Below are 144179 nucleotides of genomic sequence, written 5' to 3' on the forward strand. Positions count from 1 at the left end.
ATACCAGGATGGAAGTATTTCTGGCATGATTTTGAAGATGAAGTGTGAGGATTGATTGGTTTCTTTTAGCACCATTTTTGTTGTTTTCTTTAAACATATAATGATGTCTAGACATGTGTCACTACCCCAACTTAATATTTTATCTTTTCTTTGATGTTGCTTCAAAAGTAGCACCTTTTTGTTTAGCCTTTTTTTTTTTTTTTAAAGCAATGGTAGGTGTTTGGTCATGCTGAAGTAAATTTAGAATTTGAGAAATGATTTAAAATTGTTGCCAAGAATCATAAAAAATCTGGCAAGAGTTAACTGCTCCTTTATTAACATAAATTATATTTTAAAATATGTGTCTACACATTTTAGAACAGTTTCATACTCCCATCCTCTATGCAAAAGTTCTTTTTGGTTTGGGAGAACATATGTGTTTAATATGGAGATGGAGACCAGGCGCGATGGCTCACACCTGTAATTGCAGCAGTTTGGGAGGCCAAGGCTGGCAGATCACCTGAGGTCGGGAGTTCAAGACCAGCCTGACCAACATGGAGAAACCCCATCTCTACTAAAAATACAAAATTAGCCGGGTATGATGACACATGCTTGTGATCCCAGCTATTCGGGAGGCTGAGGCAGGAGAATCGCTTGAACTCAGGAGGCAGAGGTTGCAGTGAGCCAAGATGGTGCCATTGCACTGCAGCCTGAGCAACAAGAGCGAAACTCCACCTCAAAAAAAAAAAAAAAAGTCCACTATGGTGGTGGGTGCCTGTAATTCCAGCTACTAGGGAGGCTGAGGCAGGTGAATCGCTTGAACCTGGGAGGTGGAGGCTGCAGTGAGCCAAGATCGCGCCACTGCACTCCAGTCTGGGCAACACAGTGAGACTCCATCTCAAAAACAACAACAAAAAAAATGGAGATGGAGACTACAGTAACGTTACGTGTTACTTTTCCCGTGGCCCTTTTATTTCAACTTTCTCTCAAGAGTTAAGTGGATTAAATTAATTGCAGAAAATTCATAATTTTCAAAGGAAAGCACAACATAAAACATTATTGTAAAGAATGCTTATCACAGTACAGTTAACTAGAAATAACCTAATGCCGACGTAAGGAGCTGTTTAAATCACGTTGCTGCATCCAAATGAAGTAAAATCAATTTTGTTTTCAAAATATATGCCTAGAAAAGAGACAGAGAAGAAAACAAAATTACTAGCGTTGCTTGCCTCTAGATGGTAATTACAAGTCATCTTATTTTTTGTTTTCCTTTTCAGCATTTTTTCCAATGAAAATGTAATAGTGCAGTAAAAAGAAACAATAGAAGTTACCTTAATAGCAAAAGGTAATGGTCAGATATTACCATTATGTTATGTTATGTTACAGGAAAAATTATGTTACAGGAAAAACATAATTTTTATTATTATGTTACAGGAAAAAACAAAAACAAACACAGAATTTCTTTCTTTTTTTTTTTTTTTTTTTGAGACGGAGTCTCGCTCTGTGGCCCAGGCTGGAGTGCAGTGGCCGGATCTCAGCTCACTGCAAGCTCCGCCTCCCGGGTTTACGCCATTCTCCTGACTCAGCCTCCCGAGTAGTTGGGACTACAGGCGCCCGCCACCTCGCCCGGCTAGTTTTTTGTATTTTTTAGTAGAGACAGGGTTTCACCGTGTTAGCCAGGATGGTCTTGATCTCCTGACGTCGTGATCCGCCCGTCTCGGCCTCCCAAAGTGCTGGGATTACAGGCTTGAGCCACCGCGCCTGGCCCAGAATTTCTATACACAGAAAAAAGCCTGGTAGGAAACAGACCAAGATGTCAAATGTGATTATGTCTTTTACAATATTGTGTCTTCCAAATTTTCCATAAACGGCATGTATTACTTTTATAATCAGGAAGAAAAAAGTATATTTTTGAGGGCATCATTATCAAAAGTGTTAGTACTTCCTTCAAATATAATTTAGTGCACACATACACATCTTATTCAGGGTCAGGGAAATGAAGTCAGCTAGATTTATTAAAACATTGAAGCTACTATGAATCAATGAAAATCAGTGAGTTCACACAGAAATTGTGATCGTTTTCATTGTGCAGGACAGAGCACTGATCATTCCGTGTATAAAACTCTAACCTTTTGTATAGGTGCTCACAGTGACTGCAGGGGGAAATGAAAAGGGAGCATTGATTTTTATTCTTCCCACATAGAAAAGTGGAAGCCTAGGGTATCAATGCTCTGGGGTCCCACACTGGTTAGAAAAAGCCCTACTGTTCTTCCATGCCCAGCTGCTCCAAGCAAAGCTTTCATTCAGGCTGCCCTTGCTTCAGTTAGAATCCCATCTCAGTGAAATGTATTGGCCCTCTTTTCCCAACTCCCACTGCCCCCAAGCCAGCTCCAAAAGAAGGGGGTATTCCAGTAGCTGAGGATGCTCAGCAGCTAATACTGACCCCCACTCCGCGTGAATGCAATCAATATTCCATTTCTGTCAGGACGTTGACATGGTTTCCCTGGTTTCTTTGCACTGTCCACAGTGTGGTACTACTGTGGGTTGCCACTCCAAAACAGGACAAGCAGAGCAGATATTTTGTCAAAGTAAGCCTGTATTTGAGGAAGGGTAAGTTAAGAAGCTAAGTGTGACTTTGTCCAAGCTGCAGACGCTTTTCAACAACAGGTTGAAAAAGTAGTTCAGCCAGATTCAACCAGGTTGCACAGGTATTTTCAGCTCCTGTTTTTTTGTCCTGATATTAGCTGCTTGAGCAAAAAGACTCAGCAACCTGACCTCCTACAGCCTAGAGTTTAGCAAGGAAGATAATTCAACAGTAATGATGAATGGTTATTTATGCTACACCAGTGCTTCTCAAATGGTAATGTGGCCGGGCGCGGTGGCTCAAGCCTGTAATCCCAGCACTTTGGGAGGCCGAGACGGGCGGATCATGAGGTCAGGAGATCGAGACCATCCTGGCTAACACGGTGAAACCCCGTTTCTACTAAAAAATACAAAAAAACTAGCCGAACGAGGTGGCGGGTGCCTGTAGTCCCAGCTACTCGGGAGGCTGAGGCCGGAGAATGGCGTAAACCCGGGAAGCGGAGCTTGCAGTGAGCTGAGATCCGGCCACTGCACTCCAGCCCGGGCAACAGAGCGAGACTCCGTCTCAAAAAAAAAAAAAATGGTAATGTACAGATTGCCTGGGGATTGTGTTTTAACAGATTCTGATTAAATCAAGATGGGAGCAATGATTCTGTATTTCCAACAAGCTCCCAGGTGCTGCTGGTGCTTCTGGTGAGTGTACCACATGGGAGCAAGGTGCTGTATGTTAGGGAAGTACAGGTTTCTAGGTAAGAGTGAGCCCTAGAAACATTAAACTTGTGGTGGGAGGAAGGGTTATTGAAGGAAATGACCTTTAAGGGTAAACCCCAAGGATGAGTAAGAGCAGAGAGGATCGGGCACAGTGGCTCACACCTGTAATCCCAGCACTTTTGGAAGGCTGAGACGGGAGGATCACCTGAGGTCAGGAGTTTGAGACCAGCTTGGCTAACGTGGCGAAACTCCGTCTCCACTAAAAGTACAAAAATTAGCCAGGCGTGGTGGTGTGCGCCTGTAATCCCAGCTACTCAGGAGGTGAGGCAGGAGAATTGCTTGTATCTGGGAGGCAGAGGTTGTAGTGAGTCGAGACCACGCCATTGCACTCTAGCCTGGGGGACAGAGTGAGACTCCATCTCAAAAAAATTTTTAAAAATTTAAAAAGAGGCCGGGCGCGGTGGCTCAAGCCTGTAATCCCAGCACTTTGGGAGGCCGAGACGGGCGGATCACGAGGTCAGGAGATCGAGACCATCCTGGCTAACACGGTGAAACCCCGTCTCTACTAAAAAATACAAAAAACTAGGCGGGCGAGGTGGCGGGCGCCTGTAGTCCCAGCTGCTCGGGAGGCTGAGGCAGGAGGATGGTGTGAACCCGGGAGGCGGAGCTTGCAGTGAGCTGAGATCCGGCCACTGCACTCCAGCCTGGGCGACAGAGCGAGACTCCGCCTCAAAAAAAAAAAAAAAAAAAAAAAAATTTAAAAAGAGCTTAGCAGAGAGGAGTGTCTGAGGTATTTCCAGTAGACCTGTGAAATTGTTGCAGGGGTCTGGGAGAGGTAGGTGTCCCGGAGTGTGGTAATGGAAACAAATTAGGAGAGGAAGCTACAATGGGGCCATAATTATTTGTTCATACACATAAACTTCAGTGAGTGATTGGTTATGTGGGGGCAATAAGGGACAGGGAGGAGTTGAGAATTACACCAGGTTCCCACTGAGTGATGGAGGCCTTTACTAGGATGGAGGCACAGGGGATACAACAAGCTTGTTATAGCCTGATGGATTCTTCTTGCCTGCTGCCCAGAAATGCCAATGCACTGAAAACAGCTGAAGTGTTGCAGCAGAGAAACAATTTAATAATCAACATGCCAGTCAAGCAGAAGGACTGGAAATCATTCTCAAATCTGCCTCCCCGAGAATTCAGAGGCTAGAGATTTTATTTTATTTTATATTTTATATTTTATTTTATTTTATGTTATTTTATTTTATTTTATTTTATTTTGGAGGCAGATTCTCACTCTGTCACCAGGCTGGAGTACAGTGGCGCAATCTCAGCTCACTGCTACTGCTGCTTCCTGGGTTCAAGCGATTCTCCTGCCTCAGCCTCCCAAGTAGATGGGATTACAGGTGCATGCCACCACACCCAGCTAATTTTTGTATTTTTACTAGAGATGGGGTTTCACCATGTTGGCCAGGATGGTCTTGATCTCTTGACCTCGTGATCTGCCGACCTCGGCCTCCCAAAGTGCTGCAATTACAGGCGTGAGCCACTGCACCCCCCTGAGGCTAGAGTTTTTTTGTTTGTTTGTTTGTTTTGAGACGGAGTCTTTTTCTGTCACCCAGGCTGGAGTGCAGTGGCGCGATCTCAGCTCACTGCTCCTGGGTTCACCCCATTCTCCTGCCTCCGCCTCCTGAGTAGCTGAGACTACAGGCACCTGCCACCATGCCTGGCTAATTTTTTTGTATTTTTAGTACAGACGGGATTTTACTGTTAGCCAGGATGGTCTCGATCTCCTGACCTCGTGATCCGCCTACCTCAGCCTCCCAAAGTGCTGGGATTACAGGCGTGAGCCACCACGCCCAGCCCGCTGAGGCTAGAGTTTTTAAAGGAAAGCTGGGTGGGCAGGTGGCTAGGGAATAGGGAATGCTGACTGAGTTGGGGATGAAATCATAAAGGGTTGACGTTGTCTTCTTGTACTGAGTCAGTTCCTGGGTGGGGGCCACGAGACCACTTGGGTCAGTTTCTTGGTTATAGGTTACCCATCTGAGTGGCGCCAGCTGGTCCATCAAAATACAAGGTCTGAGAGATACCTCAAACACCAGTCTTAGGTTCTACAGTAGTGACATTATCTATAGGAGCAACTGGGGAGGTTGTGACCTCTTGTGACCTCTAGCTACATGACTCCTGAACCATAATTCTGACCTTGCGGCTAATCTGTTAGTTTTATGAAGGCAGTTTGGTCCCTGTGTGATGAAGGGATTCACTATCTTTGTTTTAAAGTTAAACTATAAACTAAATTTCTCCCATAGTTTTCTTGCCCTCCACCCAGGAATGAGCAAAGACAGTTAGCTGGTGAGATTAGAAGCAAGATGGAGGCAGCAATGCTGGATTTCTGTCACTATCATAATATTGGCAAAGGTGGTGTCAGGCTTAGGGACACAGTGAAGTCCAGATGTGGACAAAGAGTTTCAGGAACCTGAGGTGTCCATGCAGGGACACCCCCAGTGGACAATTGTTATTTGGGCCTGGAGGTTAAGAAGGACCAGGCTGGAGGTTAGAATGTGGGCACCAATGCAGAGATAATGGAAGCTGTGGGTGTGGATAAGGGCCAGGAAGAATGTGTGTAGAGTGAGAGGAGAGGCTGTCTAAGCTGCAGGCCTGAGGAGCACCCACTCTGAAGGGGTGGGCAAGGAAAGAGGAGGACTCTATAAGGGGCAGCCATTGTAAATGGCCCTGGTTTGGATAGCTGTCAGCACCACCATCGCCCCCAGCTTATTAAGTAATTTACATACATTATCCTAGGAAGTAAGTGGGACACATATTGTCCCTCTTTTATAGCTGGAAAAACAGATCAACAGTACATCAAACCTACTGTCATTCCAACAGCTTGGCTGCCCTTCAGCTGGTATGTTTACAGGGACTCCACCCTGCCCTCACTCAACCGACAGCCAAGCTGCCCATTTCTGAGATTCTAGGAGCGGCTTACAGCTGTTTTTTTTTTTTCCTACTTTTTCTTCATTGTTATCAGTCCTATGGCTCATAATAATACCTAACACACAGCAGTTCCACATACAGATGTTACTTTTTTTTATTTTTTGAGACGTAGTTCCTCTCCTATCACCCAGGCTGGAGTGTAATGGCGTGATCTCGGCTCACTGCAACCTCCACCTCTGAGGTTCAAGTGATTCTCCTGCCTCAGCTTCCTAGGTAGTTGAGATTACAGGCATGCGCCACCATGCCCAGCTAATTTTTGTATTTTTTTTTTTTTTTTTTTTTTTTGAGACGGAGTCTCGCTCTGTCGCCCAGGCTGGAGTGCAGTGGCGCTATCTTGGCTCACTGCAAGCTCCGCCTCCCGGGTTTACGCCATTCTCCTGCCTCAGCCTCCCAAGTAGCTGGGACTACAGGCGCCTGCCATCTCGCCCGGCTAATTTTTTGCATTTTTTAGTAGAGACGGGGTTTCACCGTGTTAGCCAGGATGGTCTCGATCTCCTGACCTCGTGATCCACCCTTCTCGGCCTCCCAAAGTGCTGGGACTACAGGCTTGAGCCACCGCACCTGGCCAATTTTTGTATTTTTAGTAGAGATGGGGTTTCACCATGTTGGTGAAGCTGGGTCTCGAACTCCTGACCTCAAGTGATCCACCTGCCTTGGCCTCCCAAACTGCTGGGATTACAGGCATGAGCCACCACACCCGGACCACAGATGTTATTCTTAATGTTTTACATATTTTAACTTGTTTAATCCTCACAGCAACCCTATTAAATATATTTATTATCTTCATTTTATAGATGAAGAAATTGAGGCCCAATGTTCCAAGCTGTTATCAAAAGACCAAATTATAACAAACTAGTTTAAAGATTTCAATTGGCGGCCGGGCGCAGTGGCTCAAGCCTGTAATCCCAGCACTTTGGGAGGCCGAGACGGGCGGATCACGAGGTCAGGAGATCAAGACCATCCTGGCTAACACGGTGAAACCCCGTCTCTACTAAAAAATACAAAAAAAAAAAACTAGCCGGGCAAGGTGGCGGGCGCCTGTAGTCCCAGCTACTCGGAGGCTGAGCCAGGAGAATGGCATAAACCCAGGAGGCAGAGCTTGCAGTGAGCTGAGAACCGGCCACTGCACTCCAGCCCGGGCGACAGAGCGAGACTCCGTCTCAAAAAAAAAAAAAAGATTTCAATTGGCTTTATTTGCAATTCTAGAATCAGGCAACACTTCATTCCATAAAACTGAGTGAGTTCCAAAGAGCTGAGGAGAAGGGCTTGGCTTTATACACAGAGAAGGGCTGAAGAAAGCAGAAAGAAGGAACAGAGCATATTAGTTACTTTTAGACAGAACTATAGAAATGTAACTGGTTAGTAACATTGGGTTACTTCAGGCTACCGTTTTTGTTTAAGGATTAAACAGAGGAACTTCCCTTATCATACTGATTAAAGATTGAAACTGGCCTCTCCTTGGGAAATTGGTTGTTGTCTGTCTCTCCTGATTTCTTGCAAGGTCAGAAAACTCTTTAGGTTTGATGATCTGGAACTTTAACATGGCTGACTCCATTTTGATTTTTAGGCTGGTCTGTTGGGGTCTAGTGCAAGAGCTTATTCCAAAACAATGGCCTCCTATAATGGTTTATTGAACAGTGTTAATTAGAGGAAATGGGGTTTAAACCTAGGGGAGTCCGACTTCAGGGTTCAGGGCTGTCACTGAGGCTCCATTTTTCTGAGGTAAAATTCCTCACCTTACCCACCGATGATAGTCTTGTAGTCTTAGCTTCTTGGCCACACTTTCAACCTTTCCGTGCCTATAGTTGTTCCTAGCCCTGAAAGGTCACATGGTTCTTATAATACCTTCTGTTGAGAAGCCAATAGCTTTCTGAAAATAAGGCCAGAGGCCATTTGGAGAATCCTAAACCTGCTGCCTGGGAATGGGCAGGGTCTTGTGCTTCTCAATGTCCTCAGAATGAATTTCCTGCCATCCCTGGGATTCCAACTCCCTCTCTCCCCAGCTCCCCACAAGACAGGGTTGGAATTGCTAATCCCCTGCCTTTGGGACAGACTGTCAGACCCAAAGGTAGTTCTTTGTTTTTGTTTTGTTTTGTTTTGTTTTCCGGTGACACGTCAATGCCCTTATGCAATAAAGGGGATTGCCTTGATTTTCCTGAGTTGCCCAAGGGGGCTGGCACCTGCATGTCCCAGGGAGGGTGAGCGCTTCATGCTCTCTGCCAGCGTTTCTGAAGCATGGGGTCGGAATGGGATTTTCCAGTGTCACATTGCATGTGGATAGACGGTGCAGGTCCCTGAGAAAGTACCACCCCATCTCACCTCCCTCTGCCTGGAAACTTTCACCCCTCTCAGCTCGGCCCCAGGGGCACGTCTTGGAGGCAGTGCCCCGCCTCCTTCCCTGCAGAGGTATGCGCTCTTTGCTTCTCACAGCAGCCTTTGCTTGTCTCCATTATCACAATTGTATGTAACTCTAACTCTCATGTCTTTCCCAGGGGCTGCAGAAGCTTTACTGGGCAGGATCCCTTGTTTGGTCCGGTTTGATCCTACCATGCACAAAAAGGTATTCAGTAAATGTTCATTTACGGAAAGTTGGCTTGGAAAAAAAAGTCTTAGTGCAGTGGCCGGATCTCAGCTCACGGCAAGCACCGCCTCCCGGGTTTACGCCATTCTCCTGCCTCAGCCTCCCGAGTAGCTGGGATTACAGGCGTGGCCACCTCGCCCGGCTACTTTTTTGTACTTTTTAGTAGAGACGGAGTTTCACCGTGTTAGCCAGGATGGTCTCGATCTCCTGACCTCGTGATCCGCCCGTCTCGGCCTCCCAAAGTGCTGGGATTACAGGCTTGAGCCACCGCGCCCGGCTTTTTTTTTTTTTTTTTTTAATTCCAGTCTCTAGGTATTGAGTTTTCTTAAAGGATGGTAGAACTGTCTGACCTGGAGCTCTAAGGTCTTAGATGGTGAATTTCATGGGGCAGTCACACAGGGACCCTTGCTTAGAAGACCCCTGCACTGGGTTTGATGCTCTGCTCTTGTATTGATATTCTTAGTAATTTTTTTTATTTTTATTTTTTGAGTAGGGGACGGAGTTTTGCTCTTGTTGCCCAGGCTGGAGTGCAATGGCACAATCTCACCTCACCGCAACCTCCACCTCCTGGGTTCAGGCGATTGTCCTGCCTCAGCCTCCCAAGTAGATGGGAGTACAGGCATGCTCCACCACACTGTGGTGGCTAATTTTGTTTTTGTTTTGTTTTGTTTTTGAGACAGAGTCTCACTCTGTCACCCAGGCTGGAGTGCAGTGGCGCGGTCTCCGCTCACTGCCAGCTCCGCCTCCCAGGTTCATGCCATTCTCCTGCCTCAGCCTCCTGAGCAGCTGGGACTACAGGCGCCCGACACCACGCCTGGTTAATTTTTTGTATTTTAAGTAGAGACAGGGGTTTCACAATGTTGGTCAGGCTGGTCTCGAACTCCTGACCTCATGATCCACCTGCCTCGGCCTCCAAAAGCGCTGGAATTACAGGCGTCAGCCACCGTGCCCGGCCCAACAATAGCCATCTTTTACCTAGTGCGTATTGTGTGCCAGGCCCTAAGGACATTATGTAACTGTGATAAGGACAGGAGGCAGGAAATACTGGGTAGAAGAGAGTGGTTCTCTGGTAAAGGCCTACCCACAACCCCAGGCCTGGGGCCCTAAATGAGAACTTCACATCCCTATTTTCCCACCTAAATGTTGCTTTTTCCAAAACCACCCTGGCTTGCCAGACCCCCCATCCTGTACCCATAAGAACCCCAAACTCCACTGGCAGAGAAGCAGAGTAGTGCGGCAGAGGAGAGAAGAGAAGAAGCATCTGAACATCAGAGAGGCAGCTGATCGGCTGATGAGTCCCCAGCCAAACTCCTTCCCACTCCATCCACTTTCCTGCTCCCCATCCTGCTGATAGCCACCTTCATCACTCAATAAAACCTCCACATTCACCATCCTTCAAGTCTGTGTGACCTGATTCTTCTCGGATGCCGGACAAGAACCCAGGTGCCAAGAGGGCAGGGTGTAAATGGCTGTTACCCCGACTCTCCACTGAGCTGGTTAACACTTAGCTATCCACGGACGGCAAGGGCTAAAAGAGCATTAATTGTAACACACCCCTAGAGGCTACCGTGGGGCCCGAGTGCCTTGGCCCCAGCGCCCACTCACCTGTGTGCTCTCCCTCCAGCAAGGGGTTTGAGTAAGCAAGCCACACCCCTGTCACAAGTCCCCCGAAGGGGTCCCACGTTCATTACCTGATGCATAGCAAGTCAATGCATGTGACACCAGGTTGCAGCAGACAAACAGGTTTAATCACAGGGTCATGAAACGAGGAGATGAGAGGGAACCTTAAATCCATTTCCCTGAGGAGTTTGGGGCTAGGGTTTCTAACGGTTTTGAAGTGGGCCAAAGTGTGGAGATGGCTGATGGCTTGAAGAGTGTAGAGTGAAGTCATGGGACAGGGAGCTGAAGAAGCTGGATTGTCATGCCGATCCCATTCTTCTGTGAGGGTCTTCAAACTGGGAGCTGGAGTTGGGGTCTGGAAAACATCTTAAGTGAGCCTTAAACAAAAGTCTTATGATTCTAATGTCAGAGATCCTGTCTATAGGAACAATGGGGATGGAAATAAAAAAAAATTTTTTTTTTTTTGAGACGGAGTCACCCAGGTTGGAGTGCAGTGGCACGATCTTAGCTCACTGCAACCTCTGCCTCCCGGATTCAAGCGATTCTCCTGCCTCAGCCTCCTGAGTAGCTGGAATTACAGGCACCTGCCACCGCGCCCAGCTAATTTTTGAATTTTTAGTAGAGACAGGGTTTCACCATATTGGCCAGGCTGATCTCAAACTTCTGACCTCATCACCCACCTGTCTCGGCCTCCCAAAGTGCTGGAATTATAGGTGTGAGCCACCACGCCTGACAGGAAATCAATTCTTAAGCGGTCTGATGGCCCTGATGTCAGAGATCCTACCTGTAGGAACAACAGGGATGCAATTGGTCAGTGCCTAGCGCTCCGTTACCTTTTTTTTTTTTTTTTTAAGACGGAGTCTCTGTGGCCCAGGCTGGAGTGTAGTGGTGCAATCTCAGTTCACTGTAAGCTCCGCCTCCTGGGTTCACGCCATTCTCCTGCCTCAGCCTCCCGAGTAGCTGGGACTACAGGCATCTGCCACCACACCTAGCTAATTTTTTTGTATTTTTAGTAGAGATGGGGTTTCACTATGTTAGCCAGGATGGTCTCGAACTCCTGACCTCATGATCCGCCCGCCTCAGCCTCCCAAAGTGCTGGAATTACAGGCATGAGACACTGTACCTGGCTGCTCCATGACTTTTAGCAACAAGGAAGTGGGGCCAGAGGGAAGCCTGATGAATGCTTAATTATATTTCTGTTCAGAACCTGGCATGCAAGTCTTGTCAACACTGTGGGGACAGTTTCAGTTACATTTGTTACCTTATGCTTCACCAGATTTTAATTGGATTGGGGCAGGTCAGACAGTAGTATAACACATTTCCTGCCTTCTTAATACTCCCAACTCCTCTGTTCCTCACCCAGAGAGGAGAGAAAAAAACCACGTACTGGGTCCTCTCTTCTCCCACGGTGTTCACAGAAGCCTGAACCTGTGTCATTACTCCCTTTGTTAGGAGGAGGGGAGAACCACCCCCTACTTTGTCCTAATCCCTACTTCAAGTCCCACCATTACTCCCAGTTTTCCCAAAGGTGGTTTCTTCTTTCGCCAAGCTGGGGAGAGATGACTGGGTAAGTAGACAAGAGGCCCCCTCTTTATTTTTTTGAGACTATTGCTCAGGCTGGAGTGCAGTGGTATGATCATAGCTCACTGCAGCCTCAACCCCCTGGGCTCAAGCGGTCTTCTCACCTCGGCCTCCCAAGTAGCTGGGACTACAGGCATGTGCCACCACACCCCATTAATTTTTAAATTTTTTGTAGAGACAAGGTCTCGTTATGTTGCCCAGGCTGGTCTTGAACTTCTGGCCTCAAGGAATCCTCCCGCCTCAGCCTTCCAAAGTGTTGGGATTACAGGTGTGAGCCACCACACCCAGCCTAAGACTGGCTGTCATGCTGATGGGTTGTCATGGCAACAGGAAAGGGCTGTAGCCAGCTCACCTGTAGCCAGCTCACCTGTGACCTGTGGCCAGAATCCCTCTGGTTTTATCTGTAGGTAGATCCTGAGATATGGGAACTGAGTAATGAGAAGGAAACTTGGTCCTTCCTCCTGGTACTGCCTCTCTTAACATAGGACAGGAGCTACAGCTGGCATTCAGGTCTGTTGATGTGCTTTATGTCCCACTGTTGTGGTTTCAGAATGTTGTACCCATTTACATTATACTTTTCATCTTGAAGTCTGGACCTTGTGAAAACAAGATGAAAACTCAAAGTTAAAAAAAAAACACTGTTGGCCGTAGTCCCAAGTTTTGCGGTCACATGAGGGCAATCTATGACTTTGTGGATTTGTGGGTTAAAAAAATACTTTGGATAATAGGATGCCCTAACTTCATCATCAATTTTCCGAACTTCGGCAGCCTCTCTGAACAACTGACTTCCTTAACTTGGGAATCCAACTTCACTGGGTTAATCAGATTGGGTTATTTGGTCCACGCCTTCATTTGTACTTCAACAAACTATTCTTAAGGCTACAGGTCTTGATCTTCTTATTAATCTGTTCCTCCACTTTCTGTTTTCATCGTCCTACTTCTGACCTCATCAACAAAATGTCTTACTGTACCTGTCATTTGGGAGTATTTTCTACAACAAATGCTAAACTGTTTTCACTCCTTGGCTTCCTGGTTTGCTATCAGTTAGAGTTGCTGATACTACCAGTGTATGTTCAGCTCAGCACTGACAAGATGAAACAAAACAAAAAAGCCATAGCAGCTATTAGTTGTCCTAGGAGTTTCCAGTCTTAGTGAAACAGTCAAAACAATTTTGAGAGGAATGCTGCCTTGGAAGATAACAGAATCCCAAAGCCCTCTCAGTCGCTGGCTGCCTTCTCTTTGCCAGGCTACTTTCCCTTCTCCGCTGCTTCTCTACTAAGAAGCTTCCAGGCACGTCCCTCCCTGTAAAGTGGAGAAGGGGGGCATCTATTTTTAAATTTTATTTATTTATTGAGACTGAGTCTTGCTCTGTTGCCCAGGCTGCAGTGCAGTGGTGTAGTCTGGGCTCACTGCAACCTCCGCCTCCCGGGTTCCAGCAATTTTCCTGCCTCAGCCTCCCAAGCAGCTGGGATTGCAGGCGCCTTCGGCCATGCTCGGCTAAATTTTTCTGTTTTTAATAAAGATGGGGGCTTCACCATGTTGGCCAGGCTGGTCTCAAACTCCTGAACTTGTGATCTGCCTGCCTCAGCCTCCCAAATCGCTGGGATTACAGGCGTGAGCCACCGTGCCCGGCCTAAATTTTATTTTAAATACAGATAGGGTTTCACCATGTTGTTCAGGCTGGTCTTAAATGCCTGGGTCAAGTAATCCTCCTGCCTCAGCCTCCCAAAATGCTGTGATTACAGGCGTGAGCCACCATGCCCAGCTGGGGGTATCTATTATGCATCAGGCCCTGCACTTAATCCTCAGAATCAACCTGAGAGGCAAGTTAGTACAGAAATTAAGGGACAGGTTAGTTACTTATTCAAGTAAGTTTTTCCAGCAAAAAGGTGGTACTGAAATGCATATGCGTCCTGCTCTTAACAACCCTCTAAGGGCTCCCTTCTGATGAGCTCTGTGTTGGATTTTGGGGTCAGTCTCCTCCACCAGGTTCTGAGCTCCTCCAGGGCAAGGATTGTATCTTCAGTGCACACACGAGGCTCCACAGATGTCAGTTTATTTCTCTCCCGTTCCTATTCCTAACCCCCGCCCATCACGAAACACAGGCTGGAAGATTGTTATCTAATGAAGTGCTTTGCATTCTTTCTTCATAACTCGAGGATTTGTGTTTATGCCCACTTGGTTTTATTGAAGAAATAATATCAACACACATGATATGAATAATACAAAGCAGTAAGTACATTAAGTGCTTAGTTCGGCGGTAGAGGAAAGAAGATGAATGAGGGCAGAAATAGACATGGTAGAAACAGATTCCATGAAAGAGGTGAGATCTTGAGCCATGGCGGTTGAACAGAATTTAGATATTAATCTGGCCATTCAGACCACAAGCAGGCTCCTATTCTGTAGCAGGACTGGTGCTAGGTATGCGAAATGGGATGGGGTGAGGAATCAGGGTAAATAAATGGGAGACTAGAGAAGGATATTTGGGACCAATTGTAGTGCTTTCTGTGGAAGTAAGAAACCGAGGCTCAGAGCTGTCACATGAAGAACACTGTGTCCTCTTGAGAGATCAGGCAGTGGGAAGAACTGACCTTTCTTCTTCCCCCAAATAATTATTTTCTTTTATTTCATTTTTTTAAGATTAGTCAAGTGCAGCAGTCAGGGAAAAGAGCAGAACAAGGAGTTCCATCTGTAACTAACTGTCAACAATAGAGATAATTCACTACCTTTGGACCAGCCCAAATAATTTTTTTTTTTTTTTTTTTGAGACGGAGTTTTGCTCTTGTTGCCCAGGCTGGAGTACAATGGCATGATCTCAGCTCACTGCAACCTCTGACCCCCCCAGGTTCAAGCGATTCTCCTGCCTCAGCCTCCCGAGTAGCTGGAATTACAGACACCTGCCATCACGCCAGGCTAATTTTTGTATTTTTATTTATTTATTTATTTTTTTGAGACAGAGTCTCGTTCTGTCGCCCAGGCTGGAGTGCAATGGTGCGATCTCACCTCACTGCAAGCTCCGCCTTCTGGGTTCATGCCATTCTCCTGCCTCAGCCTCCCTAGTAGCTGGGACTACACATGCCCGCCACCACGCCCGGCTTTTTTTTTTTTGCATTTTTAGTAGAGAGGGGGTTTCACTATGTTAGCCGATGGTCTCGATCTCCTGACCTTGTGATCAACCCGCCTCAGCCTCCCAAAGTGCTGGGATTACAGGCGTGAGCAACCGCGCCCAGCCAATTTTTGTATTTTTAGTAGAGACGGGGTTTCACTATGTTGGTCAGGCTGAACTCTTGACTTCAAGTGAGCCATCTGCCTCGGCCTCCCAAAGTGCTGGGATTACAGGCATGAGCCACCATGCCCAGCCCCAGAAAATGTTTTTGGTAAGATGAATGAAGGATGGAGGCCAACTGCCAACCATCAATCAGTATCTCTTTTCAATTCACTCCAGTCTTCTCAGAAAGAAAATCAGTTTTTAGTGTCAGAAGGACACAGCTTTTCCTGGAGATCTTCCAGCTTTGAGTTAATTAATCTCACTTCTAAAGCTGTGAAGTCTTATTTAACAAATCACATAGGCCTAGAGGGGTCCGGAAAGAAAACATTTAGACTTGAAATAACACTCTCTTAAAAGATGTCTATGTGAGCAGCAGGCAGAGCTCAATCTACTGTAATGAAGATTTACACACAGTGCAAATTTATGACCTACAGGTCATATGGAAAATTAGGACCCGTGCCAACCATTTTAATTCTTTCAGGATGTGGGCTCAGTGTTGAAGTTAAAAAGATCGTAGAGAATACCCAGTTTTAGTCCTGATCCCTTGTGGTGAAGAAATTGGAACTCAGAGAGGTCACCTTGGATCTTATAGTTAGTGGTACAGCTCAAATTGGAGTCTTGGCTCCAAGAACAGTGTTCTAAACACATGAAGGTTTAAAGCAGGTAAAATGCCTGCACATACAAAGGATACCTCTGGAAGAAGACACAGAATGTGGGTAACTGTGGTTCCCTCTGAGAAGGGAAAATGAGTAGCCAAGAAACAGGGACAGGACAGAGACTTACTATTCACTGAATACTTTTTTGTGCCTTTTGAATTTTGTACCACGTATATATGTTAGCTAATCGAAAATAAAAAAAAATTTTAAGAATTAAAAGGAGTTAAGTATCTATTGCTTTGTTTCCCCCCATTGTATCATATTTGTGTAAAGCGTGTTTTTTCTGACTCATGCTATTCCAGTATGTAAATTATTCCGCAGGAGCCAGGTTAAACACTTTGAAAGTGGTGGTGCCAGTTGGTTACTACTTTGTGGCTAGAACAAGAAGCCAATGATATTAGAGAGTTCCAACTTCCTGCCAACTTTGACTGTGACAGAATCTGGCAGGATAAAACCCAAACACAAACCAATTCAGAGCCAGTGATTTCATTCATTTCGGAGCAGGATATAGTAATTAACAAACCTTGATGGAAAGGTCTCCTTTAGCCAAAACCTCATCCTTTCCAAGACAACGGAAGAGGGAAAGGTGGGAATCCAATGTGATTCACTAGTAAACACCTTCAGTGGGACGAGTCTCACACTAGGAGATAAACCTGGCGGCCCACTGACCCCAAGGAACTGCCCAATAGAGGAGATGAACATGCCTGTGTCCAGACGGCAGTGTATCAATGGAAGGTCTAATCATCTCCTGGAGCCTTTTCAAATATAGTATTACAAAAGAGGATGGTCTGTCATGTACCCCGGGGAGACTTAATGCATGAATCTCACGTGAACGAGTCAAGGGAACTTGGCTCAAACGTCCCAAGCTAGTTTTTCTCTTTTTCAATTTTCAATTCCAGTTGATGTGGAAAATCAGAATGTGGTATGTGTTAGACTTAAAAAAATTATAATCCTGGTACTCACTGTGCAGTAGGGGAAATCCTCATTCCTTCACTGGGCATGGAGGCCCTACTATGTGGTTGGTATTGTGGGGGCTACAGAGATTTATGCTTTTACTTTCCCGTTAGGTATCTACATATAGCTATCTATTAATTTTGTGTACAGAAGTATTATTTTAGTGGCTGTTAACCTGCTAAAGTCTAGTTATCTGTACTTGCTATTTAGTCTACAGTACATCTTCCAAATGATGCCCTTAAACAATTTAATAATTCAACTATTCATTAAGTGCTTGCTATATGCCAGGCACTCTGATAAGTGCTTTATATGAATTATTTCACTTAGTTCTCATATCAACTCCAGAAAGTACTAACGGAGGAGGAAATTGAGCTTCACAGAGGTTAATTTGTGTTGCTTTACACGTGGTGAAACAAGCATTCAAATCCAGACTATTCATTCAACCAGTGTGCAATGACTGCCTATGTGCCAGGCATGGAAGGTACAGGATAAACACTGCTCAGTCCCTGCTCTCCTGATGATTACGATCTGTGCGTCTTTTTGATTCCGAAGTCCATGGTTTTGACAACGACACTATACTACTTCTCAAAATCTGTGCAAAAGGGAGTCACATTTTCAAAGGCGATTCCTCCTGACAGAAACCTAGGCAGGGGTCTTTATTCCCCAATCCTCCTTTCCCTGTGCTTACTAAAATCAAATTTCTGTTGTGTGTTCATATCAATTCCGTGCCTTTAAGATGTATAAAAAGCATCTGGGGCCGGGCGCGGTGGCTCAAGCCTGTAATCCCAGCACTTTGGGAGGCCGAGACGGGCGGATCACGAGGTCAGGAGTTCGAGATCATCCTGGCTAACACGGTGAAACCCCGTCTCTACTAAAAAATACAAAAAGCTAGCCGGGCGAGGTGGCTGGCGCCTGTAGTCCCAGCTACTCGGGAGGCTGAGGCAGGAGAATGGCGTGAACCCGGGAGGCGGAGCTTGCAGTGAGCTGAGATCCGGCCACTGCACTCCAGTCCCGGTGACAGAGCGAGACTCCGTCTCAAAAAAAAAAAAAAAAAAGCATCTGGAAGAATAGGCTGTGATAAAAGACAAGGGCTCCAGCCCTAGCTAGCTCACTTACTAGCTGCCTGACCTCCGGCAAGTGACTTCACTCCTCTCAGCCTTAATTTTCCTGTCTGAAAAATGGATATATTACTACTGCATGTGCTTGCAGGGAAAACTCATTGAGATGATAAGCCCACCATATAGTGCTCGTTCAATAAAGGGACGCTGTTGTTATTAAGAGGATCAGGAAGTGCTAGAAGTGCTAGAAGTGCTAGAAAGGGACGCTGTTGTTATTAAGAGGATCAGGAAGTGCTCAGGACCATGTGTCACGGAGGCTTGCCTAGGCGCTTCTGTAATAGTGGCATTCTGTTTGTGCAGTTGTATACGGGTCTCTCTCTTGAAAGGTGCACGCAGTCTGACTGATCCCTGTGTCTCGGAATTCGTGCTAAATATTGAGTCGGTGAATGAATGAACGAACGACAAAAGGTAAGGTTTGTCTCTCAATTAAGACGTTCAGATGGGGAGGCGGTCCATTACCCAGGTCATCGATACAATCTCCCTACTAATGAAGTTAACTACTTCAAGTTTCAGTGAACTTAAACTACAAAATGGGCAAACGGACACCTCAGACCTCACAGCGCAGTACTGAGATGTGATAAAACGCTGGATTTGAAGCCTTCGTAAAAGGAACATCCTCTCCCAACCTGGGCGTGCTGCCGCGTATCGGAGACGTCCCCGCCCACACTGCAGAGGCCGGCGCCGAGCCCCCGCTCCGCCCTCTCTTCCTGGTTTTTCCGGGCAACCCGCCCCTCCGGCGACACGTGACAGGGGTGCCCGGCCGGACCCAGCCCCTGATTGGCCGGGCTGTGGAACGCCTCGCGATTGGCCCGAAGCCGGCGGGCCCCCGCCTCCCTCCTCCTCCTCGCCGCGGCCCACGTGAGGGGGGCGAGTCACGCGATTTCCGGGAACCCGTCAGGAAGGACATAAACAAAACAAACCCGAGGCAGCATGGAGAGGGGCCGTGGCCCCTGCAGCGGAACCGGACCCAGTCCCTGAGCCGCCCCTACACCCAAAGGTGAGCGCCGCCACCCGCTGCCCGGAGCCCCCAAGGGCCTGGGCTGGGGGACGAGCGGAGCGGGGGGCAGAGGGCCGCTTGCCTAGGCGGCAGCAGCGCTGGGGCTCTGGGCCGGGCCGGCGCGGGGCGGGGGCCGGGACCACGGCCGAGTGCCAGGGCGCGCGGGCCTTAGGCCACCGCCTGCGGGTCACGGGGGCTCCGCTCCCCTCCCCCACCCCCAGCCCGGGACGGTTACATAAAAGCGCGGGGCGGCGGTGGATGGGACACGCGGGCGGGCAGTAGGTTAGGCCGGGGTGGGCAGCGCCGGACGTCCGTCCTGCCGGGCCGCCCGGCCCTTCCCCGCTGCCTCCGAGCCCGGGGCCGCTGCTGCCGGCAGTCGGCCTGTCAGAGAAGAGAGCGGGTGGGAGGGGCCCGGGAGGGGAGGGGAGGTGAGACTGGCGGGGGAGGAGGGGAGAGAGGGGCGTGTGAGGAAGGGCCGGGGCCGCGGAGGTTGGAGCCAGGCTGGCAGGAGACGAGGAGGCGCGGGCTGGGGCTAGGGGGGTTCAAGCAGGGCGTCTCGGGGGTAGCCGCTCCCCCTTCTGTCCCCGCCTCAGAGGCGACGGGCGAGAGGGGCCTCCCTCCCGGGATTTGTTTATATGTCTTCTCAAAGTAGCTTGAAGCGGCTCAGGGGCGGAGCCCTCGGAGCTGAGTGGCAGGCTCTGGCGTCCAATGGACCGGGCGGATGGAGACTTCTGCACCAATGGGCGTGGGGGAGGCGGTGCCGCGGGGGGCCATCAACTGGTTAGGCTGTGCCGGAGGTGGGCCGGGCGGGGCGGCCATGTTAGATGGGAGGGGACCAGTGGTGGTGGGTCACTGAGAGGGGAGGAGACAGGGCAAAGGGCGAGGGAGCCGGGCCGGGGGTGTTTCGGGTGTCCGAAGGCGAGTCCGATCGGACCAGGAAGTAGCTCAGGGGAGCCTGACCCCGACCCGCCTTTCTCCTCACACGAGCTGAGGAGGCAGGGAAGTACCGAGGGCAGTCAAGCCTCCCCTGGGGGTGGTTCCTGGGACTAGATGGAGCTCAGTCTCTGGATTCTCCCTCTTTCTTGGCCCTATGCTTCCTGACAAACCTGGCCGCCAAACGCTGTAATCGCCCTCCTGTTAACCCAAGAAAGCAAATCTTTCTGCCGTTTCTGAGCTGGCTTGAGCCTTAAGACTACCTTAAGGAGGTACTTGGATAAATAGCGATCTGAATTTCTGTACCAGGCCTCAGATAAGAGACAGGCAGTGAGGGGGAAGTTTTGCTTTTCTCAATTTTGTAAAAGAAAACGGGACTAGAAAAGCTGAGAAAGTTGAGGGCTGGGCGAGGTTTCTCTCCCCCCTCCCCCATCAGGATGCCTTTTAAAGATTAGGCCCCGTGCTTGTCCTAGTCTTCGTAGTAATTTGCCCCTCTTGCTAACATAAGTTGGTGGCCCACATTAATCAACTTCTTGAGAAAACTGAGCCCAGAGAAAGTTATTTAGTTTCGAAGATTCTTTAGGACTTTCTCTTGCGAATACCCTGCAGGTGAAAAAGAGGATCAAGGCCTAGAATTTCTTTCTTTTTTTTTTTTTTAAAAGCAGAAAACAAGACTTCTGTGTAAATCTTGTGATCTGTCGTAAACTAGTTGTCACTTGATTGTACTTTTAAATATCTTTAATCTTTTAATCCAAAATAGCTAGGATATACACCAGAGGCAGGGAAAAATGGTATGAATAATTTGAAAATACTTATTTTAATCTAATTGTATTATTATTTTGGCATCCTTTTGGCCTTATTAAATGCTTAATTTAGGCTTGTGTTTACGTCGTATTACAACTTGTGGCTACATTGGTATTGTCAAGGGTACCAAACTGTTGATGCATCTTTGGTTAAGTACTTAGGCATAGGAACATGCCTTGGATAGATCGTGCAAGGGTTAATCCAGAATTAGCTGTATTAAGAATTTGCGTTATCTTCTATTTTATTAGCTGGAGAAAAAGAATAATTGGTAAATTATTCATCAATTTTTTATTTTTATTTTTATTATTTTTATTTTTTTTTTGAGGCAGTCTCTCTCTCTCGCCCAGGCTGGAGTACAGTGGCGCCATCTTGGCTCACTGCAGGCTCCGCCTCCCGGATTCACACCATTCTGCCTCAGCCTCTCGAGTAGCTGGGAATACAGGAGCCCGCCATCACGCCCGACTAATTTTTTTGTATTTTTAGTAGAGACGCAGTTTCACCGTGGTAGCCAGGATGGTCTTGATCTCCTGATCTCGTGATCCACCTGCTTCGGCCTCCCAAAGTGCTGGGATTACAGGCGTGAGCCACCGCGCACAGGCTTTTTTTTTTTTTTTTTTTATGAGATGGAGTCTCCCTCTGTCGCCCAGTCTGGAGTGCAGTGGCACGATCTCGGCTCACTGCAACCTCTGCCTGCCGGGTTCAAGCAATTCTGCCTCAGCCTCCCCAGTAGCTGGGACTACAGGTGCGTGCCACCATGCCCCGCTAATTTTTTGTATTTGTATTTTTATTTTTAGAGACGGAATCTCGCTCTGTCGCCTAGGCTGGAGTGTAGTGGCGCGTTGTCAGCTCACTGCAAGCTCCGCCTCCCAGGTTCACGCCGTTCTCCTGCTTCAGCCTCCTGAGTAGCTAGAACTACAGGCTCCCGCCGCCACCCCGGCTAATTTTTTTTTTTTTTTTTTTTTTTTTTTTTTTTTAGCAGAGACGGGGTTTCACCGTGTTAGCCAGGATGGTCTCCATCTCCTGACCTCGTGATCACCCCGTCTCGGCCTCCCAAAGTCCTGGGATTACAGGCGTGAGCCACCGCGCCCGGCCTGTATTTTTAATAGAGACAGGGTTTCACCATGCTGGTCAGGCTAGGTATTAGCTTATTTATCAGTTCTTATTTTTTTTCTTTCTTTTTTTTTTTTTTGAGACGGAGTTTCCCTCTTGTCTCCCAGGCTGGAGTGCAGCGGGAAGATCTCGGCTCACTGCAATCTCCGCCTTCCGGGTTCAAGCAATTCTCCTACCTCACCCTCCCCAGTAGCTGGGACTACAGGTGCGTGCCACCATGCCCAGCTAATTTTTTGTATTTTTAATAGAAACGGGGTTTCACCATGCTGGTCAGGCTGGTCTTGAACTTCTGGCCTCAGGTGATCCACCCACCTCGGCTTCCAAAGTGCTGGGATTACAGGCGTGAGCTACTGCGCCCGGCCTGATTCATCAATTTTTGTAGTACTTTGGCATGACTGACTCAGTTCTGTTAATAATGATACATAAAAACATCCCTGATTATTTGATAAACTTGAGTTGTTAAGTATAACTTTTGGGGTCAATAAGGGTATTAGCTTATTTACCAGTTCTTATTTTTCTTTTCTTTTTTTTTTTTTTCCCGAGTTTTGCTCTTGTCACCCAGGCTGGAGTGCAGTGGGAAGATCTCGGCTCACTGCAATCTCTGCCTCCCGGGTTCAAGCAATTCTGCGTAGCCTCCTGAATAGCTGGGATTACAGGTGCCCGCCACCACACCTGGCTAATTTTGTATTTTTAGTAGAAACGGGGGTTTCACCATGTTGGCCAGGCTGGTCTTGAACTCCTGACCTCAGGTGATCTGCCTGCCTTGGCCTCGCAAAGTGCTGGGATTACAGGCGTGAGCCACCACGCCTGGCCTGTCAGTTCATATTTTATCAGGTGGCATTGTGTTGCTTTTGAAACCTTAGCCCTTACAATGCCCTAATTAGTTTAACAGAGAAGTATAGTGAAAATTAAAATAAAAACTTTTCATTGATACCTAGAATATTCCAGGCAGTTTTCATTGTTGCATTGGTCGATAAAGTCAATCAATTAGCATTGCTTGTATAATGCTCTCTTATTCTAAGAATGGCAAATAGATGCAATAGAACTTATTTGGGTATAATTCCTTCAATAGAACTTATTTGGGTATAATCCCAGCTTTGGGATTTTTATGTTCATAAACATAGAAGAGGCTAAATACTTCCAGAAGAGAGTCTGGATGCTCCATTTACCATCATTCTGTCATGGCAGGTGAAAGCAAACTTTTATATAGACAATGTTCTACTTAGTTTACAGGGTGGATGTGTGTGGGTTCTAGGATACTAGTGTGAGAAGTAAAGGAATAACTAGCATGGTTCCTGGTGGTGGTTAACTAAATACAAGTGACGAGTACAGTAAGTTTGTGTATTGATTCTATTAATGTAACTCAGTTTTTAAAAGATAAAGAGCTAAAATCACTGTTTGCTTTTAAAGCTTAATTTTCAGTCAAGATGGGCATTTATATATTTATTTAAAAAATACATATATCTATTTTTTTTGAGACAGTGTAACTCCGTCACCCAGGCTGGAGTGTGGTGGCATGATCCTGGCCCACTGCAAGTGGGTTCAAGCGATTATTCTGCCTCAGCCTCCTGAATAGCTAGGATTACAGGCGTGCCCCACTATGCCCAGCTGATTTTTTATTTTCAGTAGAGACAGAGTTTCATCAAGTTGGCCAGGCTGGTCTTGAACTCCTGATCTTAAATGATCTGCCCGCAGTGGCCTTCCAAAGTGCTGGAATTACAGGTATGAGCCACTGTGCCCCCCCCCCCCCCGCCCCAGTTTTGTGATTTTGAAATAAATCCATGCAGGGTTGAACTTGGATTTTTTTGAGGAACAATTCACTGACACTTTCACCATATTCAGTAGCTCATTTTGGGATAGACAAACTCTTAGACTAGACATAAATTTGTCAGATAATTGGTTCTGATTATTTTAAGACAAGAGTTGACAGACTTTTTTTGTACAGGATCAAATAGTTAATATTTAGTCTTTTTCAGCCTTATAGTCTCTTCCACAACTACTCAACTTTGCAATCTGTAGCATGAAAACAGCTGTAGAAAATAGGTTCTGCATATTTTTGGGCTGTATTCCAATAAAACTTTATTTACAAGATCAGGCTGTGCCTCTATTTGTGCTTCCACGGCTATAGTTTTGTCAACCCCTGTTGTAAGACATCACTGAGGTTTTTTTTTGTTTGTTTATTTTTTGAGACGAGTCTAGTTCCGTCCCCCAGGCTGGAGTGCAGTCGCAGGATCTCGGCTCACTGAGACCTCTGCCTCCCAGGTTCAAGTGATTCTCCAGCCTCAGCCTTCCAAGTAGCTGGGATTACAGGTGCCTGCCATTGTGCCCAGCTAATTTTCGTATTTTTAGTAGAGATGGAGTTTCACTGTGTTGGCCCTACTGGTCTCAATCTCCTGACCTCGTGATCTGCCTGCCTCGGCCTCCCACAGTGCTGGGATTACAGGCGTGAGCCACCACGCCCGGCCCAGTCATTGAGCTTTAAGTACTCAGATGTTAAGGTATTTCAGAATATACAAATAGACACTTTAGGTAAATTTGAGCATTTGTAGATTGTACACATCTCCTGCCTTGAAGAATTTTTAGTACAAGAACATACGGCAACATTGTATTTTGTATTTTTACTTCATTTACATATAAATGTTTTCATGAAAAGCTGTTTAAAGCAAATATTGGTACAAATCCTGTTGATTTTAGAGACGCATTCTGATTGAAAAAATTTTGGCCTTAAGATATATTCAGGATATGGTTGTCTTGAGGTTTCCAAGCACATTTAGCATATAATCCTTAACAAAACTGTTTGGCTGTTTCAAGAGATGATAGGTGAATAGTCAACACATGTAGTTCTTATATTCAAATATACAGTTAATTTAGAAGCTATGAAGACATTGAGTGCTTATTGCCTGAGGTGCTTGAAGAATTAAAGAGAGAAGGATGATTTTTCCAGGCGCAAAAGGTACAGGTTACCTCCTCTCTTTTTCCGGGGAAAATGTCAAGTGGTGCTAAGTGCCTAGTGAAGCAGAGATGCCATAATCTACAAATATAACTGGCAAATACTTAATTTTTTTGATAGCTTTTGCTTTGTTTTTAATGTAATATTTCACCATTTTTGTTGACTTGAACTGGATTTCAAGTGGAAGCATAAAAGTTTGGAAAAGAGAATATATTGACCTTTATGAACTGAAAAACATGTGGCCTGCAATCTTGTTTCTAGTTCTAGCTAGCCTAGGTTCTGGCTGGATGACTACAGATAATCTCAGTTTATTAATTTGTAGTGGTAGGGATTAATGATGTTTTCCATCTCACAAGGGGATACTGGGAAATTTTTAGTTACTATATTTTTAAACTCTTGTACTTTGAATATGCTAATATTGTGGGCTGCTTGAAACTACTTCTCAAATCTGGATTCGATTTTCTCTTGGCTTATTTGTCTTCTTATTAAACTGTGAGCTCCTTGAGGTCGGAGTCTGTGTTTTATTTCTATATTCACTGCCTCACACTGTGCCTGATACCTTTTAGTGCTCTTGAACTGTTTAAATGAATGCATGCATTGCTAAGAACCGCTTATCTGGTAAGTAATAAAGTCTACTATTAGAGATGTTGGGCTTTTCTTAGTTAGAAGGGAGGAATTAATCACCATCTGTTCAAACAAAAAGCTTTCATTCTAAAATTGATCCGCTCTTTTAAGAAAGTTTTTAGAGAAGCTATTTTGATGATGTTTAAAAATCTCTTTAATTCCTTTGTTGTTTTCAGATGAACTCCAATAGTTAGACTTGTTGAATATTCCTTGCAGGTATTTAAAAAAAAAAAGTTGTGCTTTGTTCTTTGGATTTGTCCTATTTGGCAAATATGAATGGAATCTCTTATTTCATATAGGTTTGGGATAATTTTTCATCTGCATAGTAGGATCCTTTTTTTTTTTTAGGGGGTCACTGTAAAATCATTCTTGCTAATAAGACTGACTCACCTTTGTAGGGTAGGCTAGGATTTGGAGCGAGTTTGATGCAGGGTGTGGCAATGGTATCACCAGCCAAGCCTTATATGCATTTTTACCAATTTATGACCTTTCCTCCAAAGTCTATGTTGTAACTCTCCTTCCTAAACAGCTTTCTTTTTTTTTTTTTTTTTGAGACGGAGTCTTGCTCTGCCACCCAGGCTGGAGTGCAGTGGCCGGATCTCAGCTCACTGCAAGCTCCGCCTCCCGGGTTTACGCCATTCTCCTGCCTCAGCCTCCCCAGTAGCTGGGACTACAGGCGCCCGCCTCGTCGCCCGGCTAATTTTTTGTATTTTTAAGTAGAGACAGGGTTTCACCGTATTAGCCAGATGGTCTCGATCTCCTGACCTCGTGATCCGCCCGTCTCGGCCTCCCAAAGTGCTGGGATTACAGGCTTGAGCCACCGCGCCCGGCCCCTAAACAGCTTTCTAAACTACTGCTTTCCCTACTTACTCTTGGCAACTTAAATCATCCTCCACTCTCCTTTCAACACCAAAACCACTTTTATATCTTTTGGGTATTATTGATTTTGAGAATTTCCTATGAAAGCCTCACAAATTTGCTGATTTCTTTTTCTCTCTTTTTTTTTTTGAGACGGAGTCTCACTCTGTCGCCCAGGCTAGAGTGCAGTGGCGCGATCTCGACTCACTGCAACCTCCTCCTCCCTGGGTTCAAGCAATTTTCTTGTCTCAGCCTCCTGAGTAGCTGGTATTACAGGAGCACGTCACCACACTCAGCTAATTTTTTTGTATTTTTAGTAGAAATGGGGTTTCACCATGTTGGCCAGGCTGGTCTTGAACTCCTGACCTCAGGTGATCCACCCGCCTTCACCTCTCAAAGTGCTGAGATTACAGGCGTGAGCCACTGTGCCTAGCCTGCTAATTTCTTTTTCTTAATTTTTAATTTCTTTATTAAAAAATATTTTTTTCTTGTTTTTTTTAATTTTTTTTTTTGAGACAAGAGTCTGTGTCAACCAGGCTGGAGTGCAGTGGCGCAATCTCTGCTCACTGCAACCTTCTCATCCTGGGTTCAAGCAATTCCCCTGCCTCAGCCTCCCAAGTAACTGGGACTACAGGCATCTGCCATCATGCCCAGCTAATTTTTATATTTTTAGTAGAGTCAGGGTTTCACCATGTTGGCCAGGCTGGTCTCGAACTCCTGACCTCAAACCATCTGCCCGCCTTGGCCTCCCAAAGTACTGGGATTACAGGCGTGAGGCAATGCATTGGCCTAAATTTTTTTTTTCTTAAAGAATAGTGTGATAGTAAAGCTTGCTGGGTTTTTTTTTTTTTTTCCCCTCCAGTTTTTTTTTTTTAGATTCTTGTTGTGCATTTGTTTTCTTCAGTGTAATGTTTTGTCCTGAGGGTTTGAGGTGCTCCTTTTATAAAAGCAGTTTCTTTTTTGGCTGCTGATGGAATTGCTGCCTTTTCTATTATAGGTTAGTCATTTACTGAGAAATTTAAAGCATTACAAAAATAAAACGTTTAAAAAGGTCTTTGATGATATGGAGGGAGGAATTAGGGGTAGGGTGGATGTACTTTTGAAAATATTCACTGTAGAATTCCTTAAAACAGCAAGGCTTCTAGCATCTTATTGGTGTGGTATAAATGAGGTGGACTCGTGCAGATTTTGTTGTTGTTTTTTGAGACAGGTTCTTGCTCTGTCACCCAGGCTGAAGTGCAGGGGCACGATCATGGCTCACTGCAGCCTTGACTTTCCAGGCTCAAGCAATCATCCTGCCTCAGTCTCCTGAGCCTCCTGAGTATCTGGGACTACAGGTGCACACCACCACACCTGGCTAATTTTTTTTTTTTTTTTTTTTTGAGACAGAGTCTCTCTTTGTCACCCAGGCTGGAGTACAATGGCACACTCTTGGTTCACTGCAACCTCCACCTCCCAGGTTCAAGCGATTCTCCTGCCTCAGCCTTCCGAGTAGCTGGGATTACTGGGATGCATCACCATGCCCAACTAATTTTGTATTTTTAGTAGAGTTGAGGTTTCTCCATGTTGGTCAGGCTGGTCTTGAACTTTCCACGCCAGGTGATCCACCCGCCTTGGCCTCCCAAAGTGCTGGGATTACAGGTGTGAGCCACCGCGCCTGGCCCACCTGGCTAATTTAAAAAATTCTTTGTAGAGAGAGAGTTTTACTGTGTTGCCCAGGCTGGTGTTGAGCTCCTGAACTCAAGTGACCCTCCTACCTCAGCCTCCCAAAGTCTTGGGGTTACAGGTGTGAGCCACTGTACCCAGCTGTACAGTTTTTGAACTGCTTTTTAGTAAGGCTTTCATCTTTACCTTTGAATCCCCTACTAGAGTTGCCCATAGACTAGGAGAGGAGATACACATTGCAACCCAATGTTACGATGGTTTTTCAGAACAAAATGTTCTGAAATATGGAAGAAGGACTGCTAACTCTGCCTGGGGAAAGTTGAATATTCATAGAAAAAGTGGTGTTTGAACTTAGTTTTGAAGATTAGTGAAGGAAGCATTCTAGTACAGTTGAAATGTAAAAGATGTGTAGTGTGGGGTTGGGTATGAGATGGTTTGAGCTAAGGCAGAGGTGGGAGGGAGAATGGAAGAGGAGGAAACTGATTTGTAAGATTTAGGAGGAAATAGCTTTTTTTGCTTTCTCTTTGTCCTCTATTCTCTTCAGTCTGTTCTATGCTGTCAGGTCTCCAGTCTCTTTTCTCTGTAGCTCCCTGTACCTCTGACTTTGGTTGATTCGTCTTTTCCCGTAGTGTTTCATTTTTCTTTTAGTCCCACCTTTTCTAATGTGTTGGTACTAAGGTACCGTTCATTCTGACTCTATTTTATTTGTCTCTTGCCTTTATTTCACCTCCCACCCTCCCTGCCTCTCTCTCTTTATTCCCTTTGGGTTATATTTCTTTTCTCTTCTTTCTTTCTCTCCCCCTTCCTTCCTTCCTTCTTTCTTCTTTTTTTTTTTTTTTTTTAAGACAGGATCAGTAGCATAGTCGTGGCTCACTGCAGCCTTGACCTTGGGTTCAAGTGATCCTCCCACCTCAGCCTCACGAGTAGCTGAGACTACATGTGTGTGTCACCATGCCCAGCTAATTTTTTTTGTAGAGACAGGGTCTCCCCACATTGCCCAGGCTGGTCTTAAACTCCAGGGCTCAAGCCATCCCTTGGCCTCCCAAAATGTCTGATTACAGGCGTGAGCAACCGCACCTGGCCCCTTTGGGTTTCTCTTTGCCCCTACCTTTACATTTTATTTGCTTTATTTATTTTTTATTTTTTTGAGGTGAGGTTTTGCTGTGTTGCCCAAGCTGGCCTGAAACTCCTGGTGTCAAACAATCCCATCTCAGCCTCCTGAGTAGCTCAGGCTGCAGGTGTGTGCCACCTCTCATTATGTTTTATTTAAAAGCAAAGCAAAATAAATTCTTCCACACTATCTGCTTATTTTGCATGTAAATAGCATATAAATTGATTCCCTCTTAGGAAATCTTGTAAGATCAACTCCTTTTGATACCTGTCCAAAGACTTAATTGGCCGGGCGCGGTGGCTCAAGCCTGTAATCCCAGCACTTTGGGAGGCCGAGACGGGCGGATCACGAGATCAGGAGATCGAGACCATCCTGGCTAACACTGTGAAACCCCGTCTCTACTAAAAAATACAAAAAAAAAAAACTAGCCGGGCGAGGTGGCGGACGCCTGTAGTCCCAGCTACTCGGGAGGCTGAGGCAGGAGAATGGCGTGAACCCAGGAGGCAGAGCTTGCAGTGAGCTGAGATCTGGCCACTGCACTCCAGCCTGGGCGACAGAGTGAGACTCCGTCTCAAAAAAAAAAAAAAAAAAAAAAAAAGACTTAATTATCCATTTTTATGAATTTCTTTTTATGAAACATTTTCCCTTGTATTCAAAGATGGTACTTCTTCAAAGGCCACAGTGTAGAATGTGATGCCCGTGTGCCCTGTTTTCTATTTCTTATGCACCTACAAATTGTTCTATAACAAAGTGCAATTCACCTTTTCCCTAAAGCTTTCGCAAACTTTCCCAGGTAGTATTCTTCTTGGTAGTTTTCTATTATTTTCTAAACACCTCTTTTTAAAATTTAGCTTTATTGAGTTATAGTTTATGTAAAAAAATTCAACCAATTTTGAGTTTTGACAAATACATGGTGTCATCTAACCACTGTTATATCTCCATCATTTTTATCACCACAGAAAGTTCCTCCTGCCGCTTTCATTCAGTTCTCCTGCCCTCGTCCTTGGCTCCAGTCACTGATTTGCTTTGTATCACTATTTTGTCTTCTCTGGAATTTCATATAAATCTTTTGGTATAATGTGTTGTCTTTTGAGTCTGACTTCTTTTAGTTAACAGTGATTTTGAGATATTCATATTGTGTTGTGTATTCGTTGAGTCTTTTTTTGTTGTTGTTGTTTTCTTCTTTTTGAGACAGGGTCTCGTTCTGTTGCCCAGGCTGAGTGCCGTGGCGTGATAATGGCTCATTGTATCCTTGACCTCCTGGGCTAGAGTGATTCTCCAGCCTCATGAGTGTCTGGGACTACAGGTGTCATCATCATGCCTGACTAATTTTTGATTTTTTGTGGAGATGGGGTTTTGTCATGTTTCCCAGGCTGGTCTGGAACTTTTGGTTGCAAGCAGTCCTCCTGCCTCAGCCTCCCAAAGTGCTGGGATTGCAGGTGTGAGCAACCCTTTCTTAGCCTGAGCCACCATGCTGGGCCTGAGCCTTTGTTATTGTATGGACATACCACAATTTATCTGTTTACCAATTGATAGACATCTGCATTGCTTCCAGATTTTAGGCTATTATAACTGAAATGGTTTTAAGTATTCATGTACAAGTCTTTTAGATACCTCTCTTTTAACATTAATTACATTTTATTTGGAAGTTGAGTTGCAGAGCTGTCAAGAGTGAACCCCCAGCGTTCACAAATAGGCATTTTGCTAGTTCTGTGGTTTTGAACATCTTTCAGCTTAGATTCATCATCTGTAAAATGGGACAGGCTGGAGATCCAAGCAAGCTAGAGAGCACAGGCCAATTTAAGGAGGAGATCTCTTTCTTCAAGTGATCATCTTTCTGGGAATATGTACCCAACGTCTAATTTTTTCCCCCAAAAGAGTGGTATTTGAGATCAGACATCAAATTTTATATGAAATTTCATGTGAAATTTAAATACTGGCAGTTACAATTTAAAAAACACTAATGCAACTGATTTGCAACTGAACACAACTTTGTGGGCATTGTTTTCTCGCTGCAGTCCAGTTTGAGACCTCAGCTATAAATCTTCAGTTGATTTTGTCTTCTGTTTTAAAATGTATATCCTCCCAGTAGAGTGCACTTGTTAGGTCCTTTTTACCTTAGTTTTATAGCTCAGCATAATAACTTGCTGGTTGTCAAAATTCCCAAGTTAAAAACGAACGAGTTACTGTAAATTTTATTCTTTCCTCTGATTGGAAGGATATTAAGAATACTGACTGCCTGATGGAGGAGTGGAACTAGGTTCTGGTTACTCTATGTACTTCTCTAAGAGCTGCTGATTCTATTCAGTGCTGTGTTTTCTCGGCAGTTGGAATAATCTGCCTCACTTGTTAGATTTATCTCAACACTTCTGAGACAAATATGGTATAGATTAAACTCTGCGTGTCTCTTTATTAGAAACTATGCAAGGTATTACAGATATACACATAAATTATGTATCACTCTATTTCCTCAAATTGTCTAGAACCATTTGGTGAAGCCAGTATAATGAACTATGAAAAGGTAATAAATTGTATTTGTTTGAACAATAAAGAGCAATAATCTCTAAAGAGGTCTTTTCCTCTTTATCTGCTATTTCTTTATTGTGTATAGAGATGACTAGTTTGGAGCTTTATGAATTACTTTGTAAGTCCAGAGATTCTTTTGCTGATTAAACCTGCATAATTGACATACACCCTCAGAAGGCTGGGGGCAAGGGTGTTAAGTGTCCTGTGTTGCCTGAGTATCCCATATTCACCCTGGTTCTAGCTTGGTGGAATGTGGAATTTAGACAATTTAGGATTCTGAGTGGGCTGGGCACGGTGGCTCACACCTGTAATCCCAGCACTTTGGAAGGCCGGGGCAGGCAAATTGCCTGAGCTCAGGAGTTCGAGACCAGCCTAGGCAACATAGTGAAACCCCATCAGTACTAAAAAAAAAAACAAAAATTAGCTGGGTGTGGCAGCATGTATCTGTAGTCCCAGCTACTTGGGAGGCTGAGGCAGGAGAATTGCTTGAACCTGGGAGGCGGAGGTTGCACTGAGCTGAGATCGTGCCACTGCACTCCAGCCTGGGCGACAAAGGGAGACTCCATCTCAAAAAAAAAAAAAAAGGATTCTGAGTTGACTTTGGTTTTATAACCTTAATAGCAGCAACATCCCAGGAGTATCACATACCAAGGAATAGATCTGAGAATAAAAATAGCCACCATTTATTGACTGTCTGTTTTGTGCTAGGGCTAGATACTTTATATGTTATTTTATTGTTAATCACAGTATCCCCACAAAGTAAAGGGGAATTCTTGCATTTATACGTAAAGTAAGGGAGATGAGAGTCTGGAATGAAATTCTTTTTTTTTTTTTTTAATATATTTCTTTTTTTTTTTGAGACGGAGTCTCTGTCACCCAGGCTGGAGTGCAGTGCCTTAATCTCCACCTCCCAGGTTCAAACAATTCCCCCATCTCAGCCTCCTGAATAGTTGGGATTACAAGTGTGCGCCACCACACCTGGCTAATTTTTGTGTTGTTAGTAGAGATGGGGTTTCACCGCGTTGGCCAGGCTAGTCTCAAACTCCTGACCTCAGGTGATTCACCCACCTTGGCCTCCCAAAGTGCAGGGATTACAGGCATGAGCCACCATACCTGGCCATGAAATTCAAAATATTCACTCCCAATGCATAACCTTTTACCTAGAGTTTGTTCCTCATAAAGTAAGCTTTTTAGGAATGTTAGAGCCAAAGAGGCACCAAGCTTTTCTCAGTGTTAAAAGAGATGACTGCAAAACCATGTTCATATAACCTCTGTACTGACTCTTACATAGTTTATGCTGGTAGTAAAACCTATTTCACGGTAGGAAGGAATTTGAAGAGAATTTGAAAATTATCTCTAGTATATGTCATGCTGCTTTTGAAACGGTGCCAAATCTGAGAAAAGAGGAAGGAAACAATTTTTTTTTGAGACAGAATCTCTCCTGTAGTCTAGGCTGGAATGCAGTGGCGTGATCTCGTCTTACTGCAACCTGCACCTCCTGAGTTCAAGTGATTTTCATGCCTCAGCCTCCTGAGCAGCTGGGACTACAGGTGTGTGCCGCCACACCTAGCTAATTTTTGTCTTTTCAGTAGAGACAGGGTTTCGCCATGTTGGCCAGCCTGGTCTTGAACTCCTCACCTCAAGTGGTCTGCCTTGGTCTCCCAAAGTGCTGGGATTATAGGCAGTTAGCCACCATGCCTTACCCCTACAATGAATTTTGAAGAAGAGCTCAAATCCTTGCTAACAACAGCATCAAAGTTGTTAGAGTGTGTGAAGAACGTCTGGTGTCACTGGAATCCTGCTGTGTGCTCCAGTGTGTTCTCGCTTGCATCACTGCCTGTTTTTATGCTGCTGCCATTAATTGTACTATTCTCTTTTTAACATTTTGTAGATTTCTGCAGAACAGCTTAAAAAATGAAGTGATTCTTTTTTTTTTTTTTTTTTTTTTTTTGAGACAGAGTCTTGCTCTGTCGCCCAGGCTGGAGTGCAGTGGCGTGATCTTGGTTCACTGCAAGCTCCGCCTCCCGGGTTCACGCCATTCTCCTGCCTCAGCCTCCCAAGTAGCTGGGACTACAGGCGCCTGCCACCACGCCCGGCTAATTTTTTGTATTTTTAGTAGAGATGAGGTTTCACCATGTTAGCCAGGGTGGTCTCGATCTCCTGACCTTGTGATCTGCCCACCTCGGCCTCCCAAAGTGCTGGGATTACAGGCGTGAGCCACTGCACCTGGCCACAAAGTGATTCTTTAAAACTTAAATATTTAACATCCTGCATAAAATATTTTGTTTTAATATGGTGAGTTTATCTTCCTGCTTTGTAGTTTAAAACATTAAAATACAATAATGACGAGGGAGAGAACAGTGTAACATATATCAGTCCAGTGCCTGAATTCAGTTGATTTAAATTAAATTTAATTCTACTTCTTCCTCTATCCTCTTTTCCCTAGACAATAATTCTATCAGGTCTTTAAAATGGACTAAAATTTAAATATCACTCTTCTTGGAAATTAAAAAAAATTCAGTAGTACAATTTTTCATATTTTTACTATATGATACTACAGTAGTTCAAGACTCAGTTTAACAAACTAAGATCTCTGGAGCACATAAAAGATGCTCAATAAATATATATTGAATGACTGACTTTTTTGTAATGTCCTCATTGTGAAGAGCACCACACTTTTGACTCCTTATCCAGAAGGACATGTGGTCTTAGGGGATTTCCCATTCATTTTCAGCCAACTCTTGTGTGGATGACTGCTCGGAAAGGCATTGCTTTTGGCACTGTAGTGAAATAGATGTGAGATGTGATGGTCATTCTCAAAGATGTCACAATCTGGTAGTGGAAGCAAGGGAATAGGAGAGAAGAGGAAAAATATGAGCTAAGATATGAAGGTCAGAGTCTCACTACTGGAAATTTTTAGTGGAGTGAAGTAGGATTGTAACTGTCTTGAGGATTAGGGGAAATGGTAAAATCAATCTAATATTAGACTTTAAAGAAGAGTAGTGGAAGACAGGGTTGGAAAGATAGTGTCATTGTGTATGAGTATGTATATATGTGTGTGTGTGTGTGTATATATACGTGTGTGTGTATATTATATATATATATATTTTTTTGAGATGGAGTTTCGCTCTTGTTGCCCAGGCCGAGTGCAGTGGCACGATCTCGCATCACTGCAACCTCTGCCTCCTGAGTTCAAACGATTCTCCTGCCTCAGCCTTCTGAGTAGCTGGGATTATAGGCATGTACCACCACGCCCAGCTAATTTTTGGGGTTTTTTTTTTTTTTTTAGTAGAGACAGGGTTTCGTCATGTTGGCCAGGCTGGTCTCAAACTCCTGACCTCAGGTGATCCATCCACCTCAGCCTCCCAAAGTGCAGGGATTACAGTGTGAGCCACCGTGCCGGCCTTGTTTTTTTTTTTTTTTAATGAGACTAGGTCTTGCTATATGGCCTAGCTGGGCTCAAGTGATCCTCCTTCCTCAGCCTCCCAAAGTGCTGGGATTATAGGTATGAGCCACTTGTGTCTGGCCTAAGGTCTGAGTAGTTTGGACATTATCCAAGAAACATATGGGAGTTGCTGATGACTTTGGAGCACAATGTTAATATGACGTGTGATAGGTTAGAAAGAATAATTTTATGGCTGGGCGCGGTGGCTCAAGCCTGTAATCCCAGCACTTTGGGAGGCCGAGATGGGCGGATCACGAGGTCAGGAGATCGAGACCATCCTGGCTAACACAGTGAAACCCCGTCTCTACTAAAAAATACAAAAAACTAGCCGGGTGTGGTGGCGGGCGCCTGTAGTCCCAGCTACTCGGGAGGCTGAGGCGAGAGAATGGCGTAAACCCAGGAGGCGGAGCTTGCAGTGAGCTGAGATCTGGCCACTGCACTCCAGCCTGGGCGACAGAGCGAGACTCCGTCTCAAAAAAAAAAAAAAAAAAAAGAAAGAAAGAATAATTTTATATTAATAATTATTTTAGGCTAAGCGTGGTGGGTCATGCCTGTAATCCCAGCACTTTGGGAGGCCAAGGTAGGTGATTGCTTGAGCCCAGGAGCTTGAGACCAGCCTGGGCAACATGGTGAAACCCTCTCTACAAAAAAATGCAATAATTAGCCAGGCGTGGTGGCATGTGTCTATATTCCCAGCTACTCAGGAGGCAGAAGTGAGAGGGCTGCTTGAGCCTGGAAGGTGGAAGTTGCAGTAGCTGAGATCACGCCACATCTCTCCAGTGTAGGTGACAGAGCAAGACCCTGTCTCAAAAAATTATTTTAATAATTTTCATTAATTTTTAATAATTATTAATTTTAAAATAATTTCTTTTTTTTTGTAAGAGACCGAGTCTTACACTGTTGCTGGGGCTGAAGTGCAGTGGCACAATCATAGCTCACTACAGTCTCGAACTCCTGAACTCAAGCCATCCTCCTGCCTCAGCTGAGTAGCTGGGACTATAGGCATGTGCCACCATGCCTGGCTAATTGTTTTATCTATTTTTTTTTTTTTCTTTTTAAAATGGAGTCTCACTCTGTCGCCCAGCTCAGGTCGGAGTACAGTGGTGCAATCTGGGCTCACTGCAACCTCCGCCTACCGGGTTCACGCCATTCTCCCACCTCAGCCTCCCAAGTAGCTGGGACTACAGGCGCCCGCCACCACGCCCAGCTAATTTTGTTTTTGTATTTTTAGTAGAGATGAGTTTTCACTGTCTTAGCCTGGATGGTCTCAAACTCCTGACCTCCTAATCCGCCCTTCTCGGCCTCCCAAAGTGCTGGGATGACAGGCATGAGCCACAGCACCCGGGAGGCTCTGTTGCCCAGACTGGAGTGCAGTGGCGCGATCACAGCTCACTGCAAGCCCCACCTCCCAGGTTCACACCATTCTCCTGCCTCAGCCTCCCGAGTAGCTGGGACTACAGGTGCCCGCCACCATACCCGGCTAATTTTTTGTATTTTTAGTAGAGACGGAGTTTCACCATGTTAGCCAGGATGGTCTCCATCTCCTGACCTCATGATCTGCCTGCCTTGGCCTCCCAAAGTGGTGGGATTACAGGCGTGAGTCACTGCGCCCGGCTGCCAGGCTAATTTTTACGTGTTGTTTTTTTTTTTTTCTGTAGAGACAGGGTCTCACGATGTTTCCAAGACCGGTCTCCAACTCCTGGCCTCAATTAATCATCCTGCCTTGGCTTCCCAAAGTGCTAGGATTATTGGCATGAGAATAATGTTAAAATGGGGCATAAGAACTCGAGAGCAAGGGGAGGATAGAGACAGGAAGACTGTAGGGCAAATACTAGAATGGTAAATATAAGATGATGAGGGCCAAGTAGGGGTTGAAAAAGAGGGAAGGGCACAGTCAAACAGATGCATTTGTGTGCAGTACAAGGTAAGTGATCTGTATATCTTTGTTAAAAAGAATTGGTATGATTTAACAAAGCAAGTAGGGGAGAAGAAGTTAAAGAGTGAAGGCTGAAATCAGCCTTCTATCCCTGAATGTCAGAGAGTGATAGTATTATTGACAGAATAGGAATGTTTGGATGGGGAGATGGCATGTTGTATCTGAGGTGATGGAATGTGAACATGGAGATATCCACATCTCAGATGATAGAGCTCATGCATGCACATGTTTAGGTTCAAAATGTAGATTTGGGAGTCCTTTAGAAATGATCTTTGAGGCCCTAAGAGTAGAGATAGTCTTGTGACGATGGGTTTGCTTGGAGGCATCCATTTACTGAATGACCTTGGACAAACCTCTTATCCTTGCTGTACTTTTTATTTATTAATATAAAAGGGTTGGACAGGGACTGGGGGATAGTGGTTATCCTGATACCAAAACTATATTAACTAGATGTTTTATCAAAATACTGGTTCTTGTTACTTCACCAAGTTGTTTTATCAAATGACGGGGTATAGAAATGTACTTTAATCTGTAAACAGCTACATAGATACTAACTGTGAATATTTTGTCCCCACTGGTAATCAGAGTTGGCTGGGATTAGAAATGCATCCTCTGGTTCTGTCTAAAATTGTTCCATGCTCTTATTCTTGTGCTCTGAACAACTTAATTGACAGATATCAAGGCTGTAGAAAGCCTCCAATACCTTGCAATTGATAGTTTTCAGGAAAAAAAAACCAGTCCTTCCCATTCAACTCAGATTAATCCAGACACTTGCTTTAATAGTCTTCTTTTTAGGGCTGGGCGCGGGGTGGCTCACGTCTGTAATCCTAGCACTTTGGGAGGCCGAGGCGGGCAGATCATGAGGTCAGGAGATCGAGACCATCCTGGCTCATATGGTGAAACCCTGTCTCTACTAAAGATGCAAAAAATTAGGTGGGCGTGGTGGCGGGTGCGTGTAGTCCCAGCTACTCGGGAGGCTGAGGCAGGAGAATCGCTTGAACCCAGGAGGCGGAGGTTGCAGTGAGCCGAGATTGCGCCACTGCACTCCAACCTGGTGACAGAGCGAGACTCCTTCTGAATAAATAAATAAATAATAGTTTTCTTTTTGGCAAGGCGCGGTGGCTCATGCCTGCAATCCCATCCCTTTGGGAGGCTGAGGTGGGTAGATCACCTGAGGTCAGGAGTTCGAGACCAACGTGACCAACATGGTGAAAAACTGTCTGTACTAAAAATACAAAATTAGCTGGGTTTTGTGGTGCATGCTGTGTGAAAGTAGCTGTGGTAAAAGTAGCTGTGGTAAAAGTAGCTGCGTAAAAGTAGCTGTGGTAATCCCAGCTACCTTGGAGGCTGAGGCAGGAGAATGGCTTCAACTCTGGAGGTGGAGGTTCCAGTGAGCAGAGATCACACCATTGCACTCCAGCCTAGGCAAGAAGAGCGAAACTCTATCTCCAAAAAAAAAAAAAAAAGTCTTCCTTATTGGTTCCCAAAGAGCTTTGACTAAGCTCCCATATGTTGCCCCTGTAACCCAAAGATTAAAGTTGGATAGAAGCCTTTGGAAAGGAATTGAACAAAATTGTAACTGAGAGTTCTGTCTTTCTCTAACATGGCATTCTAAGGAGAGATCGCTTTTGAGATTTAGTATATTCTCTTTGCTTTTTAAGATTTTCAGTAAAAGGTGGTTTTCGTTATTTTGTTTAATTACATTTTTCATGGCAGACCTAATTCACCTCCCATATTTTATTTTTTTAATTTTTGTTGTTTATTTTTTTATTTTCAGAGTCTCACTCTGTCACCCAGGCTGGAATGCAGTGGCGTGATCTCAGCTCACTGCAGTCTCCACCTCTGGGGTTCAAGTGATTCTCCTGCCTCAGCTGCCCAAGTAGCTGGGATTACAAGTGCCCACCAACACACCTGGCTAATTTTTATATTTTTAGTAGAGAGGGGGTTTCGCCATGTTGGCCAGGCTGGTCTCGAACTCCTGACCTCACGTGATCTGCCTGCCTTGTCCTCCCAAAGTGTTGGGATTACAGGCATGAGTGACCGTGCCTGGCTACCTCCCATATTTTAAAAACTCTCTGAGTGTGAGGATAAAAGACTATTGGATCGATCAGGTACACAGAGTGTGCAAGGTGGTATGGCAAAAGGATCACAAATTCTTACAAGGTCATTATAAGTACCGCTTTGGCTAGGAAAATGATCTTTTTTCACCTAATCTGAGGGAAAAGATACACCTTCTTCCTTACTTTCCTCTTTTCCCATTGTCCTTCCTTAAAGAGTAGCAGCAGCAGAATTTGGAAAATAAGTAAATAATTTTTTTCCAAAAAAATTTGGAAAACTAATAATCGTGACATAAGCTATAATAATGTATTTTGAATTTTACTTGCCTATTTCTGAATTTTGGAGTCTAGAGAACTGCTCTCAAAGGGTAAAATATAGTGATTCACCTGTAGTTTTGGTTACAGGATTCATATTACATAATAAAGGGAGAACTTGAGCTCCACCATTCCCCCAATGTATTCCTTGCATAGGCAACCTCTGCTGCTTAAATGTTTTGGAGACTTTGGGATATCTGATTTCAACTGTACCATGAAACAGGTAGTGGCTTGACTTAGTAAGCATCTGAAGGACTCTTTTGTTCTACTCTTGCAGAGTAGGGTAGTTTTCAAAAGGAAAGGAAAGGAATTGTTGAGCGGGACCTTTGAAGTATATAGCAGGATGGATAGAATATAAGGCAGATGGGTCCTAGTTTGCTAAAGAGCTTGGGCAGTCTGATAAGTTGTCTTTCTTGCCAAACAAGGGAGTCACGTGAGGTATACACATTGTATAACCTTTTCAATCACCAAGGTTGCCTGTTCTTCCTGCCTCCCTGTTTCCTTGCCTCCTTGCCTCCCTTTTTCACTTCCCTTCCTTCTCCACCTCCCTGTCCATACCCCTCCCTTCCCCTGCCTCTCTTCCTTTCCCTTTCTTTCATTCTTTCCTGCCCTCCTGCCTACTTGCCTGTGTCCTTTCCTTTACCTCCGGTCTTAGTCTGTTTTCTGTTGCTATAACCACAGATTAGATAATGGATAATTTTAAAGAAAAGAGATTTATCGCTAGGCATGGTGGCTTATGCTTCAAATCCCAGCATTTTGGAAGGCTGAGGCAAGAGGATTGCTTGAGCCCATGAATTTGAGACCAATATGGGCAACATAATAAGACCCCACCTCTACAAAAAAAAAAAAAAAAGTAATTAAGTAAAAAGTAAAAGAAAAGAGATTTATTTGGCTCATGATTCTGAAGACTGCAAAGTCCAAGAACATGACACTGGCATCTGTTCAGGGTCATCCCATAGTAAAAAGCGAGAGGGTGAGAGCACATGAGACAGAGGAAGTTGATCTGAATTCATTTTTTCTATTAAGAACCCACTCCTGTGTCCAGTAATAATGTCATTGATACCTACCTCTTAAAGGGTCAGCATTCCAGTACTGGTAGGATGGCAATTAAATTTCAAACATGGCCGGGCGCGGTGGCTCAAGCCTGTAATCCCAGCACTTCGGGAGGCCGAGACGGGTGGATCACAAAGTCAGGAGATCGAGACCATCCTAGCTAACACGGTGAAACCCTGTCTCTACTAAAAATAATACAAAAAACTAGCTGGGCGTGGTGGCGGGCGCCTGTAGTACCAGCTACTCGGGAGGCTGAGGCAGGAGAATGGCGTAAACCCGGGAGGCAGAGCTTGCAGTGAGCTGAGATCTGGCCACTGCACTCCAGCCTGGGCGACAGAGCAAGACTCTGTCTCAAAAAAAAAAAAAACATGTTTTGGAGGGGACATTCAAACCATAGCATCTTCCTTGCCTGTCTTCCTTTCTTTCCTTTCTTCCTCTTTCGGCTTTACTGAGGATTAAGCCTTAGGAGAAATGATTTATTTAAATTAGGGGTCATGACCAGGCACAGTGAGGTTGAGGTGTGGTGGAGGTTGCAGTGAGCTGAGATAGAGGTTGCAGTGAGCTGAGATCGCACCACTGCACTCCAGCCTGGGGGACAGAGTGAGACTCTGTCTCAAGAAAAAAAAAAAAAAATTAGTGTTTAGAACAGTTTCTGCCTCTTAGAATTGTGGATCTGGAACAGTTTAAAGACAACAGAGAGAGGAACAAGACCCCTGGTCACATGAAAGAAATGAGCATGAACCAGCAAAGATTAGGAAAGATCAAAGTAGACCATAGTATATTAACTACATAGCAGTATAAATTTATTGGCATTCCTTTTTTGTTTTTCTTTTTTGAGACAGTGTCTCACTCTGTAGCCCAGGCTGGAGTGCAGTGGCGTGATCTTGGCTCACTGCAACCTCTGCCTCTCAGGTTCAAGCGATTCTCCTGCCTCAGCTTCCTAAGTAGCTGGGATTACAGGCACCCGCCACCATGTCCAGCTAATTTTTTATATTTTATTAGAGACGGGGTTTCACCATATTGGCCAGGCTAGTCTCGAACTCCTGAACTCAAGTAAGCCGCCCGCCTCGGCCTCCCACAGTGCTAGAATTACAGGATGAGTCACTACGCCCAGCCTGTATTCAGGCACTTCTTACCTAAAAAACTTTAAAAAAAAATGTTGTGGTAAAATGTATAAAAATTTACTATTTTAACCATCTTTAGCTGTATAATTTTATGGCATTACGTACATTGACAGTGTTGTGTAACCATCACCACTGTCTATTTCAGAACACTTTTTTTTTGAGACCAGGTCTCGCTCTGTTGCCCAGGCTGGAGTGCAGTGGCACGATCTGGGCTTGCTGCAACCTCTGCCTCCCCGGTTCAAGCGATTCTCCTCCCTCAGTTTCCCAAGTATCTGGGACTATAGGCGTAAGCCACCACGCCTGGCTAATTTTTGTATTTTTTGTAGAGACAGGGTTTCATCATGTTTTGGCCAGGCTGGTCTCAAATTCCTGACCTCAAGTGACCCACCCGCCTCAGCCTCCCAAAGTGCTGGGATTACAGGCATGAGCCACCACCCCCAGCCCCCAGAACACTTTTATCTTCCCAAACAGAAACTGTGTACACTTATTAAATAATAACTGTTGCAGCCCTTAGTAACCGCTGTTCTACTCTCTTTCTCTATTCTAAGCACCTCATATAAGCCTAACATACAATATTTGTCCTTTTGTGTCTAGTTTATTTTACTTACCATAATGTTTTTAAGGTTCATTCTTGTCATAGTGTGTATCAGAATTTCATTCATTTTTATGGCTGAATAATATTGTTGTATTTGCCATATTTTGTTGATCCATTCATCTGTTTGTGGACACTTGAGTTGTGTTTACCTTTTGGCTTTTGTGCATAATGCTGCCATGAACATGGGTGTACACATATCTGTTTCAGGCTCTGCTTTCAACTCTTTTAGGTATATACCTAGGAGTGGAATTGCTAGATTATATGGTAATTGGATTTCGCTTTTTGAAGAAATACCAAACCGTTTTCCACACCAGCTGCAGTCCTACCAGCAAATGCACGAGGGCTCTGATTTCTCTATATCCTTGCCAATATTTGTTATTTTCCACTTTTTGGATAATATTCATCCTAAATGGTGTGTCAAAAATGTTTTAGCATTTACTCTGATGAATGTTAGATGACTCAGAAGAGCTGCTTACTGTTGTGAGGAACCGGTCTCCTTAAGTTACTAAAAGGGGGCAATGGCCTAAGTCAGTTCCATATAAAAGGGGGGAGCTGCAGGGATTCTGGCCATCATATACAGCATCTCCTTATTCATAAAATACTCTCATTTACAAAAAGGTATGTTTATTTACAAAAAGGTATGTTTATTATTAATATATAATATATATTATACATAATAAATATATATTGTTTGTAAAATACTCTCATTTACAATGAGGTTTATATATTTCTTGATGTGAACTTTTTCTTTATATGTGGGCTCAAGGATTAGCTGAAACTCTCAGATTCAGAAAGAGCACAATTGAGGAGCTCTTGAAAATACGTAAGCTGCCAGGACACACCAGTCAAGTCTTGGGCTTGGCTTTTAAAGTTACGATTACTTGTTTCGGCAGTTCTAGGAATGAGCTTTTTGTAAGAAGATTATACCTATTACTTTACCTTTTGTCTTGCCTATCATACATAGTAACCCTCAATATATGTTCAGAGAAACAAAAACAAATAGAAAAAAAGCCCAGGATAAGACATAGCAGAAAGGGGCTATGTAAGAATTTGAAGCTGTGGCTATTTTCAAGTGATACCATTGAACCTAAAAAATCATGCGTTCCTCCTCATGCTTCAGCCATCTAGGATCTAGTTCTCTGTTACAGGAATATCTTTGTCTGCCTAACAGCTTTTGTTATTTTTGAGTGAGCCTCAGGTACAGGAAATCTGTTGATAAATAATATTTCTAATGTACCACAGTCCTCTCTTGAAAAATCCATAAAATTGTATTGGGGGCCGGGCGTGGTGGCTAATGCCTGTAATCCCAACACTTCGGGAGGCTGAGGTGGGTAGATATCCTAAGGTCAGCAGTTCGAGACCAGCCTGGCCAACATGGTGCAACCCTGTCTCTACTAAAAATACAAAAATTAGCTTAGTGTGGTGGTACTTGCCTGTAATCCCAGTTACTCGGGAGGCTGAGGCAAAAGAATCACTTGAACCCAGGAGGCAGAGGTTGCAGTGAGCCGAGATTGCGCCATTGCCATTCCAGCCTGAGCGATGAGTAAAACTCCATCTCAAAAGAAAAAACAAAAACTGTATTGGGAACTGGAGGAACAGTGCTATGAATAAAAGAAGATAACGACTAGAGGAATTTGGCCTTTCCCTTTTTCCCCCAACTTCCCTGGAAGAAATACAAATCTTGACGTAGGCATGAGGGCAGGATGGAAGATTTGATGATCAAATACATTTAGGAAATGGTACCTGGGTATACTCACCTTTTGGTGATTTATAAAACACATTAACACAAAGTTTCCATGAAGTCCTGTATCAAAGGCAGTATACAACTTCATTTAATGTGTTTTTCAAACCTCACAACCCTTTCCTTGAGTAACCATGGAACATTCTTTGTAACAAATATTCCTTGGTTCACACTTTGGGAAATTGACATCTGCTTTGTAAATCGAATTTTGTGTTTATTTTTATTTTTAAAAATACAGACAAGGTCGGGCCGGGCGCGGTGGCTCAAGCATGTAATCCCAGCACTTTGGGAGGCCGAGACGGGCGGATCACGAGGTCAGGAGATCGAGACCATCCTATCCTGGCTAACACGGTGAAACCCCGTCTCTACTAAAAAAAATACAAAAAATTAGCCGGGCGAGATGGCGGGCGCCTGTAGTCCCAGCTACTCGGGAGGCTGAGGCGAGAGAATGGCGTAAACCCGGGAGGCGGAGCTTGCAGTGAGCTGAGATCCGGCCACTGCACTCCAGCCTGGGCGACAGAGCGAGACTCCGTCTCAAAAAAAAAAAATAAATAAAAAATAAAAAAAAATAAAAAAATACAGACAAGGTCTTGCTGTTTGGCCCAGGCTCGACCCGAACTCCTGGGCTCATGCAGTTCTCCTGCCTCAGCCTCCTAAGTAGCTGGGCCTGCAGGCATACACACCATGGTGCCGGGCTACTAGACCGTTGCTTTTGATGTATTTTAATATCAAAGCTTCAAGTAAGATATGGATATTCTTGAGTCCAAAGACGTGTAAAGCCATCCTGAAAAGGAAGTTGTTACACCTTCCTTCCCATTGTTGTTATTCTTGCTTTTTTTTTTTTTTTTGAGACAGAGTCTCCAGGCTCCAGGCTGTCACCAGGCTGGAGTGCGGTGGCACAGTCTCAGCTCACTGCAACCTCTGCCTCCTGGGTTTAAGTGATTCTCCTGCCTCAGCCTCCTGAGTAGCTGGGACTACAGGTGTGTGCCACCATGCCCAGCCGATTTTGTGTTTTTAGTAGAGACAGGGTTTCACCAAGATGGTCTTGATCTCTTGACCTTGTGATCCACCTGCCTCGGCCTCCCAAAGTGCTGGGATTACAGGTGTGAGCCACTGTACCCGGCCTTATTATTCTGCTTTCTAAATATTAATGTACCCTTTGTATATGGTTTGCTGGTACAGGATACAGTTTTTGAGTAGTGTATCATTATGGAAAATGCTATGTAATGGTAATTTCTATAGAAAACTTTTTTCTTCCTTCACTTTTGGGTGGGCACTTTCATTCTTTGTGGTTGTGTTGTGATAAATGTTTTGGAAGAGTACTAAGCATTTCTGGAAAATGGGTATGAAATGTTGGGGATGAAGATAGTTTGTTGTGAAGTTGTGTCATTAGTTTTAGAGACTGGGAGAGTTTATCACTGAAAAAGGAGTTCTACAGCATAGAATAGAATTGGTCCTTTCCCTGTCCTATTTGCTGCCACTTGTGAGACTAGGAGAAACAACTAGGTGAACGAACTCAACCCATTACTTGGTAGAGACCCTCTCTGGGAATCAGTGCCTTGAAAACATTTAGCCATGCTGCTAACAGTTATCACAGGTATTGAGCTTTTGAGCTAGACTCACTGTAGGACAAATAATGAAAAACTAAAAAACAAAAACGAACAACAGGCTGGGCGCGGTGGCTCAAGCCTGTAATCCCAGCACTTTGGGAGGCCGAGACGGGCGGATCACGAGGTCAGGAGATCGAGACCATCCTGGCTAACACGGTGAAACCCCGTCTCTACTAAAAAATACAAAAAACTAGCCATGCGAGGTGGCGGGCGCCTGTAGTCCCAGCTACTCAGGAGGCTGAGGCAGGAGAATGGCATAAACCCGGGAGGCAGAGCTTGCAGTGAGCTGAGATCTGGCCACTGCACTCCAGCCTGGGCGACAGAACGAGACTCCGTCTCAAAAAAAACAACAACAACAAAAAAACAAAACCAGAAAGCATTGGCACAATATACCTATGGATGATAATCACCTTTCCACATTAATTTTATTACTACATCATAGTGTAATATGTCATTAATTCCCATAACATTTCTATTACATAGTTGAGAGAGAGTAAGTGTTATTTCTCTGATCTGGGAGCTAAGGCATAAACTTAACAAATTTACTCCAGTTTGTATGGCTGTTTCAATTACGGGATCAAACTTGGAATCCAGATCTCCTAAACAATTGCTCTTTTTGCTAACTGCATTTACTCATTTGTTTTGATGTGTTTAAATACATTTTTAAATAAATACATGTATTTGTATTGAAGTTTTATGGCTTAGACAGTTAAATAAACAGGAAAGAGTATTTTTTTTTCTCTTAAAGATCAGAAAAGTGAGGCTTAGAAAGATGGCCTTACCTAGTGTTGTATAGTTTGGAGGTGAGAGCTGTGACTGAAATTTAGCTCTTTTTTTGTCCACTGTTGATAAACCAAGATGTCAGTAGATAATGTCTTTACTGGATGCCAGTAAGTGTGTATTGAATAGAACTCAATCTCTTCCTATTTTTTTTTATTTTTAACAATTTTTAAATTTTTTTGAGACAGAGTCTCACTCTGTCACACAGGCTGGAGTGCAGTGGCGCTATCTCAGCTTACTGCAACCTTTGCCTCCTGGGTTCAAGCGATTCTTGTGCCTCAACCTCCCAAATAGCTGGGATTACAGGCGCATGCCACCACACCTGGCTAATTATTGTATTTTTAGTAGAGATGGAGTTTTGCCATGTTGGCCAGGCTGGTCTTGAACTCCTGACCTCAAGTGATCTACCTGCCTCAGCCTCCCAAAGTGCTGGGGTTACAGGCATGAGCCACTGCGCCCAGCTGACCCTATTGCTAGTAAGGTTAATATTTCAGATTTTAAAGGATATCAAACTTTTCTCCCAGATCCAGGTTTTACACCAAGATTATACTAGTCGACTTTATTGAACACATGACTTGAATTAGATGCCTTTTGGGAGGCCTAAATCATAGGTCTAGAAAAAGTGACTGACCTTCTTACAGGAGTCAGGAGAGAGAATTAGGGCAAAGACTATGACTACATACCAGTTGTAGGACAACGGCATGAAGTCCCATAAGGAGAAACTGCGCAAGAACAGGCCTTTGGCAGGAACAGGGAGCAATCTAGTTATACTGTAGCACTGAATGGAAAAGCACAGTTAACTCTGTTTCTAGGTAGGCACTTGACATTGTTTCCTAGGTTAGACCAGTGAGTTGGGAATGACAGCCTACTGGAGGGGAGAGTGCAGCAAAGATGCAGGAAACACAAATTGTAGTCAGTTTATTAATCTAATTAAGTAGAACAATGATTGAGTCCCTGGGCATGGTGTTGTGTGCCTGTAATCTCAGCTACTTGGGAGGCTGAGGCAGGAGAATCACTTGAACCCAGGAGGTTGAGGTTGCAGTGAGCCAAGATTGGGCCACTGCATTCCAGCCTGGGTGACCGAGTGAGACTCTTGTCCAAAAAAAAAAAAGGAAATTAATATAGTGTACCACTGTAACCCTCTAGCCCAGACAGTGTGCTGATTTCAGAAGGCAAATTCATTGTAAATTGATTGTTTACCAATATAAGAAGTGACACTACATCTAGACCGAATTAGATCAAGGATAGGGCAGTGTTTCTCAAACTTTAGAGAGGACCACAATCACCTGGAGGGTGTATTAAGAAACATTGCTGGTACCCACTCCTAGAGGTTCTGTTTTTGATTTTGCATTTTAAACAAATTTTTAGGTTGATGCTGATGTTAATACTGCTGATCCTTGGATCACATTTTGAGACCCACTGATCTTGGACAGGAAAATGAAGCGAGTATAACTGTTCAGTTCCTCCTGATTAAGGTCTTCACGGAGAAGGGAAAAAACACTAACATTTAAGTCTGTACCCTGTCAAAATCCTGTGCCACGTGATTGGTAGTCATTTTTTAACTTAACCCTTGAAACCACTCTGCAAAGCAGTCCCCAGGCCCATTTTCCCTCAAACATACACCTGTTAAAAACTTGCTGGAATAATTCTTTCTTCAATGGCAGCTTATACCTTATAACTGAAAGAATAATGTTGGCATATACCATTACAAATGGGATTTTATTTAATGTAGAGGATATGTTAAGTTCCATTGCTGACTATTATGTATTCATTACTCTTCTTGTTGACTTACGAGAGAGATAAAATGTAGATTAATTTAGCAGTAATGATTATACAATAAATGGAATTAAATTTTGAGGTATGGTTTCTCATAACAAAGTGAATGAGAGCTTGACTTTAAAAATCAATGTATTACATCTTTCAGATCACAGAAAAAATGAGCCTATGTTAATTTTGTGTGGTTTTTTTTAATGTTGCCAATTGGTTCTTGACCAGCTGTACTTTAGAAAAATACAGGAGGAGGAATGGTAAATTTCAGAATAGTAAGTATTAAGATGTGACCAAATCCTTGATAACTCAACCATAAGACTTACTCATTTAAAGCACAATATTCTCTGCTAATACTGTTTTTGAAAAGTCAACTTTTTTTTGAAACGTCAACTTGTTTTTCCTGGAACTCAGTGAAGTTACTTTGTGTTGTTTGACAGACAGCATCATACAGAATTATTAAAAAAAAAAAAAAAAAAAAAGCAGTGATCCAAGCAGTTGAATTGGAAGCACTCTGGGGAAACCTGCTGTTTATTGTGAAAATCATCTTCGATCTCGGAATTAAAAGTAAAGCTGGAAAGGAATTTACAAACGAGAAAAAAAAGAAGTTTGGAATCGGATTCACAGGATCTGGGCTTGGAAATGCCTCAGGTAAATCATACAGAGTAGGTGCAAAGTTTTATATTTTCCCACTACAGAAAGTCAATACCATTGACTCTTAAATGAATCTTAACACAACTTTGCATACTATCTTTTTACGATATCTTATTTCTGATCTCAGCTAGTTTTGAGTATATGTTCTTCCTTCCATTGGCTTCTATTTCTTTCTTTGCTATCACTTGAAGTTTAATGAGTTCTACATAGGTAGTATGGTGAATAGGTAGAAGGGGGACAGATCTGTTGGCTTTATGGGGCAAAACCAACTCCCCTGAAAATTAATCTGCCACAGCAATCCCATTTCTGTCTCCTCACTCTTCCTGTTTCCCAGTTCTTACCTTTCATTTATGCCAGCTGAATTTAGAAGTAATTAAGAGGAAATAGTGAGAGACTTCAGGCTCCCTCCCCCAACCCCTCTCATCTCTCTCTCATAGACACACACACACTTACATATGTGTGCACATATAAATATCTCCTCACAAAACATATCTAAGAATGATTGTATCTGTTTATATTATGGTAGCTACTCTGAATTGATCGGTTTTGGTTTGAGGCAGTCACTGAGACAATCAATGAAGCCCTGTTAGTCCCTGTTCTGCTTATCTAAACTCCTCCTTTTCTTCTCCAGTGTTTAGCTCTTGCCCCTCCGCTGTTTGTTTCAGTGCTGGGGAAGAACCTATAAGTAATGAGTGGGCAGGGACTCTTGGGTGACTTTTTGTGTCTGAACTATCCTTTGAGCATAGGGAATCAACAATTTGCTGGGATTGTCTGGTGACTCGAGACAGGCAGAAGAGGCAAAGAAAGGGGACTTGGTTAATGGATATTGACAAGACAGTGGCCGGCCAGGCCCAGTGGCTCACGCCTGTAATCCCAGCACTTTGGGAGGCCAAGACAGGTGGATCACAAGGTCAGGAGATCAAGACCAGTCTGGCCAACATCGTGAAACCCTCTTTACTAAAAATACAATAATTAGCTGGGTGTGGTGGCACGTACCTGTAATCCCAGCCACTTGGGAGGCTGAGACAGGAGAATTGCTTGAACCTGGGAGGCAGAGGTTGTAGTGAGCCAAGATCACGCCACTGGACTCTAGCCTGGGGAAAGAGGGAGCTCCGTCTCAAAGAAAGAAAAGAAAAGACCAGCATCCTACTGCCACCCAACCTCTGTGACAGATGGACTGCACATACCCTTTTGGAGTGGTTGCCCATTCGAGGTTTAGTTTTATATTTACTGAGTACTTGAATTTGGGGCTTAAATTTTAAACTTATTTTCTCAAGCTAACTTTTTCTAGGAAGAAAGGTTCTGCAGGCCTGGAAATGTTGGGGGAAGATAAGAGAAAGAGAAAAAGAAAAACAATAAGATGGGACGTACCAATGAAGAAAAATACGATGAGAAGGTCTATGAAAAGTCCAGTTTGTAAAAGATAGAAAATATATGAAAAGAATAAGCAAATAGATTAATACCACTTAAAAACATTTCTGCAGAAACTTGTAAAAAAAAACTAAGAAATTTTTGGCCTGGTGTCAGTGGTTCATGTCTGCAATCCCAGCACTTTGGGAGGCCAAGGCGGGCGGATCACTTGAGGTCAGGAGTTTGAAACCAACCTGGCCAACATGGTGAAACCCCGTCTCTACTAAAAATACAAAAATTAGGCCAGGCGTGGTGGTGTGCACCTATAGTCCTAGCTACTCGGAAGACTGAGTCAGGAGAATTGCGTGAACCCGGGAGGTGGAGGTTGCAGTGAGCTGAGATCATGCCACTGCACTCCAGCCTGTGCGACAGAGCGAGACTCTGTCTCAAAGAAAAAGAAAAAAGCTGGGTACAGTGGCTTGCACCTGTAATCCCAGCACTTTGGGAGGCCGAGGCAGACTGATCACTTGAGGTCAGGAGTTAGATCAGGCTGGCTAACATATAGTGAAACCCCCATCTCTACTAAAAGATATAAAAAGTAGCTGGACTTGGTGGCGTGCTCCTGTAGTCCCAGCTGCTTGGGAAACTGAGGCAGGAGAATCACTTGAACACTGGAGGTGGAGGTTGCAGTGAGCTGAGATCTTGCCACTGCACTCCGCCTGGGTAACAGAGCTAAGCTATGTCTCTCCAAAAAAAAAAAAGAAATTTTGTATTCTTTCTCATTCTCTTTCTTCAGCTCAGTTAGATTTCAAAGTGAAGCCTTTCTATTATTTGACCCACTTTAGAAGGGTGAGCCCAGACTTGACTCTGGAGGGATTTGTATAGATGTTAAAATGTAAACAGAAGATAGAGAAAAAAACAAGAAGGAGAATTAATACTGGGTCTCAAGTCTTTTTTTTTCCCCTTTACTTATTATGGAATGGACTGTGCCCTTTTCGGGAATCAGGATTAAGGCTACAGCGTTCATGCCCAAGTTACTGGTCTTACCAAGGAGATATTTGGGTATTTAGTTGATTCTGTTTCCGTTACCTTCCTGCAGGCATTGGTTGTACTAGATAGTGAATCCCAAACTGTCTTCCAGCTTGCTTTGGAAAATAAGACATGGGACTCACTTAGCAGCACAGAGTGAGAGTGATTTGCTGTATCTGCAGACCCCAGGAAAAGACAGGGAATTCTCTACTGATGATAGTTAAAATAGTGTTGTTAGACAAGGATGTGAAGAAATGTTATATAGCTAAGTGAAAGTACTTGATAGGTGCTGTATGGTGACTGGTGGCTAAATAAGCTTTACTTTCTAGAAGATACCAATTGCTGCTCTATATTTTTTCAATTTTTTTTGACAGGGGAAACACTTCTTTAAATTACAAACGCAATTCATTTGGTGTATTTCAAAGGTGCAATACTTTTCTTCATGTATCAGTGAAAGAAGTTAGAAATTAACTGCCCAAAAAATCAACAAATGGCAAACCAATGTCCGTGAAAGTCACAGTCACATATAGTGAGGCCTAGAAAACAGAGGGGCAAGACAGGCTCCAACTACTTTCATGAGTTTCATCAAATACTGGATCTACTCAAGGGTGGAAAGAAAAGGCAACTTTCAAAAAGGAGTATGTTATTAAATGAGGCGTTTACTATACTCCTTCTTGACAGCACTAGATGGGGAACATGTTTTCTAAACTAGATCTAGGAAGTGGATCCGTCCTCCTCCCCTTAAGGGCTATCCACTGGTTAATGAATAAAAAAAAAAGACTGAAAAACAAATTGCACACACACTCTCCTCAAAAAAATAGGAAAAAAAAACCCAACAACATACCAAGATGTCCCAGATTACTCTCCAGAGTGGAACTGGGGAACAGCTTCAACAATTCCAATTAGTTTGTTACAGAGTCATCCATAAGCATGCCTTGCTTTTAAACAAATAATAAAGAAGTTTTAAAGCAACAAAACCTAGTACTAATCACTTTTCTGACAATACACAATTACTCAAAATTAACTAGTACTGGGAGGGGGAAGGGGGGAACCATACCTATGGGCCTTGTCCTACACAAACGCATGTGGGTAGGTACACGGCATGTGTCATTATTGCAAAAACAAATTTATTTTTATTTATTTATTTATTTTTGAGATGGTGTCTCTCTCTGTCGCCCAGGCTGGAGTGCAGTGGCACGATCTCTGCTCACTGCAAGCTCTGCCTCCCGGGTTCACACCATTCTCTTGCCTCAGCCTCCACAGTAGCTGGGAATATAGATGCCCACCACCACACCTGACTAATTTTGTTTTTGTATTTTTAGTAGAGACGGGGTTTCACTGTGTTAGCCAGGATGGTCTCTATCTCCTGACCTCGTGATCTACCCGCCTCGGCCTCCCAAAGTGCTGGGATTACAGGCGTGAGCCACTGCGCCCGGCCTATTTTTTATTTTTTGAGATGGAGTTTCGCTTTCGTTGTCCAGGCTGGAATGCAATGGGACGATCTCGGCTCACTGCAACCTCCACCTCCTGGATTCAAGCGACTCTCCTGCTTTAGCCTCCTGAATAGCTGGGATTACAGGTACATACCACCACACCTGGCTAATTTTTGTATTTTTAGTAGAGACAGAGTTTTGCCGCATTGGCCAGCCTGGTCTCGAACTCCTGACCTCAGATGATCCGCCTGCCTTGGCTTCCCAAAGTGCTGGATTACAGGCTTGAGCCACCGCACCCAGCCTGAATTTTAACTTTTACTCTTTAGTTTGATTTAAACATTGCTTTTACTATGATGCCGACACCAGCTGTGCAGAAAGGGCTCTGGAGAGAACTTCATAGCAGCACACACCTGCGGCTCTTCTTTGATTCTGGAGGCTCCAGGGCAGCCAATATTGCGTCGACAAATATGTTCTTTTTTTTTTTTTTTTTTGTCTGGAGATGGACTTTCGCTCTTGTTGCCCAGGCTGTAGTGCAATGGCGCAATCTCAGCTCACTGCAACCTTCGCCTCCCAGGTTCAAGTGATTCTCCTGCCTCAGCCTCCCGAGTAGCTGGGATTACAGGCACCTGCCACCATGCCCGGCTGATTTTTGCGTTTTTAGTAGAGACAGGGTTTCACCATGTCCAGGCTGGTCTCGAACTCCTGACCTCGGGTGGAACACCTGCCTCAGCCTCCCAAAGTGCTGAGATGACAGGCGTGAGCCATCGCGTCCAGCTGTCAAATACATTCTTTAGGCCTTTTTGTGTGAGTGTAGAACACTCCATGATACCTGACAGCCTTCAGGTCACAGGCCAGCTTTTTAGCAGTCTCCAGAGTGATAGGCTTCTGTTTGTTCTTGGAAAGTTTCTCAATAGTAGAGGGGTCATCTCTGATTCTAGTTTGGGTCCCAACAAGCAAGAAAGGAGTCTTTGGGATGGTTATTTCAGGCACCCACTTTTTTCACATTTTCAAATGAAGATGGAGAGACCACTGAAAAACAGAGTAGAAATACATCTGTTCGTGGATAACTCAGCAGTTGTAATCTGTTATAATCCTTTGCCCTACAGTATCAAAAAGTCCAAGAGTGTATGGTTCTCTGCCAGTCGTAACGGTGACTGCATAGTTGTCAAAAACAGTACATTATTCTGATGGAAATTTGTTTGTTGTGTAGGATATCAGGAGACATGTTTTACCAACAGCACCATCACCCACAACACAATTGTCTGCATTGCTGAAATAGTTTTTTTTTTTTTTTTTTTTTTTTTGAGACGGAGTCTCTCTCTGCCACCCAGGCTGGAGTGCAGTGGCCGGATCTCAGCTCACTGCAAGCTCCACCTCCCGGGTTTACGCCATTCTCCTGCCTCAGCCTCCCGAGTAGCTGGGACTACAGGCGCCTGCCTCGTCGCCCGGCTAGTTTTTTTGTATTTTTCAGTAGAGACAGGGTTTCACCGTATTAGCCAGGATGGTCTCGATCTCCTGACCTCGTGATCCGCCCATCTCGCCTCCCAAAGTGCTGGGATTACAGGCTTGAGCCACCGCGCCCGGCCTGCTGAAATAGTTTTGTATCCACTTTAAATATTTCAAATCTGATGTTGACCTCAGCTTCTCCACCGGGGCGTTGGCAGCACTCTATTTTTTCTATTTTTAGGCATTTTCCTAATTTAAGTCTACGGTTCAGTGTTAGCCAAAGCTCTTAAATATACTATACAGTAGAAAAAAGTATAGAAATGTTTTCTGAAAAGAGTAAGTTACTTAGTGGGTGTGGAGTTGGGACTCATATGTGATAAATTGGTCTCAAAATAGTCTTTAACTTTCTAAAATAAAAATCACTCTGTTGTAGCCTAGTGTAAGCGGAATGGATCCGCCTTTTGGGGATGCCTTTCGAAGCCACACCTTTTCGGAACAAACTCTGATGAGCACAGATCTCTTAGCAAACAGTTCGGATCCAGATTTCATGTATGAACTGGTAAGCAACATTTTCTTGGTTTTGGTCTTGATTGATTTGGGGTAAAAGTTTGTGGGAGAGTTTTTTATTTATAAATGCCTGGGGAAAAAAAAAAAGATATGCTTGGGCCAATTTTAATTCTTATGATTATACCTCTAGTAGTTTTGTTTGTTTTTGTTTTTTTGAGACAGAGTTTTATTCTGTTTCTCAGGCTGTAGTGCAGTGGTACGATCTTGGCTCACTGCAATCTCCACCTCCCAGGTTCAAATGATTCTTCTGCCTCAGCCTCCCAAGTAGCTGGGATTACAGGCATGTGTCACCACATCCGACTGATTTTTTTTTTTTTTTGTGACAGAGTCTCGCTCTGTCGCCCAGGCTGGAGTGCAGTGGTGCAATCACGGTTCACTGCAACCTCCGTCTCCTGGATTCAAGCAATTCTACCTCAGCCTCCCAAGTAGCTGGGATTACAGCCACCTGGCACCACGCCCAGCTAATTTTTGCATTTTTACTAGGGATGGGGTTTCACCACATTGGCCAGGCTGGTCTTGAACTCCTGACCTCAGGCTATCCACCTGCTTCAACCTCCCAAAGTCCTGGGATTACAGGCATGAGTCACTGGGCCTGGCCTACTTTTTGTATTTTTAGTGCAGATAGGATTTCACCATGTCAGCCAGACAGGTCTTGAGCTCCTGACCTCAGGTGATCTGCCCGCCTTGGCCTCCCAAAATGCTGGGATTGCAGGCATGAGCCATCGCACCTGGTCTACACCTAGTAATTTTAAAAGTATGCAGCTGTTGGCTGGGTGCGGTGGCTCACACCTGTAATCCCAGCACTTTGGAAGGCCAAGGCAGGTGGACCATGAGGTCAGGAGATTGAGACCATCCTGGCCAACATGGTGAAACTCTGTCTCTACTACAAATACAAAAATTAGCTGGGCATGGTGGTGCGCACCTGTAGTCCTAGCTACTCAGGAAGCTGAGGCAGAAAAATCGCTTGAACCAGGGAGTCAGAGGTTGCGGTGAGCTGAGATCGCCCCATAGCGTCAGAGGTTGCGGTGAGCTGAGATCGCCCCATAGCACTCCAGTCTGGCGACAGACTGGAGTCTCAAAAAAAAAAAAAAGCAAAAAGCATATTGCCGGGCATGGTAGCTCACGCCTGTAATCCCAGCACTTTGAGAGGCCGAGGCGGGTGGATCACCTGCCTGATTTTTAATTTTTAATCTTTAGTTTGATTTAAACATGCATTTATTTATTTGTTTGTTTGAGACGGAGTCTCACTGTGTAGCCCAGGCTGGAGTGCAGCGGCACAATCTTGACTGACTGCAACCTCCACCTTCTGGGTTTAAATGATTCTCCTGCCTCAGCCTCCCGAGTAGCTGCGATTACAGGCATGCACCACCACGCCTGGCTAATTTTTTGTATTTTTAGTAGAGATGGGGTTTCACCATATTGATCAGGCTGGTCACGAACTCCTGACCTCGTGATCCGCCCACCTCGGCCTCCCAAAGTGCTGGTATTACAGGCGTGAGCCACCGCACCTGGCCTTAAACATTGCTTTTAGTATGATGCCAACACCAGCTGTGCAGAAAGGCTCTGAGAGACGTTCATAGCAGCACACACCTGCAGCTCTTCTTCGATTCTGGAGGCTCCAGGGCAGCCAATATTGCTTCATCAAACACGTTCTTTTTTTTTTTTTTTTTTTTTTTTTTTTTTTTTTTGAGACGGAGTTTCACTCTTGTTGGCCAGGCTGGAGTGCAGTGGCGTGATCTAAAATTAGCTGGGTGTGGTGGTGGGTGCCTGTAATCCCAGCTACTCAGGAGGCTGAGGCAGGAGAATCGCTTGAACCCGGGAGAAGACGGAGGTTGCAGTGAGCCGAGATTGCGCCACTGCACTCCAGCCTGAGCAACAAGAGCAAGACTCCGTCTCAAAAAAAAAAAAAGAAAAAAATTAACCCATCAAAAATGGTAAAAGATTATATAAATATTTTCAAATCTAGTTTTTGATAAAGATAATGGGCTTTTCAGTGGGAAAAATTTGAGCAAGGCATATGAATGACGTAAAGAATGTGGCAGAAAAATAGCAGTTCCAAACAGGATCTGCATATACTTATCATTTATTCTTGAGGTAAATAGACACTTAAAATTCATAAGAAAAACATTTTAGGCCGGGCGCGGTGGCTCACGTCTGTAATCCCAGCACTTTGGGAGCCCAAGGCAGGCGGATCACGAGATCGGGAGATTGAGACCATCCTGGCTAACACGGTGAAACCCCATCTCTACTAAAAAATACAAAAAAATTAGCCGGGCGTGGTGGCGGGCGCCTGTAATCCCAGTTACTTGGGAGGCTGAGGTAGGAGAATAGCGTGAACCCAGGAGGCGGAGGTTGCAGTGAGCCGAGATCAAGCCATTGCACTCCAGCCTGGGTGATAGAGCGAGACTCCATCTCAAAAGAAAAAAAGAAAAACATTTTAAAAACTTTTAATTACTTCAAATTGAAACAACACAAAAATATATAAAAACTGGAAAACTGAGTGCTTAAATGCATAAATCTACTAAAAATTATTGAATTGTATACTTAATATAGGTTGGTTTTATGGTATGTGAAATTATACTTCAGTAAAACTAAAAACATACACAGACAGGCCAGGTGCAGTGGTCACGCCTGTAATCCCAGCACTTTGGGAGGCTGAGGCAGGTGGATCACGAGGTCAGGAGTTCAAGACCAGCCTGGCCAAGATGGTGTATCTACTAAAAATACAAAAAAAATTAGCTAGGTGTGGTGGCACGTGCCTGTAATCCCAGCAATTCGGAAGGCTGAGGCAGAGAATTCCTTAAACCCGGAGGCAGAGGTTGCAGTGAGCCAAGATCACGCCACTGCACTCCAGTCTGGGTGACAGAGTGAGATTCTGTCTCAAAAACGAACAAACAAAAACAAAACGCAGACAACACATGCACACACACCCCCCCCAAAAATTAAAAAAAAAAAAAAAGCTCTGGAAGACTGAAAACTTCCTCATTTTCTTCCTGTGCCTCCACCTTCCAAGGCTTTTACCAAAACATAACTAACAGGTTTTTTTTTCTATGCATATGTAAACATATGTATATCTTTTTTTGTATATATATACTTTTTAATTGGATAATATAGATAACAGTTTTCTGTAACTTGCTCTTTTAAAAATAAAAATATATGGTGGGCAGTCTTTCATGTTTGTACATTAGAGCTAAGCTGCATTCATTTCAGTGACTGCAGAGTCTTAACTGATATTTGAAATTGACATCTCCAGTGGCACAAGCCTGTAATCCCAGCAATTTGGGAGGGCAAGGTGGGCGGATCACTTGAGGTCAAGAGTTTGAGACCAGCCTGGCCAACATGGTGAAACCCCATCTCTACTAAAAATACAAAAAAAAAAAAATCTCTAAAATTCATGAGGAGTATTTTACTCTGCCTGCCCAAGTGTTGTTATAAGATCTTGCAAAAGATCTTACCATTCTGTGGCTGAATTCCAGCTCTCTTTGGATTGTTCTTTGCCTCTATATTTAAGTTCCCACTGAAAAGATATCTTCTTCTGTAATGAGGGTGTCTTTATTATTTTCATTGTTATTAATATTTAAAATTTTCCGGCCGGGCGCGGTGGCTCAAGCCTGTAATCCCAGCACTTTGGGAGGCCGAGACGGGCGGATCACGAGGTCAGGAGATCGAGACCATCCTGGCTAACACGGTGAAACCCCGTCTCTACTAAAAATACAAAAAAAAAACTAGCCGGGCGAGATGGCGGGCGCCTGTAGTCCCAGCTACTCGGGAGGCTGAGGCAGGAGAATGGCGTGAACCCGGGAGGCGGAGCTTGCAGTGAGCTGAGATCCGGCCACTGCACTCCAGTCCGGGCAACAGAGCGAGACTCTGCCTCAAAAAAAAAAAAATAAAATAAAATAAAATAAAAAAATAAAATTTTCCTCTCTCACATATCACATTATTTGCTTTTTAATTGAAGTGTCCCCCCACTCCCCACCACTGCTAAGGAGATCCCAAAATCCTTCTAAGGTAAGGAAATGTAAACTATTTTCAGGAAGAATGTTTATGGTAAACTCAAGAGCCCTTGATATTTGGATCATACCTGAGCCTCTCAAGGGGCACACTTTTCCTCTTTTTTAAATTTAATTTTTAATTGTTTGTTGTTTGTTTTATTTTCACTCTACTTTTTCTTGCCTAAGGAAATGACGACATTATATGGAATAATAAAGCATCATGTCAGTAGCCTTTATGTTAAAACAGATCAAAAGTCAAGTATTGATTTATCAGTTTGACATATGGAAGTGAATATTTCCTTCCTAAAATATGATGTGCAATTTCTTTTTTAAAACCTTTCTCAGGATAGAGAGATGAACTACCAACAGAATCCTAGAGACAACTTTCTTTCTTTGGAGGACTGCAAAGACATTGAAAATCTGGAGTCTTTCACAGATGTTCTGGATAATGAGGGTGCTTTAACCTCAAACTGGGAACAGTGGGATACATACTGTGAAGACCTAACAAAATACACCAAACTTACCAGCTGTGACATCTGGGGAACAAAAGAAGTGGATTACTTGGGTCTTGATGACTTTTCTAGTCCTTACCAAGATGAAGAGGTTATAAGTAAAACTCCAACTTTAGCTCAACTTAATAGTGAGGACTCACAGTCTGTTTCTGATTCCCTTTATTACCCTGATTCACTTTTCAGTGTCAAACAAAATCCCTTACCCTCTTCATTCCCTGGTAAAAAGATCACAAGCAGAGCAGCTGCTCCTGTGTGTTCTTCTAAGACTCTGCAGGCTGAGGTCCCTTTGTCAGACTGTGTCCAAAAAGCAAGTAAACCCACTTCAAGCACACAAATCATGGTGAAGACCAACATGTATCATAATGAAAAGGTGAACTTTCATGTTGAATGTAAAGACTATGTAAAAAAGGCAAAGGTAAAGATCAACCCAGTGCAACAGAGCCGGCCCTTGTTGAGCCAGATTCACACAGATGCAGCAAAAGAGAACACCTGCTACTGTGGTGCAGTGGCAAAGAGACAAGAGAAAAAAGGGATGGAGCCTCTTCAAGGTCATGCCACTCCTGCTTTGCCTTTTAAAGAAACCCAGGAACTATTACTAAGTCCCTTACCCCAGGAAGGTCCTGGGTCACTTGCAGCAGGAGAGAGCAGCAGTCTTTCTGCCAGTACATCAGTCTCAGATTCATCCCAGAAAAAAGAAGAGCACAATTATTCTCTTTTTGTCTCCGACAACTTGGGTGAACAGCCAACCAAATGCAGTCCTGAAGAAGATGAGGAAGACGAGGAGGATGTTGATGATGAGGACCATGATGAAGGATTCGGCAGTGAGCATGAACTGTCTGAAAATGAGGAGGAGGAAGAAGAGGAAGAGGATTATGAAGATGATAAGGATGATGATATTAGTGATACTTTCTCTGAACCAGGTATTATCATGCTTGCAAGCTTACCAGACTGACCTTTGTATTACTATTTTGAAATAGAAAGGTTTTTGTTTCTATTTTGTTTGGATAATTTATTTTAGTTTGGGAATTAAATGACTTAAACCTTGGCTTGGATATGTAACTGATTTTTCTATTCAAATAGCTCTAAAATGATCACTTTTGCTTACATAGGGATTCATAAGCTGATTCCTTGAGGGCTTATTTTTTATTATTTTATTTCTTATTTTCAAAATTAAAATAGAGATGGGAGCTTGCTGTTGTTGCCCAGGCTGGTCTCAAACTCCTGGGCTCAGGCTATCCTCCCACCTTGGCCTCCTAAAGTGTTGGGATTACAGGCGTGAGCCACTGTGCCCAGCTGAGGACTTACTCTTAATGTATCTTATGTTAAGTGACCTGTTTTGTCATTCACTTGAGTTTTTATGCTAAGACACCAAGAATTTATTGTTTTAAAAATAATCCTGTTTAGGGCCAGGCGCAGTCAGTGGCTCACACCTGTAATCCTAGCACTTTGGGAGGCCAAGGTGGGTGGATCACCTGAGGTCAGGAGTTAAAGACCAGCCTGGCCAACACAGCAAAACCCTGTCTCTACCAAAAATACAAAAATTAGGTGTTGTGGCACGCACCTGTAATCCCAGCTACTCCGGAGGTTGAGGCAGGAGAATCACTTGAACCCAGGAGGCTGAGGTTGTGGTGAGCTGAGATTGTGCCATTGCACTCCAGCCTGGGCAATAAGAGTGAAAGTCTGTCTCAATAACAACAAAAAATAATAAATAAAAATATTCCTGTTTATGCTTATGTCTCTCTATTATAGTTAAGTTAGGAGTATACAGAATGTTGAACCAAGTGATGATGGTTTATATTACTCATGCCAATACCCAGCAAAGTCTATTTATGAATAATGTAAAAGAAAGCATTTTCTTTGTGTCTGCTAACATTTTAATTTACATCATATTTTCCTATTTAAGAAAAATATATGCTGTAATTTGGTGAGCATGAAGGAGACTCTGCTTTATTTATATACAATGCATATAAATAAAAGGGACAAAGAAAATGAAATCTGTGGGGGAACTGGTTCACTTTAGCATTTACATGCTTGGGGCTTTTGGCACTGTTGGCTTGTGCAGTTTATTTATAAAAAAGGTATTGCCAAGTGGCACATGGTTGAAAATGCACAAAGAAGTAAAGATCTTCAAATTTAAACTAAAGTTATTTTCTTCAAAAATAGTGTTGATACTAACTCTGCATGAAAACTAAGTTATTATTATAAAAAAAGAAACCGAAATATCAAAGAGAACCCTTTTGTTATAATGATGATTGCTGGAATTTCAGGCAGTGTAAACATACTTAATTTTCTGAAAGGTGTTTAAAGTATAATACCTGTATTGTAACTAGTGAAACATTATTATTACTAAGAATTTTTCCTTTGGTGAAATCTTTCTATTACACAAATGTTTAGATTTATGCATTTGACACAAACAAATTTTTTGATTTGGGTGGAGTTTCAGGTAAGTAAAAGATACTTGAATATGGAAGAAAAGGGTTTGTGCCTTCTTCGTTGGTTTACTGTTCAACTCTGTGTAGTCTAGGTAGAATAATGGTCTTTTTATAATACAGGAAAATTTTTCTCTTGGCAAGTGAATAAAATCTGCTTTGAGATGTTTCAAGGAGACTTGACTATAGGTAGGGGTAATTTATGTAACTCCCTGCACTTGGAAGATCATAGTGCTGTTCATGAGTGGTCCTTAAAGTCTTGACAGATGGGTCCTGTTGCTTTGAATCTCCTATGTAGAGGTAGGGGAAGGGTGAGACAAAGAGAGGATGGGTAATTAAGGGCAATGGCAAATGTAGGGAAGGAAATGCCTTTAGCAGCTGGTGCTTAAAGGAATATATAGATCAGAAGGAGTCAGTAAATCCTATAGTAAACCCTACCATCATCAAGGCAGCAAGGACTACATTATCTACCTGACTTTTGATTGTAGTTTTGCTTTTCTTTGACTTTTCCCCCACAACTTTATCAAGGTATGTTTGGTAAATAGAAATTGTATATGTTTAAAGTGTACAACATGTTTTGATACATGTACACATTGTGAAATGATTACCAAAATCAGGCTAATTAACATACCCATCACCTCACATTGTAGGGTGGTAAGAACATTTAATATCTACTCTCAACAAGTTTTGCCTACACAATACAGTTTTGTTTTGTTTTGTTTTGTTTTTTGAGACAAGATACGGCTCAATTGCCTACGCTGCAGTGCAGTGGCATAGTCTTGGCTCACTGCAACCTCCGCTTCCCTGGCTCAAGCTACCCTCCCACCACAGCCTTCCAAGTAGCTAGGACCACAGGTGTGGACCATCATGCCCAGCTAATTTTTGTATCTTTTGTTGAGATGGGGTTTTGCCATGTTGCCCAGGCACGTCTTGAACTTGGGAGCTAAGCCACCTGCCTGCCTCGCCTCCCAAAGTGCTGGGATTACAGATGTGAGCTACCACTCCCAGCCCAGTGTTGTTATATGTAGTCACAATGCTGTATGTTAGATCTCCAGAGCTTATCCTGCATAACTGAAACTTTGTACGTTTTGACCACATCTTCCCATTTCCCCTAGCCCCCAGCCCCTGGCAACCTCCATTCTACTTTCTACTCTCTAATCCTGAGTTTGACTTTTTTTCTAAGATTTCGCATATAAGTGAGATCATGCTGTATTTGTCTTTCTGTGCCTGGCTTATTTCACTTAGCATAATGTCTTCCAGGTTCATCCACGTTATCACAAAGACACGATGTCCTTTCTTTTTAAGGCTGAATAATATTCCTGTGTGTGTGGGCATGTGTGTATAACTCTTACATTTTCTTTATGTATGTGTTCATTGTTGGCCCCTTTGTTGATTCCTTATCTTGGATTATGTGAATACTGTTGCAGTGAACATAGGAATTCAGATATCTCTTCAAGATACTATTTATTTTGGCTGTATCCCCAGAAGTGGGATTGCTGGATCATATGATCTATTTTTAATTTTTTGAGGAACTTCCAGGCTGTTTTCCATAAAGATTGTACCAATTTACATTCCCACCAATAGTTTACAAGAGTTCTCTTTTTTTTCCACATCCTTAACAACACTTGCTATCATTTATCTTTTTGATAATAGCCATGGCGACAGGTATGAGGTGATATCTCATTGTGGCTTTCGTTTATATTTCTCTGATGATTAGTGGTATTGAGCATGTTTTCATATACTTCTTGGCCATTTGGATGTCTTTTTAAAAATGTTTATTCAGGTCCTTTGCCTGTTTTTTAATTGGATTGTTTTCTTGCTATTACGTTGTTTGGGTTCCTTGTATATTTTGGATATTAACTCCTTATCAGATGTATGGTTTGCAGATATTTTTCTTTCATTTCATAGGTAGTCTGTTCACTCTGTTAATTGTTTATTTTGCTGTGTGGGGAGCCTTTTGGTTTGATGCAATCTCATTTGTTTATTTTTGCTTTTGTTGCCAGTGCTTTTGGAATTATATATTTAAAAAATCATTGCCCATACTAATGTCAAGAATCCTTTTTCGTGTTTTCTCCTAGTATTTTTATTGTTAGTTTTTATTTTTAAGTCTTTAATCCATTTTGAGTTGATTTTTAAATATGGTATGAGATAAGAGTCTCTAATTTCATTATTCTGCGTTTGAATATCCAGTTTTCTCATAACCATTTATTGAAGAGACTATCCTTTACTTATTGTTGTTTCTGGCACCTTTGCCAAGGATTAATTAATTGGACATAATGTGGGAATTTATTTCTGGGCTGTTTCATTGGTATATATGTCTGTTTTTATGCCAGTACCATATTGTTATAATTACTATAGCTTTGTAATATATTTTGAAATCAGATAATATGATGCCTCCAGCTTTGTTTTTCTTGCCCCAGATAACTTTGGCTATTCAGAATCTTTTGTGATTTCATATGACTTTTAGGGTCTTTTTCCCTTTATTTAAGGATTGCATTGAATCTGTGGTTCACTTTGGATAATATGGATATTTTGGCCATATTAATTCTTCCAATCCATAAACACAGGATATCCCTCTATTTATTTGTGTTTTCAGTTTCTTTCACCAGTGTTGTATAGTTTTCAGTGTATAGATCTTTCACCTTCTTGGTTAAATTTTTTTCTAAGTTTTTTTTTGGTGTGATACTATTGTAAATGGGATTGTTTTTCTTATTTATTTTTTGGATAGTTAGCATATAGAAACACAACTGATTTTTGAATAATGATTTTTATCCTGCAGCTTTACTGAGTTAGTTTATTAGTTCTAACAATTTTATGGTGAAGTCCTTTTTCTTTTCTTTTCTTTTCTTTTCTTTTCTTTCTTTCTTTTTTTAGGCGGAGTCTTACTCCATCGCCCAGGCTGGAGTGCAGTGGCACGATCTTGGCTTACTGCAAACTCTGCCTCCTGGGTTCACACCATTCTCCTGCCTCAGCCTCCCAAGTAGCTGGGACTACAGGAGTCCGCCACCATGCCCAGCTAATTTTTTGTATTTTTTTAAGTAGAGACGGGGTTTCACCATGTGAGCCAGGATGGTCTCGATTTCCCTTACCTCGTGATCTGCCCGCCTTGGCCTCCCAAAGTGCTGGGATTACAGGCGTGAGCCACTGCGCTTGGCCCTCGTCCTTTGGGTTTTCTATATACAAGATCATGTCATCTACTAACAGAGACAATTTCTTTTCCTATTTGGATGCCTTTCCTTCTTTGTTTTCTTTCTTTCCCTGCCTCCCTTCCCTCCCTTCCTGTCTTCCCTCCCTCCCTCCCTTCCTTTTGTCTTTCCTTACCCCTCCCCCTCCCCCTCCCCTCCCTTCACTTTCCCCTTCCCTCCCCCCTGTACTCCTCCTTTCCCTTCCCCCATCCTGTCCCTCCCCTTCACCCTCCCCCTACCCCCCCTCCTCTCCCCTTCCCCTCCCCCTCCTCCTCTCCCCTTCCCCCTCCCCCTCCTCTCCCCTTCCCCCCTTCCCCTCCTGTCCCCTCCCCCCTTGTTTCCCCCTCTCCCCTTCCCCCTCCCCCCCTCCTCCCCATCCCCTCCTGTCCCCTCCCCCCTCATTTCCCCCCTCCCCTTCCCCTCCTGTCCCCTCCCCCCTTGTTTCCCCCTCTCCCCTTCCCCTTCCCCCCTTCCCTTCCCCTCTTGTCCCCTCCCCCATCTCCCCTCCCCCTCCTCCCCCTTCCCCCCTCCTCCCCCTCCCCCTCCTCTCCCCTTCCCCCCTCCTCTCCCCTTCCCCTTCCCTCTCCTCCCCCTTCCCTTCCCCCTCCCCCTCCCCTCCCCTGCCCCCTCCCCTCTTCCCCCTCCCCCCTCGTCTCCCCTCCCCCTCCTCTTCCCTCCCCCTCCTCTTCCCTCCCCCTCCTCTTCCCTCCCCCTCTCTTCCCTCCCCCTCCCCTCCCCTCCCTTTCCCCTCCCTTTTCCGTCTCCTCCCCCTTCCCTCCCTTTCCCCTCCCCCTCCCCTCCTTTCTTCTCCCCTTTTCTTCCCTTCCCTCCCCTTCCCTTTCCTTTTGCATAATTTCTCTAGGTAGGACTTACATTATTATCAATATATTGAATAGTAGTTGAGAGAATGGGCATCCTTGTCATGTTCCTGGTCTTAGAGGAAAAGCTTTCAGGTTTTCATCACTGAGTATGATGTTAGCTATTGGTTTGTCGTGTATGGCCTTTATTATGTTGAGGTACGTTCCTTTTATATGTAATTTGTTAAGTGTTTTTTATCATGAAAGCATGTTGAATTTTTTTAAGCAAATTCTTTCAGATCTTAAAGCGTGGTGAATTTTGTCACATGTTCTTTCCATATCTATTGAAATGATCATATTGTTTTTATCCTTCAGTCTGTTAATGTGGTATATCATTGGTTGATATGCATATATTGAAACATCCTTGCATCTCAAAGATAAATCCCACTTAATCATGATGTATGATTCTTCTAATGTGCTGTTGAATATGGCTTGCTCGTATTTTGTTGAGGATTTTTGCATCCATGTCCATCAGGGATACTGGCCTGTGGTTTTTTTTTTTGTTTTTTTTTTTGAGACGGAGTCTTGCTCTGTCCCCCAGACTGGAGTGCAGTGGCGTGATCTCGGCTCACTGCAAGCCCTGCCTCCTGGGTTCACGCCATTCTCCTGCCTCAGCCTCCCAAGTAGCTGGGACTACAGGCGCCCACCACCACACCCGACTAATTTTTTTTGTATTTTTAGTAGAGACGGGGTTTCACCATGTTAGCCAGGATAGTCCCCATCTCCTGACTTTGTGATCCGCCCACCTCGGCCTCCCAAAGTGCTGGGATTACAGGCTTGAGCCACCACGCCTGGCCTGGACTGTGGTTTTCTTACCTCATGTGTTCTTGTTTAGGTTTGGTATCATGGTGATACTGGCCTCATAAAATGGGTTTGGAAATGTTCTCTCCTCTACATTTCCTTTGTAAGGATTGGTATTAATTCTTTCTTCAATACTTGAGTTTTTTGTAAGTTTTTGTAAGTTTTTTGTAACTCATTGAGAGTTTTTTGTTTGTTTGTTTGAGACGGAGTCTTGCTCTGTCACCCAGGCTGGAGTGCAGTGGCATGATCTCAGCTCACTGCAGTCTTCACCTCCCGGGTTAAGTGATTCTCCTGCCTCAGCCTCCCAAGCAGTTGGCACTACAGGCACTCACCACCATGCCTGGCTAATTTTTGTATTTTTAGTAGAGATGAGGTTTTGCCATGTTGGCCGGGCTAGTCTGGAACACCAGACTTCAGGTGATCTGCCCGCCTTGGCCTCCCGAAATGCTGGGATTACAGATGTGAGCCCCCGTGCCTGGCTGACAGTTTTTAATTACTGATTCAATGTTCTTTCTTGTTATTGGTTTGTTCAGCTTTTCTGTTTTTTCTCATGATTCAGTCTTGGTATGTTTCTAGGAAGTTATCCGTTTCTTCTAGGTTATTCAATTTGTTGGTGTGTAATTGTTTATAGTAGTCCTTAATGATTCTTTGCATTTCTGTGGTATTAAATCTGATTTCTCCTCTTTCATTTATAGTTTTATTTGAGTCTTCTTTTTTCTTAGTTTAGCTAAAAGTTTATAAATTTTGTTTTCATTTCAACAAAAAACTCTTCATTGATCTTTTTAGTGTCCAATTCATTTATGTCTGCTCTGATCTTTGTTATTTTCTTCCTTCTGCTAACTTTGGGTTAATTTGTTCTTCTTTTTCTACTTCCTTGAGGTATAAAGTTTGGTTGTTTATTTGAGATCTCTTTTTTTTTCTTGATATAGGTATTTATTACCGTAAGATTCCCTCTTGGATTTACTTTTGCTGCATCCTGTAAGTTTTGATATGTTGTGTTTCCATTTTTGCTTGTCTCAACATATTTTTGTGTTCCTCTTTTGATTTCTTCTTTGACCCATTGGTTGTTCAGGAGTATGTTGTTTAATGTCTACATGTTTGTGAATTTTCCTTCTTTTTTTTTTTTTTTGAGACAGAGTCTCGCTCTGTCGCCCAGGCTGGAGTGCAGTGGCACGATCTTGACTCACTACAAGCTCTGCCTCCCCGGTTCATGCCATTCTCCTGCCTCAGCCTCCCAAGTAGCTGGGACTACAGGCGCCCACCACCATGCCCGGCCAATTTTTTTGCATTTTTAATAGAGATGGGGTTTCACCATGTTAGCCAGGATGGTTTCAATCTCCTGACCTTGTGATTCACCTGCCTCGGACTCCCAAAGTGCTAGGATTGCAGGCTTGAGCCACCGTGCCTGGCCCCAATTTTCCTTCTGATTTCTAGTTATACAATTGCCAAAATATCATACTTGGTATTATTTCAGTCTTCTTAAATTTGTTAAGACTTGTTTTGTGGTCTCACATATGATCTAAACTGGAGAATGTTGTGTTTGTGCTTGAAAAGAGTATATATTCTGCTGCTGTCAGGTGAAATGTTCTATATAGGTCTGTTAGGTCCATTTGGTCTGAAGTGTTACTCAGATCCATTGTTTTCTTTTTTTTTTTTTTTTTTTTTTTTTTTTGAGACGGAGTCTCGCTCTGTCGCCCAGGCTGGAGTGCAGTGGCCGGATCTCAGCTCACTGCAAGCTCCGCCTCCCGGGTTCACGCCATTCTCCTGCCTCAGCCTCCCGAGCAGCTGGGACTACAGGCGCCCACCACCACGCCCGGCTAGTTTTTTTTTTGTATTTTTTAGTAGAGACGGGGTTTCACTGTGTTAGCCAGGATGGTCTCGATCTCCTGACCTCGTGATCCGCCCGTCTCGGCCTCCCAAAGTGCTGGGATTACAGGCTTGAGCCACCGCGCCCGGCCCAGATCCATTGTTTTCTCAATTGATACTCTGATGATCTATCCATTGTTGAAAATGGAGTGTTGAAGTCCCCTGTGTTACTATCTGTTTTTTCCTTTAGTTCTATTAGTATTTGCTTCATTTACTTAGGTGCTTTGATATGGAAATACATATATTTACTATATATATAAAACCTCTTGATGAATCAACAAACCCTTTATTTTTATATAAAGACCTTCTTTGTCTTGTGACAGTTGTTTTTTTTTTTTAACTGTAGTTTTTTTTTTTTTTTTTTTTGAGACAATCTTACCCCGTTACCCAGGCTGCTGGTGTGACAGTACCAGTACTGTCACAGCTCACTGCAGCCTCAACTACTTGGGCTTCAGCCTCCTGAATAGCTGGGACTATAGGTGTGTGCCACCTCTTGTGACAGTTTTTGATTTAACATCTGTTTTGTCTGATAGTTGGTATAGCCAACTCTGCCCTTTTTGGTTTCCATTTCCATGGAATATCTCTTTTCATTTCTTCACTTATAGCTTACATGCATCCTTTTTATTTTTTATTTTTGAGACGGGGTCTTGCTGTGTTGCCCAGGCTGGAGTGCAGTGGTGCAGTCACTGCTCACTACAACCTTGACCTGCCAGACTCAAGCAATCTTCCCACCTCAGCCTCCTGAGTAGTTAGGACTACAGGCATGCACCCCGATACCCAGCTAATTTTTGTATTGTTTGTAGAGATGAGATCTCCCTTTGTTGCCTAAGCTGGTCTCGAACTCCTGAACTCAAGTGATCTACCTGCCTTGGCCTCTCAAAGTGCTGGGATTACAGGTGTGAGCCACTGTGCCTGGCTATGTGCAGGCAACATAGAGTTGGTTCTTGGTTTTCTATTTATTCAGCCACTCTGTATCTTTTTATTGGGTATTGATAGGTAAGGATTTACTATTACCTTTTTTTTAATGTTTTCTGTTTTATAGTCCTTTTGTTACTTCCTCTTTTGCTGTCTTCCTTTGTGATTTATTGGGTTTTTTGTAGTGGTATGCTTTGATTCCTTTATCTTTTGTGTTATCTATACTACAGATTTTTCTTTGTGATTACCATGGGACTTACATGAAACGTCTTTTTTAAGCTGGTAATAGTTTAACTTCTGATATATATAAAATATCTACACTTTACGCTTTTTATTGATACCACTATTAACATCTTTTCATATTGTGTATGTGTATCCCTTAAGAAATTATTTCATATAGAGCTTTTTTTTTTTTTTTTTGAGACAGAGACTTGCTCTGTCGCCCAGGCTGGAGTGCAGTGGCACAATCTTGGCTCATTGCAACCTCCTCCTCCCAGGTTCAAATGATTCTCCTGCCTCAGCCTCCCAAGTAGCTGGGATTACAGGCACCTGCCACCACACCTGGCTAATTTTCTGTATTTTTTTTTTTTTTTTTTTTTTTTTTTAGTAGAGACGGGGGTTTCATCATGTTGGTCAGGCTGGTCTTGAACTCTTGACCTTGAGTGATCCGCCCACCTCGGCCTCCCAAAGTGCTGGGATTACTAGTGTGAGTCACCATCCATAGCCAAATTTATTTTATATATAGTTATTTTTAATGCCTTTTTCTTTTAACTTTTATACTAACATTAAAAGTGTTTTGCATACCACTGTTAAATAGTATTAGTATTAGAGCATTCTGAATATGACTGTGTTCTTACTTTTACACAGTGAATTTTATACTTTCATGTTTTCTTTTCTTTTTTTTTGTTGAGATAGAGTCTCACTCTGTCGCTCAGACTGGAGTGCAGTGGTGTGATCTCAGCTAACTGCAGCTCTGTCTCCTGGGTTCAAGTGATTCTCCTGCCTCAGCCTCCTGAGTAGCTGGGATTACAGGCAACCACCATCACGCCTGGCTAATTTTTGTATTTTTAGTAAAGACAGGGTTTCACCATGTTGGCCTGGCTAGTCTCAAACTCCTGACCTCAGGTGATGCACCCACCTTGGCCTCTCAAAGTGCTAGGATTGCAGGTGTGAGCCACCGCCCCGACCCATGTGTTTTCTTGTTGTTGGTTAGCATCCTTTTATATCAACTTGAAGAACTCCCATTAACATTTCTTGTAAAGCAGTCCTACTGGTGATGAGCTCCCTCAGCTTTTGTTTTCTGGGAAAGTCTTTTTTTTTTTCCCTTGAGAGATAGAGTCTGACTATGTTACTCAGGCTGGTCTTGAACTCCTGAGCTTAAGCAATCCTCCCAGTTCAGTCTCTCTCTTTTGTTTTTTTTGGAGATGGAGTCTCGCTCTGTTGCCCAGGCTGGAGTGCAGTGGCGTGATCTCGGCTCACTGCAAGCTCTGCCTCCCAGGTTCATGCCATTCTCCTGCCTCAGCCTCATGAGTAGCTGGGACTACAGGTGCCCACCACCACGCCCGGCTAATTTTTTGTATTTTTAATAGAAATGGGGTCCCATCGTGTTAGCCAGGATGGTCTCGATCTCCTGACCTCGTGATCCACCCATCTCGGCCTCCCAAAGTGCTGGGATTACGGGCATGAGCCATCACGCATCGCCCCAGTTCAGTCTCTTGAGTAGCTGGAACTACTGATGTGCATCATCATTCCCAACTCAGGAAAGCTTTTATTTGTTTTTTTCATTTGTGAAGGACAGCTTGCTTGCTGGATATGGTGTTCTTTGTAGGGTTTTTTTTTTTTTTCTTGAGACAGGGTCTTACTCTGTTGCCCAGGCTAGAGTGCAATGGCATGATCCCAGCTCACTGTACTCTCAATCTCCTGGCCTCAAGCAATCCTTCCACCTCAGCCTTCAGTAGCTGAGGTGTATGCCACCACAGCCAGCTAATTTTCTTTTTTTTTTTTGCAGAGATGGGGTTTTACCATGTTACCCAGGCTGGTCTTACACTCCTAGTCTGAAGCATTTTACCTACCTCGGCCTCCCAAAGTGCTGGGATTACTTGCGTGAGCCACCGTGCCCAGCCCAGTGGTTTTTTTTCTTTCAGCACTTTGAATATGTTATCTCATTCTCTTCTAGCCTTCAAGGTTTCTGCTGAGAAAACCACTGACAGTCTTATGAGAGTTTCGTTGTATATAACAAGTTGCTTTTCTCTTGCTGCTTTCAAATAAGAGTTTCATTGTATATGATAAGTTGCTTTTCTCTTGCTGCTTTCAAAAATCTCTTTTTGTCTTTGACTTTCCAGAATTTGATTATAATGTATCTTGGTGAAGTTTTTTTTTTTCTTTCTTTTTTTTTTTTGAAACAGAGTCTCGCTTTGTCGCCCAGGCTAGAGTTCAGTGGTGTGATCTCGGCTCACTGCAAGCTTTGCCTCCCGGGTTCACGCCATTCTCCTGCCTCAGCCTCCCAAGTAGCTGGGACCACGCCCACAAAAAATTAGCCCACCACCACGCCCAGCTAATTTTTTGTATTTTAGTAGGGGCAGGTTTTCACTGTGTTGGCCAGGATGGTCTCGATCTCCTGACCTCGTGATCCACCAGCCTCGGCCTCCCGAAGTGCTAGGATTACAGGCATGAGCCATCGCACCTGGCCGAAGTTTTTTTTTTAAGATGAAGTCTTGCCACTCTGTCGCCCAGGCTGGAGTGCAGTGGCACCATCATGACCCACTGCAACCTCTGCCTCCTGAGTTCAAGTGATTCTCCTGCCTCAGCCTCCTGAGTAGCTAGGATTACAGGCGCCCACCACCGTACCTAGCTAATTTTTATATTTTTAGTAGAGACGGGGTTTCACCATGTTGGTCAGGCTGGTCTTGAACTCCTGACCTCAGGTAATCTGCCCCCATCAGCCTCCCAAAATGCTGGGATTAAAGGTGTGAGTCACTGCGCCTGGCCTGTCATTATTACTTTAAGCTTTCTGCCCGTTTCTCTTTCTTTACTCTTTTCACTATTCCTATAATGTGCGTTTCATTTTGCTTGATGGTGTCCCATAAATCTTGTAGGCTTACTTTATTCTTTTTCATTCCTTTTTCTTTTTGTTCCTCTAACTGGATAATTTCAAATGATCTGTCTTTGAGCTCATTGCTTCTTTCTTCTGTTTGATCAAGTCTTCTGTTGAATTGCCTTGTGGAATTTTTCATTTTAGTCCTTGTGTTCTTTAGCTCTGGATTGTATATAGTTGTCTATGTTCTCTTGTTGCTCACTGAGCTGCTTTAATACAATTATTTTGAATTCTTTGTTAGGAAGTTCATAGATCTACATTATTTGGATCAGTTGCTGGTGCTTAATTTTCTTCCTTTGCAAGTGTCATTTGTTCCTGATCATTTGTGATCCTTGTAGCCTTGAATTGGTGTCTATACATTTAAACATGTGGGCACCTCTTCCAGTCTTTATAGACTGGCTTTGTCAAGGAAAGCCCTTCACTTGTCAGCTCATCTAGAGGTTCTGGGTGGACTTGCTGAAGGTCTCTGCAGGTAAGTTTGCTCCTGGAGTCCTTGGATAGGCTGGTCTATTGCTGGAGTCAGCGGGCAGGTGGACCTGAGGCTTGGGTCTGTAGAGGTCATCCTGGTGCCTGGAACTGTGGAAGCAGGCCTGGAGCCTGGGTCATTTGGGGTCAGTCTAAAACCTGGGTCCATAGGAGCTGACGCGGCAATGGGGTGGGCTTTGAGTCTCAATCTACGAGAACTTACCTGGCACGTGTATCTGTGGGAGTGGACTTGGTCCTGACTCCACAGGCACCAGCGTGGCATGGGGTTCTGTTGGGGCAGGCCTGTCAACTAGGACTGTGGGTATGAGCCTGGAGTCCAGGTTTTCAGGGATGGGTGAGCCCTGAGCCTAAGTCTGCGGCTGCTGGCTTGGTGCTGTGGTAGGCCTGTAACTAGGTTCTGTTGGGGCTAGCTTGGGGCCATACTTTTCTTTGACCTTTAACTCCACTCTAAATTCATCCTTGATCCCTTGACTTCATTCCCTCTGGATGTGATGAGAGATAAGGAGGTCTGTGAAGGGAGATCACGTGGTTAATTGATCGCCATTTTTATTTTCTCATCCCTTTGACTCTCACAGGGAGGCAGAACTAGTGTTGTAGTTGTTGTTGTCCTGTCATGTCACATTCTATTCCCTTGAGCCTAGTAGAAGCCTTATATGTTAGCGTGTTGCTCTTACATAACAAGACAGTGGCTTTATACATTAGCTGGCATTTGGCAGGGTCAAGTTCTCTTCTTGGACCTATTTGACAATTACTCCAAATTTGTGGATGGTATTTAATTCATTCAGTTTCAGTTGACTTGAAGTAAAACCCTTTTGATTAGTATTATTTGGACAGTTCTCACAAATGTTAATGAGCAGCAGGCTTTCACCACAAAATTGTGTTAATTTTGTGGTATTATTTGGACTTTATTCACATTTGCTAGTAAAATTTTCTCCTTTTCCTAGAAGAGCTAAGCAGCTGACTTTAAAGATGCAAAAGTGAGGTACCGGTGAGGAGCAGAAAGAAATTCTTCGTAGCAAAAGAGTAAGGATAGCTATAGTTTCTTCAGTCCTAGTTTAGAGTGGATTGATTGGTTTAATTTATAGCTGACAGTTTACAAAGGCCCTTTTGTGAGGACTAGCTCCCTTGATGCTGTTTCTTGGCACTTGGCTACAACAGTTCATGAGCCTACAAAGTTTCAGGAAAGGTGCAAAATGGAGTTTTAGTCTCTTTTCTGGATTGGCTCCCAAATTTTAATAGAGCCTTTTCTGTGGACAGGCTACAACTGTTTGGGGTCATGAAATTACATGGTTGTAAGGCTAAGAATTGGGCTCCTAGAATGATAATTTATTTTGTAATTTTCACTAAACATTTTCACAGTTGACTTTACCAGCTTATTGACAGTCTGTACTAACCAGAGATGTGTGATGGAAATTTTAGGCAGTAAATGTGGTATTTGTTACTTTTACTTTTTTGGTAATCATGTTGGATAGGAATGAGTTAGGTCAGTATGATGATCTGTCACATGGAAAGAAAAGAGAAAGGCCCTAATGGGAAATGTTGCATTAAACAAAATCATTGATTTGTTTAAAAAATTTTGAGTGCCTACTTTTGTGGTGGGCACTGTGTATATTAGGTACTGGCTATACAGAGATGAAAAAAGTAGACATCTTTATCTTCATGGAACTTAGTGTTAAATGGGTTTATTTACTGTTATGATTTCTTAGAGTCTTTTAACATGTCTGTGTACTTTGATTTGGCAAGAGAGATATGCAGGATGAGAGATTTTTAAACTTACCTGACTACATAATTCACTTTGGATAAAACCATATCTTATGGTAATAGTGTTTTTTGGAACCTACTTTGAGAAATATTTACAATATTTACTTTGAGAATTATTTGGTAGTCTCTGTATTGAAAGGTGGATGGCATGGTAATTCATGCCTGTAATCTCAGCACTTTGGGAGGCTGAAGTGGGAAGATTGCTTGAGCTCGACTTCGAGACCACCTTGGGTAACATAGGGAGACTCCTGTCTCTACAAAAAATACAAAAATTAGCCCAATGTAGTGGTGTGTGCCTGTAGTCCTAGCTACTCTGGAGGTTGAGGTGGGAGGATTGCTTGAGCCCAGGAGGTCAAGGCTGCAGTGAGTTGTGATCACACTGCTGCATTCCAGCCTGGATGACAACACCACCATCCCAAGAAAGGTGGATGGCTTTAGGCAACAGAGAGAGAGAGAGAGAGAGAGAATGTGTTTGTGATGGTGAATTTATGATGTATGCTATTAGAAAACGTTACTATATTAAGTCAAAGAAAACTGATGGCTTTTAAATACTTCTGGGAAAAAGGCTGAACACCTACCTATAGGTAATAAAACTAGTAACTAATTTGGATGGGACAGAAGAAATAAAAACATTTCATGATTATTTAAACTTGACATTAAATATATGCAGGAAAAAATCTATTCAGATCATTTAATTAGGCACAAGAAAAGTGGGAAGCCCACTTGGAGCAAGACACCTTGAGTTTTGGGGCCTGACTTAGTCCCAGCTGTGCCAAATCATGTCAAGTCTCCATGAGCATTTTAGTTCATATAAATGGAGCTGATAACCTTCTTCCTAACCAGGGACGGTTTTTTGCCAGAGATCCAGGTGCCCGCAGAGAGGCAAAGGTAGTTACTATCTAAGGGAGTATATCAAGTAAAGTATCCAGAAGGATGGTGTGCATTTATATATATGTGTGTATATAGGCTTAAGTGTGGAACACCCAATTACTGACATTGATAGGAAGGTGGGAATGTTTTGGTTGGTGCATCTGCCTGTGTTGAGGCGTTCACAGTCAAACTAGGGTAATCTATGTGAGCCAGTAATTTTTGCTTACCTAGTGCAACAAGGGTTTATTTATTTATTTATTTATTGAGATAGAATCTTGCTCTTATTGCCCAGGTTGGAGTGCAGTGGTGTGATCTCGTCTCACTGTACTCCGCCTCCTGCATTCAAGTCATCTCCTGCCTCAGCCTCCTGAGTAGCTGGGATTACAGGTGTGCACCACCACGTCCAGCTAATTTTTGTATTTTTAGTAGAGATGGTTTCGCCATGTTGGCCAGGCTGGTCTTGAATTCCTGACCTCAGGTGATCCACCTACCTCAGCCTCCCAAAGTGCTGGGATTATAGGCGTGAGCCACCGTGCCTGGCCACAAGGGCCTTTTTATTTATTTTTTATTTTTTGTATTTTTAGTAGAGATGGAGTTTCATTGTGTGAGCCAGGATGGTCTCGATATCCTGAACTCATGATCCGCCCACCTCAGCCTCCCAAAGTGCTGGGATTACAGGTGTGATCCACTGTGCCCGGCCACAACGGCCTTTTTCAAGGCCATTTCTGTTGACACAATATGGCCCTTGCATCTTTTCCAAAATTGGACTGATAATTAGAACAAAATAAATCCTATAATTTGAAAAGAAACATAAGCACAAATAAATAGGCCAAAGCCATTGCTTTATTCTAATACAATTTTAAAAAATTAGACTTCTAGAAATGATTGTGTCACTCAACTTGTGCGTCATTTTTTAAGAAGAGCCTGAGGGTCACCATCACACTACTTGCTGTTTTGTTTTAAACTACCACATATGCACTAATAAAATGCTGTTAATGCCAGCATTGCTACAAAAGCTTGTCTTAACTGTTGCTCAGAAATCATTCTGCTTTCCAAATTGATTCTTTTTTTTAAAGTCATGTTTATTGTGGCATAATTTTCACACAGTAAAATTCACCCCCTTACAGTGTACACTTTTACGAGTTTTGACAAATCATGTAATCATATAACACCACCACAATCAAGATACAGAATAGTTTCATCACCTCCCAAAATTCCCTATTTTATTTTATTTTATTTTATTGAGATGGAGCCTTGCTCTTGTTGTCCAGGCTGTAGTGCAATGGCACAGTCTTGGCTCACTGCAGCCTCCACCTCCTGGGTTCAAGTGATTCTCCTGCCTCAGCCTCCCGAGTATCCGGGATTACAGGCACCCACCACCATGCCCAGCTAATTTTTGTATTTTTAATAGAGACAAGGTTTCGCCATGTGGGCCAGGCTGGTCTCAAACTCTTGATCTCAGGTGATCCGCCCACCTCAGCCTCCCAAAGTCCTGGAACTACAGGCGTGAGCCACCACACCCGGCACTTTATGTTCTTTTATTGTCATCCCTTTCCTCCACTGCCAATCCCTGCCAACCACTGTGTCCATATAGTTTTGCCTTTTGCAGAGTACTATATAAATGGAAGCATACTTCTGATTCATTCTTTGTTTGGAGAAAACCTAGTTCCTCAAAGCAAACATGTCATCACCTTCTTATGTTTTCAGGAAGGAAAAATGACCATTTTATGACCAATGCTGCCCAAGTTTCCTGGTTACCTTAGGTTTGGATTGTGTACGTTCTTTGCACAGCTCATCCCTCTTCTTCATGTACCTAACATTAAGGATCCGGAGTACATCAGAGGTGGCCATTCTCTGAGGGTATTTTAGATTTATAGGTCATTCAGTATTGGGTCTGACCAACAGTTCTAGCAACTCAGAATTTAAGTATTTTCTGAAACTCCCTTTTAGGAAAATCCCCCCTTCTTAAACAGTGAAGTTAATACAAATAGCTTTCAATAAAATATTAACTGGAATAGGCATGTAAGTTTTTTATCTGATAGCCAGTATGAGAACTGTCATCTTTAATACTTTTCCAAAAGAAGTAGGATGAGAGGTAGGAAGAAAACGAATGCTGCCTCATAAAATTCTGCCCAGTAGAACACTATCATAGAAATGTATATAGCTGGGCTAGGCATGGTGGCTCATGCCTGTAATCCCAGCACTTTCAGAGACTGAGGCCAGAGGACCGCTTGTGAACCCAGGAGTTTAAGACCAGCCTGGGCAACATAGTGAGACCTCTGTCTCTGCAAAAAAATATATATATTTTTTGGAGACAGAGTCAGAGTCTCATTCTGTTGCCCAGACTGGCGTGCTGCGGCACAGTCTCGGCTTGTTACAACCTCTGCCCCCTGGGTTCGAGTGATTCTTGTGCCTCTGCGTCCTGAGTAGCTGGGATCACAGGCATGCACCACCATGTCCTGGCTAGTTTTTGTATTTTTAGTAGAGACAGGGCTTTGCCATGTTGGCCAGGTTGGTCTCAAACTCCTGACCCCAAGTGATCTACTTATCTCAGCCTCCCAAAGTACTGGGATTACAGGTGTGAGCCACTGCCCCCAGCCTACAAAAAAAATTTTTTTAAATTAGAAAAAGAGAAAAATAAGAAAAAATAATTTAAAAAATGTACATAGCTGTCTGAGATGTTTCAGATACATAAATATTAGAAGGAAGACATTTAAAAGTCATAGTATATGTATCTAAGTACCATTATCTGATAGTACTTTTGATATTCCTGTGGCTATCCTGTAATTGTTCTCTCAATCCTGTGTGAAGATAATAAAAATAGTATTGCATACTAACTTATAAAAACTAAAGAGAAACCCAAGGAAGATGAACAGTGTAGTTATCCATGTTAATCTCTGAATGTTTTATGAGTTAGAGATTTACATAATAAAAGTTCTCTTATAGACCTGGTTTTTATTGTCTTTGACGTGCCAGTGATGTTTTCAGATGCAAGGAAATGTATCAAGTTACAAATAGAAGGGATCTTTTCGTTTGTTCTGATTGATTTATTGAAATTTATGGAGCTTAAAAATTGCGGAACCTTTTTTTTAAGGCTATGAAAATGATTCCGTAGAAGACCTGAAGGAGATGACTTCAATATCTTCACGGAAGAGAGGTAAAAGAAGATACTTCTGGGAGTACAGTGAACAACTTACACCATCACAGCAAGAGAGGATGCTGAGACCATCTGAGTGGAACCGAGATACTTTGCCAAGTAATATGTATCAGAAAAATGGCTTACATCATGGTAAGAGGGGATTGCAGTCAGATATTTAGTGTCACTTTAATTAAGTTGAGATACTAATCCATAATGCTTTGCTTATTACTCCATGTACCTAGACATTCAACCCTTCCTAGCAAACTGGAGATGGGGACTATAATAGAGCTGCTACGTTGCATGACTACTCTTCATCACTCACAAATAGCTTTTACCAGTGTTAAGAGTTCTCACCTAAGCAGGGAGGAAGGACTATGTAAACTTGATTTCATTTCTAGTCCCTTCTTAATCTACTTACCCCATCCAGAAAATGACCAGGAAGCTGCTGATTTCTGACCTGTCACAGTTGCTATAACCAGAAAGGGTTGAGGAGAAAGTGAACGGGCTCTCTTACATTCTTGTCTAATCCCTAGATCTAAATGTAAATGGGGGGACTGGAATTCAAATTGTAGTGGGGATAAAAGGACAGGGAAAGAAAAGAAAGGGAGGATGGTTATGGAGAAAAGGAGTAGTAGAGAAGAGTTGAATACCTGTAGTAGGAATCGAAGTTTATAAGCTTAGGTAGGTCAGGTCATGTGCTGTGACTCATGCCTGTAATCCCAGCACTTTGGGAGGCTGAGACGGGAGATCACTTGAGTCCAGGAGTTAGAGTCTGTGATGAATTACGATTGTGCCGCTGTGCTCCATCCTGGGCGATAGAGTGAGATCCTGTCTCTAAAAAAATTTTTAAAATGACAGTCTTAGGTAGGTCAGACTTTTTATTGTGATTCCGTACAAATGTTATTTTTAAATTAATCCAAAGTTTCTAGTTCTTCTGCTCTGAATAAAAAAAAAAATACCAAGTCTTTACTGGAAAAAGTGGGGAGGGGAACTACTAGTAAGTGTGATGGTCAGTAAACAGGTTATTCACTCATCGTACAGATGTGAGTTGCTAAGGATTTTTGAGGACAAGAATTCCATCTGACGTATGTTTGTGCCTCATTTTCCCTTTCCACTCGCAACCACGTGTACTATATTGTCGCTCACTAAATAATTACCAAGTGTTTGCCTTCAGATAAGTTTTCTACCAGAAATGAAACATTAAGTCCAGTCAGTATCCCAAGTAGCATATGATGAGTACTAGGAAAGTTGAAGGAGTTTGGAGGACAGAGCCATCCCTTTTGCCTAGAGTTATCACATATAGAAGACCAAGACTCCTTTGGTCTTCTATAATGTTATTTATCAAAGCAACCAAAGAAGAGCTTTTAAACAAGGTTATGCTTACTTGTTGGATTTTCAAGTTCAGTACAAAAATGTGTATGTCTGACAATTTTCAGACATAACATCAGAAACATCTTGGTTTGGGTAAAATCTCCAAGCTTTCTTCTGACTATATATTATACCCTAGTCCTGATTTTGGTGTTTAGTTGAACTCGTACTCATCCTGAGATTTGAGATGCTTAGTATGCCATGCGAATAATGAAGAATCTGTCATGCTGAGACTATAAGCCTAGGGTGGGGAAAAACTTGGAAAAAGTTAGAACTCTGCCATATCACCCCCGCATTTCCTGCAGCCACAAGATGGGAAGGAGAGGAGGCCAGCCCTTCTGGGATAGATTGTTAAACATGCTAAGACTTCTGAAACATGCCAAGAGTTCTGAAAAGAAAGGGTAGTGGTGGGAAGTGGTTTAAAATGTGGCTGTGAAAAATGTGTCTCTTGTTAATTAAAGTGATCTAACTTAAACTTCTTTTAAACTGTTTATAGGAAAATATGCAGTAAAGAAGTCACGGAGAACTGATGTAGAAGACCTGACTCCAAATCCTAAAAAACTCCTCCAGATAGGCAATGAACTTCGGAAACTGAATAAGGTGATTAGTGACCTGACTCCAGTCAGTGAGCTTCCCTTAACAGCCCGGCCAAGGTCAAGGAAGGAAAAAAATAAGCTGGCTTCCAGGTAAATGCTAATAATGTTCATTCATGTGAAAAAAGTTTATGAGGTGAGGTTAGGCCCTAAGTGAGTTTTTATAGAAGGACAACCACTTCAGCCATTATTCAGAAATTGTATTTTTATTTTATAAATACTACAATGAGAATATTATAATTTTTCTTTTGAAAGTAGGAGATGGTATTTTTGTTTTATGGAAAAAGTTTTTTTTTTTTTTTTTTTTTTTTTTGAGACAGTCTTGCTCTGTCTCCCGGGCTGTAGTGCAGTGGCCGGATCTCAGCTCACTGCAAGCTCCGTCTCCCGGGCTTACGCCATTCTCCTGCCTCAGCCTCCCGAGTAGCTGGGACTACAGGCGCCCACCACCTCGCCCGGCTAGTTTTTTGTATTTTTTTTTTTTTAGTAGAGACGGGGTTTCACCATGTTAGCCAGGATGGTCTCGATCTCCTGACCTCGTGATCCGCCCATCTTGGCCTCCCAAAGTGCTGGGATTACAGGCTTGAGCCACCGCGCCTGGCCGGAAAAAGTTCTTAAGAGGGGAGAGATGAATGGACTCTGGTGCATTATGTTACAGTATAACAATAAAAATTTTTTCATAGCTTTATTTTGTGTTTGCTTTTTTAGTGAATCAGTTATTGAGCTATAACTTACAGTAAAATGTATACCTTTTAATGTATACTTTTATGAGTTTTGACAAACATATCCAATCACATAACCACCACCACAATCAAGATATTGAACATTTTCATCATCTTAAAAAGTTGCCTTATGTCTCTTTGTAAAAGCAAACCCTTTCCTGCACCCATAGCTCCTCAAAGCCACTTACCTATTTTCTGTCTCCATAGTTTTGCCTTTTGCATAATGTCATATACATGGAATATACTGTATGTACATAGCCTTTGATTGAACCTGTCTTCCTTTTTTTTTGAGACAGGATCTCACTCTGTCACCTAGGCAGTGGCCTGATCTCTGCTCACTGCAGCCTCTGCCTCCAGTGCTCAAGGGATCCTCCCACCTCAGCCCCTTAAGTAGCTGGGATTATAGATGTGACCCATCATGCCCAGCTAATTTTTGTATTTTTTGTAGAGATGGGGTTTCACCATGTTGCCCAGGCTGGTGTCAAACTCCTGAGCTTAAGCGATTTGCCTGGCTTGGCCTCCCAAAGTGCTGGGATTACAGGTGTGAACCACCACGCCCAGCTGAATCTGTATTCTTTCACTCAACATGATGCATTTAAGATTCATGTATATTGTTGCCTGGAGTAATAATTTGTTCCTTTTTGTTGCTGAGTTGTATTCCTTTGGGTGGGGATATACTACAGTTCATCCATTCACCAGTTGAAGGGCATTTGGGTTGCCTTCAGTTTTTGGCAATTACGAATAAAACCACTATCAACATTCACTTACAGATGTTTGTGTGAATATATTTGCATTTGTCTTAGATAAATATCCAAGCATATATGTTTATAAGAAACTGCCAAAGTATTCTCCAAAGTAGCTATATGTACCGTTTTACATTCCTACTAGCAATACATGAGGGTTCCACTGGCATCACATCCTCTACAACTTTTGGTATTATCAGTTTTTGTTTTTATTTTTGTTTTATAGTCACTTTAATAGGTGTGTACTGATCATAGCTTTATTTCTAAATGTGTGCTAAATTTTTAAAAATCAATTTGCATAAATGATTATGTTGTGTTTTCTGGTAACTCAGTCATTTGATAAACATCAGTAGGCAGCGGTTTTGGATTGCTGTTAGAAAATGAAAGATGAATATTCACTTAAAAAAGGAAGCAGGCTGGGCATGGTGCCTCATGCCTATAATCCCAGCACTTTCGGAGGCCAGAAAGGGAGGGTCATGCAGCCAGGAGTTGGAGAGTAGCCTGGGCAACATAGCAAGACCCCTTCTCCATAATTAAAAATAATAAAATTGAAATTAAAAAAAGAAAAAGAAAGTGAACTAACTGCTCCTTCCTTTCACAGAGCTTGTCGGTTAAAGAAGAAAGCCCAGTATGAAGCTAATAAAGTGAAATTATGGGGCCTCAACACAGAATATGGTAAACCTAAAGTTTTAAGAAGTTGATTAACCACCTATTGATTTGCTGAGCACTCTCTCTTTTCTTTGGTTTGTGATTTGCTTTCCCTGTATTCTGCCTAGTTTTTGGCTAGCCTCCTATTTGTTTATCTGTTCAGTAAGCCACATACTCATTTTCCTTCATTCTTGTCCTTCTTTTAGTATAAGTGTCTGTACTGGTGACTTCCCAATCTACATCTTATCTGTATGCTAACAAGCTGATCCACTTGTGACCATGATAATGTATTTATTTTATTTTTTCTGTAAAAGATGTGGAAAGTTTTAGTATTAAGAATAGGCAGCAAAAGCAACCTGTATTTCTCGAAAGATCACAGTAATTTCTTCTGTTTTATAATTGTGTTACTGGGTTAGCCACTTTTGTTGACTGATTTTAATATTTTCCCTAAATTGAATAATGATATTTTAGGCTTCATATGAATAATTTAGACCTGTGTTTTTCAGATTTGATTACTCATTGGAATTGTCTGTGTACTTGGTTAAAATACACATTTCTAGGCTTCTCTGCAGATCTTCTGAATTAGATTGTGTGTACAAGTGGAACTCAAGAATCCATATTTTTAACACTTCTCAGATCATTCTCTTTTTGTGTGTGTGACAGGGTCTTACTCTGTTGCCCAGGCTAGAGTGCAGTAGTGCAATCACAGCTCGCTGCAGCCTCTACCTCCCAGGCTCAGGTGATCCTCCCACCGCAGCCTCCCAGGTGACTGGGAATACAGGAGTGCGCTACTACGCCTGGCTAATTTTTTGCATTTTTTATAGAGGTGGGGTTTCTACTGTGTTGCTCAGGCTGGTCTCAAATTTGTGGGCTCAAGCAGTCCGCCCACTTCACCCTCCCAAAGTGCTGGGATTACAGGCACGAGCCGCTGCATCCAGCTAAGATTATTCTTTTTTTTTTTTTGAGACGCCCTGTCACCCAGGCTGGAGTACAGTGGCTCCATCTCGGGTCACTGCAACCTCTGCTTCCCAGGTTCAAGCAGTTCTCCTGCCTCAGCCTCCTGAATAGCTGGGACTACAGGTCTGCACACCACACCTGGCTAATTTTTGTATTTTTAGTAGAGATGGGGTTTCACTATGTTTGCAAGGCTGGTTTGGAACTCCTGACCTCAGGTGATCCACCCGCCTCGGTCTCCCAAAGTGCTGGGATTACAGGCATGAGCCACTGCACCTGGGCCCAAGATTATTCTTAATGCAACCATTCTAGCACTTATTCAGGAACTACTGGTTTTGATCTAAACCAAAGTGCTTCTCAGCGTTTCACATCGTAGCACATGTAGAAAATTATCATCTCTTAGGCATCATGGAATATAAGAAGAGTAGGCTGCTCATGGGAGGAGATTCCCATGAGCTGAAGGGATAATTATTTTACACATCTAGAACCCTTTTACAGCACTTCACGGATATGGGAAGCTCTGGTTTTGATCTTCTGTGATAAGAACACCTCCCTTCTCTCTTATTTTGTTTAAGCCTGGTGTTATAAGAGTTAGTATATTCCTTTGCCTCAAAATTTGTCCTCTTCAATGTGTGGTTCTTTTGGGCAAGTTGAATCTGAAAGTGAAACAGTGTGAAAAATGATCAGTTATTTGTTTGTAGAGGTTTTCTTAAGTTTAGCATGTCTGGCACATAGGTGTTCAATAAACTGCAGTTTTTCTTAATCCTTTATCTTGATTATTTTCCTTTGGTGAGGGCAGAAAAAGAATTTTCAACTGTAAAGTTTTCAACTTAATGAAATGAACTTGTGTTTTATTTAACAGCCACTCAGTAAATGAATGAAATAAAATAATTGTTGGTGTGTTGTAATGAAAAGCTATCCATTTTCCTATTGTTCTTTCTTTCTTTCTTTCTTTTTTTGAGGCGGAGTCTCGCTGTGTCGCCCGGGCTGGAGTGCAGTGGCCGGATCTCAGCTCACTGCAAGCTCTGCCTCCCGGATTTACGCCATTCTCCTGCCTCAGCCTCCCGAGTAGCTGGGACTACAGGCGCCCGCCACCGCGCCCGGCCTGTCTTGATCATTTTTAATATGTCATGAACTGGCATTGTTCCAGGGACTAGCTTCAGGGGCCCACTATACTAATCATCTCATCCTATCCCACCAAACTTCCTTCTATTGATTCCTCCTGCCAAAGCTTACTGGAGACTACTCTGTGAATCCTGTGGAAACTGGTTGACTCCAAATGGGAAATAGAACTGTTAGCCCTTCACCCTGACTGACGTATTTTGTCCCTAAGGAAAGCTATATGGAAAAATTAAAACCAGAAAATCCCTTGATGAATATGGCGTCAGAGGAGGAGGATCTGTTTATGAGTTGAATGTTTGGACTCAATTTCTGAGAGCCAGGTGCTTCTATTTCCTAAACCAGAGGTTTGTGGTAGCATGAGAGCCCTTTCCCTTTTTTCTCCCTGCCCCGTAATGTGCTTGGACACTGTCAAGGCTTGAGAAGAACTATTCTGCTCAGTTTTACTTTAGATTTTATAGTGTTTTTTCTTTTTCTTTTCTGTTTTTTTTTTTTTTTTTTTGAGACAGAGTTTGACTCTTGTTGCTCAGGCTGGAGTGCAATGGCGCTATCTTGGCTCACCACAACCTCTGCCTCCTGGGTTCAAGCGATTCTCCTGCCTCAGCCGCCCGAGTAGCTGGGATTACAGGCGTGCACCACTACACCTGGCTAATTTTGTGTTTTTAGTAGAGACAGGGTTTCTCCATGTTGGTCAGGCTGGTGTCCAACTCCTGACCTCAGGTAATCCGCCTGCCTCGGCCTCCCAAAGTGCTGGGATTACAGGCATGAGCGAACGTGCCCATGTTTTCTCTTTTAAAAGTAACTTTATTTACTTTTAACGTATTGAGTATGGGAGAACCCCATTGTTTTCCCTAAGTCTAGCCTGTATGCAAATATCCTTGAGTAAGTAGTATTCTCTTTCAATTATTCATGGAGGAGAAAACACAGATTTTTTGTTTCAAGTAATTTAGGAGGTTAGCTGTACTTTACTTGTTCAGTGACACATTTTACACATATTGGCCCTGAATGTAGTTTTTTTATTTTTATTTTTATTATTTTATTTATTTATTTTTGAGATGGAATCTTGCTGTCTCACCCAGCCTGGAGTGCAGTGGTGCAATCTCGGCTCACTGCAAGCTCTGCCTCCTAGGTTCACACCATTCTCCTGCCTCAGCCTCCCGAGTAGCTGGGACTGTAGGCGCCTGTCACTACACCTGGCTAATTTTATTTTTTTGTATTTTTAGTAGAGATGGGGTTTCACCGTGTTTGTCAGGATGGTGTTGATCTCGTGACATCGTGATCCACCTGCCTTGGCCTCCCAAAGTGCTGGGATTAAGGTGTGAGCCACCATGCCCAGCCTCTGAAAGTAGTTTTAAATTGTCCCTCTCACTTTCCTCTTCAACTGCAGTTTAGATTGGTCCCTTCTCAGTATTGCTAGATGAAGAATAACAAATTACTGGTTTTTACACCAGGCGTTGTGGCATGCTTCTGTAATCCCAGTTACTTAGGAGGCTGAGGTGGGAGGATTGTTTGAGACCAGCGTGGATGATAGAGAAATACCCTGTCTCTTTAAAAACAACAAAAACCTCAAATCACCAAGGCAGTCTCTGAAGAGGTAGAGATTGAGTTCAGACCGTAGGAATCCTGTGTGCTGAAATAAAAAATGTGTTTTCCTCACAGCTTTACCAAGGTATAATTGAAGTACAGTACCTCTACACATTGAAAGGGTATAATTCGATTAGTTTACATATACACATACATGTGTGAAACAATCAAGATAATGAATATTTCCATTACCTCCAAAAGATTCCTAGTGCCCCTTTGTAAGTTATTCTGCTCTCAACTCCTATCCCTGGGTAGCCACAGTCTGCTTTCTGTCACTATAATTTACATTTTCTAAGATCTTACATTAATGGAATCACAATATGTTTACATTTTTGCCTGGCTACTTTCACTCAGCATAATTATTTAAAAATTCCTCCATGTTGTTACCTGCATCAGTAGTTAGATCCTTTTTATTGCTAACTAGTATTCCATTGTTTGGATGTACTACTATTTGTTTATCTCATCACCTGTTGATGGATACTTACATTGTTTCAAGTTTTTGGCTGTAACCAAGGGGCTGTGAGTATTTGTGTACAGGTATTTGGATAGACATGTGTTTTAATTTCTCTTGGTTAAATAACTAGATGTAGAATGACTGACTCATAAGATAAGTGTATATTTAATTGTATAAGAAACTGCTAAACTGTTTTCCAAATTGCCTGTACCGTTTTACATTCTTAAAAACAGTGTAGGAGGGTTCTAGTTGGTCCACAGCCTTGCCAACACATGGCAGGGCCGATCTTCTTACTTTTACAAATCTAATGGGTGTGTGATGGTATCTCATTGTGGTCTGGTCTTTTCATTTCTCTGATTAATAACATTGAGCCTCTTTCTTGTGCTTATTGGTTGTTCATATGTTTTCTGTTGTGAAGTGTCTGTTCAAATATTTTGCCATTTAAAAAAATTGGTTTCTCTTCTAAAGGTTCTTTATTCTGGGCCAGGTGCAGTGGCTCATACCCGTAATCTCAGCACTTTGGGAAGTTGAGATGGGCCGATCACCTGAGGTCAGGAGTTCAAGACCAGCCTGGCCAACATGGTGAAATCCCGTGTCTAGTAAAAATACAAAAAATTAGCCAGGCTTGGTGGTGGACACCTGTAATCCTAGCTACTTGGGAGGCTGAGGTAAGGAATCACTTGAACCCGGGAGGCGGGGTTGCAGTGAGCTGAGATTGTGCCATTGCACTCCAGCCTGGGCAACAAGAGTGAAACTCCGTCTCAAAAAAAAAAAAAAAAAGTAAGTAAATAAATAAGGAAATGTTCTTTATTCTGGATATAAGTTCTTTGACTTGACTTTTTGTTTTCCTCATTGGCATCTTTTCCTTTCCTTTCCCTTCCCTTCTCTCCCCTCCCTCCCTTCCCTCCCTCCCTCCTTCCTTCCTTCCTTCTTCCTTCCTTCCTTCCTCCTTCCTTCCTTCCTTCCTTCCCTTTCTCTTCATCTGTCTCTCTCTTTCTCTTCATCTGTCTCTCTCTTTCTCCCTCTCTCTTTCCTCCTCTCTCTTTCCTTTCTTTCCCTCCCTCCCTCCCTCCCTCCCTCCCTCCCTTCCCTCCTCCCTCCCTCCCTCTCTGCCTCTTTCCCTCTCTCCCTCTCTCCTTCTCTTTCTGTCTCTCTTCTTTCTCTCTTTCTCTTCCTCTCCTCCCCTCCCCTCTTCTTCCATCTTTCTATCTTTCTTATCTTTCCTCGCTCTGTTGTCCAGGCCGGAGTCCAGTGGTGCGATCTCAGCTCACTGCAACCTCTGCCTCCCAGGTTCAAGTGATTCTCATGCCTCAGCCTCCCAAGTAGCTGGGATTACAGGCGTGCACCACCACGCCTGGCTGATTTTTGTATTTTTAGTAGAGACAGGGTTATGCCATGTTGGCCAGGCTAGTTTCAAACTCCTGGCCTCAAGTGATCCACCTGCCTTGGCCTCCCAAAGTGCTGGGTGGGCTTACAGGCATGAGCCACCATGCCTGGCCCTCATTGGCATCTTTCAAAGATCAAACATTTTTAATTTTGATGAATCAATTTGTCAATTTTTTTATATTTCATGATTTTTTGTGTTGTAAGAAACCTTTGCCAACTCCAACATTTACAAATCTTTTCTTGTATTTTTTTTTTTTCTTAGAATTTATGTAGTTTTAGGTTTTGCATTTAGGCTTATGATCTATTTTAGGTCAATTTTTGCATATGGTATAAGGTAAAAGATGATGTTAATTTTTTTCCATGTAAATATCTGGTTGATCCAGCACCATACATTGAAAAGACTTTCCCTTCCCTATTGAATTGTTTTTGCACCTTTGTTCGGTCAATAGACCATATATTTATGGGTTTACTTCTAGATACTGTATTTTATTGATACATTTATCTTCCTTTATGTGGATACAAAACTTTTTTTTTTTTTTAAATAGAAACGGGGCTGGGCATGGTGGTTTATGCCTGTAATCCTAGCACTTTGGGAGGTCAATTGGGAGGATTGCTTGAGGTCAAGAGTTCAAGACCAACCTGGCCAACATATTGAGACCCCTGTCTCTGTTTAAATTATTTTTAAAAAGAAAAAAAGATAAAAAATATATATATAGACGGGGTCTCCCTGTCTTGCCCAGGTTGGTCTCAAACTCCTGGGCTCGAGCGATTATCCCATCTTGGCCTCCCAAAGAGCTGGGATTACAGAAATGAGCCATCGCACCCAGTCATGTGGATACAAAATTGTCTTGATCACTGTACAGAACTGTCTTAATTACTGTAAATCTTTAAGTCAGGTAGGGCTAGTTCTTGTTAGACCTCCAATTTTGCTCTTTTTGTTTAAATCTGTTTTGGCTATTACAGGTCTTTTGCATGTCTATATACATTTTCAAATTACTTTATCACCTTTTACAGAAAAGCTTACTGGAATTTTGATTGGGATTGCTTTGACTCTTTAGATCTATTTGGAGAGAACTACTATCTTAAAATGGAGTTTTCCGATCCATGGACCTGGTATCTCTCTCCACCTAGCTAAGTCTTTGTTAGTTTTTCTCTGCCATCTTTTACAGTGTTAAGTGTAGAGTGCTTGAACATCTTTTATTAGATGTAATCCTGAGTATTTTATGTTTTTTAGTGCTTCTGTAAATGGAATTGCTTTTGAAATTTTGGGTTCTTTGGTATTAATGTATAAAACATGTTTTTGTGTATTACTCTTAGTTCCAGTAGTAGGTGTGTAGATTCCCTGGGATTTTTGCTGACACAGTCATCATCTGCAAATAGGAATGGTTTTATTTCTTCCTTTCTGATCTTTATGGCTTTTGTTTTTCTGCCTTGTCAAAATGTCTAGAACAGCCACAATATTAAATAGAGTGGTGATTGCCTTGTTTACAATCTCAGGGGAAACCTTCTGTCTTTAGGTATGATGTTTGTGTTGTGCTTTTTTGTGGATGAGATATCCTTTATCATTTTGAGAAAATTTCCTTCTATTTCTGGTTTTGTTTATTGTGAATGGGTGTTGATTTTTTTTGCATCTGTTGGAGCAATCATGTATTGTTCTCTTTTATTCTGTTAATACATCACATATTCACCTGTTAAAGTGGTGAATTACATTTGTTAATATTTGGATGTTAAGCCAACCTTGCATTCTTGGAATAAACTCTACTTGGTTATGATATATCTTCCTTTTTATATTGGAATCTATTGCTAATATTTCATATTTTATTCTAATATGTTGGATTCCATTGTTAATGCTTTGTTAAGGATTTTGTGTCTACATTCAAGAAGGATATTGGTCTATGATTTTTATTTTCTTTTTTTTTATAAGGTTTTAGTACTAGGGCTATACTGGCCTCATATAATTAGTTGGACCATGATTTCTCTTCCTTTTTTGTTTGACAAAGTTTTATAAGATCAATTTTATTTCTTCATTGTATCTATGATAGAATTTGCTATTAAAACCTTCTGGGTTCTTTTTTTTTGGGAAGATATTTGGTAATTTCAGTTCTTTTACTAGGAAAAGCTCTTCAGATGCTTTATTTCTTCTTGTATGGATTTTCTTTTTTTTTTCTTTTGGGACAGTGTCTCACTCTGTTGCCCAGGCTGGAGTGCAATGTGTCACGATCTCAGCTCACTGCAGCCTCTGCCTCCCGGGTTCAAGCAGTTCTCATGCTTCTGTCTCCTGAGTAGCTGGGATTACAGACATGTGCCACTGTGCCTGGCTAATTATTTTTATTTTTAGTACAGATGGGGTTTCAGTGTGTTGGCCAGGCTGGTCCAGAACTCCTGGCCTCAAGTGATCTACCCGTCTCAGCCTCCCAGAGTGCTGGGATTACAGATGTGAACCACCATGCCAGGCTTCTTTTTTTTAGACGGAGTCTTGCTCTGTTGCCCAGGCTGGAGTGCAGTAGCACAATCTCAGCTCACTGTAACCTCCACCTCCCAGGTTCAAGCGATTTTCCTGCCTCAGCCTCCCGAGTAGCTGGGATTACAGGCAACTGCCACCATGCCCAGCTGATTTTTTTTTTTTTTTTGAGGCGGAGTCTCGCTCTGTTGCCCAGGCTGGAGTGCAGTGGCTGGATCTCGGCTCACTGCAAGCTCCGCCTCCCGGGTTTACGCCATTCTCCTGCCTCAGCCTCCCAAGTAGCTGTGACTACAGGCGCCCGCCACCTCGCCCGGCTAGTTTTTGTATTTTTAGTAGAGACGGGGTTTCACCATGTTAGCCAGGATGGTCTCGATCTCCTGACCTCGTGATCCGCCCGTCTCGGCCTCCCAAAGTGCTGGGATTACAGGCTTGAGCCACCGCGCCCGGCCGCCCAGCTGATTTTTATATTTTATTAGAGACGGGGTTTCGTCATATTGGCTAGGCTGGTCTCGAACTCCTAACCTCAGGTGATCCACCCACCTCGGCCTCCCAAAGTGCTGGGATTACAGGCGTGAGCCACTGCACCCGGCCTTCCTGGCCTCTTATATGGATTTTAAATCGTGTTTTCAAGAAATTTGTTCATTTCATCCAAGTTGTTACATTTGTTAGCACCATATTTTCTTGTTATCCTTTTAATATCTGTAGATTCTAAAGTGATGACACCTTTTTCGTTACAGATATGAGTGATTGGCGTCATCTCGTATTTTTCACGATGGATCTACCTGGGTGGGGGGTGTCAGTGCTGTTGATCATTTCAAAGAACCAGTTTTTGGCTTCATTAATTTTCCTTATTGTGTGTTTGTTTTCTGTTACATACATTTCTGCTCTTTATTATTTCCCTCCTTACTTTGGGTTAACTTGCCTTTTTTTTTTGAGATGGAGTCTCGCTCTGTAGCTAGGCTGGAGTACAGTGGCGCAGTCTCGGCTCACTGCAACCTTCGCCTCCTGGGTTCACGCCATTCTCCTGCCTCAGCCTCCTGAGTAGCTGGGACTTAAGGCACCCGCCACCACGCCCAGCTAATTTTTTGTATTTTTAGTAGAGACGGGGTTTCACTGTGTTAGCCAGGATGGTCTCTATCTCCTGACCTCGTGATCCACCTGCCTCAGCCTCCCAAAGTGCTAGGATTACAGGTGTGAGCCACCGCGCCTGGCCTTAACTTGCTTTTTGTTCTGTTTTGTTTTAAAGCTTTTCAAGGTGGGGAAATCTGTTTTTAAAGCTTTTGTTTTTGAGGGACTTGGTTTGATTTATTTAATAAACATTTACTAAGGTCCTATGATTTGATACAGCAGGCACTATCAGGCTCTATCAGGTCTTAAACCAATGAAGACAAGTAGGGCAAGTTGCTTACAGGATGGTGGACATTGATGCATGTCTACAGTGTGTTGTCTTTTTTCATTGCCGTTTTTTTAGTTGGAGATGGGGTCTCACTGTGGTACCTAGGCTGGATCACAGTGGTTATTCACAGTTACTATCCTAGTGCAACTGCCTGCAACTCCTGGGCTAAAGCGATTCACCTGCCTCAGCCTCCCAAGTATCTGGGACTGCAGGTGCACACCACCACACCTGGCTACAGTGCAGTGTATTATCAAAAGTGCATACCCAGTAATCTTGAGGGTTTTTTTTGTTGTTGTTAGTGTTGTTTGTTGTTGTTTTTTGAGACAGTCTTGCTCTGTCGCCCAGGTAGGAGTGCAGTGGTGTGATCTTGGCTCACTGCAACCTCCACCTCCTGGGTTCAAGTAATTCTCCTACCTCAGCCTCTGGGATAGCTGTAACTACAGGCACATGCCACCACACCTGGCTAATTTTCGTGTTTTTATTAGACACAGGGTTTCACCATTTGGCCAGGCTGGTCTGTAACTCCTGACCTCAAGCAATCCACCTGCCTTGGCCTCCCAAAGTGTTGGGATTATAGGCGTGAGCCACCGCACCTGGCCAATCTTGAGATCTTTTTAAAAACCAAGTGCCATATCATTTGAAATTGGTTTCTTTGGGTAGGAGCCACTTGTAATCATCACTGCTTAATGCTTTCTTACACATTCTCAATTTCTTAATTATCTGTTATTACATAATTAAAAGGAAAGTCTTTCATGTTAGTGACATAAGTGTTTTGTTCTGTCTTACAGATAATTTATTGTTTGTAATCAACTCTATCAAGCAAGAGATTGTAAACCGGGTACAGAATCCAAGAGATGAGAGAGGACCCAACATGGGGCAGAAGCTTGAAATCCTCATTAAAGATACTCTCGGTAAGAAGAATATTAGATAAATTCATAACAATTAATAACATGTATAAGATGTATAATTTAAGGGGATATTAAAAGTTCTTTTAGTTGAAGAAAAAACTCAAGTGCTCTCATTGTAATCACTCTCCTTTATGAATAATTTTATCTTCTGAGATTTAGTGTTTCATAAGCATGTGTTGCAGGTGACCACAGTTTGTAATTTAGACTTAATCATGAAACTATTTTAACATTTAAGAAAAACAAACTTCTAGCAACTTTAACCTTTCATGGAGGACAAAAGGTCCCAGAGCTGTCAAGCCTACAGTTTGCACTTTAGTGTAGAGATTCTTACTTGTTTTACTCAGTAATGCATTTCACAGGATTCTAACAAACTTGGCTCTCTGGTTTCCCATCCCAGAAAAGATTGCACAATGTGGAGAGGATCAGAGAGGCAGGGATCTAGACGTCAGGCCAACTGAGACCAACAGGGAAGAGAGAGCTAGCTAGTATAGACGTAGACATGAGAACTCAGCTCAGCTGTTACAGGAGAAAGTCACTGACAAACAGTAGCATCCAAGGCATCCAGCATTATACAACTCACAAAAACCCCCCAAAATTTAATTTACACAATAAAAGGTCAAATGTTTTTCTTGAACAAAACTATATTTATATTGAAAACAATCAGGTGGAGAGTAGACCCTAAACATCAGTATTTTCCTCAGCAATCACTTACTTCCTGCTTCCATATGGATTAACTCTGTGCTTGACCTTTTCTTCAAATGGGTTGATGCTATTTTAATTTTTTATGTATTCTTTCATAGCATTGCTTTCTTTTCTTTCCTTTTATTTTTAAAAGCATTTTTATTCTTCCTTTGTTAGCTACAGGGGGAAATTTAACATTACAAGAGAAAGTTATTTTTACCTTTTTATTTTTTAATGTAAACATCTTATATGTTTGGTAAACTCCTTTACACTTGAAAGTCAGTTTTACCAGGTATAAAATCCTCAACTCATATTTTCTTTCCTTGAATATCTTGAATATGACTCTCCATTTTCTTTTGGCATAAAGTGTTGCTATTGAAAAGCTAATACTGGCTGGGTGTGGGGCTCATGCCTGTAATCCCAACACTTTGGGAGGCCAAGGCAGGCGGATCACTTGAGGTCAGGAGTTCAAGACCAGCCTGGCCAACATGGTAAAACCCTGTCTCTACTAAAACTACAAAAATTAGCTGGGCGTGGTGGCGGGCGCCTGTAATCCCAGGTACTTGGGAGGCTGAGGCAGGAGAATTGCTTGAATGCAGGAGGGGTGGAGGTTACAGTGAGCCGAGATCACGCCACTGCACTCTAGCCTGGGTGACAGAGCGAAACTCTCTCAAAAAAAAGAGAGGCCAGGCACGGTGGCTCAAGCCTGTAATCCCAGCACTTTGGGAGGCCAAGACGGGCGGATCACGAGGTCAGGAGATCGAGACCATCTTGGCTAACACGGTGAAACCCTGTCTCTACTAAAAAATACAAAAAAAACTAGCCGGGTGAGGTGGCAGGCGCCTGTAGTCCCAGCTACTCTGGAGGCTGAGGCAGGAGAATGGCGTAAACCTGGGAGGTGGAGCTTGCAGTGAGCTGAGATCACGCCACTGCACTCCAGCCTGGGTGACAGAGCGAGACTCCGTCTCAAAAAAAAAAGAAAGAAAAGCTAATATTGCCTAATTATTTTTTCTTTATAAGTGCTTTGCTGTTTTTGCCTAGGTGTCAAAAGGATTTTTCCTTTAAATACCAGTGATTTTACTAGGTTATATCTTAGAGTTGGTAATTTTTAGTTGACATTTTTATGTTTATACTGTGCTCTTTCAGTATGTACTTTCAAATATTTTTAGTGTTTGATCTGTTCCCTTGGTTTGCTTTTCTTCTGTGGGGGCTCATATCTGTAGGTTGGCTCTTCTTGGCCCATCTTTAGTATTTGTCTTTCTTTTCTCTCTCTCTCTGTCTCTCTCTACTTTCTCTCCTTCCTCTCTCTCCTCTCTCTTTTCTTTCTTTCAACAGTGTTTTTCTGTCACCCAGGCAGTAGTGCAGTGGCACAGTCTTAGCTCACTGCAGCCTCCACCTCCCAGGTTCAAGCGATTCTCCTGCCTCAGCCTCCTGAGTAGCTGGGATTACAGGCATCTGCCACCACACCTGGCTAATTTTTGTATTTTTTAGTAGAGATGGAGTTTTAACATGTTGGCCAGGCTGGTCTCGAACTCCTGACTTCAAATGGTCTTCCTGCCTTGTGTCACTGTTTCTTGAATCATTTTTATCTCTTCATTTCTTTTTTAACATTATTTCTCCTTTTTGCCTTCTCTTTCTCTTAAAGCATTATTTGCTGTTATTAGTTGCTGATCTTAGGTTCCTTTTAATTTCAGGAATTTTCCCCTGTATTTCTAATTCTTTTCTGAACCCTGTCACCTTATTTCTTAGTTATTCTATTTCTGATTTATGTTCTTTCATGTATCGTGCCATTTTCTTTAATGTCTTTTATTCTCTTTTTTTCTTAGAAAAAGTTGTGGGATTCTGACCTTGATACTTCTCTGTTGTTCATATATATATGAAATTAGTTCCTCTGAACTTCTAAAAGGAGGTTTGGTTCAGAATAGCTTTTCTTTTTTCACAGAGTCTCCGCTTTTCAGTTAACATTTAAAAACATGGCGGCCGGGCACAGTGGCTCATGCCTGTAATCCTAGCACTTTGGGAGGCTGAGGCAGGCGGATCATGAGGTCAGGAGATCAAGACCATCCTGGCTAACGTGGTGAAACCCCGTCTCTACTAAAAATACAAAAAATTAGCCGCGCGTGGTGGCATGTGCCTATAGTCCCAGCTACTCGGGAGGCTGAGGCAGGAGAATTGCTTGATCTCAGGAGGCAGAGGTTACAGTGAGCCAAGATTGTGCCACTGCACTCCCACCTGGGCAACAGAGTGAGACTCTGTCTCAAAAAAACAAAACAAAACAAAAAAACACGGCACGCCAGCTTTGGTGGCTTTTTCCTGTAATCCTAGTCACTTGGGAGACTGAGGCAGGAGGATCATGTGAGGTCAAGATTCTAGACCAGCCTGGGCAACATATCTCTGAAACAAAAACAAAAAAATGGCACCTGGCTTTCTGAGATTTCTTTTTTTTTTTTTTTGAAACGGAGTCTTGCTCTGTCGCCCAGGCTGGAGTGCAGTGGCCAGATCTCAGCTCACTGCAAGCTCCGCCTCCCGGGTTTATGCCATTCTCCTGCCTCAGCCTTCCGAGTAGCTGGGACTACAGGCGCCGCCACCTCGCCCGGCTAGTTTTTGTATTTTTTAGTAGAGACGGAGTTTCACCGTGTTTGCCAGGATGGTCTTGAACTCCTGACCTCGTGATCCGCCCGTCTCGGCCTCCCAAAGTGCTGGGATTACAGGCTTGAGCCACTGCGCCCGGCCTCTTTTTTTTTTTTTTTTTTTTTTGAGACTGTGTCTTGCTCTGTCACCTAGGCTGGAGTGCAGTGGCACAATCTCAGCTCACTGCAAGCGCCGCCTCCCAGGTTCACGCTATTCTCCCACCTAAGCCTCCCGAGTAGCTGGGACTACAGGCACCCACCACCACGCCTGGCTAATTTTTTTTGTATTTTTAGTAGAGATGGGGGTCTCACCATGTTAGCCACAATGGTCTCGATCTCCTGACCTCGTGATCCGCCCACCTCAGCCTCCCAAAGTGCTGGGATTATAGGCGTGAGCCACCGTGCCTGGCCCTGAGATTTCTTGTTCTGCTCCCCTCCCTTGTTTTATATGGACCATCTCTGTTTCATGTCTTTAGTTCCTTTCTTGCTCGATTTTAATTTCAACCCCAGGGTTTTTTGTTTTGTTTTGAGACAGAGTCTCACTCTGTCGCCCAGGCTAGAGTGCAGTGGCGTGATCTTGGCTCACTGCAGCCTCTGCCTCCCAGGTTCAAGTGATTTTCCTGCCTCAGCCTCCCCAATAGCTTGGATTACAGGCACACACGACCATGCCCGGCTAATTTTTGTGTTTTTACTGGAGATGGGGTTTTACCATGTTGGCCAGGCTAGTATCAAACTCCTGACATCTGCCCGCCTTGGCCTCCCAAAGTGTTAGGATTATACGCCTGAGCCACTGTGCCTGGCCAGTTTTTTTTGTTTTTATCATGGCTTGCTCTTGTCCTGCAAGAGTCCTGGCTGGTCCATTTTCAGAGCTCACAGAGGCTCAACTGTGCGCCCCTTCACTTCCAACTGTGGGCTCCTTGTACTCACCTTGTATTCAATATTGGGTTGGAGAAAATCCCTCACAGCTTTAGCTGCGGTTCTCAAGTTGACTGTGCTGTACTTGCCAGTGGGTAACCTATTGGCTATTTACATTTTTTTTGTTTTCATTTGCATTTCTTCCTTTTGGCCCATCCACATAAATATTGATAATGCTGTTGCCGTACATGTCTTAAAGATTTTGGTAGTTTTTTCCCATCTTCTTGAATATTGGCGTTCCTAGGGATACCTTATCACTTGTAAATATTTTCCATGGGTTTATGGTTTTGCCATTTAGTGCTCTGTTTTTATATGGGGAAATGAAGATGAAAAATCTATGTGGTGGCTGAATGCAGTGGTTCATGCCTGTAATCCCAACACTTTGGGAGGCTGAGGTGGGAGGATTGATTGAGGCCAGGAGTTCAAGACCAGTCTGAACCTGGAAGGTTGAGGCTTCAGTAAGCAGTGATTGCACCACTGCACTCCACCCTGGGCAACAGAGTGAGACCCTTTCTCAAAAACAACAATAACAACAGCTATACAGCTCTATTCCCAGAATTTGCCTCTGGACCAGTTTAAATGGGTTGGAGTTTTTTTTCCTTTTCTTTTTGAGACAGTCTCTTTCTGTCACCCAGGCTGGAGTACAGTGGCACTATCTTGACTTATTGCAACCTCTGCCTCCTGGGTTCAAGTGATTCTTACGCTGCAGCCTTCCGAGTAGCATGTGCCACCACATGCGGCAAATTTTTTTTTTTTTTTTCTGAGACGGAGTCTTGCTTAGTTGCCCAGGCTGGAGTGGAGTGGCGCGATCTCAGTTCGCTGCAAGCTCTGCCTCCTGGGTTCACGCCATTCTTCTGCCTCAGCCTCCCAAGTAGCTGGGACTACAGGCACACGCCACCACGTCCAGCTAATTTTTTTTTTTTTTTTGCATTTTTAGTAGAGATGGAGTTTCACCATGTTAGCCAGGATGGTCTCGATCTCCTGACCTCGTGATCCACCTGCCTCGGCCTCCCAAAGTGCTGGGATTACAGGCATGAGCCTCCGCGTCCGGCCTAATTTTTGTATTTTTAATGGAGACGGGGTTTCACCATGTTATCCAGGCTGGTCTCAAAGTCCTGACCTCAAGTGATCTTCCCGCCTCAGCCTCTCAAAGTGCTGCAGTCTTGAGCCACTGAGCCTAGCTGAGTTTATTTTTCTTAAAGGTAATTTCTCTGTCAGGTTATAAATTCTTCTGGAGTCGTTTTTGATAATTTATGTATTCCTGAAAAATTACTTCCTCCTGGGCCTCAAATTTATTAAAAGTGAACAAAGCATTTTTGTTTGATTTTTTATTTCTTCTGTATCTGTTGTTAGTGTTCCATTTTCATTTCTTATTTTGTGTCTGTTCTCCCTAATTTCTTGATTCATTATAGGTTATTCTACTTTCTCCCCCCAAAACCAGCTCTTAACTCACCAGTTCTTCTAATTTCTTGAGTTGTTAGATGCTTAATTTTTTTCTTTTTATTCTTTCTTGACCATTCATATAAAATAACAGCCTTTGAATTTTCTTCTTAGGGCTACTTTAGCTGATATAAATTCTGACATAAGTTCTGATTTGTCATTTTTATTGTTTTCTGAATACTTTGAAATTTTAGGTTTGATTTACTCTTTAACCCAAGAATTCTTTGAGAGAGATTTAAAATTTCCCCCTGCAGGTAGGGATTATTTTCCAGTTTTACTACTGACCTCTAGTTTTTTGTATTGAGATTTTCTTGGCTGCCTAATATAAGATTACAATTTTTTTTTTAAATGTTCTACGGGAGTTTTAAAAGAAGATGTATTTTCTATTTTATAGTAAGAGTCCCACGTATTGACTAGGTATTTTTAATTAAGCTTTTTCCTTTCTTTCTTTTTTTTTTTTGTTGTGGCAGTCCATTTACTCTGTGTAGAACTGAGAAAAGTTCCCAGTAATGTACTTCAGTTTCATCTCATATTTTCTGTGTTTTTGCTTCTGAATGTCAGGATGTTTGAATAGTATTTATTAGTACTAAATCTGCATTATGAATTACAGTTTTTATCGTCACAAAGTATTCTTGTCTGGTATTATCACGAATGTAGTTTTCTTATTTGTTTGGTATTGTTTATAATCTTACTATTTATATTTGTTTGGTATTCCTTTGTCTACTCTTTTATTTTCAATCCTTCTGAATCATTTTATATTAGTTACATCCTTTTAAAACATTTTAGCCAGGTGCAGTGGCTCATGTCTATAATCTCAACATTTTGGGAGACCAAGGCAGGAGGATCACTTAAGCCCAGGAGTTTGAAGCCAGCTTGGGCAACATAAGAAGACCCCATTTCTAGAAAAAAAAAAATACAAAAAATTCGCCAGGTATGGTGATGCAAGCCTGTAATCCTAGCTTCTCAGGAGGCTGAGGCGAGAGGATCGCTTTTGCCTGGGAGATGGAGGCTGCAGTGAGCCAAGATCGTGCCATTGTACTCCTCATCTCAAAACACACATACACACACAACATTTTAGTTAAATTAAAATTTAACTTTATTTTAATTCAGATATCAGAAAATCTTTTCTTAGATTTTAAAAATTTATTTTTTTATTTTTATTTTTTTTTGAGGCGGAGTCTCGCTCTGCTGCCCAGGCTGGAGTGCAGTGGCCGAATCTCAGCTCACTGCAAGCTCCGCCTCCCGGGTTCACGCCATTCTCCTGCCTCAGCCTCCCAAGTAGCTGGGACTACAGGCGCCCGCCATCTCGCCCGGCTAGTTTTTTGTATTTTTTAGTAGAGACGGGGTTTCACCATGTTAGCCAGGATGGTCTCGATCTGCTGACCTCGTGATCCACCCGTCTCGGCCTCCCAAAGTGCTGGGATTACAGGCTTGAGCCACCGCGCCCGGCCTAAAAATTTATTATTATTATTTTTTAGACAGAGTCTCGCTCTGTCGCCCAGACTGGAGTGTAATGGCGTGATCTCAGTTCACTGCAACCTCTGCCTCCCAGGTTCAAGCGATTCTCCTGCCTCAACCTCCTGAGTAGCTGGGATTACAGGGGCGTGCCACCACACCTGGCTAATTTTTGTATTTTTAGTAGAGACGGGATTTCACTGTGTTGGTCAGGCTGGCCTCAAACTCCTGACCTCGTGATCTGTCCGCCTCGGCCTCCCAAATTGCTGGGATTACAAGCATGAGCCCCCACGCCTGGCCTAGATTTTTTTATGTAGCATGCATTTGGATTTTCCTTGTTATTTATTCTGGAGGTTGTTCTTTAATAGGTGAGTTTAGCTCATTTTTTAAAAAATTGATCTATGTTTGGTTTTAGTGCTCTCATCAAAAGATCTGCTAGAGTTTGTTTATGTGACCTTTATTTTTTTCCTTTATATGATCCATTATGGTTTCACTTTTGTTTGTATCCTCTGATAATTTGCAAAGCTTTATGTTTTTACCTTGTGGGTAGTCTTGTAGCTGTAACATAAAATGTGTACTTATTTTGTCTGTCAACTTTTAAGATTTTAATCCTATAGAAGAAAGAATTTTACAATGAACGTATACGTTTCATTCAACCAGATTCACCAATTGTTTTCGTTGTTCTTTAAAATTCATTGCTTTTTTTTTTTTAGAAACGGAGTCTTGTTCTGTCACCCAGGCTGGAATGCAGTGGTGCTATTATAGCTCACTGTAGCCTCCAACTCCTGGACTCAAGCGATCTTTCGGCACCAACCCCCAAGTAGCTAGGACTACAGGTGTGCGCCACTCTGTCCAGTTAGTTATTTTTATTTATTTATTTATTTATTATTTATATATTGTTTTTTTTGAGGCGGAGTCTCACTCTGTCGCCGGGGCTGGAGTGCAGTGGCCGGATCTCAGCTCACTGCAAGCTCCGCCTCCCGGGTTCACGCCATTCTCCTGCCTCAGCCTCCCGAGTAGCTGGGACTACAGGCGCCCGCCACCTCTCCCGGCTAGTTTTTTGTATTTTTTAGTAGAGACGGGGTTTCACCGTGTTAGCCAGGATGGTCTCGATCTCCTGACCTCGTGATCCGCCCGTCTCGGCCTCCCAAAGTGCTGGGATTACAGGCTTGAGCCACCGCCCCCAGCCTATTTTTATTTTTATTATTATTTTTGAGATGGAGTCTCACTCTGTCTCTCGGGCTGGAGTGCAATGGTGTGATCTTGGCTCACTGCAACCTCTACCTTGCAGATTTAAGCGATTCTCTGCCTCAGTCGACTCCCAAGTCACTGGGATTACAGGCGTGCACCACCACGCCTGGCTAATGTTTTTGCATTTTTAGTAGAGACAGGGTTTCACCATGTTGGCCAGACTGGTCTTAAACTCCTGACCCCAAGTGATCTGCCCACCTTGGCCACCCACAGTGCTGGGATTACAGGCATAAGCCACCCACCTGGCCAGCAGGAAACTTACTTTCATGTTTGTAGAGACAGGTTCTTGCTATATTGCCCAGGCTAGGCTCAAGTGATCCTTCCTCGTCAGCTTCCCAAAGCACTGGGATTATAGGCATGAGCCACCCCGCCTAGCCCTCACCAGTTGTTAATATTTTGCTACATTTGCTTTATTTCTACCTCTGTCTACCTGTATATTTTGGACAGAGAATATTTGAAAATAACTCGTAAAAATCATGATTCTTTGTCTCTATTTTAGCCTGTATTGCTTGAAGTCAAGGACATTCTCTTAGTCACAATGCCAGTGTCACATCCTAGTGCTTCAACATTGATATAATATCTAATATGGAATCCATACTTAATTTTTCCCAGTTGTCTCAATAATGTCCATTATAGCATTTTTTGTTTTTTTGCGTGTGTGATCCAGTCGAGGATCAGGCATTGCATTTAGTTATATCTCTTCTTTTGTTTTCTTTAGTCTACATCAGTCTCCCCATCTTATTTTATTTTTATGAAAAATCCAGGTCTTGTAAAATGTCTCAACATTTGGATTTATCTGTTTCCTCATGACTAAATGCAGTTAGATTTTCTGGTAAGAATGCATCATACATCCTTTTCATTCCATCAGTCAGGAGCCACATAATATCAGATTGTCTCATTATTGGTCATGCTAAGTTTGATCACATGGCTAAGCTTGTATCTATATATATACACACACTTTTTTTTTTGGAGACGGAGTCTTGCTGTGTCACCCTGGCTGGAGTGCAGTGGTGTAATCTCAGCTCACTGCAACCTCTGCCTCCTAGGTTCAAGTGGTTCTCCTGTCTTAGCCTCCCGAGTAGCTAGCATTACAGGTGCCTGCCACCATGCCCAGCCAATTTTTGTATTTTTAGTAAAGACAGGGTTTCAACTTGTTGACCAGGCTGGTCTCAAACTCCTGACCTGTGATCTGCCCGCCTTGGCCTCCCAAAGTGCTGAGATGACAGGCCTGAGCCACCACGCCCAGCCAATATTTTTGATATCTTTTTACTTCTTCCTATGAGCAATGACAAATATATATATATATATATATTATATTTTTTTTTTTTTTTGAGATGGAGTTTCACTCTTGTCATCCAGGCTGGAGTCTTGTGGCACAATCTTGACTCACTGCAATCTCTGCCTCCTGGGTTCAAGCAGTTCTCCTGCCTCAGCCTCCTGAGTAGCTGGGATTATGGGCACCCACCACCATGCTCAGCTAATTTTTTTTATTTTTAGGAGAGAGAGGATTTCACCACGTTGGCCAGGCTGGTCTCAAACTCCTGACCTCAGGTGATCTGCCTGCCTCGGCCTCTCAAAGTGCTGGTATTACAGGTGTGAGCCACCGCGCCCGGCTGACAAATACATTTCTTTTCTTTGTTTTTTTTTTTTGAGACAGAGTTTCACTCTTGTTGCCCAGGCTAGAGTGCAGTGGCACGATCTTGGCTCACCACAACCTCCACCCCCCGGGTTCAAGCGGTTCTCCTGCCTCAGCCTCCCGAGTAGCTGGGATTATAGGCATGTGCCACCATGCCTGGCTAATTTTGTGTTTTCAGTAGAGATGGGGTTTCTCCATGTTGGTCAGGCTGGTCTTGAACTCCCGACCTCAGGTGATCCGCCTGCCTCAACCTTACAAAGTGCTGGGATTACAGGTGTGAGCCACCGTGCCTGGCTGACAAATATATTTCTATTTCCATCCTTTTTATTTTTCTTAATACTTTAAAAAATGTACTTAAACCTCTGTTATTTGATTTACTGATTTTATCTTTTGGTCTTACTATGGAAGATGAGGAAGATGAGAAAATCTACATACTTATGCTGCTCCCACCTTTCTCCCTCTTCTCTTCCAACATTTCTTATTCATTCATTCACTTTTTTTAAATAAAGTAAAGGAAACTTAAACTGTATCCAGTAATTATAAAAATGACCCAAAACATCCTTCAGGTCTATATTTTCAGTTTCATGGGTGAAGCCCACCCATGGAACTTGGTGAGTTTAGAGTAATTGGAATAGATTGGCTAAGAGAACAGGGAAAACCAGGACATGGGAAGCAGTGCCTGTCGGCAGGCTTTGGGTTTAGGTTTGGACTGTTATTTGGACTGTTACACTTGTCATCTACCTCACTTTAAATGTTGGTTTTATGATTTTTCATGGCCATTCCTGGTTTGACAGTAATATGAAGGGTAGCATTGTTTTCTGAGCTGCAATAACAAGTGCCAGGGAATTCATTTGGGACCAGTATCAAGCTGAGGGCCACACCTGATCCTCAGATGTTACCAGCTCCTTCCCTTCCCTTCGTGGCCTTCCATTTCTGTGTCTACATGTGCCATTTATTCTTTTTTTCAGGTCTACCGGTTGCTGGGCAAACCTCAGAATTTGTTAACCAAGTGTTAGAGAAGACTGCAGAAGGGAATCCCACTGGAGGCCTTGTAGGATTAAGGATACCAACATCAAAGGTTTAATCAGCCTCATTGGACCACTGGTTAGAAATGTCTGTGTTTTGTCACGTTATCCATTGTAAATTTTCATTCTGTTTTGCATGTCAGTTAGCATTATGTAAACATTTACAATTAGGTTACATTGTTTTAAGAACTAAGTAGCATAAGTGAAGCATGATCCAAAATACTTGATTATTGCATTTTCAGAGCATAAACCATGATTAAAACTGCTACTGGCATCAGAATTGAAAATCATAGTTTAAGTAAATGTTTAGGTACAGATTACAAAAATCTGTTAAATCAAAACATTTTGGAGGAGTGAAATAGTAAAATGCCAAGTATTGTGGCAGATTTATGCTCTGAACCACACACAAAAAAAATTGAGGAAGCATTTTTTTAAACGGTCGGTTTAAATTGTTTTTAGAATTATTGCTTTTTGTTCTAATTTTCCACAACCATTAATCTCACTTGTATATGGCACACCCAGCACTTGTGCCTGTGGGCCATATTAGATGTTCATTGTCAGAGCTCAAGATGATATATATAAATATATATATATACACACACAATGTCTGTGCAAGTAAGAAAAAAAAAAGCATATTCTTTGTGCCTTGTATTTTGGGGAAACTATAAAACTGGTAATATTTTGTATGATGAAAACCCTAATGAGAAAAAACAAGATATATAGATGGAAAAATTATGGGGTTTAAATGTTTTTTTGTTCCAACTCTTTTTCAGATTTTTTGAATGTATATAGGACTATGTTGAAATGTAGATATATGCCACAGAGTCTGTGTATTGTATAAAAAACAAAACAAAAAAACAACAAAAAAAAGATGGCTCTAGAAAACTCATATTTCGGTACTTGACCGGAAGAAGACAAATACTTGCACATTATTGCGATTGTTTTATTTTTTGTACCAAAGACAAATGCAACTGATATGGCAAACTGCCAGTCTAAGTAAAGTTTTGCACAGCTTACATGATACTGTATGAATGTATGAAAAAAAGGAGAAAAAAAGAAAAAAAAAAGGTCAGGGTTAGGGATCTTACTGAACTGTGAATTTTATTTCTGTTTGGGTCCAATTATCTACAGAAGGAGCATCCATACATACAAATATTATTTTGCTGTTCCTCTAGTTCGCTTCCATAGTAGATAAGTTGGTGGCCATTTAGATGTCTTTTATTTCTGCACTTACTGTAGGAAATTTTAATATATTTCATTTTAGTAAGCTATTGGTAAAATAGTTTTTGACTTTGAAAATTAAAATGTTTATTTAGCTTATTGTAGTATACTTCCACCAGACAACAAAATAGATTATTTTTATTGTATTATGTATATATATATATGTAAAGAAAGAAAAAAGCTAAAAATATCTGATTCTTTAGTTGCCACTTTTCCAATTGATGTATTATTGTGCATGTAATATTTTCAAAGATCAACACAGGCTTAAAACAAAAACAATTTATAGATTTTTATATTTTTGTACAGGTATTTTCAAACTAGCTTCTTCAAACTTAACATGTGACTTATTCTTCTATAGTTTCTAGAATTGAGAAACATTAACACATTTAGTTTTTAGGTGCTCTTTTTTGCTCATATAAAACAGCTTCATTAGTGTTTTAACTGTGTTCAAGCTTTACCTCTTGATGAGAAATTTCTTATGTCAAGGCAGCATTATAAACCTTCCCCCACAGATTTTTCCATCCTGTCTCTCTTACTGTTTTATTCTCAAATCTTGTGTTTTGAACTCTGAAAACTGGTGGCTTAAAAACTAAAAAAAGAAAAAAAGCATATTTAGCAAGGAAAAAAATACCAAAAATTTCAGGCACAGCTGCTGGTAAAATTATCTATTTCTCCATTACCCACTGTAGGATTTCTTTTTGAATTATACTTTGACTATAAAGTGTCAAAGTATAATTTGTTCTTTTCTTTTAACCCTATTTGTAAGCTATAGCATATGAAGCTATAGTTTGTGAAGGTTTGATCTAGAACACCCAGTAACAAATGAACAATGTTGCTTACCTGCATCTTTGACATCTTAAAAAGAAACCCAAGAAGAATTGTAAGGATTGTCTTACCACCTTAGCTGAACTGTGATGCACAAGATTTTTCTGTGTGTTTGGTGGAAATGTACCTGGTTAGGGCATTCACGCTAAACAGATGATAAGCTCAAGTCTAATGGTTTAATAGAATGTAAGTTCGTTGTTTAAAGCTTTTCATTTATAGGTGAGAGAAGCAAAGCACAGGCTTGCAAGTTGGAAGTATATGAAGTCTTGACAGAATGTGTCTGGTAAATTGAAAAGTGTTTCAAACTATGGCAGTTTTGCAATCAGGTGAAAATCACCTCATGATATTCAGCTGATAAGGTTTATAAAATTGCCCCTTTCTAGCTGCTCTGTTAGAATTCTGGTTTTTGATACTTTTTTCCTGTCTGCAAACCAGAATTTGATTTTTTGGTCTTGCATTTCAAAAAAAAAAGACTTTGAATCTGTTTAGTAGATTCCATATCCTTGAGTTTCAGTGTTTTATATGTACTACTTAAGTTAAATAGTTAAAAGCTTTTAAATAGTTGAGCTTTTTAATGTTGACACTTTATTTTGTACCTATTTATATATGTATGTATATCTTAGAAAAGCACTTTGTTAAAAAATTGCATTTTATATGATTCCTGCCATTTGCTGCTAAATCTGGGCTGGTCAGAATGCTGCAGCGATACTTGATCTATATAAAAACCTGGCAGTAAAATGTAGAGTGAAAGTTAAATCCTCTTGCTGTTTTAACTTTATCATAAAGATGACATAGGCAAGCTGTGCAGCTTTACATTTTAACCAGGGGACTCTGTGGCATTTAAAACCGTCTAGAAATGGTTGTACTTTAATGCCAGTAATAATCTGCTTCCTCTATTGTCATTAAAACATATACGTTTAGTGTATCACACAAACCAATCTTATAAGGGTAATGTAAAAACCCCAACAATTGTACATGTTCTGTTTTTGAAAATTGTGGCATGTATTTTCGGGTGAAGATCATTAGAGAAGAGTTCTCTAAAGGTTTTCTGTGTTCATACATGGTATACAGATAGCTCATAATGAAGTCCAGAATCTTACTTAAGTGAAGGCATTGTGAATTCACCTCAAGTAAACCCATTGTTCCAAAGCAATTATAAACTTTGACTCTAGTACTACTATGATTTAAAAAAAAAAAAAAACCCAACAAAAACCTTTTTTCCTAGTTTCAGATACACTGGATTCTTTATAGAGTTTGTCTCCATATGAAAGCATGCTGTCCAGTCGCTCTTGTTAAGATCTTGTCTGAGTTTTGAATTGGGTGCCACACTTTTCCAGTCAATATAATTGCTTGTTCTACTGTACCATGTATGATTCTTGTCCTTTCCTATATCCTTCACGACAGATTATGATGTGGCTTTATATTGTGCCTTACTTGTACATTTAAAACTAAACGTCTTCATTCCCTTCCACTTCCTACATCTTTAACTTTGACCTTTTTGGTAAGAGAATCAGAACTATTACAAAAGCATCATGAAGGATTTCAGATGGGTATGGTTTCAAATTCCCTCTCTTTATAGTTATTTTGTATTTGTATGAAAGACCAGTTTTGGATGGTCTTTGAATATGAGGGGGAAAGATTAGCAGTAATTTCACTACATCCCTTTTCTCTGACTTTCATGCATTTCTCATACATCTTCTTTCTGATGCTTGACTTTATTTGCTTCCTAGCAATAGTCTGCATTTAAAGAAAGGTGTGTTCAATTCATCAGCTTGAAATTGACTATTTCATTTTTCCAGGATTTTTTAGGAGAAGAGTACCCATTTTGTTTTATAAAAACAGATGACAAGTCTCTTTAAAAGAAACAGAAGTATAGTACTTTTGAAATACAATGCTGTTAGTTTGGATTTCTTTTTATATATATATATATAATATTCATACAATGATCTGATGTTTGCCTTCATTAATAAAGCTGTTAGTTTATTCACCAAAATGTCAAGAATGGATGTGCTTTTCTTTATTGCATACATTTAAAAAATTTAGCTGCTAAGATTTAGTTAATGTTCTAATAAATGAATTCAAGTTGCCTTCAGCAAGAATTAACAAAAACTTACGTTCCCTTTCTTTATATAGTTTCCTAAAATTCTGTTCAAGTATTTTCTAGTTAATTATGTAACAGAATGTTAGCATCTCTCCATATCTTGAAACTTGAATTTTGAGAATGCATTGAATTATGCTTTCAGTGTTAAAGTAAAAGGTTTCAATGATCCTTCTAGTGAAGTCTGTTGTGGAATACCATTTCCCATGGAACTGAGGCCATTTCCACAACTTTGCACAGAACTTGCAGTCTTGTTCTTCCCTTGGATCATGACAAATAAGTCTCACACAGTGCCGTAATACTTGTGGATTCTTTTGTAATCTTTGTAATCTTAATAAGGGCATTATGAGAAGACGACTCCATGTTTTTTTAATACTTCAAACACATTGGGATGTAACAATGAATGTCAACTGTAGGAATGGTTGTTTCGTTTTAAGGAATAAGCATGTTGGGGAAAGATGATGAAAATGTACTACTGAAAGTTATACACTTCCATAGGCAAATGGGATTATGTGTTGAAGCATAGTCCTCATGCTTAATAAACTGACTGAAATTGTAGAAATTACACCTAGGAACTGAGCTAGGCCAAATTGCCATTTTTGTTTAGATAAGAGAGTTTTGGAGGTAGTAGTGAGGGGATAGAACCTTAAAACTGCTTCCAAACAGTATTTTGCAATTGAAGACTTGGTGACTAGTGAAGAACATCAAAGTTGGGTATTTCAATGTGCCAAGTTTGGGTGAACTAGGTTCGGTTTGCCTCTTTCATAACAATGTAAACACAATGGTGTAGTTAATTAAATTCTGGGTGGATAGGAGCAGGACTGATTACTGTGTCTTGCCCTTCGCCCTGTTTTTTTCAGAACCAAATAACAGAAACGTATATGTGTGTACTGTATCTGCCTTTCCACCACATTTTTATGACACTGTATTCCACTGCCTGCTTTTTTACCTTCTTTCCCTAGGATTTGTCCTACAGCTTAGTATTGTGGTTGACAACAATACTAGGGCTGACAGCACGGAAGTCACAAGAGAAGAGTGGAAGGGCAAGAATTCAAAGCATTTGTTCATACAATGTGGCAACCTCTTTTGCATAGTTGCGTAGGATCCTGTTTGTAATGCTATCATAAATATTCTGTAGTTTTTTTTTTCTCTCTCTCCCAGCTGGAGCTATGACACTTTTTGTTGGATTCAGTCTTGTCTCTTGTCTAGAAAGAACTTTATCTTGTTGACGCATGAGCTGTTTAAAAATTATCCTATTAAATGTTGGTTAATAGTTGTGCAGTTTTTCATTTCAGAAGGAAAGGCAATGCAAATTTTGCCTTTGTTTTCTGTCACCTTCCAACCCCTGAGCACTTCTAGTCAGATACAGATTCATCAGTGTATGCAACATCCTTTGTAATTTAAAATAAAAAAATATGAAAAGAAAAGGTTCTGAATTGTTTGCCTCGTATTTTCACCCTTCCTTTCTGTACTTATATCATGCTTACCTAGGTAACCATCCACTCCTCAAAATAACCTATTCCACAGAAATTCCAAATCACTCTAGAGAGTGGAGAACTGCTGGTCTGCTGCTCCTCTCGTGGTAGTAATCAAAGAGCTAACATTTTTTTGACACGATAGGTTGATTTTTCAATATTTTACTGACATTTAGCTATTAGATAGAATTATTTGTTGGTACAAGCATTTGCATTCTTCACAGTTTAGAGGATACTCTTAGTTCTCCTCTTTGAATCTTTGGGCAAGTGTTCTCCATGGGAAATAAAATACTTTGAGTCTCTCCTGATTTAAACATTTGTATGTGTTTGTGTGTTTAATCATTCTAAGTAAGTCTCCAAGCTAAGCTGGGCATATACATAGAGCCTTAAGTCCAGAGACCTAAGTAAAGGCTACCATCAGAGTATGTGGCTGAAAGTCAGCCAGCAAATATTGGTGGAGCACTTACTCTGCCAGGACCTGTGCTAGGTACTGGGCAATAGAGAGATGAAAGAGAACTCCAGGAACTCACAGCCAGCATGTGAACAGGACTGCTGAACAACACGGGAGCTGTTACAGACATGCAAAGGGCTCCAGGTACATTATCGTTGCCGAGGTGTTTTCAAGGACACAGGTACCACATCTAGTGGCATATTTTAGAGAATTGATAGACTTGTGTTCTTAGTATCCTGGACCCTTGAAGAAACCCTCTTTGTTTCATGTGAGTGACAGTGGGGCCATCAAGAAACAAAGGGGAGGGACATGACCTCCCATGGACTGGTTCTGCATCAGGACTTATCTCTCAAGACCACTGCTCACAGGAGCCTCTGTCAAGGTCTTGAGACTGTTAAAGGGCTGGGTGAGCCAGATCAGTATAGTCCTTAGGAAACTAAACCTGTGGATAGCATCCAGTTAGATGGGTCATTCAGTTGGTGAGCTGTTTAGCCACAGTACAGTGGAGAATTTGAAAAAAAAAAAAAAATTGGCTGGGAAATACTATAATATCCCAGTTAAAAGGTTCAGAGCAGGAAGAAGGTGTTAGCCCTAGGGGAGGGAGTGGCATTCCTTAAGGACTCCACTAGGTGCTTTTTTGTTACAGGAAACTCAGCTGCTACTCTCAAGGGCCCAGTGAGGCTGGTGGTCATGTACATTTTACAAAAGAGACTAGACTCAGGTGAGGAGACTAGCCCCAGGCCTACCTTATATGATTATAGAACTCCAACCTCAGTTGGCTTGCTCCACTACAGAAATAATTTGTATTCATCTATTTGGGATCAGGCCAAGTCACAGTATTTGGAAGGATGTCTCTGTAGCGGGGGATAAAGGCCTTAGAATCTAAAAACCAAAAAGAAAGCCAAAACCTAGCAGATAAACAAAAGCTAGTCTCAGGATCAGTGGGTAAAGGTGATAGGGGAAGCAAAACAGAGTTAAGAGGAATCAGTAATTGGATGTAATGATCACCAGACTGCATATCTGTTCCTCGAAGATGGCCTCTAGCTTAAGGTTTAGGATTGGGTCTCCTTATTGGAAGGAAGTATATTGGAGGGTAGAGAAAAAAGGGAGTTTATGTTTTTTTCTTTAACTGCAGCATAGAGATGCAACTGGGGACTGTTGATTGCATACAAATATCCAACAAGAAGCATGATGTGAAAGGGTCCTAAGGGCATATGCGCAGGTCTGCCAACTGCTGGCTTTGGGGCTTCTCTGCTGTCCTAAATAGGGAGCTTCTATGTGAGTATCCAAAACACTGGAGTGGCCTGAAGAAAGTAAACCTCAGTTTCTTTACAAGGTTTTAACCTTAAAATATTACCAGGAATAAACTTTAGAATAACTTAATAACTAATAAACTTAATAGAAAATGTATACAAGGCCTAGGATAAAGAAAACTTTGAAAGTACCGTGAAGGACACAGAAGGAAACTGAAATAAATTGAAAGATACACCAAGTTCTTAAAAACAGGAGCAGTGACATAAAACTAACAGTGCCAAGTTAAATTAAAAATAAAATGTTGCTAAAAGTGTAATGTGCTAAGAAAACATACCAAGAGGTTATAAAAAAAAAAGTTTACACAGGGATAAAATAGCTGAAAGATGCTGGTAGGCAGTGGGGGTGAGGGGGCAGTGATGCGGGGGACAAGGGGAAGAGGTATTTAATCCTAGCAGATATTAAAAGTCATAATAAAACCATAGTAGTTAAAACTCATTTTGATGCATGAATAGGCCAGTCAAACAGAATAGAAGGTCTAAAAGTAGACTCAAATATATACGACAATTTAGTATGGCAAATGTGGCATCCAGAACCAGTGAGAAAAAGGTAGACTCTTCATTAAATAGTATTGGAATAACCGAGTAACCTCCCGAAAAAGTAAAATTGGGTCTGTATCTCACACCATAAGCCAACATATATTTCAAAATAGATAATGATCTAAGTGTAAAAAAAAAAGTCACAAAAAACCACCCATAGAAACACTACAAGGTAATGTGGGCAATTCCTTTAAATCCCTGTAAGTGGAGAAGGCTTTTCCAACTTGGACCCTGAATCCAAGAATCATAAATGAAGATTGATACATTCAGTGTAAAACAAGATTAACGAAATGTTTAATACCAAAACACCATAAGCCAAATCAAAATTCTATAGACTTTTTAAGGCTGTAGATGTCTTTAAAAAAAAAAAAGAAAATAGAAAAGCTTTGAAACTCATCTCTAAGGACTAATCCTCCTAATATATAGAGTTCCTGGAAACGGATTTGAAAAAAACCAACAACCCAATAGAACGACGAGCAGACAACAGAATAAATACAAATAGCTCTGAAGCATACGTAGAGTTTCTCAGCCTCCTTCATGGTTAAGTGCAAACTAAAGCCCTTTTCACCTAATCAGATCGGCAAAACTTCCAATGTTTGTTAACCTATCATGTTGAGGAGGCCACGGGAAACAGGCATTTATGCCATGTTGCTGGAGGGAGTATGGATTGACATAATCCCTAGGAAGAGCAATTTGGTAATACGTCAGAATTTTTTTTTTTTTTTGAGACAGAGTCTCGCTCTGTCGCCCAGGCTGGAGTGCAGTGGCCGGATCTCAGCTCACTACAAGCTCCGCCTCCCGGGTTTACGCCATTCTCCTGCCTCAGCCTCCCAAGTAGCTGGGACTACAGGCGCCTGCCACCTCACCCGGCTAGTTTTTTGTATTTTTTTAGTAGAGACGGGGTTTCACCATGTTAGCCAGGATGGTCTCGATTTCCTGACCTCGTGATCCGCCCGTCTCGGCCTCCCAAAGTGCTGGGATTACAGGCTTGAGCCACTGCGCCCGGCCTACGTCAGAATGCATATATCCTTTGACCTAGCAACTCCATTTGCTGTGGGCAAGTCATTATTCCTCTCTGCCCCGTTTTTATCTCACAGAGTTGTTGTGAGAGTTAAGCGAGACACACATGAAGCACTTAGTACAAAGTTCCTGGCACATAGGAAGTGCTCCCAAAATGTTGGCTAGTAGTAGAATAACAGAAGCTAACGGGAATTGAGATCTTACCGTATGCCACATTAGCACACTGTGCTTGGTGCTTTTCATGTATTATCTCATTTAATTATCCAATCTGTGAAGTTGGTGCTATTGATTATCACCAGTTAGCCTCTGAGGAGACTGAAGCACAGGCATGCAGTGCTGTGGACAGGATTTGAGCCCAGGCAGATGCCAAGCCCGGGATACACTGCCTATTAGGTGCAGTAGGGTGATGAATACCTTACGAGAGGGTGTGTAGAGGCCTGTAGCAACACAGACAAGCACAGAGCCCTGCTTACAACAGGTGGGAGCCATATTGATTTTTTGGGGAAAAGATGGCTTTCAGTAGAGGCTGTACCACTTTCAAGATAGGTAATCTTGCGACAGGGTTGGTTGGTTGGTATTTTAATCTACTTTCAGCTCATCTCCTGAAGTGTGATACTAGTGTAGTGCAATTTCAAGGGTGGTTGTGAGGATTAAGAGAGATGAACATTCAGGTCCTAAGCATTTAGGTCCTCACAATCTATTCTTACTGAAGTGACCCGAACAAAAGCAGATGGAGTGGGGTCGAGTAGGGGAAAAGCTTTCTAGGGAGAGGGAACACCACATTATAAGGCTACACATCCAGAAAGAGCTTGAGCAATCCAGGAAGGGCGCAGGGTGGGGTGGCTGATGACCTTGAGGACCAGCTAAGAAACTTGGATTATTTACTAACAAAAATAAAAGAGCCACCATTTGTTGAGGGTTTCCTCTGACATTTCCATCAAAACTACGTAAATCCATCAAAACTACCCCAGCAAGGTAGATTTAATAAATCCAGTTGTATACAAAAGGGAACCACCAGAAGCCATAGGAGGGCTGCATACAGGGAGGCGACTTGATCAATTTCGTGTTTTACAAAGATCCCTCAGATCATGTGTTGGAGTGATAGGAAGTACTCTACTGATTCTACTGAACTCCATACTTTAAAAAATATATTCCTGGCTAACACGGTGAAACCCCGTCTCTACTAAAAATACAAAAAATTAGCTGGGTGAGGTGGCGGGCGCCTGTAGTCCCAGCTACTCGGGAGGCTGAGGCAGGAGAATGGCCTAAACCCGGGAGGCGGAGCTTGCAGTGAGCTGAGATACGGCCACAGCACTCCAGCCTGGGCGACAGAGCGAGACTCCGTCTCAAAAAAAAAAAATAAATAAAAAATAAAAATAAAAAAAAAAATAAAAATAAAAATAAAAATATATAACATTTATCATTTTCTCTTTTACTCCACAATTTATACTCACTGTAGAAAATATTAAAAATATAAGAAAGTTTGAAGAAACAAAAAATTGTCACTTCTACTTTCCAGAGACATCTCAATTGATACTTTTCTTCCAGTCTTTTTTCTATGCAAAAAATATATAGTTATTAGAATGCCTGACAGAAGGAAGATGGAAAGAGACCACTGTGAAGCATTATTGATATTCCCTCTTCTCTTCCTCTCCATGATATTAAGGCCATACCAAGAGGAGAGGCTGATTTCCCTACACGTGTCAGGGAAAGTCCCAACTCTGCGCAGGGACCCAAGCTTGCCATTTTCGCCGGTCTCTAGGGGGCGCTGCCCCGAGACTGGGTGGGGAGGTAGAGAAGGCGGTGCGAAAACGCGTTTGAACTTGGGCCCTGCCGCCGCCCGTAACCGGCGTCTCCAACATGGCGGCTCCCCAAGATGTCCACGTCCGGATCTGTAACCAAGAGATTGTCAAATTTGACCTGGAGGTGAAGGCGCTTATTCAGGTACTGATCCCGGGACCCCTTCCGGGCTCCAGCAGCCCTAACCCAAGCTCTGCTGGTCTGTGAGCTCGGTAGTGTCATTCCCGAACTTTCCCCACTTGGTTTCCCAGGCCACTGGCTCCGCCCCATGGCCGGCTACCCGCCCTCGTCCCCATTTGGTTGTGTCCCCGTGACTGCTGGCCTTGATCCTTTTTCCGGGTGCCGCCGGATCGCCCATCTCCAGAGCACCCAACTGTTCTCCGCCCCTGACCCAGCTACTGCTTCGAGGCTCGGCTTTGCCACTTCCACTTGCAGCCTTGGTCGTCGCCCCGCCCCTGACCACCTCATAACCTACTTGCCACCCTGCTTGGTCCAGCCCTCTGACGCTGCTTCCCCACCTCTGGTAGCGCCCAGTAGGCAGCTAGCCCCGCCCCCTGCTGGCCAGCTCCCCTGGCATCCAAGGGCACCTGGCTCGGGAGGCACCAGGTGAAACGAATGTAACCTGGACGGTAGTTGTGATTTTATGCTTGAGGAAATCGAGTACGGCGCCAAGGCCTAGGTTAGAAGGCAGGCCTGGGTCAATGGCAAAACTGTGACCTGGACTGGGAAAGTCAACCTAGGAATAACACCTTAAGAGTGTTACCCCGTTTGAACAGAGAGGAAATGAGGTGTTTTCGCCTTAAGCCATTTAAGGGTAGAGGTAAAATAAACGAGTTGACGTAGACAAGAATTAGGAATGTAGACACGGTTCCATGAGTTTAGCAAAAAGAAACCAAGAGCTTTAAACTTTTTTTGTTTTGTTTTGTTTTTTGTTTTTGTTTGTTTTTGAGACGGAGTCTCGCTCTGTCGCCCGGGCTGGAGCACAGGTGGCACGATCTACTCACTGCAAGCTCCGCCTCCTGGTTTCATGGCATTCTCCTGCCTCAGCCTCCCGTATAGCTGGGACTACAGGCGCCCGCCACCACGCCCAGCTCATTTTTGTATTTTGTTTAGTAGAGACGGGGTTTCGCCGTGTTAGCCAAGATGGTCTTGATCTCCTGACCTCGTAATTTGCTCCCCTCAGCCTCCCAAAGTGCTGGGATTACAGGCGTGAGCCACTGCGCCTCGCCTAAACCTTGGTTTTTAAAGCAAATCATTTTCAACAAAGTCACTAAACATTAGATGTAGACTCAGAGTTTGTAACAAGGTGTGGCAAAAAGTGCAGGAAAGTAGGGCTCCCCAGATAAACCAGATGCAGAATAAACCAAATTAGATGCAGAATAAACAAATACGGTGCAAAGAAGTGTGATTAAATTAATAACCAGAGAAAAAGTGAAATTTGATGCAGATATTTAAAACTTCTTGGCCGGGCGCGGTGGCTCAAGCCTGTAATCCCAGCACTTTGGGAGGCCGAGACGGGCGGATCACGAGGTCAGGAGATCGAGACCATCCTGGCTAACACAGTGAAACCCCGTCTCTACTAAAAATACAAAAAAATACTAGCCGGGCGAGGTGGCGGGCGCCTGTAGTCCCAGCTACTTGGGAGGCTGAGGCAGGAGAATGGCGTAAACCTGGGAGGGGGAGCTTGCAGTGAACTGAGATCCGGCCACTGCACTCCAGTCCAGGGGACAGAGCGAGACTCCGCCTCAAAAAACAAACAAACAAAAAAAACGTCTTGAACTTCACTTCTCTGATGTATACATTACAAAACTTCTGGGCCAGTTATAGAAAAATAAACTTAGGTTTCATACAAATGAAATTACATTTTCACATAATCTAAATTGCTCAGGCACCCTTCTGTACTCTTTCTAACATTTGGGTTCTTGTGATTGCTGATGAGAAAGATTGATTATAGCTGGATGTATTACACCCTTACCGTGTTCCAGCAGCTCTGCTAAGTGCTTTACATACATACATAATCTATGATGTTCTCTGAGGTAAGTAGGGTTGTGATGAGGAAACTGAGACACAGAGAATTTAAATAACTTTCCAGGTAACTTTACACAGCTAATAAATTGCTACAGCCAGGATTCGAATCCACATGGTCTGTCTCCAGAGCCTGCTCTGAAAACTGGCACCAGTAATTCTGAATGTCCAGCAACAGATTCTAAATCTACCCTTAAACATGTTTATATAAACACTCTAACTTATCACTGACAGTTTGTAAAATCACACTGAAAAAGTTAATCTCATCATATGAGGCCAGATCTTTAAACATCCTGATCTTACAAGTTGGAAGGATCTAAGGTTCTAAAGTTATAGTATAACTTTCGCATGTCCATTCTTGTTGGGCATATAAGCTGTTTTAAGCTTTTTCATACTGGCCAGGTAATGTTTTGTTAAAATTTAGGCACTAAAAATTAGGTCAAAGCAGTTGTGTTTCTTTCTAGGCTTTTATATTAATTCAACATTAATCTAAAGAGGAATGAGAAAAATGCCAATGATAATGTTTTTGCTTGTGTTGCAGAGGTAAACAGCAAAGATCAGGATGAATTATAGTCAGTATCAGTACATTAATATTAGTTGGTCTAAACTAACTCTCTCACTGTATGGATGGTGTCATTTCATTTCATTGCCTTGAGAAAGGCCTTTCATCTGTTCAATGTCTCCTAGGATATCCGTGATTGTTCAGGACCCTTAAGTGCTCTTACTGAACTGAACACTAAAGTAAAAGAGAAATTTCAACAGTTGCGTCACAGAATACAGGTGGGTATTCTCAGAACTGAGATGCTGAGTATCTGTCAATGAAGGGGGCTCAGTCCTGGGTATATCCTCTGCTTGAGAGCCGTCTGGGTTCTTCAAACACCAGCTGATAGGAGCAGTCAACACTTAGACAGTGAGGGTGACTCTGTACTAACCTGCTCTCCAGGTAAAAATGAGAAACTTTAGCGTGCAGAACACTGCCAGCTGTGTCAACAGCTGGAACACCATTGTTCCATGGCAGGAACACCATTATCCTTGGAATGTTTGAAACCCTGGGGCTACTTCAAATACTTTCTCTTCTCTGCCGTTCTTTCTACCCTATTCATTCATTCACTACCTCAATCCATCACACTCCTGGGTTTTTTTTTTTTTTTTTTTAATGCTGTTACTCTGCTCAGCATCTTCCTTATTTCAGTAGTCACCAGTCACATCATGTACACATTCAATATGCCTGAATTCAACTATGGTATATGTGCTGTCTCAAAAAACACTAGAGGGTGACAAGTAGCAGTTTGGTTTGTTTGTTTTATTTATTTCACATTTTATTCTTATTACACTGGGCTGGGCAAAGGGTTGTGCACCACTGTATAGGTCATATTATTCTGTTGCTTTCATTTTTTTTTGAGAGGGAGTCTTGCTCTGTCGCCCAGGCTGGAGTGCAGTGGCCGGATCTCAGCTCACTGCAAGCTCTGCCTCCCAGGTTCACGCCATTCTCCTGCCTCAGCCTCCCGAGTAGCTGGGACTACAGGCACCCGCCACCTCGCCCGGCTAGTTTTTTGTATTTTTTAGTAGAGATGGGGTTTCACCGTGTTAGCCAGGATGGTCTTGATCTCATGACCTCGTGATCCGCATGTCTCGGCCTCCCAAAGTGCTGGGATTACAGGCTTGAGCCACCGCGCCCGGCCTGCTTTCATTTTTAAAAATGAAAATGAGGCCAGTAGTTTGAGAACAGCCTGGCCAACATGGCAAAACCCTATCTCTACTAAAAATGCCAAAATTAGCTGGGCATGGTGGTGTGCACCTGTAATCCCAGCTACTTGGGAGGCTGAGGCAGGAGAATCACTTGAACCCAGGAGGCAGAGGTTGAAGTGAGCTGAGATCATGCCACTGCACTCTAGCCTGGGTGACAGAGCAAGACTGTCTCAAAAACAAACCAATTTTTTTTTTTTTTTTTAATAGAGATGGAGTCTCACTGTGTTGCTTGGGCTAGTCTTAAGCTCCTGGGCTCAGGCAATCCTCCTGCCTCAGCCTCTGAAAGTGCTGGGATTACAGGCATAAGCCCAGACTGTTGTGTTGCCTTCAGACACAATTGGGATTTGGGTTCTAATTGTTTCCAAGTTCAGGATCTAGATCAGAATCAGACGACGAAGACCACTGTTTTGTGGGTCTAGAGGCTGCTGAGAAAAAGCCAGGAAACAGGTATAGAGCTGACTATGGAGGGCTCATGTTTCAAGGCTCCCATCTGGGCATCCAAGGATCCTGCATGCAGCTCATAGGTAGAGGGGCCCACAGCAGCCCCTCAAAAAGTGAACAGGAATGGCACAGGCCTAGAGCTGGAACTCAGGAGTTGGAAGGATGACTGGGTCTGCACACCTAAAAAGATGTCGTCCATCTGTATCCTGGAATCCTGTGTAGGCCCTCTCCATGAGGACAGGAACAGGGTTGGCTCCTTGGCCTCTAGTTGGCCTCATGAGTAGTCCAGTAAAAGTCCTGCAAACTTGTCATTATCTGGAGACATTCCTGCCAGCTCCTCTTCATGCCCCTCTACTTGAAACACGAGGCAGTTGCTTTATATTGTTCATGATTCTTCTTCCTCAATTCTTTAAATTTGAGATAATTACATTCTTTTAAGAAACTCTGGATCTCCTGGTCACTCCAAGTGTTGATTACTATTCTGATGGTTTTTCTGGTTTCTTGATTTCTTCTTCCTTATTTCCTGAGGGTTTCTAGTAATTTCAGTCTGATGTCTTAGGTTCTCCATTTTTATCCTGGAGTTTCCTGAGTTTTCTCCTGGGATTGTTCTCACCATCGCCACAGGACCTAATGTTGGGTTGGCAGAGAACTAGCACTTACTCTGCCCTAATGGGACCCAGGAGTGTCAGGAGGTACTCTGAGTGTGGAAACTTGCTTGCTCCTCTAGACTTCTGGAGGTCTCTTAGAAGTAGCAGTTTGAATAGTGGAGATGTTTCCACTGCTGTGCCTTCAGTGATGGTGAGGTGGGTGTCATGGATCTGCCCATCTGTATGAGTCTATTTGCATACTGCTGATAAAGACATACCTGAGACTGGGAAGAAAAAGAAGTTTAATGGACTTCTCACATGGCTTGGGAGGCCTCACGATCATGGCAGAAGGCAAAGAGGAGCAAGTCACGTCTTACATGGATGGCGGCAGGCAAAGAGAGAGCTTGTGCAGGGAAACGCCTGTTTTTAAAACCATCAGATCTCATGAGACTCATTCACTATCATGAGAATAGTGCAGGAAAGACCCACCTCTAATTCAGTCACCTCCCACCAGTTTCCTCCCATGACGTGGGAATTGTAAGAGTTACAATTCAAGATGAGATTTGGGTGGGGACACAGCCAAACCATATCACCATCCCTGGATAGATCTTGTGGCACCTGGTCTTGTGGTATTGGGGTTTTGTGTTGGGTCTTTCTTGCATTGCTATAAAGAAATACCTGAGGCTGGTAATTTATTTTAAAAAATGAGTTAAGCTGACTTATGGTTCTGTGGGCTGTATGGGAAGCATAGCAGCATCTGCTTCTGGGGAGGCTTCAAGAAGCTTCCGGTCATGGCAGAAGGCAAAGAGGGAGCAGGCATGTCACATGACAAAAGCAGGAGCAAGAGAGAGAGAGATGGAGTGAGAGCTCACTTATCACTAAGGGGATGGCTTATGCCATTGATGAGGGATCCATCCCCATGATCCAGACACCTCCCACCAGGCCCTACCTCCAACATTGGGGGTTACCATTCAGCATGAGATTTGGGCAGGGACAAATATTCAGACTATATCAGGTCTAAAGACTTGTGCTTTTTTGGCCAGCACAGTGGCTCACTCCTGTAATCCCAGCACTTTGGGAGACCAAGACAAGTGGATCACTTGAGGCCAGGAGTTCAAGACCAACCTAGTCAACATGATGAACCTCCGTCTCTGCTGAAAATACAAAAATTAGCTGGGCGTGGTGACCCGTGCCTGTAGTCCCAGCTGTTTAGGTGGCTGAGGCATGAGAATTGCTTGAACCTGGGAGTTGGAGGTTGCACTGAGCCGAGATTGTGCCACTGCACTCCAGCCTGGGTGACAGAGCAAGACCCTGTCTCAAAAAAAAAAAAAAAAAAAAATTGTGCTTTTCATATATCATGGCCCCTAAAGCCCACCAGCAACTCTATTTTTGCTTAACAGAGGTAGACAGTCTGTTCTAAAGCAGGTAGAAAAGCTGGCCAGGTGGACCTCTGAGAAACAGTATGTCTGTGTCCTGTGTATTGCCAACCTAAGAGATTTTCAAGAGCAATTTTGAAAATGTGCAATTTTTGCTATTGGAGTTAATTATAGAATTTCAGCAGCATCACCATACCTAGCTGACCTCTTCCTGCCTCCATCTTCAGTACTGATATAATCATCTTAATTTTTTATTTTTGATGTTCCTTTTACATGTTTTATATATGTGTCTGTATCTGTAAATATCAACATTCAGTGAAAAGTCTCAGTTATGCCCCAGTTTTGTTTTCTGTTCCCCTCTTCCAAACAGGTAGTCACTTTTGTTACTTATATATCACTCCAGAGTTTCTCTACTCAAATATTTAAAAAGATAAATTTCTTTTCTTTTTTTCTTTTTTTTTTGAGATGGACTCTCACTCTGTCGCCCAGGCTAGAGTGCAGTGGTGCGATCTCGGGTCACTGCAAGCTCCGGATTCATGCCATTCTCCTGCCTCAGCCTCCTGAGTAACTGGGATTACAGGTGCATGCCACCACGCCTGGCTAATTTTTCAGATTTTTAGTAGAGACGGGGTTTCACTGTGTTAGCCAAGCTGGTCTCGATCTCCTGACCTTGTGATCCGCCCGCCTCAGCCTCCCAAAGTTCTGGGATTACAGGCGTGAGCCACCGCGCCTGGCCATTAAGTATAATTTTATTATACGTACATTGGAAATCTTTCCATTTCAGTAATTAGAGACTGTCCTCATTTTTCTTTTTCTTTTTCTTTTTTTTTTTTTGAGACAGGGTCTTGGGCTGTCACCCAGTCCAGAGTGCAGTGGTACAATCTCAGCTCACCACAGCCTTGACTTCCCAGGCTCAAGCGATTTTCCTCCTGCCTCAGTCCCCCAAATAGCTGGGACTGCAGCTACCCCACCCCCACCCCCCCACCCCCCCAGCTAATTTGTGTATTTTTTATAAAGATAGGGTTTTGCCATGTTGCTCAGGCTGGAGTTGGACTCCTGGACTTGAGCAGTTGCCCACCGTGGCCTCCCAAAGTGCTGGGATTACAGGCGTGAGTCACCGTTCTTGGCCTCTCGTTCTTTTCTAAATAGCTGTCATTTTTTTTTTTTTTTAGTCAGTTCTCTATCAAAGGGCATTCATTTGAACTGCTTCCACTTTTTTTTTAAGCTAACTTATTCCTTGACAGACTTTTCTTCAACTCAGCATGACTTCAACTCTCCAACTATACCTGTTACCTTCAGTATGAGTATTTTTATGTTCTTTTTAAATATCTGGGTGCTCACCCAGTGTTTATTTCCTTCACTAATTAAAATGACCTCACGAATATGTTTACATTTACATGTTTATGATGGCATCTAGTAGGGACCTAATAAGCACATGGCCAGTAAATGAATAACCCCATCCCAGTTTTAATCTGCATTTCTTAAGTATTTACATACTCTTTTTATACCTGGAAATAAATACAAGATTCCTGTTTGTTTGCTATTTTTAGCTTTTATTTGAATGTCTTTTTTGTGTGTTTCAAACAAGATTGTGTGATACTAGAGAACTGGCCTCATATCCTCAAAATTGTGTGTTTGGCGCATGGTAAGTCTTGGGCATTGACTGTGTATAAGTATCTGTGTGTTTGTCTTTGTACTTATAGCTCTCAAACTGGAATTTGAGAACTACTCGACCGCGCCATTCCTTTCTCCTGAACTATCACTGATTCTCTTTGACAGAACTTCCGGGCAATCTTTCATGAGTAAATTGTGCATTTCTCCCCCTTTTTAATCTCTCCCTTTTTCCTATGCATTCATTCTTCCATTCAGTGACTCAGTGCCCCGGGCACAAGGAATATATGTAGTGAATAATGCGAGATAAAGCTCTGCTTATTCATAAAATTTACATTTTTTTTTGAGATGGAGTCTTGTTCTGTTGCCCAGGCTGGAGTGCAGTGGCATGATCTCGGCTCACTGCAATCTCCGCCTCCCGGGTCCACGCCATTCTTCTGCCTTAGCCTCCCGAGTAGCTGGGACTATAGGCGCCTGCCACCACGCCTGGCTAATTTCTTTTTGTATTTTTAGTGGAGACAGGGTTTCACTGTGTTAGCCAGGATGGTCTCAATCTCCTGACCTCCTGATCCCACCCGCCTCGGCCTCCCAAAGTGCTGGGGTTATAGGCATGAGCCTCACACCCGGCCTGTATAATTTGCATTCTAATAGGAAATACAGATTTTAAACAAATAATTATGAAAATAATTGATGACATTTGCAAAACTTTTCCAATTCACAGTTGATTATTTCTTTTACTCTCTACCTCAGCAATATTTGGGGGCATAAATTGAAAGTCATCTCTGAGCTATTGAAATGGTGGATACACAAACTTGTTCCAAACCAGCATGTGCAAATTGATACATAAATAAGTAAATTAGTATAATTGAGCAAATACATTGATATTTCAGATCAATAGCATGATTGAAGCTAGAACTTGTTTTAATTTGTAAACCAAAAAATGTGAATGGTGTAATGCTATCTTTAATTATAGTCCCTCTGATGGTTCTCTTATCTGAAGTTCTTGGGGTTTAATACTTCTGGGTATGTCTGCTGACCCTCACTTATGGTAGGTTATTTCCTTGGTGCTTGGTTATTTTGGACTGTGAGCACTCATCTTCAGCAGACCTTATCTGAGGGACTTTGTGCAGCTGAGTCGAGGCCAAGTCTCTACAGAGGTTTTTGCATTAGCTTCCCGCCAGGTCTCCTGGGATGATCACAAGTCTGAGAACACTTTTTTTTTTTTTTTGAGATGGAGTCTCTATCTGTTGCCCAGGCTGGAGTGCAGTGGTGCAGTCTCAGCTCACTGCAAGCTCCGCCTCCGGGATTCACGCCATTCTCTTGCCTCAGCCTCCCGAGTAGCTGGGACTACAGGTGCCCACCACCACGCCCGGCTAATTTTTTGTTTTTTTAGTTGAGATGGGGTTCCACCGTGTTAGCCAGGATGGTCTCAATCTCCTGCCCTCATGATCTGCCCACCTTAGCCTCCCAAATTGCTGGGATTACAGGCGTGAGCCACCATGCCCAACCGAGAACACTTTTTTTGTTAATTTTTCTTCATGGAGTTTCACGAACCACTCAGGGAAGATAAATTGAACCCTAGATCAGTGGGAGGAGCAGCTCCCTGGTTGGTTATAAATTCTCAGGGGAGATATTTTTTAACCCCTCTATTTGGAACTCATAGCAAAAAAAAGGCAGGCATCCATGTTTTCACTCTGTGCTGGTAGATGCACATTTTTCTAGACTATTTTCCTGTGTCTATAACCTTTCGTGGGTTTTGGATTTGTGGTGATCTCAGTTCATCTTCCCATCCTCAGCCTCAGATGGCCCAAGGCTTCATTTTTCTGTCCCTACATGAGCTCTCAAACCTTCAAGTGCTCAAACTGCCTATTACTCGTCTTTAATGAAATAGGCACAGAAATTGTGAGTATCTGGAAATGAACAGCAGTTTGATATTTTAATGATATCTAAGTGTGGGATCAGTGTGCTTGTATTTCGTCATTGTTTTTCTTTTCGTTTTGGGCCTGCCCTTGGTGACAGGAGCAGCAGCTCTGACGCCAGGGTAGCCGTGCATACTCCCAGGCTGACTGTTCCAGCTGTTGTTCCCTTCTCACTTTTGGGCCATAGGGGTTTTCCTTACTTTCTTGGAGACTTAGCTATGGATTTAAAAGGATGTGTGTTATATGTTACCTAGCATTCTGAGGTGTTCTGTTTTAAAGGGTGCTTCAAGTGCTATTGTATGCTCTTGGCAGAAATAGAAATGCTCTTCTGTTTTCATGTTGACTTTTGAAATCATTTTAACATGGAGTTATTTTTCCTCAAAGGACCTGGAGCAGTTGGCTAAAGAGCAAGACAAAGAGTCAGAGAAACAACTTCTACTCCAGGAAGTGGAGAATCACAAAAAGCAGATGCTCAGGTAGGCAGGGCCTGCCCTCGCCAGCAGCCTCTGCTGGCTCACTTGTTCCCTATGAGCCTTGCACGTGTATTTGCCTGACTTACTGGTGTTTTTTTTTTTGAGGGACAGTGTCGCGCTCCATGACCCAGGCTGGAGTGCAGTGGTCTGATCTTGGCTCACTCTGCCCTCTGCCTCCCAAGTTCAAGCAAGTCTTCTGCCTCAGCCTCCTGAGTAGCTGGGATTACAGGCACCCGCCATCACCCCTGGCTAATTTTTGTATTTTTAGTAGAGACAGAGTTTAGCTATGTTGGCCAGGCTGGTCTCTAACACTGGCTTCATGTGATTCACCCACCTCAGCCTCCCGAAGTGCTGGGATTACAGGTGTGAGCCACCCCACCCGGCCAATTGCGTCAGTTGCACACGGGTGGAATGTTCTCTCCTAATCAGTAATTCTCAAGTCGGGGCGAGTGGGGAAGGGATAAATAGGGCCTATCTGAGCAGGTGGAGCTGTGCATAGTTTACAAAAGCATATTTAACATTATACTGTATTGTGTATTTTTAACCAAAAAATATGATTGCTTTTGTAATACAGGGTCATTTTTTTATCTAAGGATAATTGGTACCAGAAAAAAATCTACAGAAAGAAAACTTGCTTAAGGTGGACCACAATTTAGAAGGTTTTGAGTGGGATGCTATCTAAAAAAAAAAGAAAAAGAAAAAAGCAACAAAAACCGTAAATTAAACAAAATTGAGATCAAAAGATAAAACCAACATTGAGGTTGTAATTGCAGGTGTGTGCTAATCCTTGATTATATAATTATAGCTATATGCCATTTCTTGTTATTGAATTGGGAGAGGTTTAACTTTTCCGATGAAATTGTCAGACAACATGAAACAGTATCTTTCCCTTCACATTTGACTTTTGTAGCAATCATAAAGAGGGTTTTTCCAAATATCTTTGAGGTATTCAAATCATTCTCTCTCTTTTTTAAAAATTTATTTTTGGCCGGGTGTGGTGGCTCATGCCTGGAATCCCAGCACTTTGGGAGGCAGAGGTGGGCAGATCACGAGGTCAGGAGTTCAAGACCAGCTTGACCAACATGGTGAAACCCTGTCTCTATTAAAAATACAAAAATTAGCTAGGCGTGGTGGTGGGCACCTGTAATCCCAGCTACTCAGGAGGCTGAGGCAGGAGAATTGCTTGAACCCGGGAGGCAGAGGTTGCAGTGAGCTGAGATCGCCACACTCCAGCCTGGGTGACAGAGTGAGACACCATCTTAAAAAAAAAAAAATTTATTTTAAAAAAATTTAATTTTAGAAATGAGGTCCCGCTGTGTTGCGCAGTCTGGAGTACAGTCATAGCTGACTGCAGCCTCGAACTCCTAGGCTCAAGCGATCCTCTCACCTCAGCTTCCCAAGTAGTTGGGACTACAGGCACACTCCACTGTGCCTGGCTAGATCATTCTCTTTTGAAACCCCTGCTAAGTCGTCATTCATATGGGTTTTCTCTTTGTCTCTTGTTCACTGGTCTGCCTCTGCCAGATCTGTATTTGTGGCTTTGCGTCTGATTTGAGCAATTTACCAGCATCATCTTCCCTGAAAGCAGCTGTGTATGTAATAGTCAGCTGTCAGGAGGACACCGATTGGCAAAAACACAGGCACGGGGAGGCCAGTTAAGCAGAGGGGGGGCTTTATGAGTGGTGGGCAGTGATCCAGGGCTTGGCTGTTTCGCGATTACTTTATGTTATGATGGCTTTTGCTTTTCTGAGCCACCAAGCCTACTCAGATTATAAACACTGAGTACAGAGAAGCCCTTGTATAAAGTATAGTAAGTTATGCCAGACACGCTCAGCTTAGCATGGGTTTTAAAGCTGGGAATGGCCATCCACAATGTGGCATTACAGGCCAGAAAAGAGAAAGCTGTCAATGTATACTTTGGGGCTGGGTACAGTAGCTTACACCTATAATCTCAGCACTTTGGGGGCCGAGGCAGGAGGACTGCTTGAGCCCAGGAGTTTAAGACCATCTTGGGCAACAAAGCAAGACCCCATCTATTAAAAAAAAAATTAGCTGGGGGCATGGTGATGTGTGCCTATAGTCTCAACTACTTGGGAGGCCAAGGCAGGAGGGCAGTGGGCTTGGGAGGTCAAGGCTACAGTGAGCCGTGATCATTCTGCTGCACTCTAGCCCTAGGAGACAGAACGAGACCCTGTCTCTTTTCTTTTTTTTTTGAGACAGAGTCTTGCTCTGTCGCCCAGGTCGGAGTGCAGTGGTACAGTCTCAGCTCACTGCAAGCTCTGCCTCCCGGGTTCACGCCATTCTCCTGCCTCAGCCTCCTGAGTAGCTGGGACTACAGGCGCCCGCCACCACGCCCAGCTATTTTTTTTGTATTTTTAGTAGAGACGGGGTTTCACCGTGTTAGCCAGGATGGTCTTGATCTCCTGACCTCGTGATCCGCCCGCCTCGGCCTCCCAAAGTGCTGGGATTAGAGGTGTGAGCCACCGTGCCTGGCTGACCCTGTCTCAAAAAAAAAAAAAAAAAAAAAAAAAAAAAAACAAGGGAAAAAAAAAACTTTGGCAGTTGAAACAGTAGTTGTGCTTGCTTGGGTCATCATGCTTGTCACACTATACAGTGAGTATCTGTTTGCTTGTCTTTTTCCCAAATGAATGTGCAGTGGTAGAGGAGAGGTACAGACCCCTCATTCATCTCTGGATCCCAGGGCCCTGCAGAACCCCCTTGCAAACTGTTTCAGATGTAATGGATTCTTTAAAGTGGCAGGTGTGAAATGGTGGAGGAGGTGCTCATTAAGACCTTCAGCATAGAGGTGCTATTAGAAAACCACCCTGTCAGTTCACGTACTCTGTGTTTTGAGTTTTGAGTATTTCCAGAGATTATCACGATTGGTTTGAGCTGGCTGCATAAGAGTTCTGAAGTATGAGTTTGATTCTTAGACTCAATTAGCTTTTTCATAGTCTATCAACAACTGTCACTTTTCTTTTTTTTTTTTTTTTTTTTGAGGTGGAGTCTCACTGTCATTGCCCAGATTGGAGTGCAATGGTACGATCTTGGCTCACTGCAACCTCTGCCTCCCAGGTTCAAGTGGTTCTCCTGCCTCAGCCTCCCGAGTAACTGGAATTACAGGCACTTGCCATCATGTCCAGCTAATTTTTGCGTTTTTAGTAGAGACAGGGTTTTACCATGTTGGCCAGGCTGGTCTTGAACTCCTGACCTCAAGTGAGTCACCCGCCTTGGCCTCTCAAAGTGGGATTACAGGCGTCAGCCACTGCGCCCAGTCAACTGTCATATTTCTAACTCCAGGAAGCTAGCTGTTCACCAACTTTCCGTTATCACCCACAAGTTAGCACAAGTGACGGATGTAGATCAGCTATGTCAGTCAGGGCTCTGCTAATCCATCATGTTTCTGTTGTTCATGACTGGTCTGTAGTACGGAAAGAACAACAAACCTTGAAGAAATATTTTGAAAGATTGGCTTCTTGTTTTTTTTTTTTTTTTTTCTTGAGACAAGGTCTTACTCTGTCACCCAGGCTAGAGTATAGTGGTACCATCATGGCTCACTACAACCTCTACTTCCCAGGCTCAGGTGATCTTCCCTCCTCTGCCTCCTGGGTAACTGGGACTACAGGCATGCACCACCACCATGCCTGGCTAATTTTTTGTATTTTTAGTAGAGATGGGGTTTCTCCATGTTGCCCAGGCTGGTCGTCTGGAACTCCTGGGCTCAAGCAATCCACCCACCTTGGCCTCCCAAAGTGCTATGATTACAGGTGTGAACCACTGTGCCTGGCCACCATTTTTCATTTCCTACAAACTATATTAACTCAGCAGCTGAAGGGCCAGAAATGGTTGTTCAAGATACTGGAGATGAGTAAGTCATGGTTCTCAAGGGATGGCACCAACTAATGCACAGGCCATAGCAGTACAGTCTTAGAGGCAACAGGACAGAAGAAGAGCCTCTGTGCCTAGATGGGAAGTTTGGATGTCTCCCTGAGTCCAGCCATTGTGGAGCTGTGCACAGAGGAGTGCCATGTTCACAGCCCCTTGGGCTGACAGTGGTAGAGGGACAGCTACAGAGCCTCCCCGTGATGGCCTTCAGGGTCTGGTCAAGGGGTATCAGGACCTGAGCAAGAACAGTTGCTGGGGGACCAGGGGGAGGAAGTGGCAGGAGTTGGGATGGGCTCTGAAGGCTGTGCCTGGTGGCCTTCTCCCATGGTGGCCTTCCCCCTGGTGGCCTTTGTTGGTAGGAAGTGCTGTGAATTGAACTGACTTATGGCCTGGTGGAGTGGACACACTCACACATGAACCTTCCAATTCCAGCAATCAGACCTCATGGAGGAAAGCTAATCTCACCTGCAAAATTGCAATCGACAATCTAGAGAAAGCAGAACTTCTTCAGGGAGGAGATCTCTTAAGGCAAAGGTACTTATTCTTTTATTTTTCTGAGCTCTGATAAAAATGGATAACAATTGGCAAGGTGTACAACCCACTGTAGGAAACCCCCTCTTGTTTTCAGCTTGGTGTTTAATTTGATTGTGTAAGTAATTTTTTTTAAGTTTGAAAGAAATGCATACTTATTTGTAGTAAATTGGTAAAGTATGAATTACAAAATTAAAATATCAATTTTTTTTTCCTGAGACAAAGTCTCGCTCTTATAGCCCAGGCTGAAGTGCAGTGGCGCCATCTTGGCTCACTGCAACCTCTGCCTCCCAGGTTCAAGCGATTCTCCTGCCTCAGCCTCCCGAGTAGCTGGGATTACAGTTGCGCGCGACTGCACCCAGCTAATTTTTTGTATTTTTAGTAGAGATGTGGTTTCACCATGTTGGCCCGGCTGGTCTTGAACTCCTGACCTCAGGTGATCCACCCACCTCAGCCTCCCAAAGTGCTAGGATTACAGGCGTGAGCCACCGTGCCCAGCCGAAAATATCGAATCTTATTACTCATAAACATTTTGGTATATTCCCTCCCTCATTTTTACTTCTTCTACATTTCTTACAAAGTCAAAATTGTACCATACATAAAATTCATATTCTGCTGTTTCAGCACAAGAGTTGCTCATTTAAAAAAAAACAAAAACTTTTTAAGCCTAATTCTGACAGTACATAGTATGTAGATTGTATGTTAATACAATCGCCTGTGTGTGTTTGCATTTCTAATGTTTGAGGAGTGTAAGTAATACACCAGGGTACGTCTTAGAACATAAGGCTTTACCTGCGTTTTGGATGTCTCCTTTGGTGGGATTTCCAGGGATGAGATGATTGAGTCAAAGGATTGAACATTACCAAGGCTCCTAAATTGGCAAATTGCTTTACAGAAGGCAGCACTGGTTTATGTTCCTACTAGCAGTCCACAGGGGCGTGGGTCTCGGCATACCCTTTCCAGCATTGAATGTGATCATTTAAAATATATATACTAATTGGATAGGTAAAACATGAGATCTCATTTGGATATGGGGCCTTCTTGCAGGGAGGCTTTTGTTGACATTCCTCCCCTTTCTCTTCCTCTGAACTTTTAGGAAAACCACCAAAGAGAGCCTGGCCCAGACATCCAGTACCATCACTGAGAGCCTCATGGGGATTAGCAGGATGATGGCCCAGCAGGTCCAGCAGAGCGAGGAGGCCATGCAGTCTCTAGGTAAAGCCGGGCCTGGAGCAGAAAGCTTTTCCCAGAGACACTGCTCTAGGGCCCTTGTCCCAGCACCTCCACTCTGGGCTCCTCCACCACAGCCCACATGAAGTTCACTGACTTGGGTGGCTTCTCCCTCATGAGATGACTTGACACCGTGGTCTTATCCAGAGTGGGATGTGCTGCTCGTATTTCTCTTTTTTTTTTTTTTTTTTTTTTTTTGAGATAGAGTTTGTCTCTTGTTGCCCAGGCTGGAGTTCAAGCAATTCTCCTGCCTCAGCCTCCCGAGTAGCTGGGATTACAGGCATGTGCCACCACGCCTGGCTAATTCTGTATTTTTAGTAGAGACAGGGTTTCTCCATGTTGGTCAGGCTGGTCTCGAACTCTCGACCTCAGGTGATCTGCCCGCCTCAGCCTCCCAAAGTGCTGGGATTACAGGCATGAGATACTGCGCCCGGCCCATATTCTATTTACTAGAAGACCCCACACCCCCATCAATGTTTCCTCAGGGGGAGCATTTGCAGGGGCCCATGTGAAAAGCAGAGGTCCCCAGCCCCTCTCCTAGAGAGGGTGTTGGCAGGGCTGGGTAAGGGGCCTGGGAGCCTGATTTTCAGTGAGGGCTCTGGGGACCCATATGGCCTGGCAAGTTTGGGAATCGTTGCTTCAAGAGATGTTTGGTGAATCGCCTGCTAGTAGGACTGCTAGGACCTCAGTTTACAATGATACTCCCCAATGTTATTTTTCCTATGAGTTCCTTTTAAAAGATGTGAATCACAGGCTACAGGAGAGACTGCTTGAGGCCATCTGGTTTCCTCCAATAGTTTTCCCAGAGTGTCTCCTCTGTGACGCAGAAGAACATCAGCCCTCCCCAGAGTCCTTCAGTATAAGACAACAGAAAAAGGGTGTTTAGTCCTTGAAACACTTTTGGGAAATTGCACACATGGACAAAAGTAGAAAGCATGGTATCTTGAATCCCCTGAGCCCATTACCCCAGCCAGTGTCCTTTCAGTTCTACCCTCAGCCCATCCCCCATCTGGATTATTTTGAAGGAAATCCCAGACATCGTCCATAAATATCTCAGTACAGCTGTCTAAAAGATAAGGGACTCTTTGGGGAAAAAGCAGAAACAACCCCGTAACTACAATACCGTGATCACCCCTAGAAATTATAATTTTGAACCACTTTTTTTTTCAGTGTGCCAAAGAGGCAGAAGCAAAAGGATAGCAAGCAGGTGACCCCAAGGTCACTCCTTGGGTTTGCAACTTACCTGAACATTTGGGCTCGGAACCAGCCAGGGGCTTCCTCTCAGTGTGTGCTTGGAGAGAGAGGGAGCAAGGAGACAACTTGGCCTCTGAGTCCAGGGCTTTTTTTTTTTTTTTTTGAGACGGAGCCTCGCTCTGTCACCCAGGCTGGAGTGTAGGAGTGTAGTGGCGCCAGTGGCGCCATCTCGGCTCGCTGCAAGCTCTGCCTCCCGGGTTCATGCCATTCTCCTGCCTCAGCCTCCCGAGTAGCTGGGACCACAGGCACCACCACCACTCCCGGCTAATTTTTCGTATTTTTAGTAGCGACGGGATTTCACTGTGTTAGCCAGGACGGTCTCCATCTCCTGACCTCGTGATCCGCCTGCCTGGGCCTCCCAAAGTGCTGGGATTACAGGCATGAGTCACTGCGCCCAGCCGAGTCCAGGGCTTTTATGCTGTGGTGTGGCGACAAGACACCCCCTGCTAAGAGTGGGAAGGAGACACAAATGCTGGTGGCTTCTGGGGTGTTGAGAGGGTCCCAGTGTTCTCGGGGCCCATTTCGTAGAAGCGATAGCTATTGAAGAAAAGAGAAGAATACAGTTCTTAACCCCTTCCTTATGCCTCACAAATTCAGCTTGATTTAAAAGCCTACTAGGACCATAATTTTGAAACAAAAAGCTCATTAGGAATATGGTGTCTGGAATTTGCTGTACAATTGCAGGAGTTGGGAGTTGTGGGAGAGGGGGGACAGGATTTCAGAGGTTGGTGGTCCTTAGTTATGGGTGGTGGACACATGACATTTCATGATATCATGCTGTCTACTTTGTGATGGTTCGAAATTCTCCATAATAATAAAGTTTAAAAAGAAAGGCCTATTAGTTTTTTACATAGCAAGATCTCAGGGTTTTGAAATTGCAGCAGGCAGGCATGGAGAAAGTGGGCAGAGAAGGATTCCTGTTCTGTGTTTGTTTTTCTCCTTTTATCTGTCATTTTCAAAACGCTGCTATGTTTCCTCTGATAATTTATCTTATTTACTTATTAGCTTTTAATTTTGTGAAAAGGTAACACATACAACATAGAGAAGGATAAAAACTCTAGCCCAGGACTGCCAGCAGAAATGTAACAGGAGCCACATATGGAACTTTAAATTTTCTTTTTTTTTTTTTTTTTTGAGACGGAGTCTCGCTCTGCCGCCCAGGCTGGAGTGCAGTGGCCGGGTCTCAGCTCACTGCAAGCTCCGCCTCCTGGGTTTACGCCATTCTCCTGCCTCAGCCTCCCAAGCAGCTGGGACTACAGGCGCCCGCCATGTCGCCCGGCTAGTTTTTTGTATTTTTTAGTAGAGACGGGGTTTCACCATGTTAGCCAGGATGGTCTCGATCTCCTGACCTCGTGATCCGCCCGTCTCGGCCTCCCAAAGTGCTGGGATTACAGGCTTGAGCCACCGCGTCCAGCCGGAACTTTAAATTTTCTAGTAGGCACATTTTAAAAAGTAAAAAGAAACATAAGAAATTAATTTTAATAAGATAGTTTATTTAATCCATTATGTAAAATATTGTAATTTCAACATACAACTAATATTAAAAATTATTGAGATATTTTACATTCCTTTTTCTCTTTTTTTTTTTTTTTTGAGACGGAGTCTCGCTCTGTCGCCCAGGCTGGAGTGCAGTGGCGCAATCTCAGCTCACTGCAAGCTCCGCCTCCCAGGTTCACGCCATTCTCCTGCCTCAGCCTCCCGAGTGGCTGGGACTACAGGCGCCCGCCACCACGCCTGGCTAATTTTTTGTATTTTTAGTAGAGACGGGGTTTCACCATGTTAGCCAGGATGGTCTCGATCTCCTGACCTCGTGATCTGCCCGCCTCAGTCTCCCAAAGTGCTGGAATCACAGGCATGAGCCACTGCACCTGGCCCTTTTTCTCATATTAAGTCTTTGAAACATTGTGGATTTTGGCCAGGCACAGTGGCTCACACCTGTAATCACAGCACTTTGGGAGGCCAAGGCGGGTGGATCACCTGAGGTCAGGAGTTCGAGACCAGCCTGGCCAACATGGAGAAACCCCGTCTCTACTAAAAATATAGAAAGAAAATTAGCTGGGCGTGTGGTGCATGCCTGTAATCCCAGCTACTCGGGAGGCTGAGGCAGGAGAATCATTTGAACCCGGGAGGTGGAGGTTGTGATGAACCAAGATCATGCCACTACACTGCAGCCTGGATGACAGAGTGAGACTGCATCTCAAAAACAAACAGACAAACAAACAAAAAAACGTTTTGTGGATTTGACACTCACTGACATCTCCATTTGGATTAGCCATGTTTTTATATGCACAGCAGCCTTGCATGTCTAGGGGCTGCCATATTGGCCAGCACAGCTCTGGGCAGTACAAAAGGGACACAGAAAAGATCACTCTCTGTTCTGACCTCCAGCTGACCCCTACCTGCCAGCCCTCTGGTCCACTTCCCAGAGGCAACCACTGTTACCAGTGTCTTTTTAAAAAAATATTTTGTGATCCCCCAAGCTTTTGTAACTTAAGCAAATGAAATACTATTTTATCTCCCTGTTTCTTACCTAAATGGAAACATTTCACAGGTGTTCCTTTACACTTTCCCTTTTCACTCAACGTATTCTATTCAGTGGCTGTTCTGATGATGCCTCACTCTGTTTTGTGAGAGAACCTCGCCAGGTACACTTTCTACCCTCAGCATCAGGCCCAGATACCCATACTCAGAAATACATCTGACTCTGGGCACAATGATCCCTTAAGGGATATTGGCCTCTTCTTAGGTGTCACCTTCTTAAAGCTACAGCCAGTGTCCCTGGACTGAGGCACTGGCATGTGTGAGGGCTTAAGGCAGAGCCTGGCACACCTTGCCCTTTTGAGATCCTGCAAAGAGCCAGTCTGGCCAGCAAATGTCCTAGAGGCCACACCTCACAGGTGGAAGGTTCTGGTGTCTTGGGCTGCTGCCCCAACACAGACCTCACAGTGCCCGCCCAAGATCCTTGGGTTGGTTTTGTGGCTGGTGGTTCCCCTGAACAGCGTCCATCTGCTTCAGAGAGCTGAGGAGGTGGCTGCGTGAGCAAGCCTCTTTGCCCTTCTCCCTGGTGACATTTCATGTTCAAGTACTCCCAAACAAAGCACCTCACTCTCTGGAGCTGATGGGACCTGGGGAGGAGCCTTTCCTTGTCCACTCCTTGGCTGGTCTCCACATGCTTTGATTCCAGCTCAGAGGAACTCGCTGGAGAATGCTGGTTTTTATCAGCGTCCCAGCCAGCATCGTGAGGTCTTTGGGTCTTGAGCTGCGGTCTCTCTGAGTTCGGCCTCCTTCCTCTCTTGTTTCAGTCACTTCTTCACGAACGATCCTGGATGCAAATGAAGAATTTAAGTCCATGTCAGGGACCATCCAGCTGGGCCGGAAGCTTATCACAAAATACAATCGCCGGGAGCTGACGGATAAGCTTCTCATCTTCCTTGCGCTGGCTCTGTTTCTTGCTACGGTCCTCTATATCGTGAAAAAGCGGCTCTTTCCGTTTTTGTGAGATCCCAAAGGTGCCAGTTCTGGCCCTTTCAGCTCCTGTTTCAGGATCCTGGTTCCTGAGCTCTAGGCTGCCAAGCTGAGCCACACACCCCTCCATTTGTGCCAGTTGCCTGCAGGTTGGATGGAACATAGTGCCCCACTTTTCTGCAAGTGGCTGGCTTGTAAAGGATGAACAGAGCCATGGGAGGCAGGCCTGTCATTGGGATGCCGCCCTGGGGACATAGGAACTGCCTCCTTCCCCCATCGTGCACTATGGGCGGCCGCGGCCACTGTGTGAGGCACTTAAAGTCCAGCCTCCAGGACCCGATGCCTCTCTGTCTCCCTCTCCCACGGGGCCCTTAAATGCCAGATCTGGTGGAGTGAAGAGAGAAGAGGTAGGAAGAAAGGTGATGAAAACTCCTGGTCATTCCTTGAATAAACTTGATTTTATTTAATAGAATAAAATGTATTAGATTTTGTAAGATAGCCCTCTGGGAATGTGTGTTCCTCTTTCCTTTTTTCTTTTTCTTTTTTTTTTCTTTTGAGATGGAGACTTACTCTGTCGCCCAGGCAGGAGTGCAATGGTGCAATCCTGGCTCACTGCAGCCTCTGCCTCCAGAGTTCAAGAGATTCTCTTGCCTCAGCCCCCCCAAGTAGCCGGGATTACAGGCATGCACCACCACACCCTGCTAATTTTTGTATTTTTATAGTAGAGATAGGGTTTCTCCATGTTGGCCAGGCTGATCTCAAACACCTGACCTCAGGTAACCCACCCGTCTTGGCCTTGCAAAGTGCTGGGATTATAGGTGTGAGCCACCAAGCCCGGCCCTCTTTTCTTGATGTCTGGATTTCTAGGACATGAACTTAAATTATTTATTCATTCATTCAACAAAGAATTATCATTATTATTTTCTTTCTGTCCCCACCCAACAACAAGGAACTATTAAATAGCTGCCACACGCAGGGTGTTACAGACACTGCTGAACATTACAAATACATTGGTAAAACAGACGTGGTTCCTCCCTCAAGGAGGAACAGAAGGAGGCACAGACATAAAATCTTCCAGACTATCAGGAAGGAGGGTCCAACAGCCCCTGTTCAACCAGGTGTGGTGACTGATACCTCTAATCCCAACATTTTGGGAGGCTGAGGCAGGATGATCACTTGAGCCTAGGAGTTCAAGACCAGCTGGGCAACATAGCAAGACCCTGTCTGTATTAAAAAACAAAACAAAAAAACAGAAACAGAACAGAAAACAGCCCTTGTTGGAAGTGGCTCATACCAACATCTGAAAAGGTTGAGAGATGCCTTTCTCTACCACAGCAGCCTGGCCAGGCCTGGGGGTGTGCAGTGATTCGGGCTGGCACATGCCTTTCTCTCTGATGTCCAGAGCTAAGTATAACCAAGGAGGGAGAAGCTGGTGAGAAGCTGAGACTGTGTGAGCCTGAGTTCTGTCCAGACCAGAGGGAGAGGGCCCAGGCTAGGCCAGCCCTAGAGGTGCTGTGTCTTTTGTGTTACAAGCCTGGCTGACCTCAAGCTTGAAATCCCAGCCTCCCCCACTATTTATAGCCCCAGAGGACTTGGGAGGGGCAGTGTGGAGGCTGAAGGGAAAGTGGAAAGAACATGGACTTTGACCCTTGGCTCAAACACTTGGTTTTGAGATTTGGCTCCACTGCTAATGGACCGCAGGACCATTGGCAAGTTACCTTATGTTGCTAAACCTCAGTCTTCCCATCTGTAAAATGGAGATCATCCATATGGGTCCTCATAGAGTCAACTTGAGAATCCAAAGAGAATATAAAGCAGCAAGTGTAGCTAGCTGTCTTCAGACCAGGCCTGCCATGGCGTTTCTAAATGCTGCCACCCCCAGGGCCCTGGGCACTGAGATTTCCTGCAGCTGACAGCAGAGGTGCTTCAGGAAAAGCTGGGCCAGGCACCAGCATTCTGTTAGAGGTGTTTGAGCAGAGGATGTCAAGAGTTACGGCCTCAGTTATAAAGTGGCAGATCATCATGGCACCAAGTTATAAAAACCTAGCTGCACATCTCAGACTAGCTTCATGAGTGGATTCCAAATACACACATGCACACACGCAAGCACAGATATTTTGTAGGCTGTATATCATCAAACAATTCCTGGCCCCAAAAGACATTCGCTGCAGATTGTGCACACATGTGTCTTATTTATAGTCAAATTAAAGCTGAGAATAAAGCACAGATGGGAAATTCCCACTCAGATTCCAGCTGTAAGTGCAGCAGATGGATGTTATCAAGTTAGGATTTTCTTGTCTTAACATTTTTCCTTACTGCTTCCCACTAATTGTCAACATCCTCCTCACAATATGGAATTGCATGGGCTCTGTATGCCCTAAAAATGCTCCCTTTGACACTGTATTCCTCTTTTACTTGCCTCCTTCTGAAAATAGAGTCAAATGTGACCCATTTTGAAATGTCATTCATAACAACATCTTGCAGCCTCCATCAGCCACCAGGGTGAATCCTTCCCCAAGGCAGAGCGCGGCCCTCTCCGTGCTCAACCATGAGAGGGCAGTGTCCACATTTGCTCTACTGTCTTGCAGTGAGTGTGGTAATCTTCATCGGTCCATTTGAAATGTTCTTATGGATATAGATGCACTGCATGTATACGTATATATGTACTGCATATGTATATGCAGTATATATATGTAGGTATCAGTTTTTTTGTTTGTTTGAGATGGAGTCTCGGTCTGTCACCCAGGCTTGAGTTCTGTGGCACTATCTCAGCTCGCTGCAACCTCCGCCTCCTGGGTTCAAGCAATTCTCTGCCTCAGCTTCCCGAGTAGCTGGGATTACAGGCACCAACCACCATGCCTGGCTAATTTTTTTTTTTTTTTGTATTTTTAGTAGAGACTGGGTTTTACCATTTTGGCCAGGCTGGTCTTGAACTCCTGACCTCGTGATCCGCCTGCCTTGGCCTCCCAAAGTGCTGGGATTACAGGCGTGAGCCACCATGCCTGGCCAGATTTTTTAAAACATAAATGTATGAAGCTTACCTGTATTTTATTTTTGGAATATGTTTCCTAAGTGGCCTTAATTTTCACTGTTAAACAGTAATGCAAGCTCAGATGCTACATTTTTTTTTTTTTTTTTTTGAGTCAGGGTCTCGCTCTTTTGCCCAGGCTGAAGTGCAGTGGTGCGATAACGGCTCACTGCAACCTCTGTCTTCCAGGCTCAAGAGAGCCTCCCACCTCAGCTTCCTGAGTAGCTGGGACTACAGGTGTGCACCACCACGCCTGGCTAAATTTTGTTTATTTTTTGTAGAGATGAAGTCTCACTTTGTTGCCCAGGCTGGTTTCAAACTCCTGGGCTCAAGCAATCCTTCTGCCTCAGCCTCCTAAAGTACTGGGATTACAGGCATGAGCCACTGTGCCCAGCTCAGCTGTGACGTTTTGATGAGCTGACAGTCAAGGAGTTAAAGGTATGGAGCAGCCATCAAGAGATCTTTCAGTCAAAAAGTATTTACTGAGCACCTACTGTGTGCCAGGCACTTGTGTTAGAGCTACACTGTGAACAAAACAAAGATTGTCTGTTGTCATGGAGCTTCTGGTGTGTGGGGGATGGTGGGCAGATGATAACAATCCCGGAAATAAGCCGTTGGGGAAGAGTGGAGCTGATTCATGGCGATCTGCATGGAGAGGTGGGGGCAGGTTTGCAGTGTTAAGCAGAGTGGTCAAGGTTGGTCTCATTGGGGTAGGGTTTGAGCAAAGACTTGAGGCAGGGGAGGTGAGTCCTGGGGACAGTTGAGAGGAGAGGGTTCCTCACAGAGGGAGCAGCTAGAGCAAAGGCTGGGCAGAGGCACACTGGCACATCCGAGAACGTCAAGCAAGGCCGCGTGGCAAGAGCTGAGTGTAGGGGCTCAGTGACCTCAGGATGACCTCCAACCTGGAGGCCATCTCCTGCCCCTACCCACCCTCTTCTTACCTCTCACAGTTGTTGGCCCTGTTGGGCATTGGTTCCTCCAGAAAGCTCCCCAGCTATGTGGTGCCACACTCTCTTGGCTTGCCTCTTACCTCTCTGGCAACTCCCCTCCTATTCAGGCTTAAATGCCTCAGATCTTGTTCTCTTTGTATCAAGGGCAAGGTCATCCATGTCCCTACACATTGACCATATCTACAGGATACTCAGCCATAATTCAAAAGTCGAATGTGCAGTGCAGCCGTCCCAGGCGAGCTCCAGACCCTGATCAGCCCCACTGCCCCATGGCTGCTGCTCCTCATCCGCCCCACGTTCCTGATCGCTCCCCACCCCACGGCCTGGGCCTTCCCGGGCTTCCCTGGCCTGCTTCCTAGTTTCCCCTTCTTGGGTCCCTTTTCCCTTCGTCCAGCTCATCTCCTTGAAACCTCTTTCTCACCAAACTAGGAGATGAGCATTCGCTTTATTTGGACAGATTCGCGTCAACCTTGTTCTGAAAAGAAGGCATCAATACATTGTGTTAGTGTATGTAGGTGGCTGAAAAAAGATAGTGAGGCGAGTTCTGTGCTCTTCCTTGGCTAATGGTGGTCTTCCCTGGGGCCCTGCTGGAGGGCTTCCCCTAGCTGTGTTTCTTCCCTAAGCAAGAGCAGAATAAAAATAGCTGTGGGCTAATCTAAGAGATAGCAGACAGGAGTCTCAGCTCTGTTGTCAGGAATGAAAGGCTCAGCCTGGGGGTGAGGGGAGGGATGGGTGTTATCACCCCAATGTCCCTTCAGTCCCCAATAGCAGGCCCAGGCCGCTACACACCAGAAGCCTCAGGGTTCATAGTGTTGGTCAACTTGCATCTTTAATGGGCCACAGTGCCTCAGTCAAAAGTGTGACCTTTGAATGTCCCTTCAGTCCCCAACAGCAGGCCCAGGCCGCTACACACCAGAAGCCTCAGGGTTCATAGTGTTGGTCAACTTGCATCTTTAATGGGCCACAGTGCCTCAGTCAAAAGTGTGACCTTTGGTGGCAGAGACCTGGATTCTGGTTGTATTCTTCCTGGCCATATGCCTTCAGCCATGGATCGCCTCCTCCGCAATAGTTCTGACCTCTTAGTGGTGCTGGGATGATCAAAGGGCAAGACGCGTGCCAGGAGCTCCCGCAGTGCCCTTCACGCAGTGACCCTGGCGGCTGCCGCATTCTCTCCCAAACAAAGCGGTCTCATACCCCTTTCTGTCTGGGGCTTGACTTTAGGAAAACAGCGCTTAGGCAAAGAAGAAGAGGATGCTGGGGTAGGCAAGAAATCAGGACCCAGGGACGGTGCAGAGTTTCCCAAATGGCAAAGGACTGAGAGGGGTAGAGCAGGCCCAGGCAGACTGGCCATCTTTCCCGATCCGTGGAAAAAAAAGATGGGTAGAATTAGCTTAATGTGCAATGTTCTCTTTTTTCTTGTTCTTAAATTTTTGCTCTTCCCCTTCCTCCCCTGCAATCTTGTTTGCTGGCAGAGTACCCCTAGATAAAATGAATCCATAGAATACCAAATGAATATGGTGGAAGAAGGAGAAAATGGTGAATCCATTTTAATCCGATACCCTGACTGGTACGAAGAACAAGAGTGCTCCTGGCAGAAATTTCATAATTTTTAAGAAAGCCATTCTTGGTTTGCAAGAGATAGCTTTTCCGTGGCATTCTGCACTGCCACCTGAACAGGCTTCAGAAGCAACGGGTTAGAGGACTAAGAGGGTGTGAGCTGTCAGACTCTGCAAACTCCTGCTGCCATCCTGAGGGACCTCATCCTCCCGTCCATTCCCATATCTTATTGAGTGTGTACTAAAGCTACACTCTGCTGCATCCTGTGGACAGAAGAGTAAGATCCCACCTGCCTTGCAGAGCCAACAGCTTGTCAGAGATTGACCTGAAGTCAGACAGATACACAAGAGGGTGTATTGAGATCCCGTAGTGAATTCCAATTCACTATGCCGAAAGAAAAAAAATTAAGCTGAAAGCTGAGTCACACAAGAAATTGCCTTTCCTTTGGTTCCTCAGCAAATAGCTACAGATAAAAGGTTAAATATCTCCACAGGTGGCTACTCTATGTTCACCTTACCTTATGCAAAGTGCTAATTTACTGAGCACCAGAGAATTCATAATTGACCATCCCCCTACCTGCTCCTTCTCCCTTGCAGCCTGTGGGTGACCATACACCCTCCCTCTTTCCCTTCCAGCCAGCTTTTCCTCTTTAAATATTGAAGCCCTCAAAATCATCCTCGGAGAAAGGCACAGACCACGGACTTTTTCTGTGATTCTGTGTTTTTATCTTCCAGATATGTCCTTAACTTTGACAAAATAAACCTTTAAATTGATTGAGACCTGTTTCAGATACCTTTTGGTTTACAAAAGCAATGTATATTAATTGTGGGAAAACTAGGAAATATATCTAACCAAAACAAATTCCTCCCCCAAAAGATAATATGGAGTCATAGTGTGGCCAGGCGCGGTGGCTCATGCCTATAATTCCAGCACTTTGGGAGGCCGGGGCAGGCAGATCACTTGAGGAATTCGAGACCAGCCTGGCCAACATGGTGAAACCCTGTCTCTACTAAAAATACAAAACTCAGCTGTGTGTGATGGTGTATGCCTGTAATCCCAGCTACTCAGGAGGTTGAGATGGGAGAATCGCTTGAACCCAGGAGGCGGAGGTTGCAGTGAGCCAAGATTGCACCACTGCACTCCAGCCTGGGCAACAGAGAGAGACAGAGGAAAAAAAAAGTCATAATCCCATGTAGGGAGAATTGCCATTAACAGTTGGGAGTGGATTATGTGTCTTTTTCTTCTTTTCTCCCTCTTCTCCACCTTTGTTGTGATCATAACTCCGTCTCCTGGGCTCAAGTGACGCTCCAGGCTCAGCCTGCCAAGTAGCTGGGACTACAGATGAGAGCCACCATATCCAGCTAATTTTGAATTTTTGTAGAGACAGTTTCACCATGTTGCCTAGGCTGATCTTGAACTCCAAAACTCAAGCAATCCACTGGCCTCCACCTAGAATTTCTGTGTAATAAACTCTACCTAAACTGTACAATTTGATGGGTTTTAGAATATGTAAGCCACAATCAAGATAACGAGCCTATTCCATATCCCCCAGAGTGGTTCCGGGACCCTTTGGAACCTGTGTGTCCTCACTGTCCCCCACCCATTCCCACACTGTCTCCAGATCTCCCTGACTTGCTTTCTAACACCCTAGACTAGTTTACATTTGATCATTTACTATAAATGGATCACACACTAGTTTTGGGGGTGTGGCTTCTTTCACTCGGTATAATTATTTTGAGGTTCATGTGTGTTGTTGAGTGTATGGATAATTCATTCCGTTTTGTTGCATAGTAGTGTTCCATTGCATGGCTGTATCAGCTTGTTTATTCATTCCCCTGTTGATGGACATTTGATTATTTCTGATTTTTGCTATTACAAGTAAAGCTCATATGAACATTCAGGTACAAGCCTTTGCATGGACCTATGCTTTCATCTGTATTCAGTGAAACACCTGGAGCATATTGGTTGAGCCATATGATAAACGTGTGTTTAACTTTATAAGAAACTCCCAAACTGTTCCCAGAGTAGTTGCATCATTTACAGTCCCACTGTGTGAGAAAGTTCTAGTTACTTTATGTCCTTACCAACACCGGTATTGTCAGCCTTTTACATTTTAGCCATTCTGGGCCGGGTACAGTGGCTCACGCCTATAATCCCAGCACTTTGGGAGGCCAAGGCAGGCGGATCACTTGAGGCCCAGAGTTCGAGACCAGCCTAGTTAACATGGTGAAACCTTGTCTCTACTAAAGATACAAAAATTAGCTGGGCATGGTGGCGGGCGCCTGTGATCCTAGCTGCTCGGGAGGCTGAGGCAGGAGAATCGCTTGAATCTGGGAAATAGAGGTTGCAGTGAGCCGAGATCGCACCACTGCACTCCAGCCTGGGTGACAGAGCAAGACTCTGCCTCAAAAAAAAAAAAAAAAAAAAAAAAGAAGCCCTTCTGGTGGGTGTGTTGGAGTCTTTATTGTGGCTTAGTTTGCATTTCCTAAGGATAATGATGTTATGTGCTTATTCACTGGCCACATATCTTCTTGGATGAAGTGTCTTGCTATGGTCTGAATGTTTGTGATTTCCTGTCCCTGTCCCAATTAATATGTTGAGATCCTAACCCCCAAGGTGAGGGTAGTAGAAGGTGGGGCCTTTGGGAGGTGGGATTAGGTTATGAGGGTGGAGCCCTCATGAATGGGATTAGTGCCCTTATAAAAGAGGCCCACAGAGCCCCTAGAGAGACCCCTGACCCCTTCCACCATGCAAGGACACAGCAAGAAGGTGTCATCTAGGAACCCGGAAATTGGCCCTTGCCAGACACTGAATCTGTCAGTGTCTTGCTCTTAGACATCCCAGCCTCCAGGACTGTGAGAAATTTATTTCTGTTGTTTGTAAGCCACCCAGTTTATGGTATTTTGTTATCTCAGCTTGAATGGACTAAGATATGTCTTTTCAAAAAAAAAGTTGTTGTTTTTTTTTGAAATGGAGTCTTGCTGTGTCGCCCAGGCTGGATGGAGTGCAGTGGTGCCATTTCGGTTCACTGCAACCTCCACCTCCCGGATTCAAGCGACTCTTCTGCCTCAGCCTCCTGAGTAGCTGGGATTACAGGTGTGTGCCACCAAGCCAGGCTAATTTTTATATTTTCAGTAGAGAAGAGGTTTTGCCATGTTGGCCAGGCTGGTCTTGAACTCCTGGTCTCAAGTGATCCACCTGCCTTGGCCTGTCAAAGTGCTGGGATTACAGGCGTGAGCCAATGCACCCAGCCCTTTTCAATATTTTGACCATTTTTTAATTAGGTTGGTTGGTTTCTTCTTGTTGAGTTGTAAGAGTTGAGTATTAGTTGGGTTAGCTTATCTCCTTTTCCATCAACAGCTTTATAATTAATACACAAGCACTGCCATGAGCTTCTTATATCTCCTTCCAAACATGTTCTTTTATATCCACAAAAGCAGGCTCAGGCTTAGCCTTTGGGTGGGATGCAGCGATGCAGCACACCTGCCAGCCTCTCTGCTAACAGGTGGCACCTTCTCTCCCAATTGTTAAATACTTTGCTCCTGTATTCAAGTATCTGTGAG

At 43.4% G+C, this 144179-nt stretch overlaps 2 protein-coding genes across 5 annotated transcripts; both read left to right on the forward strand.

The window, feature by feature from the left end:
* The first annotated feature begins 18887 nt into the window (after positions 1–18887).
* Positions 18888–109369, forward strand: CREBRF (CREB3 regulatory factor). 4 transcript variants are annotated; one of them, XM_033180314.1, is made up of 10 exons: positions 18889–19039; positions 48484–48694; positions 54389–54514; positions 58860–59946; positions 78385–78579; positions 80294–80483; positions 82454–82527; positions 92643–92765; positions 103739–103874; positions 108902–109369. In XM_033180314.1, the coding sequence occupies exons 2-9, from the start codon at positions 48686–48688 to the stop codon at positions 103852–103854; spliced, it is 1920 nt and encodes a 639-aa protein (XP_033036205.1). In that variant the 5' UTR covers positions 18889–19039; positions 48484–48685; the 3' UTR covers positions 103855–103874; positions 108902–109369. The 4 variants fall into 4 exon arrangements, with proteins under 4 accessions (XP_033036206.1, XP_033036207.1, XP_033036205.1 ...); XM_033180315.1 differs by having other exon boundaries at positions 18888–19039; positions 48484–48708; positions 103739–109369; XM_033180313.1 differs by having other exon boundaries at positions 18890–19039; positions 103739–109369.
* Positions 109370–114493: 5124 nt separating this feature from the next.
* BNIP1 (BCL2 interacting protein 1) lies at positions 114494–135579 on the forward strand. The gene is made up of 6 exons (XM_033180317.1): positions 114494–114679; positions 117248–117340; positions 124628–124719; positions 129034–129135; positions 130229–130347; positions 134919–135579. The coding sequence occupies exons 1-6, from the start codon at positions 114596–114598 to the stop codon at positions 135113–135115; spliced, it is 687 nt and encodes a 228-aa protein (XP_033036208.1). The 5' UTR covers positions 114494–114595; the 3' UTR covers positions 135116–135579.
* Positions 135580–144179: the final 8600 nt, after the last annotated feature.

This window comes from Trachypithecus francoisi, unplaced genomic scaffold, assembly GCF_009764315.1.
Source record: "Trachypithecus francoisi isolate TF-2019V2 unplaced genomic scaffold, Tfra_2.0 Lachesis_group2, whole genome shotgun sequence".
NCBI lineage: Eukaryota > Metazoa > Chordata > Mammalia > Primates > Cercopithecidae > Trachypithecus > Trachypithecus francoisi.

Coding starts and splice junctions, on each gene's coding strand:
- CREBRF (XM_033180314.1), top strand. Junction 59,947..78,384: donor TGATACTTTCTCTGAACCAG/GTATTATCATGC, acceptor CTTTTTTTTAAG/GCTATGAAAATGATTCCGTA. Junction 82,528..92,642: donor GGGCCTCAACACAGAATATG/GTAAACCTAAAG, acceptor TCTGTCTTACAG/ATAATTTATTGTTTGTAATC.
- BNIP1 (XM_033180317.1), top strand. CDS start 114,596: ATGGCGGCTCCCCAAGATGTCCACGTCCGGATCTGTAACCAAGAGATT. Junction 114,680..117,247: donor AGGTGAAGGCGCTTATTCAG/GTACTGATCCCG, acceptor AATGTCTCCTAG/GATATCCGTGATTGTTCAGG. Junction 124,720..129,033: donor CACAAAAAGCAGATGCTCAG/GTAGGCAGGGCC, acceptor TTCCAATTCCAG/CAATCAGACCTCATGGAGGA.